The 103074-nt window shown below is 42.1% G+C and overlaps 7 protein-coding genes across 8 annotated transcripts in view; 6 read left to right on the top strand and 1 right to left on the bottom strand.

Moving 5' to 3' along the window:
* LOC308084866 (neprilysin-like) overlaps positions 1 to 17022 on the top strand; it is a 91440-nt gene extending 74418 nt beyond the window's left edge. For both annotated transcript variants that reach the window (XM_080427819.1, XM_080427818.1), the window contains exons 12-23: positions 53 to 146; positions 955 to 1083; positions 6456 to 6554; positions 6793 to 6870; positions 7093 to 7196; positions 7763 to 7821; positions 9059 to 9178; positions 9278 to 9411; positions 9814 to 9879; positions 14295 to 14390; positions 14739 to 14815; positions 15015 to 17022. In XM_080427819.1, the coding sequence (XP_080283945.1) occupies positions 53 to 146; positions 955 to 1083; positions 6456 to 6554; positions 6793 to 6870; positions 7093 to 7196; positions 7763 to 7821; positions 9059 to 9178; positions 9278 to 9411; positions 9814 to 9879; positions 14295 to 14390; positions 14739 to 14815; positions 15015 to 15114 (1156 nt within the window). In that variant the 3' untranslated portion in view covers positions 15115 to 17022. The remainder of the gene's footprint in view (positions 1 to 52; positions 147 to 954; positions 1084 to 6455; positions 6555 to 6792; positions 6871 to 7092; positions 7197 to 7762; positions 7822 to 9058; positions 9179 to 9277; positions 9412 to 9813; positions 9880 to 14294; positions 14391 to 14738; positions 14816 to 15014) is intronic.
* A 7048-nt stretch (positions 17023 to 24070) lies between these two features.
* Positions 24071 to 43816, top strand: LOC308085836 (vomeronasal type-2 receptor 1-like; the record flags this gene model as incomplete). Its single annotated transcript, XM_080429147.1, has 20 exons — positions 24071 to 24097; positions 26098 to 26205; positions 28466 to 28629; positions 29004 to 29295; positions 29429 to 29671; positions 29983 to 30136; positions 30422 to 30594; positions 30698 to 30928; positions 31023 to 31146; positions 31327 to 31520; positions 32110 to 32388; positions 32522 to 32942; positions 39528 to 39774; positions 39984 to 40168; positions 41424 to 41596; positions 41720 to 41950; positions 42045 to 42168; positions 42262 to 42455; positions 42955 to 43233; positions 43388 to 43816. 20 exons carry the CDS (start codon positions 24071 to 24073, stop codon positions 43814 to 43816), a joined length of 4272 nt encoding a protein of 1423 aa, XP_080285273.1.
* A 5905-nt stretch (positions 43817 to 49721) lies between these two features.
* On the bottom strand, positions 49722 to 55503 carry LOC308085483 (extracellular calcium-sensing receptor-like; the record flags this gene model as incomplete). Its single annotated transcript, XM_080428654.1, has 10 exons — positions 55373 to 55503; positions 54837 to 55140; positions 54053 to 54139; positions 53522 to 53629; positions 52757 to 52923; positions 51752 to 52229; positions 51441 to 51671; positions 50812 to 50935; positions 50258 to 50730; positions 49722 to 50141 (listed from the first exon to the last, which is right to left on the bottom strand). The coding sequence occupies exons 1-10, from the start codon at positions 55495 to 55497 to the stop codon at positions 49722 to 49724; spliced, it is 2517 nt and encodes an 838-aa protein (XP_080284780.1). The 5' UTR covers positions 55498 to 55503.
* A 9368-nt stretch (positions 55504 to 64871) lies between these two features.
* Positions 64872 to 76674, top strand: LOC308085834 (uncharacterized protein; the record flags this gene model as incomplete). Its single annotated transcript, XM_080429144.1, has 11 exons — positions 64872 to 65089; positions 65206 to 65494; positions 65588 to 66340; positions 66423 to 66650; positions 66772 to 66895; positions 67051 to 67954; positions 72929 to 73216; positions 73396 to 73681; positions 74181 to 74999; positions 75090 to 75320; positions 75511 to 76674. The coding sequence occupies 11 exons, from the start codon at positions 64872 to 64874 to the stop codon at positions 76672 to 76674; spliced, it is 5304 nt and encodes a 1767-aa protein (XP_080285270.1).
* Positions 76675 to 77667: 993 nt separating this feature from the next.
* Positions 77668 to 79036, top strand: LOC308085484 (regulator of chromosome condensation-like). The gene has a single exon (XM_080428655.1). The coding sequence runs from the start codon at positions 77743 to 77745 to the stop codon at positions 79003 to 79005; it is 1263 nt and encodes a 420-aa protein (XP_080284781.1). The 5' UTR covers positions 77668 to 77742; the 3' UTR covers positions 79006 to 79036.
* A 4895-nt stretch (positions 79037 to 83931) lies between these two features.
* On the top strand, positions 83932 to 87077 carry LOC308085833 (extracellular calcium-sensing receptor-like; the record flags this gene model as incomplete). The annotated part of the gene is made up of 6 exons (XM_080429143.1): positions 83932 to 84050; positions 84158 to 84446; positions 84645 to 85457; positions 85568 to 85795; positions 85889 to 86012; positions 86167 to 87077. The coding sequence occupies exons 2-6, from the start codon at positions 84192 to 84194 to the stop codon at positions 87075 to 87077; spliced, it is 2331 nt and encodes a 776-aa protein (XP_080285269.1). The 5' UTR covers positions 83932 to 84050; positions 84158 to 84191.
* Positions 87078 to 93725: 6648 nt separating this feature from the next.
* LOC308085832 (extracellular calcium-sensing receptor-like) lies at positions 93726 to 97328 on the top strand (the record flags this gene model as incomplete). Its single annotated transcript, XM_080429142.1, has 5 exons — positions 93726 to 93980; positions 94642 to 95454; positions 95696 to 95920; positions 96177 to 96300; positions 96409 to 97328. The coding sequence occupies 5 exons, from the start codon at positions 93726 to 93728 to the stop codon at positions 97326 to 97328; spliced, it is 2337 nt and encodes a 778-aa protein (XP_080285268.1).
* Between the last annotated feature and the right edge of the window lie 5746 nt (positions 97329 to 103074).

Here is a 103074-nt window from a genome sequence, read left to right as displayed (position 1 = left end):
ACGAATCCTTGGTATTCAGTTTCCTTTTTGTATGACCATGTTGTCCCTGCAGAGACCTACAGAACTACATGGCGTGGCGTTTTTCCATGACCATGGTGGTGGGCCTGAGCAGAGCATACAGGGACACCAGGAAGGCCTTCCGCAAAGTATGTCACCAACACCTTATAACTTTTAATACACAGCAGAATTCTCAGTGTTAGTATAACCAAAGGAGTTTAAGAGTATCCCTGGCTAATAAGCCAAATATGCCTTAATACATTATAATTGCCATCTATAATTAAAATGTAAAATTAAAAACACCTTCAATATTTTAGTTATTTTTTAAATATATATATAAATATATTTTGTTCATATTTTACTCAAGAGGGACAATGCCCATCACAAGTTGATGATGTAATTTGTCCACGTGTGGTCCAGCCCTATGGAATGTTATTAGCATGTCCTAATAAAACGTAAGACGATAATATATCAAAACAGTATTTTAAATATGTTTTTATTTGTACATGCATTCCATACATTTGTCCACACATGGACAAATGACATCATCAACCTGCGACGGGTGTTGTCCCCCTTCAGTAAAAGATGAACTATTTCTAAAATAAATAAAATATTTAAGGTGTTTTGTAGCCTTACAGGTCATTTTTTGCATTGTTACATTAACACTCAGGCTGTGTGTTCAGTACGTGCATGTCCATTTTCTTTCTGTCCTCCACCCACCCACTTCATCCACTTCCCCATCTCCCTCTTCCCTCTGTTTCCTTACTAAATAAATTGGTACATGTCGTGCTTCTAAAGCAAATAGGAAAACAACAGAGCTCTACCTAGGGAGTCTCTCCATGATGCAAGGTCAGACCTTTTCAGGCTCCACACGGAGAATAATTTAATCCTCATCTGTTTCCGACTGCCTTTATTGAATAAAAATGTAACGCTGTAACTCTGTAACTCCCCCTGTAGGCTCTGTCTGGTACGTCGTCAGAGGCGGCAGTGTGGCGGCAGTGTGCCCTCTACGTCAACAGCAACATGGACAACGCTGTCGGAAGACTGTACGTGGAGGAGGCCTTCTCTGGAGAGAGCAAAGAGCTGGTCAGTAGGGGTGTTTGAGTAGGGCAGATTTGACGAGACTGGATTGGATTGGCTTTTAAAAAGCTGAACATCCTGCAACGTTTAAAATGAACACCGGCGAACACGCGATTTACAAATGCACATACCGGTAGCATTGGAGTGTGTGTTTGTCTACACAAGGAGACTTGGGTAGAGGATTTAAAGTACAGAAATGGCTGAGCAGGGTGTGTTTCATGTTAACTGTGTTGCAACTTGCAACTGTGCAAGGATGTCCCAACTTTTTTTGAGAATAGGTATTTTAGTCACATTCCACTGAGTGTGGTTTTTTGTATTGTTTTTTTTACCAAGTGTATCACATTGTGCATCTTGTGTAGCGACCACAGTGTTGTATTGTTTGCTTGCAGGCACTGGCAGGGCAGCTGCTTACGACCAGTCATCGTGTATGACCACACATTCTGTAACAGATAGTGTGTGTGTGTGTGTGTGTGTGTGTGTGTGTGTGTGTGTGCGTGCGTGCGTGCGTGCGTGCGTGCGTGCGTGCGTGCGTGCGTGCGTGCGTGCGTGCGTGCGTGCGTGCGTGCGTGCGTGCGTGCGTGCGTGCGTGCGTGCGTGTGTGCGCGTGCCTGCATGCATGCATGCGTGCATGCGCATGTTTGTGTGCAAGAATATCTTTAACACCTGTCATAATTCTGAGTCCCTCACACACCGTAAATCACTGTCACCTCATGGACCACTGCCTAGTCTTGCACGTGGATCTGTCATATGGCATTTGGGATATGTGTGTGTGTGTGTGTGTGTGTGTGTGTGTGTGTGTGTGTGTGTGTGTGTGTGTGTGTGTGTGTGTGTGTGTGTGTGTGTGTGTGTGTGTGTGTGTGTGTGTGCGCGTGTGCGTGTGCGTGTGCGTGTGCGTGCGCACGCATGTGTGCGCGCGTGTCTGCAATGAGAATATCTTCCTATCTGTTGGTACTCCTCACCCTTGAGCATAAAACATGAGACTAATTGTACGAATGTGTACAAGCATTTACTTGAGGTCACAGCACATACTTACACTCTGTAACATCGTCCATCACACGTCACACATACACACAAGCACACACGTGGTCTAGTATTTTTGTTAAGCGTGTTAAAATGACATTCATTTGACCTCACATATCATATTCTAACGCATATGTTCTGTTGAACATGCAGTCCGGGCTTTTATACAAAGGGATGTATTAAAGTGTAATGCCCACCATAAGAATGTTGAAATATTGTCACAGTCTTCATTATTTGGAGACTCAATAAATTAAAAAATTGCAGCAGAAAAGTGCCGATCATTGGTATTCATCAGTTTTGGATTCCAGTGCTTCAAATCCAAGAGCTCTAGAGAACTATTAGGATTTCTATAATAGTTGGTGTATTGTTATATTCCGTTCAAATACACACATACAGTACAGAGGCATCATACAAAACACACAATTGTAAGTGCATAAACACGCATACAGTATAAATACATACAGTACACATACTGTACACCCACGCTCGCTCTCTCTCTCGCACACACGCAGGCAGGCAGGCAGGCAGGCAGGCAGGCGCACACACACACACACACACACACACACACACACACACACACACACACACACACACACACACACACACACACACGTACGTGTGTGTGTGTGTGTGTGTGTGTACGTGCACAGACATTGCAAGGCTGTTGTGTGGAAAAGGTCCAGTAAGTAGTGTCCATTCTGGGTGGTGGCTAACCACAGTGTTGTCAGAGTAGTCATGGAGTGTGGTAGGTATAGAGGAGACTGCTGATGGTATGTGACTCTGGAATGCTTCTGTCGTTCTCCATGTGGTCTCAGCAGAACAGCCAGAAAGGCTGGCCTCCTCTCTCATTTTGCTGATCGGTTTAGTTGCATTTTAATCATTCAATCTGAATTGGCTTTTATTTTGTTTTTTAACAACATGAATCTGATGTTTTGTTTTATATGTGACTGCTCCTAGACTTTTTGTTCAGCCTAACCAGCACTTAATTGACATCAGACATTATGCATTTGTTACGGAACGGTGGTTACCAGATTACAGCAAAAGACAGCTAATATAAATACGTATGCGCAGAGAGAGAGAGATGTTGCAGCATTCTTATGGGGCCGGAGTTTCTGAAAGTTGGTTAGCTTATGCGAGTTTTCATACTGTTCAGCTGTCTGCAGTTCAAGTTAGGGACTTCTCATAGGCAACATCATACTAGAAGCTGAAAGTTGTACTGGGATGTGGAGTGAAAAACCATCTTCATAGAATAATGTCCAACCTGTCCATCTGCACCAAGGCTGGTCAGGTTTGCATAATGTATGAGCCATTAGTAGATAGAAATTGGCCTACTGTGCACATTCTATCACCAATAAAAAGACCATACTGTATAAATTGTCACGATGTGAGACAAGTGTTTGGACCCAAGTGCAGAACCAGGCAGGCAGGCAGGCAGATCAAGTTCAATGATGATTTATTATCAAACTTTCAATATAAGTTGTCAATACAGCAGGACATACAAGGCAGGACACAACATAACAACAACTATAATCTGAAATAGGAACACTGGACACAGGGAGGTTTAAATAGACACAGGACTAACAAGACACAGGTGAACTCAAACACAATCAACACAGGGATTGGCTGGGAGACTAACAGGACACAGGTGGAGAAACGAATAATCACAGGGAGGTGAGACAAGACAGGTAGCAAACACTAGGGCAGACAGGAAACACTAGGAACATAACTACACAATAAAAGTACAAGGAGACAGATCCTGACATAAATAGACTTACAGACTGGTCGGGCCTTCTGCACTTTGTACTGACATAAGTACATGACCATTGTAAGCATATGGTATGAACCATTTGCAGATATAATGTATCATGTGCAATCTATCACCAGTAACATTGGCATATAGATATGTTGTGCAGAGTGTTAACAGTAATATGGTTCAATATGTACATTGTACACATAGGCATACATGTATAGGTGGATATAGACATAAGTATAATGTACAATCTATCACCAGTAAATTGGGCATCTAGTAGATATATATGTACAGAGTAGCAACAGTAAGGTCTATCCAAAAGTACAGTCAAGTCTGCAGTGAATGAAGTGAGCATTATACTGTACAATCTATCAGCAGTTAACAGCAGTGAGTCAGCAAGACCTAAGCAGGCCTCTGATTATTTTATACATCCCAGTAGTCCATGCCAGAGTCCGGCAACGGGCGGGGTACCCGCGGATATCCGACGGGTACCCGCGCTTGACGGGTGAAAACGGGTGAAAAATATACTTTTATAAGTTCACGGGTACGGGCGGTACTGAACTAAACGCTGGTGGGTAACATTTTATTGTGAAAATCAGAGAGCACTGATTCCGCCCAAACAACATCACTTGTGTAACTTAACACAGCACAACGGCATGGAGCACGCCGGTCAGTTATCTTAACTCACAAAAACACATTGCACATCCTGTTAAACCTTCAAATTAAAGCCATCTGACAATGTAAACAAAGACACATGCGTAACTGCGTATATGCGCGTTCGCGCGCATGGCTAAAGCTCGGTCCTCCATTCTTCACTTGATTTCTAGCCTGGGAAGCATACCTTTTCGGGTCTATGATCCGGTCGGGAGCGGAAGTAACCCTACGTCACCAGGCGCGTCATCCGCGTCATCAGGCGACCGGAACAGCAAATCCGGAAAGACTTCACCCCAAAATAGGTCCGTCCGCAGGCCTACCTAATAAAATCCTTGATGCGGCGTAGTTTAGCTTATTTTTTAAATATAAATGTGAGTGTACTTTCCGGAGACTATTTAGCGTCTGTCTACCTTTGTTATCCCACGGGGAAATTCCATTCCATTTAAATAGGGATTGGGGAAACAAACAGGAGGAACCAAAACAAAGCGGCTCCGCCAAACTGGAACGGCATATTCCAGAAAGAGGAATTGCTTATTTTTTTTCTTTCTGTAGGCGTGGCCTAGACCGGATCACACGGGCCATTAATAACGAATACCAGGCTTTCCTCCGAGGTGGAAAGACTGGTGACGCAAGGTTACTTGATTTCTGAATGAACCTCAACCTGACCACTGAGGTCAACACACTTTTAAATTGAGTGACTGTCTCTATTTACATTTTACTCTGCATGTGATCATGGGTAAACGGGCGGACAACGGGTCCATTATTTGACGGGCAGGACGGGTCGGTCGTATTTTGAAATAATCACGGGTGACGGGTCGGTCTACGGATCTGATTATTGACGGGCGGGGCGGGCGCGGGTTCTCAAAATTGGACCCGTGCAGGACTCTGGTCCATGCCAGTGCCAGTGTCTAAATAAAGCAGAAACGGACAAAACAAAAAGAAAGAAAGAAGAAATACCATCCTCTCATCTAGGCAAAAAAGCCAATTCAGTAAAGAAATTACTTTTGGTTCACCAGTCTGCTCATGTTCCCTTCTGATTTTTGTCTTGTAAAGCAGAATTCTTGGTTACATTTATTATAATAGATAGTGATTAGTTATTATATTTATTGTTGTTACTGTTTCTCGTCAACCATACTGTTGCATCATTTGTACTTGGCTACTAGACTGTGAAAAGCCATATGACCAACGGCCATGTTATTTGAGTCTGATGAAAGATTTGGGAGGAGAAATCCTCATATTCCTTCCCTTTCAATAACCTGGAGCTGCCATGCATGAGCACACACAGCAGCTCACCAGATCTACTCCTGTCCCATGTTGTGTGGAAATATCACGCCCTGTCTCCTGTTATCCTATCACAGTACACCCCATCTAGTGCATAGCCATCTGCATACCTCTCAGCCCTCTTGCATGATTTTGCATCCAGCCACCTTGTGCACTTTTTAAACCACTTTCAATATAGCGTCCTATACTGTCTATTGTCATTATGGAAGTTTTTCTAAAATGTTCAAAGATTTTCAATTGTTTTTCCAACATAATGAAAATAGCACATCTAAGCCTCTCCGACCTACTACTACTACTACTACTAAGGCTTACAGTAAGTGGTTAAATTGCTGAGGCATGTTACAGAACATTTGCTGTGTTTGGTTTTCATGCAAAAGACTTCCCTTCTAGGTACACTGTAGAATAAAATGCACTATGTTCTATTGTACTTTGACAGGTCTGTTGTACTGTGACAGTTCTGTATTCACTGTACCTAGAGACACAGTAGTAAGAGAATAAGACAGAGTGACACGTGTAGTGATTTTTTTGTCTAACAATGGATCTTTGCGTGTGTGTGTGTGTGTGTGTGTGTGTGTGTGTGTGTGTGTGTGTGTGTGTGTGTGTGTGTGTGTGTGTGTGTGTGTGTGTGTGTGTGTGTGTGTGTGTGTGTGTGTGTTCATCATCATCTCATCAGATGGATGAGATGATTGCAGATATCCGGGAGGTCTTCATTAGTAACCTTTATGATTTGACTTGGATGGACGCAGAGACAAAGAAAGCAGCTGAAGAGAAGGTTTGGCTCATTGTTTCGTTTTTTTCATAGAAGATACAATTACATTTAGCAGTAATATCAGCCGTCTGTTCTGTTCTGTTCTGTTCTGTTCTGTTCATTTTATTATATTATATTCTTGTCTAGGCTAGGCTATTCTATTCTGTAATTCACAGCAGTGAACAGACATGATGATAATGGGACTGATGTTATATTCATGACACCAGGGTTTGTTTACAATACCCCTGTCCTGTCTCTGTAGGCACGGGCTATCCGCGAGCGGATTGGCTACTCTGAAAACATCATGAATGAACAATACCTGAACAACGAGTACAAAGATGTGAGTGAGGACATGATCTTGAGATTGGTCCATGGGCTCATACGCACAAGACAGAATATAGATTAGGTCGATCGTTATAGCAGATCATTCGTGTGAAAATATCTCACTGGTTGCCAGATTGCGTGCCATGACTTTTCCAGAGAATTAATGACCTGTGGCTGATTGTGCTCAGTGTGGCTAACCTTCCTGTTTATATTTCCGTTGGCCGTGTGTTGGTGTTAGCTCAACTACAGTGCAGAGGAGTACTTTGAAAACATCCTCCAAAACCTGGACTATGTGCAGAAGAAACGCCTGAGGAAACTGAGAGTCAAAGTCAACAAGGAAGAGTAAGGTCCTTCTCAACTATGGTTTTCTGCTCGTTTGGAGAACTATATCATTCCGTGTATTTGATTAAACTCGCAACACTGAGCAGATAACGTAGGTGGACCAATAACTGCTCATGTTATCACGGTTCAATAAGTGGTGATGCCCAGGATTCATTGCACTTTAATGCTGGATTCAATACAGTGGATTCACCTCCTCCTACACACACTCTCACAAACACACACGCACACATGTACACGCACGCGCGCACACACACGCACACGCACGCGCGCACACACACACGCACACATGCACACACGCACGCACGCATGCACACACACGCACACGCACAGGCACAGGCACAGGCACACGCACACGCACACACACACACACACACACACACACACACACACACACACACACACACACACACACACACACACACACACACACGTCAGCCTCCCAGCCTTCAGTACAACAGCAAATATAGGTGTGCAGACTAATCTTCACATCTCTCATGAAATTCTCGTGTTGTGTGCTATATATTCCCCTGCCCTGCTCATCCCTCTATCCATTTTCACACTCACAGGTGGGTTACCGGAGCTGCTATCGTCAATGCCTTCTACTCATCCAGCAAGAACCAAATAGGTAATTCACATAATGGGTGGACATGCATACATGCCACCCAGACAAACACCTACACAAGCACATGCATACAGTATATACACCTGCACGTCACATGCAGACGCACATCTATCATCATTGCCGTCTCAGACATTATATGTCATTACGTGAGATTAAAGTTCAAACTAGCTGTTTGCATGGGGGTGCCTGGTGATTCAGCCAGCTGGTGCAGTGGTTCTCAACCTGTGGGTCGGTACCCCCTCCCCACATGATTTTTGGGGGGTTCCCACGTGATTTTTATTTGGGGGGGGGGGGGGGGGGGTCCCAGATGACAGTGAAGTGACAATTCAATATTTTTCCTACCAAAAAAAAGTAATCAACAAAACTGGTCAAACATTGGCCAAATTGTCAAATATATATAAGAAAGAGGCAAAACATTTGAAAATAGCAGATCTACAAGCTCACAACGCCTCGCAACACAAGGCGCCGTGAGTTTGTAGATCAGCTATTTTCACAATATTTATCTCTGGGTTGCGAGGCACCGTGAGTTTGTAGATCAGCTATTTTCACAATATTTATCTGTGGAACCGAGTCAAACAAAATGTAATGCCTCAGCTGGGGGGTCACGGCCTGAAAAGGTTGAGAGCCACTGAGCTATTAGTTCACAGAAGATTATGCTCCTTGTGCGTGTGAGGAATCCTGATCACCGTCTTTTCTCAAATGTCTCTCTGCTATGTCTGCGCTTGGTTTCCTGTCTCTCTACACTTACCTATCTGCAGTGGGGGAAAGTAACTAATTTACTCAAGTACCATATTTTAGTACAATTGAGAGGTACTTTTACTTTATCTGATTATTTCAATTTATTCCATACTTTATGCTTTTTCTACTCAATTACATCTCAGGATCAAATATTGTACACTTTACTCCACTACATTTATTTGACAGCTTTACTTACTAGTTACTTGGCAGATGTAGATTATTAATAAGAACCATACATGAATTGATAAATGATGAGTATTATTACCAGCAGCACATAAAGTAATGACTACTACTAATTACAATCCAATATCGTGAAATGGGCCATTCTGCCTAATGAGTATAGTTTGCCAATACATTTGTAGTTTTATTAAAATACAATTTTGAATACAGGACTTTTTGAAAATGAGTATTTTTTAAGCAAATACTTTTTACACTGCCTATCTGGAAAAAAAATGCCCACAATATATAAAAAAATAACTAAGGTTTCCTCCCTTCATGTCAGTTTTCCCAGCAGGGATCCTTCAGCCTCCCTTTTTCAGCAAGGGCCAATCTAAATCTCTCAACTATGGCGGCATTGGCATGGTGATTGGTCATGAGATAACACACGGCTTTGATGATAACGGTGAGTGTCTCCCACACTGTTCCTCCCCGATGCAGCTCTGAGGGATTGCATTCCGTTTCATGATGAACCAATGCTAATGCTGTTTCACTTGCTTACTAGGTCGCAACTATGACAAGGATGGAGACCTGAAGGACTGGTGGACACCAGGATCCACTCAGAGGTTCCTGGAGCTGTCTAAATGTATGGTGGACCAATATGGCAACTACTCCTGGGAATTGGCCAATGGACTTCATGTAGGTCCCCATTGATTTATTTTGTACACATTTATCTGATTTCCTGGTGTGTACAGTACATAGTTCTGCTTCTCAATCCATTTATTTATTTTATTTGTCGGTTATCTTGTCACACTTTCCATTTATTTATTTTCCTATTTTCTTTTTTCTCTTCTCTCCAATTTTGCTGGCTCATCTCTCCTCTTCTTCGTGCTTCCTCTTCATTTGTGTTTCCACATAAAAACGTCCCTCCGTTGTCTCTCCTTTGACCTAATACTTTGAACAATGGTGCTTTTATCCACCGGGCGAAAAAGATTGCTTTTAGCCCACAGACTATACTTTTACTAGAAATCATCAATGTTTTGCTGAAATATACAGTAGCATACGATTTGCAGTCATTCTCTCTCTCTTCTCTCATTTTAGTTAAATGGGAACAACACACTGGGAGAGAACATTGCTGACAATGGAGGGATACGACAAGCTTATCAGGTAAAGACCCCCACATCAGTGTTGCGTAATGGACATACTATTGTTTAAATGAACTAATTGTCTTTTCACAAAATGAGAGGCATGATACGCCATATGGTTGTCAAATTTCACTACTGTTAAGCTAAGTTGTATTATTTTCTGATTTATTTTGTATTTGTTCCGGATTTGGAAAAGAATACATCAATATATTAATTACAGTGCTATTATTATCATGTGTGTGTGTGTGTGTGTGTGTGTGTGTGTGTGTGTGTGTGTGTGTGTGTGTGTGTGTGTGTGTGTGTGTGTGTGTGTGTGTGTGTGTGTGTGTGTGTGTGTGTGTGTGTGTAAATGAAGGGGGGGGGGGTCTGGGGAGATTGAACGGAGCATATAAACCTCCTGGGCTAACAGGACACAGGTGAACAACATTGCTAATGACAGGATTGGTGAGACAAGACAGGTAACTGTTAACCAAGGAAAACAGTTCAAGTCCTGGTGAAATGGGTTTTTCGATCATTTTATTTTGAGGTTTCAGTCTGGAAACCAATCAGAAGGTCCCATCCCTTCAGGCTATGGAACAGTGGAATTTCACTCACTGCAGCTCTGCTCACGCTGCTCAAGGAAGACAGACAGTGTGAAGCATGTTTGTTACTACCGTGCTTATTTCTAACCTATAATGTTTTCAGATGCATATTTTAGTGTGCTGATTACGTTTAAAATGAGTAATACACCGTATGGATGTCATCTTGAATGAGATTCAAAGCAGAGTAGCTCTATGATAAATATCAGGTATGTTTGGAGGAACATGAGATATGGGAATCAAACAGGTGAATGAAATTAAGATTGATTTATATTAATGTTATCTATGTCATCACGCAGTACGTTGGACTACAGGAAGTAATTAAGATAGGCCTATTAGGGACTTTTGAAATAAAAATACACTAATGGATTTTCTTCAATTGTTTTGGCATCTATTGTTAGGTATGTCCATATTATGACTACTCTATGCGTGTAAAAAACTAATTTAACTCTAGGACATCACTGCAAAATAATGTACACAAGTGCAAAGTAAAGCCCTAACTAAGAAACAAGGACGACACATTTCTTCAAATGAAAGAAACAACTGTTAAAGGTTCTATGACATTCATTTTCACTTTTTGTATTTTTCATGTTTTTTGGGGGGTTTTATGACCTCAATTACACCCAAAAAACCTGAAATTTGAACATTCAGTGGATTTTTTGTGGTCTGGGGTTTTCTGAATAATTAGGCTGAAAAGTAATCTGTGATTGGCCCTTGGACTGTGAGGTCACGGTCCATTATTCCCGCCCACTCTCCTCCTCGCCCCTCCCCTCCCCTCCCCTATCCTTTCCTTTGGGGGGGGGGGGGGGGGCGGAGCAGAGGCGATGATTGACAGGCAAAATCCCCCAACAGCGACACCTGCAGGCAAAGATTTATTTTTTCATTGCAGTTGAAAAGGATTTAGAAAAACACCTGCAATGGCTAACTGGAGTGGAATTTTCAGTTAAAACTTTTTATACACGTTTGAAGGACCATGACAAACACTTTTAATGTGTTGTAAAACTGAATGTCATGAAAGCTTTAAACTAAAACACTATAACTATAACTAACGATATGTGTCCCACCAATCCCAATGATTCTGTCCCTCCGGCATATGGGATGTACCAGGACTAGCCAATTGTGAACCTGCAAGTTTGTACAAGCCGATGTTAGATTAATCATATTTATAAATATGACAACATATGTAACCCCAAACCCCAAATTACAACAGTCTTAATGACTGCGCACATTCAACTCTGTCTGAGCTGTCTTTAGTCAGTATTTAGACCATTTGACAAAGTTGAGAGTGCCAACGAGGTAAAACTGTTGAAGTGTTATATTTTGCAGTCCTTAGAACAACAGAACATTCCTAGCATGTGGAAAGAATCTAATGTGATGCCAGTGGCAAAGGTTATGTCTCCTAAAATACTGAGTGATTATCACCCTATTGCCCTTATATGTCCTTTGTTATGAGGACATTTGAACTTATTGTGAAACCTGACATTTTACACCGTACATGACATTTTGGACCCCTTACAGTTTGCATACACGTCAATGAGGAGAGTGGAGGACATTGCAGATACCCCGTTAAATGAGGCACCTTGAGAGAAACAAGAACCATTTTCATTTGCATTTTTATTGAACTGCTTAATTGTATTCAGCCTCAAGTTCTTGCACACAGGCTCTTATCTAATTTTGAGGGTTAATGGAACCCTGTCCAGTAAACTCTCCCACTCTTCCACTGGATCCCCTCAGGGCTGGGGGCTTTCACCACTTTCATTTGCTCAATCATGCATCAAGATTTGTCCATGCCAATGACTCTGTAATCGGAGCAAGATCATGGCCCAGCCCAGTCCTTGATTAATTTGTTGACAGGTGTGACCAGTCTTTCCTCCAAATAAATATGGGTAAGACCAAAGAAATGTGTATTGATTTTCGGTGGAGCTGTCCCCTTACCCCTGCTCCATGTGTGAGTAATTGTGAGCCAGTGGTAGCAGTGCAGTAATACGGTATAAGCATTTGGCCATTATCCTAGGCAAGAAGCTTTTCTTTGATGCAAATACAAATCTTATATGTAAAAGAGGCAAATGATGTTGCAAAATGTTATTGTGGACATGACACTGATGACACTGAAGGTTTTATTCTTGTTTTTTTTCAGTCTGTCTCCTCTTCCAGTATCATTTACTCTTATTCCAGTTGCACAAAGTCTGTTTAACACAACAACAAAAAAACATCTCTATGCTCTCTTGCACACCTACTCGAATTTGGCATCCGAAGAGTGGGTGTGCCGGTGTGCCATTTTGTCAGTCGAACTCAGTTTGATTCCTGTGTTTTTTCCAATAAGTTTGCGTTTTAATTTAACCTCAGAGCAGAGCGCACTGATAGTGGAGACGCGCACACTGCTGTTTTGCAAAATAAAGGAGACCTGCCGTGGTCTGTGGCCGAGAGCCGTGACACCACGTTTATGAGAGATAGATAGCCTGGGGCTGTCATCATATGAACGTTTATGGAGTGACTTATTAATCCGTAAACATTAATGGAGGCTGGTGTGATGGGCTGGTTTGGTTACCTATATCTCCGATCTCCCGCTGCCAATGAAGATCACTTGCACTGGCTGGGCACAGACCGCATTCGAGCGTCGGGTTTATATCCTTAAACAAGGTTCCAAATAACTCGAGAAAGACAAAGCATACTGTAGGCTACCCAAGTTGGGAGACTTCACTCTCATGTCATAAAAATATTCCAGCGCAGCAGTCCCCAAAACCCTCTCGCATATGTATGCGCTCATCTTAACACATCGCCAGTAAAGCACTGTTTAAATGGCTGAATGATTAAGCATCTAACTTGTAATATTGTAAATATGTTATATTGTTTTTAATTGCTCGATTTTAATTGCTTGTACACTTGAAAATATCCTACCAATTTTATTTGACACATCGTCGATGTATGCCTTTACAAAATATATATTATTTATGTATTATTTATTCGTTTCAGAGCTATACATTTTTGGAATGAATACATATGTTTAGATGCATGTCAGATGGTCAGACAATGCTGCTCCGCAGGTCTACGATGGAACAAACTGGTGTAGACAAATCCTACACGCCCTCAGACCAGACGTGAGATATGAGCGGGCCGTACGTTCAAGTCAAAGTCGCGATAGAATGATAAATGTCGACAATTGCGGTTATCTCGCCGTACGCCCATTATTTGTTCTGCACAATTTCTGTGGCAGTGTGAATTGACATTTGCCTGTCAGACCTAAGTTCGGTTCGGGGATTCATACCGGAACCGAACTGTTCTGGTGGATATTACAGCTAGTCTCCCTAAAGGTAACACTAACACAGATTGTCCTTTGTTCCATTTTCTATTGCAACAAATTATAACCCTGGATGCCATCGCATCTCTCTTTCTTTTCCCCCATGATTCATTGTTACAGTGTGGCAGATATTGATCTTGTACAATGTTTTGTGTGATACTGATATTGTATGTATTTGTGTTGCACTGTCTGTAAAGCAAATTGCCCCTCAGTGAGCAAAGTGTCCCTCGGTGAAGATTTGCACTCTTCTCAGCACACCTTTAACTGTTCCTATTTTGAGGAGATGACGGGTGCTGGGAAATACGATACCAAGTTCCCGCAAATTATGGGAAAATAATTAGAAAAATTTAATGTGATGTGCCCAGCTCAGACAAGCATTTGATTTTTTTTTTTTTTTAAATGTATAATGGCATGTACAGTACCTACTGTACAGTAGTTTTGTTATTTGACCAAACGACAAAACTACTTATATTAGTAGTTATATAGTTATATTTCAAATATTGTGGAAATAAAATGCCAACTTTTAAGAACTAAAACTACGTATGTTGTTTGTTGATGCAGGCCTACAAGAACTATGTGGACAAGAATGGAAAGGAACATCAACTGCCTGGCATTGAACTCTCCCATGATCAACTCTTCTTTCTTAACTTCGCTCAGGTAGTGGGTGGTTGGATGGATAGATGGATGGATGGATGCATGGATGGATGGATAGATAGATAGATAGATAGATAGATAGATAGATAGATAGATAGATAGATAGATAGATAGATAGATAGATAGATAGATAGATAGATAGATAGATACAGTAGATAATGCTGTAGATGGACAAATTAACGAATGAATGAAAATAATGAATAGACGGATGGATGGATGGACAAATGAACAGCCTGACAGATGGATTTGAGATAATAGGTGGATGGATGCCAGAAGGATCAGTGGATGAATGGATGAAGAACAGCCGTGCAGCATTAAGCAGTAATGTGCCTCAATCTCTGTCTCTTCCAGGTTTGGTGTGGAACACATCGGCCGGAGCAAGCTGTAAACTCCATCAAAGTGGATGTACACAGTCCGGGAAAGTTCAGGTAGGTTCAAGCAACTTCAACTTCTGCGTCAATCAATTTTAATGTGCATTTTGATTTGATTTGTTTTTAGAGAGAAAAGAGCATCTGCAGTGTTTATATACCTTGAATGAAGTACTATGCCCAATTTCATTTTTGGGCATAGTCTTTCTGGAACAAACATTTGACCTTAGCCTATCTAATCCCTCCGTTTGGGGTTCAGGGTATTGGGTTCCCTCCAGAACTTTCCAGAGTTCGCCAAAGCATTCAGCTGCAAGGAGAAGAGCCACATGGCCCCTGACAATGTTTGCCGGGTCTGGTGATCCATGTCCCTCCGAGACGGGGGTTTGGTGCAGACTGGGGTGCTCCCAAGGACTGCCAAGGACTTCCCCTCTGTTAGAGCACTAGTCTGGGCTAAGGATGGGTATGCTCCCCCCTTAGCTCTCTCCTGGATGGACCACGGCTGGTAGACTGGCACTGCAGTTCACACTTCCTCAAACGATAGTGGACTGCACTTTTTATGAATAGTCAGAGTACTGTGTCTCTGTGACTTACTGAAACTGTACTTGACATTCAGTCAGCCTCATTACAGTATGCTGTTCCCCCACTGGATACGATCTGTCCTGGTCATTGACCATTTTCAGTTTTTATATATCCCATCTGTCTTTTGTTTCAGTATTTGTTTTTTTTCTGTCATCCAAATGTTTTGTTTTTGGAGGCTTCAGTCAAGATAGGAATAGTTCATGAGACAAGCAGTTATGCGTATGTGTGTGTGTGTGTGTGTGTGTGTGTGTGTGTGTGTGTGTGTGTGTGTGCGTGCGCGTGTGCGTGTGCGTGTGCGTGTGCGTGTGCGTGTGTGCGTGTGCGTGCGTGTGTGTAGGATTGGACCATGGTACTATATTTGGGCCTTAACTGTACTTCACCTTTCATGTATTCTAGTTGGTTTTGGTCTTAATCTACCGGGCCATCTCTTGACATAGCCTACATATGAATGTGCTCTAGGTGTATTAATTGACTGTAATGTAACAGTTATATTAGCTAAATTATTTCTATATTCGTTGCATATTTAAGGAAATCAGATTTATTTTACTGAATAGGCCAATAAGTATAACTAGAACAACATAATTATTCTATATTTAATGTTACAACATCATTGTAGTTTTAGTTAGTGACAACAGTTTATGACCAAAAGAACGGTCTAAAATGAAACCAAAATGAAGTTTTTGCATCAGGAATCATAAAGCTGACAATCGACTGACATCAAACATGTATCCCTTTTTTCACTCTCACTGTATATTCTGTCTATGTTGCAATGTTTGTTTCGATGCCAATATGATCACTGCACAATGTCAAGCAAATGTGTATGCCTTACATGATCTGCAGTGTGTGGGTGGGTGGGTGTGTGTGTGTGTGTGTGTGTGTGTGTGTGTGTGTGTGTGTGTGTGTGCGTGCGTGCGTGCGTGCGTGCGTGCGTGCGTGCGTGCGTGCGTGCGTGCGTGCGTGCGTGCGTGCGTGCGTGCGTGCGTGCGTGCGTGCGTGCGTGCGTGCGTGCGTGCGTGCGTGCGTGCGTGCGTGCGAGAGAGAGAGTGAGAGGGATGTTTTGAACATGCACAGTATGCAGGAGAGTAGAAATGGTAAGGAAGGTGTTAAGTGTTAAAAATGGTGTTCATCCTTTCTCAGTTATCTCATGTTCAGCTTGGTTTATTCACATAAACTGTACTGATAATTCACCTCTTATCTCTGGATTCTCCCCATCCCCAAGAGCCAAATGATACATGAACGATAATTGCTAAGGACTCTAAAGAATGTTTAACTGTGGTCTGAGTCCTTCCTCTTTGAGCTGGATCTTTACAAACCTTCCAAAGTGCATGTACTTTTCTCAAAGCAATTCGAAGGTAGTTTGCATCAAGTCAGTGGATCTCAAGCAAGGATTTGTGTTGCTTTATTTCATATTTTAAAATGTAACTGATGCTGTGATTACAAGCACTTGGCTGATAAGGCATTAATTGTGTGAAATTTTGTGTACGTCTTTTATATGTAAATCGATATAGCGAGTAATGTGTCATGATCAAGCATCTGGCTGCATACACTTGCCACATCTGTTTTAATGTACTACGCTGTCATTTCACTCTGTCTTCACTCAAAGGCTTCTCTGTCTCCTTTAATTCTCTCCCTTTTCCTATCTCTTCCTCCTCTCTCTCTCTCTCTCTCTCTCTCTCTCTCTCTCTCTCTCTCTCTCTCTCTACCTTTCAAAACACACTCCACCTGTAGAGGAACAGACAGATATACCTCAGTTGCCTGTATTTAGATACTTTGTAATAATGATACTGATAGCAAGCATCTTGAGGAGCAATTTTTTTGCTTTCAAAATAAATCTTTAAAGAAAATACTGTGTCCGCTCTAGGGTTATTGGGGGTGTTGTTTTGTTGTGTTCTCACACATGCGTGTGTGCGTGTGTTTGTGCGTGTTGTGTGTGCGTGATGACTACCACATTTATTTGAGAAGAATTCAAGAAATAATTTTAAACTTAATTGGGTCACTTCCGTGTCTACAAAGATGTAGCTTGCTTGGGACAGAGAGAGTCTGCACGTGTCGTGTATTAATACTGGAGGGACGATTTAGAAATCAAGTCAATGGCAAATACATTCTGAGAGATGTAGAAAATCTCTGTGTTCTGATAAATACCGTGAATGGAGTTGGTTACACATATTCATCTTGATAAAGATCAACCCCCCCGTCATCTAACAAGACCAGGAGACCTGGTTCTGCCAGACCCAGAATAAATTCCCTTTTATGCCCATGTATGGACTAAAGGGGGACGAAATTCAGAGGTTCCTTTTATGCCCATGTATGGAGGAAAGGGGACGAAAAAAAGACAGACTTTAATGCCCATGTATGGACGAAAGGGGGACAAAGCCTCATGTAGGCCGACCCCTTGGGTCTGGCAACAACAACAAAAAAGACATAACAAAAATAGGTATTGCCAAGTAGGCTACATTTGCATACCATTTCCCCATCCTAGCTATAGGAGAAGTGGTCAGTATTAGTACAGGGGCAAAGGGGCTAAAAGTGTCTTTCCCGGGTACACTTCAACACGTAGACTGGGCGAGCCAATGGGTCGAGCCAGCAACTCTCTACCCACTCAGCCACAACCAAATTAAAACAATATTTACTGTATGGCCCCTTGCTCTCTTTAGTGTATGCCACTGGCAGGTTGCTGTAGGTTCACATCACCCACTATCCTGGCAACTCACATGCAGCGTGTCACAGCGTCCTTGTCATTAGCACCTGTGGCGTAGCTTGTGCCACAGCTAACATTACAGCCCATCAGCATGTTCCTGGGAAGCTGAACTGTCTTGAGTGTTTGTGCTAGAGGAATATACAGTAGGACTTCCGTTTTTACTTTGACGTCTCTGTCTATGGAGGAACTTTGAGACTGTCAGAGCAAGAGGCACCTCCTTTGAATTAGATTTGAGTCGCACTGCTAGGAGTGGGAAAGGCAAGGTGACAATCCTATATTAAAATTGGCTAATTAGACCCTCCAGAAAAACGCGGGCAAAAATCCTTGATTATGCGGGCTAAAACTCTTGATAATGCGGGCTAAAATCCTTGATTTTGCGATGAAATATGCGTTTTTTTTTGTGCAATTTTATGTGGTGAAATTGTGGGAAGTTGCAAAATATGCGGAAAGTTGCAAAATATGCGGCAATATGCAGCAATATGCGAAATATGCGATATATGAAAAGTTTTGAAAAGTTGTGAAAAGTTGTGAAAAGTTGTGAAAAATGCGAAATATGTGAAAAGTTGCGAAATATGCGGAAATATGCGATGCGAAGCGCATATTATGCGACACGATGTGCGTATTATGCGATGCACATATTATGCGATGCGATGCGGCCTTTTTGAAAAAACGTTACCCCCGCATAATTATGCACCATTTTGCTGATTATGCGGTAAGTTCTGCGATCGCATAAACACATTTTTCTGGAGGGTCTAGCTAATGGGAGGGCCGGCGGACCCATATGACTCAGACATAACCATATATAGAGGACGGCCGGCGGCCTGTCACTATGACTCTACAGACATAACCCTGTCATATATCATAATACTGATGACAACAGAGATCCCCATACTGTATATGGCCATATTGGTCAGATTGGTGGTGCGACGTAGGTGTGAGGGCCATGTAGCAAAATCAGCCTTCAAAAAATCTTCAAAAAATACACCTTTTCAATTGACATGGACTTTCTCTTGCTTTTGCTCCAACACAAAGTAGTGTTTCTCCTCTCTTGCACTCTTGTCATTATCCTACTCAGTTTTCCTCCATGTGCCCTTTATATGACCCTGACAGTGGGTCCAGTGGTATGTGTGTGTGTGTGTGTGTGTGTGTGGGGGGGGGGGCATACGACCTTTGGAATGCCTTGTCAGTATTTGTGTGACAGCCCTTGGTGGTCACATGGTTTATAAGAGGGTACACACACACACACACACACACACACACACACACACACACACACACACACACACACACACACACACACACACACACACACACACACACACACACACACACACACACACACACACACACATAATTGCATAAATATAAGTTCCAAGTCATTCTCACATATTCAAACGCGTTCACACATGCATGTGTGAGAGTGCGCGTGTGTGTGTGTGTGTGCGTGTGTGCGTGTGTGTGTGCGTGTGTGCGTGTGTGTGTGTGCGCTGCAATTGCAAAATGTACACTGAAGTGAAGTGATGATGTTGAGAAATTACTGTGGGCACTTATTATAGATTGCACACTTCATCGAAAGGGAGTAACACTTACATTGGAGTGCACATAGATAACTGACAGTAAAGCGTTGATAGTAGCCCTATTTTTCTCTCTTGAGGGTGAACTATCCAACTGAACCACACATCTCTAAAACAGTTTAAATCGCTGGTAGAAAGGCAAATTTCATAAGCATTTTGGAAAGGAAAGTACATTTTCTACTTTTATTTTATTACATTTTTCTATGTTCAAATGAAAATGATGTGTTTGAATAAAAGCGTACAATGTAAATAAATAAATCGAATTCTGTATATTGTGGTGGTTGCTATGCCAAACAAAACTTGGTAAAAAAAACCCAGGCCACAGGCCTTTTTTCAATACCCATTGCTTTGTTTATTTGCGGATTCAGATGCAATAACTTTGTGGAAACGTACTGGTCCTCCTCTTAAAGTCCACCGACACATGCAAAGTAAATATTTAGGAGAAATATTAAGTAACATGCAGGCGTGGAAAGGGTCAACCATTACATTGGAGAAACAGTTTGATAAGTAAGTGAGAGCAGAGAGATACTGACACAGCAAGCTATTTATGGTTTTATGATGGCATAATGACTCAAATTGTAAACACAGCAATGTTTGCTAAGGTAACGACATATCTCCATCCATTTCATAAACAGTTTGGCAAAAACATTCGTACAACATTACAGCATTATCCTAATGACCTTACCATGTGTCTGAAATGAAATATTCTCTCTGTTAATTTTAGCAGTGCCAAACTGCCAAACTCCTACCCTGTTTTGACACAGCAGCTGAGCTATGCCAGACAAATAGAGGGTATAATGTTATTCAGTACTGTATGTAAAACAGTGACATCCTGTGGTGGTTCAGTAGATCTGTACCAACCCTAAACACTGGCATAACCAACAATATTGTTTTGGTGGGCCAGAGTAACAACAGGTCGGCCAATATTGCCCAGCACAGTAATCCTTCAAACAAGGCAACACAACACCATGAACATGCTACTAATAGACCAAAAGAAACAGAACACAGAGTGTTTTTTGCAATTCAATATTCACTTGTATCAGGACTTAGAGAGTGAACATAGGCATATCATTGATACAGATCCACTACTTAACTTTTCTAAGCCCCCTCGTGGTGTACAGTTTAAGAGACTCCCCAACCTACGTGACATGCTGGTGAGAACAGACCTTCCTCCTCCATCACCCTCACAAATTTGCCTCACATTACCGTGGTCATTGCTAACTGGCACTTCACACACAAAACTAAGTCATTAAATCACCTGCATATGTCAAGAAAGTACAACATAAAGGTTTAATTTCATATCTATTGCTAGTGCATGTGGACTGGCATACAAAGTCTACACTCTCCCAAGGTGAAGCACTTCCACTCTCAGATACTGTATGTGGGAATTGAGGTGCTAAAATGCAGAGGGACAGGCGATAATTGTGTGTGTACGCACGCGTGCGTGTGTGAGTGTGTGTTGTAGATTATTGGATTATTTTTTGCATATGGTGTTACATTTCCCTCTCTGTCATGATGATATACTGGTACTTTTATAAATAGACAGAGGCACCTTTTGGAATACAAACTCCTTGTCCAATCCTGCAAACTTTGGAAGCCAATCTTAGGCAATCAGGATGTAATATGGGAAATATAGATCGGATAGATCCGTGTTGATCACATGACTATAGAGATACTGTGTACCGATTTGTGTGATGTTTGGACAAAATCTGAAGGAGTAGTATCAATAAATGTGTCTTGCACAAATCGGCCTCCTGGTGGCGCTATAACAGGCCAATCTGAAACATTTCGGCCAGAGGTTCTGACTTGGCATCCAGGGAGTGTGTGTGCACAGTTTCGCAGCGGCCGGGCCAACGGTGCCGGAGATTAGGTGGTAACGGACGGACAGGACACACGGACACACGGACGGACGGACGGACAGGGGGTAAAACATACTCTCTCGCCATGCCTTTCGGCCTGGCGGAGACAATAATTGGTATGCAACGGCCAGCGGCACCCATTAGGTTCTTGTGATGTTTGTGTCCTTCTTCTTCTTATTCTTCCTCCTCCTCCTCCTCTTCTTATTCTTCTTTTTCTTCTTCTTTCCAGTTTGAGTTCCTAACAGAAATGTAAGATACCATTACCTGAAACGTTAATGCTGTACAAATCTCTACATTTCCATCTCTAATGGATTTTCTGCAGAGCTGTGTAAAGACTGACAGATTGCTTTATCTTTATTTGAAAAGCAGCCAATCAGAACATGCAGTGCGTGTTTTGGGACACGTTATTGGAATGGACTGTATGTTTAGATGGAACATCTGTAGCCTTGGGGGTTCCAACCACACATTTTCCCACCATTGCGTGCATTCCGCTGTGAAGGCAGCAGGGTAATAAACACATAATCTAAACTGTCTGCGCACAGAGTTAATGTGCCACACCTGGAAGACATCTCATTACACTGTAACATGTGGTCTACCTGCCTAATGAACTACTTGAAGACAGAAATAACAAATAATTGACATCATACAGTAGGCCAGCCAGGTTTGGCTGCACGGAGAGTTGGAATGTGTTCAACGGAGGGGTTGCTTATTGGAAGCCTGGAGGGGTAGACTGTAATATTTTCAGCAATTCAGTATTCTGCTCTATAACCTAATATCCAGTATTTTCATGCAATCAGATACAAAGAACCTCTAAGAACTTCCAATACTGTAGCTACAGTACGGTATGCACCTGCGCATAATTGTGCATGCAAGAGCATGCGTGTGACCTATATGTATTATGTAAATGGGTGGGCCACTGTGTGTGCAGCATACAATAGCATGTGCGCACACATTTAAATGAGTGTGCAAAGTTCACAAGGTTGTGTTCCAAAACACAGCGCAGAAAGTGCTGCTTTCAACCTCGTTATCCTAACTGACAGGAAATTCACATAAAGTCATGCTCACATCTGGTGTGCACATTCAGTAAAGGCACCTGTTTACTGTATTTTTTTAAAAATTGTTATGATGCCATTAAGAAACACACAAACGTAGGGCTTTTGGGATGAACATACATCTGCATACATACAGTAGCATGGCTACAACATCCAGCATGGCAACAGCAACCACTAGGCGGCACAACAGGACTACCACTCTGTTACAAAGACCAACTTTTAATGGCCTACTTAGTCTGGACAAAGTAGTTGTAAAGGTGGCATTGATAACATGGATTAGATATTTCACTCATTGCAATTTGGTAGACTTGCAATAAGAACAAACCAATCCAATTCACAGTTTAGGTTGTCTCTAAAACAATCTGCATTTTGCAGATGTTGATGAGTTCTGGGTTGACATGTACATTAGGGATTTTAACCTTACATGACAGCATTGGCTTAGACAATGGCGAAGTGCTATATGCTGCAGCTTCACTATGGTTTGGCCCAATACAGTGACTCACATCTAGCTGAGTGTTTGGTACCTCATTATGTCCATTAGATTTTCTGTGGCAGGGCTGAACTTTTGTTACACAATTCCAGTTCAGTACTGATTGTTCAGCGTACAGTTTTGATTCAACTTGTCCTCAATAGAGCTTTAGAAACAGCAAATGTGTGACTCTTCCCTATCCCACTTCCATGCATCCTCTTTCCCTCTGTTCCAGTTTTGATAACAAAGTGCTTTTAAGAGAAAATGGACTTGCTTGTTATCATCACCATGGAAATGACATTGCCTTTCAAAACACCCAATATTTTTGATGACCGTGAAGTGAAGATGCACATAGACATTCAAGAGACAAATAAAGACATGGAAGCGTGCATACTAGACACACAAAGTGGCAGATACACAGATGTAGAGAGACAGACTGCACACAGGCGAGCGTGCACGAACGAACTCACGCACGCACGCACGCACGCACGCACGCACGCACACACGCACGCACGCACGCACGCATGTGTTATATCATTTTGAATGGGTAGGCGTACTTGGAGTTATGCAACACCATCTTGTTCTACATAAGGTGGAAGATCTAGATGATTAAGTACAGCATGTTGAATACTCAAAACTGTTACAACATCATCAGTGTTCACTAGGAAAATTGATAAGTAGGGTACCATCAACACCAAGACGACTTGGGGGTTGTAGGTATAAGTGGTGTTATGATTTTTCCTTTTATTGAATATAATTTGACACAGTTGTAGAGATGTGTTTGTATTACCAGTTGAAGTAAAACAGAATGGAATATGCTTTTACTTATTTCAAAAATATTCTCAGTGCATTCAGCTTCATTATATAACATCATCACATCATGGTAAGAAAAATACATTTTATTTTACATTTCCATTTCAACAGGTCTGCCTTCTTTGATTTGATTAATTTGACTTGCGCAACAGAATATATATATATATATATATATATATATATATATATATATATATATATATATATATATATATATATATATATATATATATATACATATGCATAGTATACTAGTTCTTTCCTAGGAAAGATGACAGATAGTTGTTGTGCCGGTGAGGTAAGAAACCCTAGGAGGGCTTCTTGTTATTATACTGTATACTCATTTCTCTCGCCATGTGTATTCATTTAGCTGTAGGGGAAATTATAAGCTTCAAATTCAGCTTCACCCAGCCGCTGGTTATAATGAGCGGGGGCAATTAGGGGTTAAGTGTCTTGCTCATGGGGAGTCAGGAACACTTCAAAACGTAAAGTACCCCGGGGCTAGGAGGGAAACTGGTGACCTTCTGATTACAAGATGGCCTCTCTACCCACTAAGCTACTGTACGGCCGCCGCCCATTTACAGTTGTCCTGCGTCCCCTGGGACACAAATGTGTTCTGCTCATCATAAATTTGTTCACTTCATTGCACAGCTCTTTCCTGTTTGCAAAGGCGGAATCAACATTACACACACATAGTATACAGTAGGCTGAGGCCACACATGGGCTTAGCAGTAGACTGCTGTACATAAAATTTGTATACAAACAGTTCATATAATGATTTACGTGCGGTGCATATATGTGTACTTAGCAAGAAAGTAGATCACCACCGTGCATCCCACAATCCATCCCACCACCAGCAGAACAGAGAAGAAATGATGGGATTAACCAAAAACTAGAAAGGGAAGCACCGTGGAGCGCATGTCTCTGCCCAGGCTAGGTGGCCTTAGCCTACCCAGGGCTGTGTACGACATGGGGCAACCGTCAGGACCCAAGGAAGCTGCAGGGGGAAATAGCGTTGTTACGACATATTTTTTTACATTTGTAGCACGAACAGAAGTGAAAGCGCTTTAGGAGGTATGGGCTATAGACAGGTTTCTGCAGGCGGCGGAAGGTACAGCATAATCTGGAACACATCATTCTGGTTTGAGACAGACTTGCACTTGAGGTCACATGATTATGCACTGCAGCTCGCTGCTATTGCTGACTCTAATCACACACACAGAACATTGATAAAACCACAAATCCCCATATATGGAGTACCCTGATATGACGTCATAGTACTGACGCCGTAGGCTGCCTGAACTCCATATACTGTATGGGCATAAAAGGGACACAGAGAAACAGAAAACGGGTACCACAGGTACACCGACATGGGTACAACGAGTTTTCATGACCTGGTGGGGAATGCATTTCCAACCTGCATCGTTCTCGAGTATAGGCCAGTGCCCAATGGTGCCCAAACTAAAGTGTTAGTGTTAAAATTGGGTCAGATTTGAGTCAGATCTATGCATGTGAAAATATCTTTCCGCTTTAATAGTACCACTCTTAGATACACATACCTTTTTCTTGTGAAGCACTTTCGTTCTTATCCATTAAGTAGGCTATTTATAAAGATCACTTTGCAAATGAGGCACAGACCACTCTAGGACACGCACGCAGTCAGCCAATCTGTATTCCACTGCACAGTAGATCGTCTATTTTTGAAATAATTTAGAATTTGTTTGTCATTATAGCGGTTAAAGGCAAAATGTGGGTGTCAGAGAGTGGGGAAGGAGAGGAGAGGAGAGGAGCAGCACCACTTTGGAGGCCCCCTGAGGAGCCAAAATGAGGTTAGGGATTGACCACTGAGAAGGGTTGGAATGAAGTGATGGGGAGTGTGGGAGAGAGAGGACTCTCAGCATGTAATTGACATAACACTTGCTGATCCAAACTGGAAAATAACCAGGGGCTGCTTCTAGAAAATAGCTCTCTCTCCCTCAGTCTAACCTCTCAATCATCTCATTTTAATGTACTCCTAATAAATTGTTTTCAGCTCTGCTGATATTGGTCCAGATTTGTGGTGCATAAAAACTGAATGCTGCTTCTTCACATTTAGTTCTGGGTGGTTTGCAACATAGACAATTGAAGCTGAGCACTGACTCCAAAAACAATTACTCTGTTTAACTGAAGAAAGTTCTGGCACATCCAATCGTTGATTTTTTTCAATGCATTTACTCAGCGTTTGTATTGGACCACAGTCCCCTGCTGATACAGTTATGTAAATTTGTGAATTTTGTGTTTCTCCATAATCTGAGCCAGTGGGAGCATGTAGATGTCAAACAGAAGAGGCCCCAGCATTTGGAGCCTTGCGGATTTTTGTCCTCTCAGATGTGGACCTACAGACACAAAGTTGCTCCTGTCCTTGAAGTACAGTATGATTTACGCCAGTTTAATACTGTGCCAGAAAGTCACACCCAGCTGTCCAGTCTGTCTTGCAATAATGTTGTTGTCGACTGTGTCAACACACGCACACACACACACACACACACACACACACACACACACACACACACACACACACACACACACACACACACACACACACACACACACACACAAACTTTGTAAATGAATTCATGACTGAAAGGCCTGCCAGACCTTTTGCTTTCAAGTCAAAAACTTGTCTGATATGTCATGAAATAAACTCTTATCTTGGCTTGGCGAAAATAAACCCAAGGTACGATGTAAGATGAAAGACAGGTTCAGTGCATCTCAATATTTCGAGGCGAGGTGAGGTGCCCCAAGTTCGATAGGCACAGAATACCAGCTCAATGGCCTTGTGATTAGAGTGCCCGCCCTGAGACTGGGATGTCGGGCTTCAATCCCCGGCTCAACCAGATTAAAGATTATTTAAAAAATGGTGCTGTCATGATTTATGACCTTCAGCTGCTTGACCCAGTACACACATGTGCATCTACGTAAGCATATTGATATCCGTGATACGATGACCATCAAGTACTTTATCAGAGAGACTGACGTCCGTGCACAATGATACAAGATGCGTGTGATACTGCGTGTGATACTGCCTGGTGTCAACTGGTTCTCCGCGCGTGCGACTCAACAGAAACCTTCACTCACCAACCACCCTTATAGATGGAGACTCTTAGGGACCATATGTTGGTCAACCGAAATCACAACAGGTACCAAATGCTTCCTTCATTTATACATGTGTAGGCCCATGATAAGGGGAATCTAGAGTTATATACCAGATAATACGAATAAACATCCAGAATTCCCAGTCCATCATATTTCCTCGATCTCATTAATCTGTTGTAACTAATTCTAGGTTTCTTATCCCTCCATAAGAATCCTGTGAGTAGCTTATTAATGTATTTTTAAACCAGTAAGGAGGGAATTTAAAAGGTATAGCTGAAAACAGAAAGGACAATATTGGTAGAATACTCATCTTTATGACTTCTGCTCTACCCCATAATGAAATGGGTAGTCCATCTGCTTCTTTGCTTGGCACTCAGCATCAAGATTGGGGGCAAGTCCCTGCGACAAACTAGCGTCATGTCCAGGGGTGGACTTGTACATCAAACTGCCTCATGCTAAGGAAACGTGTAGGCTTGTGATAGACAGGCCATAGGTACTTACAGAGGCACACAATAGTAAACAATACATTCTCAGTCACAACATATTTAAAATTAAAACGTAGGATTGAATCGACATGATCTGCAAACATTGACACGCAACATTTTTGGGATTAAAGAACACCAGATGTTTTTATTTGTATTTTTCCCCGAAGTATTTTATGTAGTGTTTTATTTTTTTATTGGCTCTTGAATCTTACTCTTACCTGTTCCTGTTCCACTCTAATGCTGATGCTTCTATCACACCTGAATCCCCAGGAGCAATACATGTTTATCTTATCTTATCCTATCTTATCTGAAACACTTAAACACAGGTGGTCATACATTATTTGGTTGAATTTCTCATCCCCAAACTCTTTTCTATGCTTTTCTATGCTTTCTCTGTTGAGTGTATTGTATTGGTCAGCCCAAGACGAGTGAATGAATTCAGAATTTCTCCATACGATAGCAAACAATATTATACTGTAAGAGAGATCATTGCTAACAACTTCCACTGTAAGAAAGTCAGGAGAATGAAAATACAATTGCGTCAGCTGTTTTGAAACGGATGTCCCTTAGCTATGATCTAAATTAGTGCACATGGGCTTTTCTCTATTACTGTCAACCTGAAATTACAGTAGGCTATTCCATTTCTGCAATAACAAACTCATTTTCTCCACTCCCCACATGAGAAGCTGAACACCCTCCCTGGTGAGTGTTCTTTTTTTTTTAAGGCAACATTTTCTCTATATCAGAATATTTCTCCACCTTCCCTATGTGGCAAATGCAATACTGTCACACACATCTGTTGCTCAAGTTGGTTAGGCCCTATATTCACTTTTGACAGTTAGTTTCAACATCTTAGTAAATTAATATGAAACCATGCAGCCTTCAGTCATTTTAGGATTCAATATTTGTGCAATGCAATGTGTCATATTACAATTTATGTCATTGTGGTATATTGTGGTATAGCTTTCTTATCTCTTTTCTTATCTTAAGTGATGTGTGTGTATGCCTGGTTGTGGCTGCTCTGCTTGTTCTCTGGATCGGTTCAGGGGCTGAAGGAAGAGAAGACCTGCCAGCTGATGGCAAAGTCAGTCTCAGGTAGTGTTTATCAAGCAGGTGACATCGTGATCGGGGGCCTGTTCCCTGTTCATATGGAGGCACCTCAGTCAGAGCTGGAATTCAAGGAGAAGAATAGGAATGCTTCCTGTACAGGGTAGGTTGTTTGCAGAATGAAATGCTTATACATTTATCAATAAATGTATTAGGAATTGCTCCATATGACAGCAAACAATATGCTGTGCGGTCTGGAAGAGAGATCATTTTGAACAACTTTCACTGTGAGAAAGTAAGGAGAACTAAAATACAATTGCGTCAGCTGTTTCAAATGTTGATGGAATTGTTTAGTACATGTTATGTATAATACATAATTATACATGATACATGTTGTATTATGTACATGTTCCTAATTTTTTTTACGTTTTACCACTAATGTCCACTAATCTCTCTTTCACTGTACCTAACATTATCCGTCTTCTGTAGTTTTCCATGTCTAATTTCTTTTGCTATCCCTCTCTGTCTTTGACATAGTTTCAAGCAGCAACAATACCGTTGGCTCCAGACCATGATATTTGCAGTAGAAGAGATTAATAGTAATCCTGGCCTCGTGCCAAATATCACTCTGGGCTACCTGGCAGCTGACACCTGCCTGGCAGAGAGCACCACCTTGGGGGCAGCCTTGTCAATGGTGACTGGAGAGGAAGATTCTTTGGCAGGTACTGAATGTGGATCTGGCCCTAGAGTGCCAGTCATTGTCGGCGATGCAAGGTCATCAGCGTCTATTGTGGTAGCAGACACACTTGGGGTGTTTGATATACCAATGGTAAGCAGTCATGTTACAATCAGTCACTTATAATTTTATATTGTTAAGTTTTGTGTGATTTATTTATAATGTAGTATTTATAATGATCTAATCATCTCCACATCCACGCTTGTCTCCCTCCAATTTATCTTAGGTAAGCTACTTTGCCTCCTGTGTTTGCTTGAGTGACATTCAGAAGTACCCATTTTTCTTTCGTACAATGCCCAGTGATGCTGAACAGGCACGGGCCATGGCCAAGCTGGTACGCATGTTGGGATGGACCTGGTTGGGGCTGGTGTCTGCGGATGATGACTTTGGGAGATTTGGGATTCAGATGCTGCTAGAGGAACTGAAGGGAACTGAAGTTTGTGTTGCCTACCATGAAGTCATTCCCCAAGTAATGCTTCTTTCTATATATTGCTTTTCTGTATCTACTCTTCAAATTTTCGGTATAATCCTTCATAACTGTTGCTCAATTAATTTTATTTTTTAAGGGCTACCCAAAGAAGATAATCCAAAGGATTGTTGACACCATTCAGAAATCCTCTGCCAGAGTTGTGGTGACATTTATAATAAGTTTTGATTCTAAGGTCATTTGATTTATAAAGCTTTCACCACTAACATTTATTGTATTGATCTATTATGCAAATATTACAAACTGAAGATACATACACCCACATGTTGTGTTGTTATGTTGTGCTATGTCAGGTTTTGCTGGAGGAAGTGGTGCATCGAAATATAACAGACAAGCAGTGGATTGCTAATGATGCTTGGCTCACCTACGCTCCTGTCTCTGCCCCTCATTACCTTCCTTCTATGGCTGGGACCCTCGGATTTGATCTGCAGAGGGCTGACATCCCTGGTCTTGGGCCCTTTCTCGCTCGTCTTAACCCTGGTTTAACTTCAGATAACAGTGACCCCTTCATGAAAGAACTTTGGTTAGATCTGTTTGGGTGCTCTCTAAGGGTTGGCCAGAGAGAAAGCTCATCAGGGAAATATTGTTCAGGTTCGGAGGTCATAGGTAAATGGCAAATGTCAAATTATGTGTTAATTAGAAATATCTTTTTATCTTACAATATTATTATTTTGGTTCCAGTTTGATTCCAGATACTTTTAATTTCTCTTTTGTGTTGTCTTATATCATCAGGAGTGGGAGAGAGCCTGTATACAGATGTGTCACAGCTTAGAACTACCTATAATGTCTATAAGGCGGTGTATGCTATTGCTTATGCCATACATGACATGTTGGCCTGTCAACCAGGCAAGGGTCCCTTCCTCAATGGACAGTGTCCTGATGTCAAAAGGCTTCAGCCTACAGAGGTTATCTGTTATCAAATATTTGTTATTTCTCTTTTTAAATAATCAATCCACCTCAAACATATAATTGAGCTATAACGTTATCTAAGACCTCTCTATCTCTCAGATTTACCACTACTTAAAACAAGTCAACTTTACCACACATATTGGAGAACAAATATTCTTTGATCAAAACGGAGACCCGCCTGCTTCCTTTGATATCCTTAACTGGCATGTGACTGCTGAGGGAACAGTACAATTTGCCCATGTTGGCCATTTTGTGTCATCCGAGGGAACAGATGGCACATTTCATATCGACATGGACAGAGTGGCGTGGGGAGGGGGCAGAAGACATGAGGTGTGTTTTGTACCTTGCATCACTTCTGAAATGTGAAACATGGTTTGCATAAATGTTGTGTTTCACCCGCCTGTTGTCTACCTTTTCTATTCAGATTCCAGTGTCTGTGTGCAGCACTCCTTGTCCTCCAGGTACCCGGAAAGCTGTGCAGAAAGGGAGACCAGTGTGTTGCTTTGACTGCCTGCCCTGCACCAACGGAGAGATAAGTAATGAAACAGGTACCTTGGAGAGATTGTTTTAACTGCTGAAGATTAATGCATTTCATTTCATTTCATGCATTAGGTAATTTCACAGTTTGTACTATGAGCTGATGTCATGACCATGACAAGATTCAATTACGTTAGAATTATTGTTGAAGCATATCTATTTTCTTATGCTAATACACCTTGCCTTTGTAGGGTCTGTAGGGTGTATTCGATGTCCTGAGCGGTTCTGGTCCAACCCAGATCATACAGCTTGCATTCCCCAGCAGATTGATTTCCTCTCCTACAATGATACCATGGGCATCATCCTCTCCATCATCTCTGCTGCTGGAGCAATGCTGACAGCCGCTGCCTTTACTACCTTCTTCCACTACAGACACACACCGTTGGTACGATGTAGATACATACAGTAGATCATTTTGTCAATTAAAATGTGTGTTATAGAATCATGTACTTTTAATGTAACACTTATATTTCCATTTAGCAATGATCACAACGCTTCACGATGAGATGCATGTGAGATTGTAGATTGTCAATGTATGCTTTTTTTAAAACATTTAAAAAATGTTAGTAAGGTTTTTGCCAAAAAAATCACTTACTGTGCAGTGTGCAGCCCCTTCGATGTCAAGGCTCTATGAAAGTACAGGCTACACACGCTTCAGAAATTAGGAAAAATGCACACATTAAAAATACTTAATTTGCCCGGGCTCCTCTGAATTATTACAGTTCAAAAACTGTGGTTTCCGACTGTCAGTTTATTTGAGTCCCAGTGTCGTGGTCACCAGATTTCTGCATTGTCAAGGAAATATAATAGTTTCCTCACCAATTATTTTCTAAATAATTTGGTCCAATGCCAGGGTTTTGGCATGTCTCCTAGCAACATGAGAGCATTTGGATAAAACCATCAATATTCTATAGAACCCTTTAACACTATTCCTGCAGCATGTTATTTTGAAATCTCTCTCTTCTTTTGTCAAGGTCCGAGCCAACAACTCTGAGGTGAGCTTCATGCTCCTGCTATCACTCAAGCTGTGTTTCTTGTGTGCTCTGGCGTTCATTGGACAGCCAGTAGCCTGGTCCTGTATGCTAAGACATACCCTGTTTGGTATCAGCTTCGTATTGTGTATCTCCTGCCTGCTCAGTCGCACTGTGGTGGTCCTGGTGGCCTTCCGTTCTACCCTGCCTGGAGAGAGTTTAATGCGTTACTTTGGCCCAGCCCAGCAGAGGCTTGGTATATCCATCTGCACTTTGGTACAGGTAACACGTGCTTTCACCACTTTTTACAGGACAGTTCTGTCCTTGATAGCTGAATATATGTATACGGCTCCATAGCTTTAGTGTTGTAATCATAATGATCTCCTCCATTTTCCCACCTAACGTTATATTCCAGGTGCTGATCTGTATCCTGTGGCTCAGCTTGGCTCCACCACAGCCTACAGAGAGGGGCATCCGAGAAAATCAAGGACCAAAAATTGTCCTTGAGTGTGCAGTGGGCTCTGTGGTGGGCTTCTCTCTGGTTCTGGGTTACATTGGCCTGCTGGCTTGTCTCTGCCTCCTGTTGGCCTTCCTGGCCAGAAAACTCCCTGACAACTTCAACGAGGCCAAACTCATCACATTCAGCATGCTGATCTTCTGTGCCGTGTGGGTGGCCTTTGTCCCTGCCTATGTTAGTTCTCCAGGGAAGTACACGGTCGCTGTTGAGATATTTGCCATCCTGGCCTCTAGTTATGGTCTGCTGGTCTGCATCTTTGCTCCAAAGTGCTTCATCATCCTCCTCAGGCCTGAGAGAAACACCAAGAAACAGCTGATGGGCAGATAGCTTATGAAAAACAAGAAATACCTGCATGTCTATAACGAATGGTACCAAACACTTCAAATAAAATATAAGATGCATTAATTGCTAGTTTCTAAGCACTACAGTATATATGTATGTACTTTAAATTGTCCAACACTACAGCAATCCAATCAAAGGAACACTGCACTGCGCTCACAGAATATGTTTCAGAGCTTTTAACCACTTGAACTCCAGCATCCTTATTCTGGGGGGATTATTCGCTATTCGGAAATAGCGGATCTACAAGTTCACAACGTGTCACGACACAATGTGTTGTGAGCTTGTAGAACAGCTATTTTCGGTGAAGAGATTTTGTGTAGACGAAAAAAAGCGGTCCTAATACAGTTGCAACTCAGTTGTATTTTACTAAGAATCGAGGCAGCAGTTTTTGACGGATTGTTCTTTTGATGTTTACAGTCTGCACCTGTCTTTCATGTTAGTACTTTGGGTTATTTTCGTCAAGCCAAGATAAGAATTTATTTCATATCATATCAGACAAGTTTGTGACTTGAAAGAAAAAAGTCTGGCAGGCCTTTCAATCATGAATTCTTTAAAGTTGTGTGCGTGTGTGTGTGTGTGTGTGCGCGTGTGCGTGTGCGTGTGCGTGTGCGTGTGCGTGTGTGCGCGCGCGTGCGTGCGTGCGTGCGTGCGTGCGTGCGTGCGTGCGTGCGTGCGTGCGTGCGTGCGTGCGTGCGTGCATGCGTGCGTGTGTGTACGTAACAGGCAGATAGACAACAGGACATTAGTGTCCATTGTTAATAAGCCTGGTTATTAAGTTGGTGGAAAAAATTTAAGTAGCCTTGAGGCTACAGTACTGATTGCCAGAATGTAGCTGCTGAAACAGTAAAAATAGAATATATAAATACAGAGTGACTGCTATTCTGCCACACTTTTCAACTATAGTCATTCTTTGTCCATTGGCCGTTGTTTGTGTTCCCCATCCCAATCTGAATGAAGCCCCTTTCAGGTAGCAGGTGGCTTAGATTGCACATGCTCTTCAGTCACCTCCTTCAACTTAGTTTCTTATATTGGCTCCCGAATGATAAATGAAGCATTGCGTTAGTTCATGCAGGGCACGGAAGTCACATAAGCTCAGCTCTGCTTTCAATCAGCCACGCTTTCCTACACACCAATCACACCTCATTCCCTCAACAAGGCGGTCTGTTTAAATACGGCTTCCTCCTACGTTGGATCTCTGCTTTTCAATTAATTCCACACGCTCCTGCTGCTGCTGGCAAAACTTGCCTCCACCACCCCAGCCTCCAACTTATAGTTCAGAGTCTTGCATTATTCAAGCGTTTAAAATGAATGTTGAACTGAAATGCATGTGTGCTTGGCTCTTAAGTAAACTAGAATTTAATGTTTGAATGGCTCTAAACTGAATTCATTGGCTTTAATGTTAAAATGCATTCAAGTTTGCACGAATTACACGTAGCCTGCGAGTTAGTTCTGGCAGCATACACTCGAGAGGTTACATGCATTGCTCATTCTATGTGGCTGTTTACAGCGTCATGCAAGATCCATACGTCATACACTGACGTGGCAGTCAGCTGTCCAATTGGGCGGGTATTTAAGTTCTCTTGAATCGGGCATTCCATCCGCTTGTGTGTTCTAGCGTGTTGTCATGCGGCGTTTGCTCCCACCACCACCCCAGCACCACCAGTAGGCTCTGCTAGTGGTCTGTTCCCCATGGGGGGTTGTTATGTATATCTATCTCCCTGCTCTTAATGGTTAATGATGGCTGTATATTGCGCTGAGCAGGGAGAAAAAATATAGCAGAGCCTGAACGCCAAGATAAAATATTAAATCCACACTTGTATTCTCATTCCATTATATTGCTTCAATATATTCGGTCTATAATATTGGTTCAATCTATTCGTGAGTTATCTGACAGAACTACATTTATTCTGATTAAATGTCTTGCTCTTGTATACCTGTGGGGGGTTTTGCATAGCGTTCCCTGATTTTGCTTACCATGCTGCTTAGCAAAATGTAGGGAACATCTTAACTCATTCAGTGCCACTGGACGTCTAAGACGTCCGCTAATATAAGCCCTGAGTGCCACTGGACGTCTAAGACGTCAATTTTCTTTTAATTTTTTTTTTTAATGTTCAGAACCCAAGATATGATGATTTGAAGATTTGCTGCTCCATTCACTCTTTGTTTAACTTCTTACTGAAAAAGGCTGTATCTCGGCTCCTATGCACTTTTTTTTTACGATGAATTTTGGCTGTGGCAAATTCCATAAATAAGCTGGGCACTGAATGAGTTTTAAAGAGCGGAGCCATTAACGCTAAGTTTAACTGTTCCATTTGTTGCAATACATGGTTACATCTACTTTGACGTGAGTGTTCCTGACTGAATTAAGCAATAATCCTACTACTTTAATTGAAATGACCTCCAAAATTTGTCCAGGGTTGCTCAACACACGATCACTCCACTTGCCCCGAAACTTGCCCCAGACTGTTGATCAGAGCTCTGGCTATAATATAGGCTTCTTTTTCCGCTTCTTTTCCCACTTCTTTTCCCGCCTTCAATGTACTTATATATATTTTAACATTTTAGCCACGGCAGCTTTCCTTCCTTTTGGCCACAGCAGCTTTTTTCTTTGATCGGGCCTAGATGTGAGGGACGCGAAGCGGCCCAAACCTCTAGTATCAGAATCAGAATCAGGTTTATTGTCACATCACAGGTTTACAAAAAGTGGGTGAAATTCGTTTTTGTACATCGTTCCCATCGCAACGTATGGAGTCATACGTCATTTTTATCATAAAAAAAATATTAAACATTGTGAAGATAACCCAAAAGCCCACATGTTAATGTCCCACAAAGGGTTTCTTAGATTATATAGTACTCCACAATGCATCATAAAAAGTAGTGTACATCTGAAGTTCACTCCTATAAACTGACTGTACCATCTTACGCTGAAAGAAAAATAGCAGATGGACAAGAGGAGAGAGAGCAGCTTAACCTGTTAGTTTTTTGTTATATATTTTGTTTTGTTATATATTGGCTGTTTTTGTTGTTATTTGTTGCGTTTGCATTATGCGTTTATAGAGGACCACAATAGAAATAAGACTTGGCTTTCTTGTGTTTTTATCCTCAATGATATATTGTATGTTTTTGAAAGTGCTATTGTGCTCTTTCTTTTATCACCAAATAAAATCAATCAGTCCATGATTCAGTCAATGAATGAATGAATGAATCAATCAATCAATCAATCAATCAATCAATCAATCAATCAATCAATCAATCAATCAATCAATCAATCAATCAATCAATCAATCAATCAATCAATCAATATAATATACTGTATTTGATTAATTTGAGAAATACAGACAGTATAATATGTATTTATCATGGTCCAGCTGCCGTTGATCTGGCACGCTTTAATTGTGCAACAGCAATGATGTAATTAATGGTTTCCAAAAGTGCTTTTACAGTGTGGCTGTAGGAGGCAAGCTGTGTGTGTACAAATGAGTCTGTGTGTCTGTTGGTGTGTGTGTGTCTGAGGCTATTCTGCAGGACCAATCAGATCCGCACCAAATGGCTTGTGCACGCTTCCAGCCCAGTATGTTTTACATATTTTAAAACATTTAATTTTCATTTTATAATGGAAGTGAATGGAGGTGGGATTAGGCTGAAACAAACCTTGTCCAAATATGGAGTCATACGTCATAGACTGGCCACATGAAGTTCCAAGATCCACATGCCGTTTACTAGACCCAGTCTTGTTTTCATTTCACAGATGAAGTCACTGTCCCTCCTACTGTACATAGAACTCCCTTTATAGTAAGTAGGGAACAATGAATGAGAGCCATATAGTACAGAAGTCCTGAAGACAAAGCCATGACATCCCTTGGACATTTTCCCGTTCAAGATATGACTTTTATGGTGTGGCTCTGCAGGAGCCTCCCCCCAGGAGGATATAGCCATCTATAAAAGGGTCAGTATGTGTGTGTTCGTTCGGAGCTAATCTTGCAAACCGCTGGACCGATCAATGCCAGGTTTCTTGCGTACGGCATACGCTTCCAGTTTATGTCAAAGAAGTAACTGGGGCTCAATTGGGCTCAGTCACTGGCTTTGATCGGGCTGAAACCTTGCCCAAATTTGGAGTCACTAGAGGTTCGGCCTCACACCATCGTTTCACTGCCTAACTGAGTGGCCTAACTGGCCAATATGCACATACATGGATATCTCTATCTGAGAGAGAGCGCTATGGGCATGCCCCCTTTTGTGCACATATATGGAGCTGACTGATTTGCGCCTGATGCCATGAGTACACATATTGAGGTAAGACAACACACTCCATATTTGGGCGAAGCTGCATTTCATGTTTGAAAATAGCAGATCTACAAGCTCACAGTGACACCTTGCGAGGCTGTAGATCTGTTATTTTCCAAAAATATTGAGAATAAAGTGAAATATTTAGAATATTTTTAAAACATTTTAACAACACAAATCTTGTATGGGGGTCCCTGGCACAAAATATTTTGTGCCAGGGAATAATAGGTCTGTGGACAATTACGTATCAATTTTGGGGTATTTGACATGAGAAAATGTGGGAACCACTGGTTTAAACAACATTAGGAAGCAAGCCCAAATAAGCAACTACACTTTAGAAACAAGCCCGTTCGACGCGTGCGTGTGGACACAGCCCTAGTTGACTGATTTGATCCCTCAAATGAATTGAATGAGTGACAACAGGAAGTGATGCCCAAATTAACCCTTTAAGACCGGGGGACGCATCTGTGTAACCACTTTATCCATATTTTATACTTTTGGCTATTCAAAAATAGCAGATCTACAAGCTCATAGCGCGGCACCGAGTGCCGCGCTATGAGCTTGTATATCTGCTATTTTTTTTTAAATCGTGTTTTTTTTGTGCAAATCTTTGAATATATATCTATAAAGCAATAGTTTTTTTACTCAAATCTTTGCTTCTGGGGGTCCCTGGAATTATTTTTTTTTAGATGGGGGTCCACAGCCAAATACATATCGTTGTGGGGCTCCTTGACACTGACATTAATATTATAGCAACATAAGTGTTTCAGAAAACTGTTTTAAACTGATTTAGAAGACATTTGTAGAATCCCCAGAAGCAATAACATTTTAGCTAGAAATGCTCGCTTTAAATATATATATATTCAAAGATTTGCACAACATTTTTCACGATTTTTCAAAAATAGCAGATCTACAAGCTCATAGCGCGGCACTCGGTACCGCGCTATGAGCTTGTATATCTGCTATTTTTGAATAGCCCAACGAAATCTAAAAATGACACACAGATGCGTTCTCAGGGTATAGAGAGTTAAGGGGAAAAGCAGAAAGGGGTAGGGGGATCAGGTGGTGCAGACAGTGTGTAGAGTACATCGTACATCTGGCTGCACTGGTCCTTTATAATTTCCCTTACCCTGTTGCCCTGTGCCTTTCATACTCATGCAAAACCCCAATACATTGTCATCACATTACTCAGACAGGGCAAAAGATTAAGGGAGGAAGGGTTGCCTCCTGGCAGAGATTCTCTCTCTACTGAGCATCTCTTTGTAGTTGGATAAGCACCTGCTGCTAAAATGTCAGGGCCTGCTCCTGAAAATTACAGTTCTCTCCCCCCCTCTCTCAAATCTCTGTTATCTTTAATAACAGACCTCTCTAATATATTCATCCGATTTCCAGTTCAACTGCAAGCACAAACATATACGTACAGTTCTCCACATTGTGGGATAAAAATGTATTAAATCTTACATTAAATGTATAATTATAATTAAGTACTGTATTTAAGCATACACCTTCAATGTAATTGTGGTTATTGCATCTCTTAAACATCAAGCAACTTTCTTTCAGGTTTATCTCTGCCTTGTTCAGACACTGCAAAAGGAGTAACACAGGACACTCGATAGGGGGACATGCAACAGTTCCTGAAATGGATTTAATCCAAAAACGTCAAGATAGTTTGTGATCAACACACTTGCTGATACATTCAAGTACAAAACTAAAGTTAAGTTAAAAACAATTGCATCATCTGTTTTGAAACCGCTGTCTGAGGTGATCTAGATCAGTGCACTTGGGTTTTTCTCCATTACTGTGATACAGTAACTTCAAATTACTATCCTATTTCTCCCAACATCAAATAACGAAATAATTTCCTACACTCCCTTAGCTAGAACCCAACCCCTCCCCCTTTGTGTTTGTTTTTCTTTTCTTTTTTTTGCGGCAACATTTTCTCTATATATATCAGAAATTACTTTCTGTCTGTGGTGTGGTATGGAATGTCTTGCTGCAACACCTACTGTATCTGATGCTTAAATTAAGCATCCATTCAGCTTGGGGGACTGGAGTTAAGTTCTCAAAGGTTAAGTCAGTACTGTATGTAAAATAGTTTTCATATTTTGTAAATCTTATCCCTCATAATTGCTTATGTTTAACTTATGTTTCACTAACTGAAATTAGCTGTTATTATGATTACTTCACCTAACTCTGTATGGATCTTGTGTTTCATGTGTCGACTAATTACAGTTGTCCGTGATTATATACTTCTCTTTGCTTGTCTCTCCCATGACAGCTCTCCTATCTCCCAATTTGCCCAAAGTGATGTGTATGTATGCTTGGCTGTGGCTGCTCTGCTTGTTCTCTGGATCGGTTCAGGGGCTGAATGGAGAGGAGACCTGCCAGCTGATGGCAAAGTCAGTCTCGGGTAGTGTTTATCAAGCAGGTGACATTGTGATCGGGGGCCTGTTCCCTGTTCATATGGAGGCACCTCAGTCAGAGCTGGAATTTAGGAGGGAGATTGTGAATGCTTCCTGTAAAGGGTAAGTTGTTTGCTGAATGGAACAATAGCATCATGTTTAATGATATGCAGATGTAGTTTTTGGGCAGATCTCAAGTTATTACGTTTTGATCATTTTACTCATTCTTTTTTGTTATCAGAAATAATTTGGCATGCATGCTCTCCCTCGTCCTCTAATTTTCAATGTCTAATTTAGTCTTTCTCTCTCTCTGCTTTCTCACTTGTCTGTAGTTTCAACCAGCGAGCATACCGTTGGCTCCAGACCATGATATTTGCAGTAGAAGAGATTAATAGTAATCCTGGCCTCGTGCCAAATATCACTCTGGGCTACCTAGCAGCTGACACCTGCCTGGCAGAGAGTACCACCTTGGGGGCAGCCTTGTCAATGGTGACTGGAGAGGAAGGTTCTTTCGCAGGTACTGAATGTGGATCTGGCCCTAGAGTGCCAGTCATTGTCGGTGATCCACGGTCCTCAGCCACTATTGTGGTAGCAGACACACTTGGGGTCTTTGATATACCAATGGTAAGCAGTCATGTTACAGTCAGTCATCTATCATTTCATACTGTTATTTATATTTGTAAATATATATTTGTTATAATGATCTAATCATATCCACATCCACGCATGTCCCCGTCCAATTTATCTTAGGTAAGCTACTTAGCCTCCTGTGTTTGCTTGAGTGACATTCAGAAGTACCCATTTTTCTTTCGTACAACGCCTAGCGATGCTGAACAGGCACGGGCCATGGCCAAGCTGGTACGCATGTTGGGATGGACCTGGTTGGGGCTGGTGTCTGCGGATAATGACTTTGGGAGATTTGGGATTCAGATGCTGCTAGAGGAACTGAAGGGAACTGAAGTGTGTGTTGCCTACCATGAAGTCATTCCCCAAGTAATGTTTCTCGCCACTGTTGCCTTCTTTGTCTCTCATTTTCCCATCCCATTTCTCCTTCACATTATTTATTTGTTTATCAACCCAAGGGCTACCCAAAAAGAATAATCAGAAAAATTGTTGACACCATACAAAAATCATCTGCCAGAGTTGTGGTGACATTTGTCATAGATCTCGAAGCAAAGGTAAGTTAATTCCTGAACATTGGCTATGTTTTTGTAATGTACATACAGTACAAAGATAATCAAAACCAACACTATAGTGTGTACATTTACTGAAATACTTACTTATAATGTAACCCTCAGGCTTTGCTCCAAGAAGTGGTGAATCGAAACATAACAGATAAGCAGTGGATTGCTAATGATGCTTGGATCACCTTTCCTCCTGTCTCTGTCCCTCATTACCTTCCCTCTATGGCTGGGACCCTCGGGTTTGCTCTGCGGAAGGCTGACATCCCTGGTCTTGGTCCCTTTCTCACTCGTCTAAATCCCAATCTGAATTCATCTGACACTAACCCTCTCATGAAGGAACTTTGGGAAGACCTGTTTGGGTGCTCCTTCAGGGTTGGAATATCACGCCTGAAATATTGTTCAGGTTCAGAGTTCTTAGGTAATAATCAGCACAGATGAACATGGAAAAAAATATTCAATTATTTCCAACATCATTTGGAAAATCATTTACAATAGGATTTACATAATTTAGTTCCAGTGGTTGATTTCCATCCCAAGCCTGATCTGTGCGTTGTTTGTTTGTCTCTGTGTGTTTTCTTAAACCACCAGGAGTGGGAGAAAGTCTGTATACAGACGTTTCCCAGCTGCGAGCCTCCTATAATGTCTATAAGGCGGTGTATGCTATTGCTTATGCCATACATGACATGTTGGCCTGTCAACCAGGCAAGGGTCCCTTCCTCAATGGACAGTGTCCTGATGTCAAAAGCCTACAGCCTACAGAGGTTATCTGTTATCAAATATATATATATGTTTATTTTAAATAAATAATGAATCCCTCTTAAATTGAATTGAGCTATAATGCTTTACTTTCAGAAATGATATGGAACAACCTGTGTGTCTCTCAGATTTACCACTACCTAAGACAAGTCAACTTTACCACACATATTGGAGAACAAATATTCTTTGATCAAAATGGAGACCCGCCTGCTTCCTTTGATATCCTTAACTGGCATGTGACTGCTGAGGAAACAGTACAATTTGCCCATGTTGGCCATTTTGTGTCATCCGAGGGAACAGATGGCACATTTCATATCGACATGGACAGAGTGGCGTGGGGAGGGGGCAGAAGACATGAGGTGTGTGTTGTAGCCATTGAATGTGCATTATTTCTGAAATGTTAAATAATGTGTATTGCAGAAATCTTACAGTATGTCTATCTTTTCTATTCAGATTCCAGTGTCTGAGTGCAGCACTCCTTGTCCAACAGGGACCCGGAAAGCTGTGCAGAAAGGGAGACCAGTGTGTTGCTTTGACTGCCTGCCCTGCACCAAGGGAGAGATCAGTAATGAAACAGGTACCCTAGAGAGATAATTTATGTTGTACTGTAAATGCCAACGACATGGGAGAATCATTGTCGCTGTCCCTCATAGTGCTCTCTCTTTTGTAGGGTCTGTAGAGTGTATTCAATGTCCTGAGCGGTTCTGGTCCAACCCAGATCATACAGCTTGTATCGCCCAGCAGATTGATTTCCTCTCCTACAATGATACCATGGGCATCATCCTCTCCATCATTTCTGTTGCTGGGGCAATTCTGACATCTGTTGCAATTTCCATCTTTTTCCTTTACAGACACACACCATTGGTAAGATGTAGGCTATCCATAGATAATGCATTTTTTCAGTATCATATTTCTGAGCTGTCTAGTTTCTGTCACTGAGAGTTTTGATTTTCCACATACGTCAGACCAACACATCTAATTAGAGCCCAATCTATGGGCTGATAACGTGAAGATCGGTTGCCCACTAATAACAAAAATATGATTGCAACCACCTATTCTAATGGCACCCTTTAACACTATAACCTTTAATCCAATCCAATCCACTTTATTTATAGAGCACATTTAAAACAACAGCGTTGAACCAAAGTGCTGTACACTCAGTAACAAATATATACAAAGACAATAAACAGGGACTCCTGGCTCACTTCCCTCCACTCCCTCCTATCCAGCATCATGGTCAATTAGCTAATCTACAAGGTGTGAACTTGTAGATCTGCTATTTTTGCCAAATATTTGCTTGTATGACATGCCCAGAACAAGGCTCGTTATGGTTAAATCCCTCTCTTCTCTTCTCTTGTCTAAGGTCCGAGCCAACAACTCTGAGGTGAGCTTCATGCTCCTGCTATCACTCAAGCTGTGTTTCTTGTGTGCTCTGGCGTTCATTGGACAGCCAGTCGCCTGGTCCTGTATGCTAAGACATACCCTGTTTGGTATCAGCTTCGTATTGTGTATCTCCTGCCTGCTCAGTCGCACTGTGGTGGTCCTGGTGGCCTTCCGTTCTACCCTGCCTGGAGAGAGTTTAATGCGTTACTTTGGCCCAGCCCAGCAGAGGCTTGGTATATCCATCTGCACTTTGGTACAGGTAACACGTGCTTTCACTACTTGCAGAATTGATGTGTAATCTATTCCAGACTATATTATTATTATAATCATACATTCACTGTACAGTACTGACTGTGTCATACATGAACATGACTATGTCATACAGTATTTTACCATTCAATATTATATTCCAGGTGCTGATCTGTGCCCTGTGGCTCGGTCTGGCCCCACCACGACCTGTAGAAAGAGGTGTTCAAGAAAACCGGGGGCCCAAAATTGTTCTTGAGTGTGCTGTGGGCTCTGTGGTGGGATTCGCTCTGGTTCTGGGTTACATTGGCCTGCTTGCTTGTCTCTGCCTCCTGTTGGCCTTCCTGGCCAGAAAACTCCCTGACAACTTCAACGAGGCCAAACTCATCACATTCAGCATGCTGATCTTCTGTGCTGTGTGGGTGGCCTTTGTCCCTGCCTATGTTAGTTCTCCAGGGAAGTACACGGTCGCTGTTGAGATATTTGCCATCCTGGCCTCTAGTTATGGTCTGCTGGTCTGCATCTTTGCTCCAAAGTGCTTCATCATCCTCCTCAGGCCTGAGAGAAACACCAAGAAATACCTGATGGGCAGATAGCTATCAATACCAAGAAATACCTGATGGGCGGATAGCTTATCACCCTCAGACGGTGTGCCTCCGTCGGTGAAAACGAGTGCACCTTTTTAAATCTGACTGTTTTTCCAATCATACTGTGACATATCTAGCACTCTCTACAGTTTTGCATATTGCAAATAGTTGTATTAATTGTTATTGTCTATAATCTTATTAAAACATCGTCCCCAGGCCTGGGCCGTATACCGCATCGTGACAGTCCAGGCACCCTAAACTGCAATGCCAGCCTGACAGCGTGCCCCTAAAAAAAAAAAACATCATCCCCATGTTGCATCTGTTTGTCAATAGCTCTGAAATGTTTGTGCTGAATATATCTAATAAATCTGAACTTAGTCGTGAATATCACACTGTAATGAGGGTTGAATAATTACAGTGTTCCTGTTCTTACCGTTTATTAGCCATATACTCTCATCATTCCATCAGAGTGTGTGTATTGTTGCACATTGGGACAATTCTCAAACATACATACAGTACAGTACCACAGTCTGTTACCCAGTGTGGGAAACTCAGTTACACCAAGGCATACATCTGATTCCTCATCAGATTAGCAGCAGCAGTTAACAAAAAAGGCATCATTACTACCACCTCTTCGTGGCCTCCTGAGACCTTCTAATTATTCGCTACCTGATACCGACAATTATGAACCCCATTGAATGGCCCTATTGTGGCAGAGTACTCCACTTTCTCCTCCAGTGTATGTTGCCTGCCCCTTCTGTCTCGCAGAAGGCACATGAAAAGAGATGTAATGAGAGGGAGCAAGATGATGGATGAGAGAATGTGAATACAAGAAAAGTAATTATCGAATAGAACAGGCGCCTATAAGTCTGTAAGCTATATGGAGGGAAAGAAATGAAACGTCCATCTCCTAGGCTCATAATATCACTCATAGAAGTCCTTCTACATGACATTATACAGCTCATCTCCTTGCCAAGTGAGAGACATGCATCATGACCCTAAACCTCATTTCTCTTTTGTCAAATTAACTTGACCTGGAACGCATCTCACTTTTAGATTTTTTAGCTAAAAAGCATAATTTTACACTTTGGCTATTTAAAAATAGCAGATCTACAAGCTCATAGCGCAGCACTGAGTGCCGCGCTATGAGCTTGTAGATCTGCTATTTATGAAAAATCATGAACATGTGTGCAAATCTTTGAATATATATTATTTTAAAGCAAACATTTTTAACTCAAATATTTGCTTCTGGGGGTCCCCGGAACAAAATATTTTGAGAAGGGGGTCCGCGGTCAAATACATATCATTTTGAGGGTCCTTGAAATGAAAAAGTTTAAGAACCACTGATATAGAAACATACGTTTTTCAGAATACTGTTGGGATTTTGAAGACATTTCTAGAATCGGCTTCAGGTCTTAATGGGTTAAGAATCCCAGACATAATCTGTTTGTCATCAGGACATTTCTTTGTGTTACCTACTGTCAATCCATGGTGAACAAAGTCATTTTCTTTTAAAGATTTTTAGAGAGAGAGATGGGGAGTGACATGCAGCAATAAAGGCCGTCGGGATCGGGACTACATTGAGCCTAGGTGCTCAAACTGCCAGCGGTCCAGGCCAAACAAAGTCATTTTCAAGCTCAATATCTTACTTATAGTTAGGAATATCTGATTAGTAGGATATTTATTTATGGTTCTAATCTATGCCACTGGAAAGCTAAGTGAACTCCAGGTCCTATAAACAACACAGATGAAAATACAGATAAGCTGTACAGTACTCCTGAGGAAGGCCACACGTGAACTTTGCTCATTAAATTTGTGCAAAGCAGCAGCTGTTCTTATTTTTTCCCTTCAAACTCTGCAAATGCAGAATGCAGGCTGATGAGCATGGTCTGAACAACTAGGACCCAGGGATTTATGTAGGCTACACAATACTGTACATAAGCATGTCTCCTGTATTTTGATACCAGGATGTATGGATTCCTTGGTAAGGGTTTGAACACACTGCCTTACATTTTGTTTTCCTCTGTCCAGCGGAATCAAATACACTTTAGAATTGAGGTGGAAGTAACTGCAGTGCTTATGGGTTTTTTGCAATTCACGACAGGAAGAATGGTGGAAAGAAGCAAATACAGTACCATGTAACAAGAGAAGAAAGATTGAGTGTCAGTAGGATACTGGGGTGTACAAATATAACTATAAGTAAGCATGCAATGTTATGTTTGATAACATACTGTAGTGTAGGATATGCTGTGAGTTAAGAGATCCATTTGGTGATGTGAGCTGAGAGCATGGCAGAGGAGTGGTGTTTGAAACGGAACCGTGTATCAGTGTATCAGTCCTTTCCTACACAACGTGTTGGTCGGTATGTTCATCAGTTAAATGCTCTATACTGTGTTATCTCTTCAGTTACAGTATGTACTGTATGAATCCTAATGCTGTTTGAACCTGCAAGACCTTTGCTTGACCATTATGTCTCACCCACTTGACTGGGTAATCTGTCAGTGAAATTATTAGTATAATTAATTCCCTTTTTTCTGTTACATTGTCTCATCATTTATTTCCTGTTGGCTGTTTATTTGACAATACCCACGTAGTCTGCATTTTCTACGGTCTGTTTTCCTTTCATGCCTTTCTGCAGCACACTGCTACATCTTCTGCTCAACAGCCAGTGTGGGTAAAATAAACATGCGCCTTCTACACCCACAACCTCAGCCTCATTGTCTCTTTCTACACCTCCACTGGTCATCTGAAGGTGACTGCCAGCTTGTATCTTACAAACCCTATCCAGCTACATATATTCACCAGACATGCCCCAAACCTGTTCAGATATCCTCTAAACCAGTCGTTCCCAAATGGTGTGCTGAGGTACACTTGTGTGCCATGAGATAAATCCAGGTGTTTTTGTGACAACCGCACATTATTGCAATATTGTGAGGGAAGTATTTAAATGAAAATACTGAGTATTATTGCTTTCTGTATAGAACATATAGGCAACTAGAAAAAGGAGCACAGGTCTCCGCCAGGCCAGGTTATTGTGGGCCAGCAATGTTCGAAATCTGCCAATCAGGATGGACTATGAAAAATCGGACAGATACGTGTTGATCACATGACTATAGAAAAATGTACAGATTTGCGTGATGTTTGGACAAAAAAAATGTTTTGCAAAAATCAGCCTGTGAAACATTTGGGGCAGAGGTTCTGTTCTGGCATCCAGGGAGTGTGTGTGTGTGTGCACAGTTTCATGTCGATCGGGCCAACGGTTCCGGAGATTAGCTGTCCACAAACGGACGGACGGACGGACAGACAGGGTGCAAAATATAGTCTCGGCCACACTTTCGGCCTGACGGAGACAATTATGTGACCTCTGTTCGACAGGCAAACCCAATCCATACTTGCCCTGAAACCCCTGTATATCTGTGCCTTTGGGCTGGGGTGTTGTTGCTTGTCCTTTGTTTACTGACTTTAACAATACCCCCTATCATTGTAGAGGGAGACAGTTGTAGCCTATAAACATTCTTTACTTGTCCAGCACAGACCTTAAAGGGATAGTTCACCCCCAAAATGACTTATTTTCTATCGATTAGTCACCCTGTTGAGACTTGAATTCATGAACATTCTTTTGTTTTTGTCGCATTCCTACGCCAATAATTTGACAACCAGTGGACAGGTAGGCAGCGGTTCCGGTAGGAGACTCTTTGTGTCTCCTACCGGAACCGCTGCCGGTCATCAAATTATTGGCTTAGGAATGCGACAAAAACAAAAAAATATTCATGAATTCAAGTCTCCATGGGGTGACTAATCGATAGGGATAAAAAGTATTATTTTTTTGTGAATTATCCCTTTAAGAGTATCCACTGGCCAGAATTGAACAGCTGATTACAGATTGTAAAGCCTACAACCCAAGCACGAACTCGCTTTACTACCATTCAAGGAGATAAGTGTTTTTGTGTCTCGGGCTCACAGCTGGAGGCCTGCTTTCCTGGGTGTACATGTACTGTAGGTAGGAGGGATTGTGAGAGGAGAAAAAGGATGTGTTTGGGAAGGGGGTTAGGTGGTGAGGTTATGTGTGAGTGAGGTCACCGAAGTGAATGTGCTGTTTTCACCGTGTAGGAAAAATAAATAAATACAATATATTTTAACTATATACACCAATATTAACCCGTTTTTGGGCATGTCATTAAGGCAAAATCCCCCCTCCCGCCTATTTAGTTATTTATTTGTATTTGCGAAAGTATGCAACAGCGTGTTTTAGAGCCTTTTTCACACCGATATGAATACAGGTGTGCTTTGAGATTATTACTTGCCCTTTGGTGTGCCTTGAGCACAAAAAGTTTGGAAACCACTGATCTGAGCAGAAGATTGCAGGATGATCTCTATTGATTTCGGTCAACCCATGACCTTTCCTCTAGCGCCACCTTTCAGCTATATTTTTCTGGTTGGGTGTAAATGAGCAGTGCCACTAGAGAGGCTTTTAGACTCGCTGTTTCTCCACGCTCTCTTTCTCTGCCGTGGGTCAGTGGTCACCGGGGAGCACAATATCTTTCCTTTATCCAGCTCATACCTTTGCCGCAGGAACAACAACAGATCAATCAGTGTTGGATAATCAGTGTTAACCTTGGAGCAGCTGTGGCAAGAAGAGGGGAAACATTTGTTACGTTGTAGTTTATTTTTAGACAGAACAGCCAGGCATGGTGTTTATATGTAAAGGACTCTGGGATATGAGATGATCCACATAGCATACCTCAGAGACCATGGGCCTCATCATCGCTTGATCGCTTGAGGTCAGATCAGTGAGGAATTTGCTGGCAAAGCTGCACTTCTACTAAGGAGGTGACGTCATAGGTGGTTCATGTTGCTAAACCAAACCAAAACTGATCAAATACAAGTTTAACTAAATTGCAATTTTGCGTTAAAATTATACGTTGTGCATTAGTTGATTTTATGCGCGCCTACTCTTTGCTTAGTCATTTCAGGAGATTATTGTCGAATTACAATTTAGTAGTGACTTACAAAGCACAAAGCACACACTCTACTCCAGTGGTATTCAAACATTTACATGTCAAGGACCCCCCTGAAATTGATACATATTAGGCCACACGGTTTTGTGCTGGGACACCCATAATGGAAGATCTTTGCGTTAGATTTTGTACAGAAGCCTAGAGCCTGAAGAGTTTAGTTATCTGACAAATGGATTATGAATATGAGCTTCAGCAAGATCAAACAGTCACTGTCGGAAGGGGAGGGGAGGGGGATAAACTTTGAGAATAAACTTGACTCAGGTTTGGATTGTTAGTAAGTAAGAAGGTGTCAGCAAATATTTATTTGTGAATTATCTGCTTATAGCAATCTTTGTGAGAGAGAAAATTCCCAGTTTGGAGGAGAGAGAGCAATGATGAACATCAAGGATAATATCAACAGTACACTAACACCATCCTGTGGTAAACAGTAAGAAATACAGGTAATTGATGTGATCGGTTCATGATATTGTTGGATCCATTCATTATTTATTGAAGTATATTGTGTTTATATTTAGAGTATTTTATATAATTTTAATGGACTTATTTCAACTTGTATTGATGTGGGGGATGTTTGCATTACACAGTAAATGTGTGTATACACCATGACACAGATCCACAAGAAGAAACAGCTCTAAAGGCGGTTACACACCGGCGAATGTGCGAATATACGCAAAATTCGGACTCGTTCCGAATAATTAAAAGACGCTTTTTCGCTTCGCTTTTCCGCTTTTTCGCGCCATGTACGCTTGCATTGACTTTATAAGGTTTTTAAAAAAAGCGTATTATTCGCACGAAAAAATCGCCCCGGTGTGTAAGGACCTTAAGGCTGCACATCTTTTTGAGTGGAATGCACAGAATATTACAGGAATGAAGATGGTGTACTAGAACTCTTCCTTCTAGGACATCAGGTGTTTCTTGGTGTTCTTCTCCGGCCTCAGCAGGATTATGTAACACTTGGGAGCAAAGATGCAGACCAACAGCCCGTAACTAGAGGCCAGAATGGCAAACACCTCAGTCGCTGTTGAGTACTTCCCTGGAGAGCTGACATAAGCGGGGACAAAGGCCACCCACACCACACAGAAGATCAGCATGCTGAATGTGATGAGTTTGGCCTCGTTGAAGTTGTCAGGGAGTTCCCTAGCCAGGAAGGCCAACAGTAGACAGAGGCAGGCCAGCAGACCAATGTAACCCAGAACCAGAGAAAAAGCAAGGGCTGAACCCTCATGACACAAGAGTATGACAACGGCACTCTCCCGTGGCATCAGACGGCGTGGCGTAGGGGGAGCAACGGCTAGCCATACCGAACAAATGACTACCTGAGGAGAAACAGTATTTTGTTAACAATATGTGTTTACATAATCTCAATCACATCAGCAATGCATTATTTTGTATCTTTTTGTGTCTCTCAAAATATCTGTCTTCAGATCATTACCTGAACCAATGTGCACAGGGTAATAATGGCCTTTTGCTGTGCAGGCCCAAACCATTTCATGACATCACTTCCTGGCAGTGTTGCCCTGAAGGCCATTAACACCACTATAGTTTTCCCCAGAACACAAGAGATGCAGAGAACAAAGGTGATCCCAAATGCTGTGTGTCGCAGCATACAGGACCACTCTGAGGGACGGCCAATGAAGGTCAGAGAACACAGGAAACACAGAGCCAAGGAGAACAGCAGCAGGAAGCTAAGCTCGGAGTTGTTGGCCCTGACGATGGGGGTGGTTCTGTGACAGAAGAAGATGGAGCTAACCATGCAGGTGCAGAAGGAACCAAGAAGGGCCACAGCCAGCAGGATGCTGCCCATAGTGTCATGGAAGGAGAGGAATTCCACTTGTTTGGGAATGCAGAGAGTCTTTTCCGCATTGGACCAGAATTCTGGCAGGCAGCGCATACATTCTATGGCATCTGATGGAAGGACAGGTAACATTCAGTATTTGTAAATGAATAGCTTCCAAAACACAGCAGCCGCATCAAGCCTTTCCTCACCAGTCTGATTGCTAATCTCCCCAGCTGTGCAGACCACACAATCATGGCAGCAAATAGGGTGGTTAGGTTTGATGGCCTTCCGAGTGCCCGGAGGACAAATGCTGCTGCATACTGACAAAGGGACCTGAGGGAAACACACTACACTAATTACAATGCATGCACACACACACAGGCACACGCACACGCACACGCACACGCACACGCACGCACACGCATGTAATGCACAGGCACACACGCAAACAGATTCAGCACACAATGTACTATTATAGGGTTTTTTTATTCTTTTTTACACATGATCACTTAGCCATTTTCAAAGGTTAGGTTAGCATAGTCACCCAGTCACCAAGCAATAAGTCAGTACCTTAATAAATTGGTCAATAATGCAATATGAATAATAAAGGTAAGATCAATTCTGACTATCTGGAGAGAAACATTTTATGCACATCAAACAATAATGGTTAATAGGCCTAATGGTTGTTTTTCAACTCACTTGATCACCTCAATAAACCAATCTGATCACCTGGTAGATCAAAAAGAGGTGGTTGCCCACACCAATAGACCCTAAAGCCCACCCATACATACGACTCTATGTATTCATGATGAATGTGTGCAAATGATGAGATCCCTACTTCAGTCTTGTTGCTATTCCATACAACGTTCTGCTCCTGGATGTGGAGTTTCTTCTTGTCCAAAGTTGTGGCCGCGTCAAACCTCCCAATGCTGATGAACTCCATGACTCCATCTGATCTCTGCTGCCAATTAACCAGGTCATACATGGCCACAGGGTCTCCATTCTCATCAAATTTGGTCTCATCACCAAATGAGTTGATGTATTTGACCTGTTTTAGGTAATGAAGCAGCTATGGAGCGAAAGACCATAAATATATAATACAATTAAATAACACAATGTAATAAATTAATTCGGAAATCATGTGGGTACCTGCCATGGCTGTATGGTGTCCAAATCTGGACATGTCTGCAGTGGAAATGGCTCTGTCCTTTTCTTGCAGTTTCTCATGGCTTTAAGTGCATGGACAATAGCATACACAGCCTTGTACACATTGTAGGAGATCCTTAGCTGGGATACGTCTGAGTAGATGTTCTCCACATTTTCCAGCGCCTCTGTTCCAGAACACAAAGGTTTTCGCCCACCTCTGTCCTCCTGAACCACAGCTACCCTGCTCAGAGTGCATCCAAACACCTGCTCCCAGAAGGGGATCAAAAAGGGATCCTCAGTGGCCTCTGGGTGTGAGGGGCGCAGGCGAAGTAGAAAGTCTTGCAGCCCAGGAATGTCAGCTCGGCGGATAGCAAAGCCCATCGAACCCTGGAGTATGCGATGGTACCGGGCGGGGGTGGAGAGGACCGAGGCAGTGCTCCAAGCCTCGCTAGCCAGCCACTGTATCCCCGTCAGCCTCTGCCTATACAAACAACATGAGGATTGGTTCACTGCAGCAGTACCAATGAGAATTGTGCTGCTTTCCACTGAAACGATACAGAGCACAACATTTAAAGCAGCAATAGCAATAGCAAAGTGTCAGCCAATATTATTAGCTATGATCATGATACATTTGTGCTGTTAACCCATTAAAACCGAGAAAGCATCTGTGTCATTTTATATTTTATATTGTAGCAACATACGTTTTTTTTTTAAACTCAAGCTCACAGCGCGTCACTTGGTGCTGTGCTGCAAGCTTGTACATCTGCTATGTGTGAAAAAAAATGAAAAAAATATTTAAATTGTAAATATTTTTTTTAACACAAATCTTCTCTTCTGGGGAGGGTCCCTGGCAGAAAACATTTTCAGATGGGGGGGTCCGCGGCTAAATACATATAATTTTGGGGGTCCTTGCCACGAAAAGGTTTGAGAACTATACTGATGTAGAAGGTATTTGTAGAATCAGGTCTTAATAGGTTAAGGAGGCTTATATAAGAAAAAGCTGCATGCCTGTGTACTTCATGGAACAATGCTACAGCATCTTGCTCCACAGCAAACACCAGTACTACTCCAGCCCCAGAGGAGCGGATCCTGGATACAATAGCTGCCATTGTTGCCTTTGCATGGTTTTTAGGAATGATCTCATGGAGGGCAATACAAGCACCAAACTTTCTAACCTTAGAAACAGGGAAAGATGGTACAAATTAATTTCATTGCAAGATCACAGTATTCAAAAAAAATACTGAATCTAAAATCTAAAATAAAAATGTTTATTGAAAGACAATATCCGTTTATAAAAAAATTTTTGCAGTGACGTAGGGCTTTCACCAACTAGTCGACTAGTATAACCACTAGTCGACTTTGTTGGTACTAGTCGAATAGTTGGGGAAAAAAAATATATATATATATATATATTTTTTTAATGCCATAGTAATATGGCCCATCTTACTATTATTATTATCCTCCTGACTTTATTTTTTATCAAAAGGGGGTCAAAAGTATGCCCAATAAAAGCCTATTATTGGGCAATGGGGATCCTTGGAGACGCTGCTGTGGTGCTGTGCTGCTGTGCCAGAAGCGCCTCCCTTAAAACGCCATAAAAATAAGGGCAGGAGGATAATAATAATAGTAATATAGTAGTAGGATGGCATTAAAACAATGCCCCCCCCTATTCTTTTTTTTTTTTAATGTAAATTTCGACTAGTCGACTACTACTTGGTCAAATGAGTCGACTAGTAAAAATCATGAATGAATGCCCTGCAGTGACGAACCAACCTCATCAGCAAATATGTGCGCTCCACCACGGCCATAATCATCATCTCCTGCGATCACACCCACCCAGGTCCAGGCAAAATGATTGACAAGCTGTACTAAAGCATCCACCTAGAGAAAAAGAGATGTTTTTGTTTTACTCTTCTCATAGAACAGGGGTCTATGAGAAGGCCAAGGACCCCCTAGCTGAGAGAGACATAAAGCAGGGACCCCCTCTATATTGAATAAAAATGTGTTTCAGATTAAACTTTTTTTTTAATTGGTCTGCTCTTTTCCCCCTCGACACCTATACCTATACCGATCTACAAGCTCACAACGCCTCGCAGCGTGAGGAGTTGTGAGCTTGTAGATCTGCTATTTTTGGCTGAAGTTCTCCTCAGAAAAGGGATGCTAGTGGTTAATGTAAAACATATCATATCACACAAAGGTTTGGCGCCCCCCCATAGTAACTCCAAGGACCCCCTGTTGAAGACCCCTGCCATAGAACATAATTTCTGCATGGGTGCTGTGGTGGGCGAGTACATGTGAGCTAACCTGAAAGAAGTCACTGGGCATAGTCCTTAAGAAGGCAGGGAAATCTTTCTTGTTACTTAGACAGGCACAGCTAGAGAAATAGCTGACCTAAAAGAGAGAATTTTTTTGTTCATGTCATAATTGTCATTCAGAATATTTCATTTAGAAGATCAAGACAACATGCATGTTACAATAATGCCTAGCAACTCTGACAGCCTCACCTGTGGTGCTCTTATACTGTTGAAATGTAAATGATATGTAGCCTATACCTGACATGTACTTGCACTAACTCATTTTATATATATAAAAGCCCATTCAATCTGGGCTATATAACCATTATTTTCAACTTTGGGCTATTCAAAAATAGCAGATCTACAAGCTACATAGCTATAACCATTATTTTATACTTTGGGCTTTAAAAAAAAAACATATCTACAAGCTTATAGCACGGCACTCGGTGCTATGACCTTGTAGATCTGCTATTTTTTGAAAATCTTTGAATGTTTTAACTCAAATCTCAAAATTTCTTCTAAATTTTTTTTTTTTTATTTTTTATGTTGCTGTAATATCAGTGGTTCTCAAACTTTTTTCATGTCACAATTATATGTATTATTATATTACATTATTATATTATATTATATATATATTAATATAATCTCTTGTGTCCTCAAGCTACATCCACACCCCCAACATCCCTTTTTTAAAGTGGGGCATACCGACCAGGCCGTATATTATATTACAATTACATATAATTATATGTACACCCCCCCCCCCTCCCCGGATTGAATGGGTTAAAAGGTCTCACCTGTGGCACATTGAAGACTCCCAGGAAACGAGCTACAACCAGGGACTGTGTTGAGCCACCGTCCCCTATCACCACTGGCACAGTGCCATGACAACTGCCATTGCCTCGCTGCACCCTCCGTATCTCTAATGGCTCCTCAGCGCCCATTAGCTCCATGGCAGCCTTCAGAGCCTGGTAGGGCATGCTGCATGAATCATAGATCTTATAGCCCAGCGTGACATCGGGAAGGAGTGTCCCGTCTTTGTTGATCTCCTCAATGGCAAAGATCATAGTCTGCATCCAGCGGAAGGTCCGAAAATTAAATCTTTTAGGAAGACAAGTGGTTATTACAAAAGAGGTTACGTAATACAGCCTCAACTTACAATAATCAAATTGTTTAAATTGCTAGAAAGAATGACTTTAGCTACCCCCTGCTTTTCTGTTAAACACATAACAGCTTTGGAAGCAAATATTTGTGGGCACAAATTAAGTTCTCTTCAACTTGCAGGCTATGAGCTCCAAGTTAAGTATGCACCTCTAAAGACTGAAAAACGTACCCAGTGCAGTGTATGGGTGGAGGCACAGAAGTGAAAGACAGATTGGGCTCCAATACAGAGTCATGAAGAGAAAAGAGCCCCCCTAAGATGATGTCCCCAGTCTTCTGTAGCACAGGCAGGGACATAGAACCTGGTATGAGACTACACTGTGTTTGACTAGATGTGATGGGGAAAGTCCCCAAGCACAGGAGACACCACGCCACAAACCCTAACCGTGACCCAGAGGACTTAGGTCTTGCGGATCTCACACTTAACATATTAATTCTCTATGAACTACAACTCCTACAAAGACCATATAACAGTTCAGCTGCTTTTACAATCCAACCATTCCAAACATCTGAGCAAAAGAGACTATAGATTACAGCACAACCGCATCAAAAGATGTACGATATAAACCACAGCCTAAAATAAGGTTTAAACACTCTCGAAGGCCATTATCACCAGAGATATATCATCTATCCATTTCCAACCATCGAGGAAAAAGTCAAGCACTTCACAAAGCCACACATTCAACACAGCCACACATAACTTTGACATAATATTTGATTTGAGCTCCTGTGCAAGTATTCTCCTCCTACACCTATTATTTACGAGACATAATAATCACACATAATTTTCCATAGCCCCGAGCCTTCAACCATCTATCATCACACCAACAATCCCATACATCTAGCTCTCCTTAGAGTCAAATGAGACCCTGCCGGCTGATATATGTGCTGCCTTCCTCATAACACCAGTTGTCAGACAGGACTCATCTCCCTGGGGCCTCTGATCAATGGAATGAGAACACCTCTCAGTTTCACAGGAGGTAATGGCAATAACAAGAAACTAGAACGAACATCTGACCATAATGGAAAGGGACATGAGCTGTTTTTCGTGTAGAAATACAATGTCATGCCTGACCGAGCCTCACTGATCCTTCAGTGATGTGAAGAGGCAGCCGAGTCCCAATGCGTTTCACATCAGGTTACACCTTTGAACACACATCCGCACACACACACACACACACACACACACACACACACACACACACACACACACACACACACACACACACACACACACACACACACACACACACACACACACACACACACACACACACACACAGAGTAAGAAAGAAGACAGATATCACAGAGACATAAAGGGGGACTCTTGTCTTTAAGGATGTTATGGCATGTTGACACTGACTCTAAAGCTAAATGTGAGTTTCTTGTGATATTTGCCATTTGACCTTCTGTACTACTTCGAGGGATTTTTCTGCTTCTGTCTTTGAAGCGGCCTACAGTGGGGAGTCATTAGGATGCTCTAGTGTCAGCTGCATATTAGCATTATTAGTACAAACCCTGCAGGCTATACAACAAAGAACTACAGGTGTGAAAAGAAAGTATTGCCTTAGGTCACAGTTTATCTAATACGTCCCTGGTGAGTTCAAAGTGGTGGGGGTAGAAGGCAGGGAGACTTCACAGTGTGACGTGGTACTGCAGTTTCCTTTCCACACAGAGTGAGCAGTTAAGAATAGACTAGAATAGAATAATAGAGTACAGTTGCTGTAGCTCTGGTGGGGGGACACGAGTGAACAATAATGAGATTTCTTCAGTATCACTAACATGACTATTATTGTGGGGATATTCTTCTCGGATTGAGAGTCATGAGTAGTTCTTCTTCTTTTTTTTTTGAGAGAGAGAATTTGATTAAACTACTATATGTAGGGACGGTCAAACAAGGAGGAAAGACAGCCAGACAGAGGGATGGGTATACAAACAGTAAGCGTGTGATTTACATTCTAACATGAGAGATGAAAACAAATAACTGCATAACCTTAAGGATTTTATGGCTTTGGCGCCCTCTTGTGTCCTTAAGCTAGATCTACACCCCCAACATCCCTTTTTTAAAGTGGGGCATACAGACAGACCAGGCCATCTGGGGATGAGTCTGTCACTCTGTGGCGGACTTTACGATGGACTTTGCAACAAGGTTAGAAAATTGCAGGATTGGTTGAGGACAGGGTTTCAGAGTTGCGTTATTGGTCGTTCAACTGTTTGGCTTAGGACGTGGTTATTTGCATGATTGGTTGGGGACGGGGTTAGGGACGAGGTTATCAGTTGCAGGATTGGCCATCACTCCTCCAGGCTATGTGTGTGTGTGTGTGTGTGTGTGTGTGTGTGTGTGTGTGTGTGTGTGTGTGTGTGTGTGTGTGTGTGTGTGTGTGTGTGTGTGTGTGTGTGTGTGTGTGTGTGTGTGTGTGTGTGTGTGTGCGTGCGTGCATGCATGCGTGCATGTGGCGCGTGTAGCAAAGTAGTCAACAATGTGTGTGTCATGGTTGTTAGTGCAGTGTGAGGTAGTCAACAATGAAGCATAAATACTGATGATGGATTCGGGATTATCATTCTCCGAAGGGAAAAGGGTCTGCAATGCTGATCACAATTGAAAATAGCTGTACAGTGCACCACATTATCAACTTGCCTGGCATTGCTGATAAGGCATTGTGTCGATCAGCGTGTTCAGTATTGGCCGAGTTTTTGTGTGGGTGGAATATGGGAATAGTCTCTCTCTCCCTTTCTCAATCCCTCTCCATCCCTCCCTCCCTCCCCTCTCACTTCATGATGGGTCGATCAGCTCTCTCTCTCTCTCTCTCTCTCTCTCTCTCTCTCTCTCTCTCTCTCTCTCTCAAAACTTTCCATTTTGTGGTGTCCTATCCTTTATGTTGGGGTCTCCATTCTTGAGCCACTTGTTATTGTGTTGCATCCTTTGGAGACCGTAACACTCTGCTACACGTTCAAACTGGAAAAACAACTATGTCCATACTAAAATAGCAGATTTTTTAATCATGAAACCATTTTCAAAGCAGCCATTTGACAGGTAAACACAGCTGAAGGTATTACATTACTGTGGGTGTGTTTCATTTAGATGTTACTGTTTGACAGCTTGGACAGCTCCTGTACAGTTAACTTCATGCTGGCACACAGAAGCCTCAGCTGCATTTACCTGTCAAAATGGTTCCTGTGAAAAGTGTTCCATGTCCCACAATGTGGCAGGGAGAGAGCTATTTACAACTGAAAAAGGTTTATCAACCCTCATCGGCAGAGTCTCTGCTGTCCCAAAAGAGTGCAATAAAAAGAAAAGTTAATAAAAGTTTATAAAAAGAACTAAATAAAGGATGAATCTGATTGCATGCTAACTGCCAACAGTATACTGTACTGCATGTATAACATTAGTATATATTATGGAATTGGCTTACAGACCATAACGTTGAATGACTAGATTGCTCCAAACAGAGAAGATTGTGCCATCTGGCTGGCAGAGCTTCCCAGCATGCATAGGGAAGTGCTGATTTGCTGTTATATTGTTGTTCATGGAGTTATTACTATCAAAATTTGTTGTGGGTATTAATAATAATAATTTAAAAGAAATTGTTGCACTTTTCATTCTCAGGGAATCCCAGAGTGCTATGGTTAATGTGTTATGTTGTTACTGTATCATATTATTTATTTTGTCAAATTTACTGTCTGTGATAAAAGTTAAGAAACCATGGGCAATAGGGGTTGTTGCAGAGAGCAGTCCCCCCTCCCGTTCTGTTGCATGGTACTTTGTTGGAGACACTTTCATGGCTTATGGCTTAAGCCAATCCTGTAGTCAAGAGTATGGGGCACAAGTTCTCTGTTGAGAGTAGTTGCCATGTTTCTTCCTAAAAACCCTTCAACACAGCAGTGAAGGGAAGATGCAATACCAAATAATAAATTGTATGTGTAAATTGATATATTAATTGATAATATTTTTTTTGTACACCTGTAAGGTTATTTAAAATGTTCTACACTTTACACACTTGATACACTACACATTTACACACTGGACACACTGTAAGTGTGAAAGTGTACACTAACATTTCACTGCACATACTTGTATGAGCATGTGACAAATAAATCCTCTTGAATCTTGAATATATTATTATAAAAAGTACTTGAAATAGTATTTGCCCTTTTTGTCAATCAAAACTGAATTTCCTGCTGCAATATAGACTGTGTAACACTTGTGTTGTATCCCTTTGACAGTTAATGTAATGCTTTTAGACCCGATTTTGAAATAATTTCTACATAATTTCCATTTTGTTATAACAAAAGAATTGGGGGAACAAAAACGTATTTTCAAAATATAGTTAGTGGATAAAAGGTCAATTATTAACTACATATTATATTTTTTGTTTGTTCTGTTTTGATACAGTCAATGCCATCCCTTGTGTACAAGGAAACAGGTTGTTTGTGAGCTCCAGCACCTGGAAAATTACCAATGCGTCACAGCATGACCCCGGACTAGCTTGAAGTGTTGTTTTAATCAGCAGCTAATTAATGGTGCAACGATGCGTAACACAAGCTTGTAAAGCTGTTTAATTTCTTGCTATTGTTCACTTGCCAACGTCCCTGAAGTGCTAATTTATGCTTTACCCAGGTGGGTATGAATGAAACGTGAGACTTGCTGGGCAAGCAAAGGCAGGTATGTGTTTCCCAGTGATGACATCTTGGCCAGGGGTTATGAAATAGTGGCTCACCAGGTGCAACGTTGGAAAATAATTAATTTTCAGGTCTGATGGGAGGATTGAGTCACCAGAGATCTTTTCAAAACATGCTAACGCTAATTAGCAACGAGTGCCAAATTTACAATCGTTGTAGCTAGGTCTAATTATACAGTATCATATTACAGACAGGGATAGTCAGCAATACATCAAAATAGTTGTTGATACAAATCAATCCAAATGTAGATATATCAAAATAAACTACAGTATTGTAACGACCAGTTGGTTTCAGGTCTTTTATTTGTGTATCACATTCACTGTTACACAAACACCAAATCAACTCACTTGCATAAAGAACTGGAGGGGAGCAGGACCACCACTAATACCCCTCTATCGTCGGGGTGTAACACATACTGTACACATTTATTGCAACACATAACCCATGAACCCCACAACAAATTAAACCCAATAAGCACATTCCCCTGCATGCATACTAACTAAATAATGAGCACAATATACATGACACAAGAGTGTGCCCCAAAGCAGGCTGGCAAGTCCCCCTAAGCCATTAACAGCAGGGGCCACACAGACAGACCCCACCTGAGGGCTTCTACTGTCCCCATTAATTAATTAATTAATAATGACCTGGCTGCATCAGAGAAGGAGTGCACGTGTTCTAAATGTTTTAATAACACCGGTTGCATTGGCTGTAGCACGGCTCTTATCGGGGCCGATAGCCCCAAATATCTAACAAGTTGGATATCTAAAAGTTGTCGGGAACATGTCGCCGACCGCACTTTATCGGGGTGTTTCTTCTCGGAGTACCTTACACACTGCGCAATCAACACCTCACCGAGGAACGCCCGATCTTGACTGATATCGGTGGTTTTGTCGGCGAACACCCAAAAATATCCCGACAGCCAAATCGGGTCAAATATCGTACAGTGTGTAGGGGTCTTAACACGTTCTATTCATCTAAAATTGTCAATGCCCACACCCGTGCTTCCATGGCAAAGTCCTCTGCTGTGCATCGTACTCACAGACCCGTTTCTGGTGCTGTTGTCGGGGAGGCATGTGCTCGTCAGGTGGTACCTTTCTGGTTGGTGCAGCAGTCACATCTGTGTCTGCACAGTCCCATGCCTTAGTGGTAGTGTGGCCAGTAGAACCAGGCCGAAAGTCGGCACAGGGTCTTGGCTATCCCGAAGTGGACCCCCTCCCCCCCACTGAGCCATAGACTATCTGGAGCAACTTGGCCTGGAGGCAGTGAGGCACAAGGAGATTTTGGATAGTAGTTAATGATAATACATGACACATTAATTCCAATAAACATATTCCCCTGCACATAATCTAAATAATAAGCACAATAAACATAACAGACACAGAAGTAACAGCCCGGGACACTGCTCTACACGGTACAGTACACAGCCAACACAGGGTTGCCTGTGCCAACACAGGCAACTCACAGACCTGTTTCTGGTGCTGTAGTCGGGGGCACCGAGTAGTACCTTTCTGGTTGGTGAAATAGTCGTACCCATGTCATTTGGCCAGTAGAACCTGCGCAATTTATCTGAGAAACCTTGATTTCTGGTGAATTAAGTGTGTTGAAAATGGGAACAGTGTAAAAGAAAATGAACAAGTGGTTTTATAACATAAGAGGAATCATAGCTAATTTAATTGTGGACTTTACAAAAAAATGCCAGCAGATGGCAATATACTTGTGGTTTTGTTGTGCTGCTCTATATTTCGGACTTGATTAAGAGTGTGTGTGTGCCTGTGTGCGTGCGTGTGTGCGTGCGTGTCACACCTGCTTGTCACACTAAAATGTGTCTTGGGTGATCTTGCCACAAGTAGACAGCTCTAAATAGTCTTCTTATTCTTACTCTATCTACTCTCCATATAGCCTATACTGTATATTAACCACATGAACCCTAGTGTCCCTTTTCTGGGCATGTCATAATTGGGGAACATTTGGCCAAAATAGCAGATCTACAAGCTCACAACGCCTCGCATTGCAACCTGTTGTGAGCTTGTAGATCGGATATTTTCGGTGAAGAGATGGTGTTATTTGCATTTGCATATTTAGCATAGTCTATGCTAAATATGCTTTTTTTTCTCCAAATAATAGTATCCAGCTTCTGTCTACAGCTGGAGACAGAAGCTGGATACTATTATCTGAATAAATAAAAAAACACGGGGTCTAAACAGGGCCAGAGAGAGAGGCAGGGAATTAACTCCACTTTGCCTACTGTCTCAATTTGTTAAATCTATAGTTATTAGATATCAGTTTGGCCCTGAAAGAAGTTTTATATAGTTTTTAGAAGTAATCCATTTTATGTAAATACTAAACCTCCTTTAACCATACAGTTTAATGCTGTTAAAAATGTTGTCATTGTCTTTCTCAAAGCCACTCCCAACAACTTACATTCAACAAGAGTCTAAAAGTCCTACTAGCAAACACTTGCACCCAACCGGACCAAAACAATAATACAAATCTTTGCATCATGATAGAAAGGATTATATGGTACGCATTTGCAAAAAGAGTGCATTTTTTATTTAAACTGTAAGCTGAGACTGTAAGAAAGTTTAATTAACCACCTAAAGCCTTTACTATATATGCTTAGCTGACTGGGGTCCCCCAGAGCTCTACATTGGTCCACTAGTGTTTCCATCTACACAACGCGTTGCACTACGATGCGTTGTGAGCTTGTAGATCTACTATTGTCACTGAATGTTCATAATAGGGACGCTATAGGGTTAATGTGGCAAAAATTAAATATCAGATAAATTAGAGGTGATCACTGACTGACGGTCAGGGATGATGGTCCTCAGGTCCATGCATAGACCTGAACAGCAGGTTCCAGTGGGAACTGAGATGGAAAACATGAAAGAGTGGAGAATTAGGACTTACAGTCAGGCGGGAAGCTGTTAGCTAGCTAAAGTGCCTGAGGTGTGAGGGAAAACAAGTGGGAGGCCTAAGGCATCTTCAAACCACCACATGTGTTCCTGCAGCAAGCTCTGCTCCCAAATCACAGTCCCTTAGCTGAGTGATGCAATCTAACGGGCATTTCCACAAACACGCAAACATGTTATCTTTAATTAACCCAGGCCTAATCCGGCATGTCAACAGGCCATTTAAAATCCACAAGGTTGAAAAATTACAATAACACTAATTAAATACCACATGGGTCAATGCCTTGCAAACTCAACCATTCCGATTTAATTATTTGTCTAATTCCCCCAGAATGATGTAACAGGTAGAGTAAGATTAATGTAACTTTATATGAAAACATGCCAAAATCATTTGCCATTGTTAATTCACCGTTAATTTATGTTGCCAACGATGCATTTATGTGTTTTCATATAACACACAGTAATTAGTAATTTAGTAGTAATGTATCAGTACAATAAATGTTTTGGTAGATAGCATTTAAAGGATGAAATATCTAAAACCAGACAATAAGAGATCGATAGAAATAGTTTCATAGCACAGCATACAGTAACATGTGCCATGTACTGTTCAGACAAAACATGAACTGGCCTTTTGCATAAAGGTCATCACACATTACATACACTTATTTTAACCATATGAACCCTATAGCCTAGTCCCTATTCGACGATTTTGTGAAAATAGCTGATCTACAAGCTCACAATGTGTCACGCTGCGACGCATTGTGAGCTTGTAGATCAGCTATTTCCGGTGAAGAGACTTGGGGCCCTAACTTATGCGTCGCCTTACCCCTTATGCCTAAACTTTTTTGGCATTGTTTACTATTTTGAAAAACATTTTAAAATAGTGAAAATAGCCGATCTACATGGACACGTTGTGAGCTTGTAGATCGGCTATTTGAACTATTTTTTTATGTTTTTCAAAATTTTAGGCATAAAGGGTAAGGCGACGCGCAAGATAGGGCCCTTGGATTATAGAGCCCTGTGGGTCAATTAAGTATATAGAGTTGAATTGTTTTTAAAGAAGCTTGTGGTATTGTTCACATCGCAGACACCATGAAAGATGACAGAATGAGCTTTATGGAATAATGTATCTGATGAATGAGATTTGCACTAACCAGGTTTCATCCTTCAACCATCTCTATCTGGATCTAGCTATCATCAGATTATGCTAGACTAAGTATTTAGGAGCACCCAGCTTACTTTTGTTAGTCCATTATCTTCCATGGAATATCAGAGGCCTCCCTGATATGAACCACTATTTTCACCTGGTGTATATATACTGATGAGACAATGACTGACAACCAGGTTACTGTCCTAAAAGGTCTACATGGTTACATGGTAGACGGGTGCCAAATCAAAGGCAAAAACAACATAAAATGTCTTTTTGTGATACAACAAGCCTCCAGAATAGCTTAATGCACCATGGCATAGATTGTACAGTACAAGTCTCTGTTTAAAGGAACACCCTTCTAACAGAAAAGATATTCCCTTATAGCCTTTTTGGTGTTTTGACGATGATGGTGGTGGAGAGTGCTGTCTAAGATGTCGGTCCAAAATGTCCGACACTGTAGGTGTTCTGGGTTGAGAGCTGGAACATGAGAACATGTTCTTTTGACATGTAAGAAACAATAAAAGAGAAAACACCTGCCACTAGGAAATAAAGGATGAGCAGTATATACAGCAGTAGTCCATTATTATCATTTATTTACCAAATTATACATTTTGATTTAAAACACACAATAGACGTGATGATCATTTATTTTCTTAAACACGATGACAGTATCATCACTATACTGTAAGACATGCTTTCCTGTCATTATGCCATCCTATCGTAAAACTCATAGCAGCTATGGCACATTAATCACGTGCACGTTTCATAATAATCCATGGAGACGGCCCAATCACACTTGTCACTGATTGGCTATAGCAAGAGGCCAGTGAGCCATACAGTCAACATTTAAGATAATAAAACGCAGCATAGGAGACCACTCTGACCGTGGGGAGGTTGGCGCTGCCTTGTCAGGTTATAGTGTTCACAAGATGTTATCGGTGGGTCTGAGGCTGGTCATCCTGGGCCTGTTGGGAGCTTTGAGGGCAGAAGAAGAGACTCCTCTCTGTCAGATACTGGGTAGTCCAGAAATCCCCCTGCTGTCCAAAGAAGGAGATGTCACCATCGGAGGAGCCTTCTCCATCCACAGCAAAGTCACAGAACCCCCACTCTCCTTCACAGACACTCCTAAACGTCTTACATGTTCCAGGTATGGTATGTTTTTGGGTCAGCCACTGAAATTTGTCAAACGTTAAGATTTTGGATCCATGTGTGTTGATTGACAAATCAAAACAGTTATCCACGTGTCAATTCTGTTCTTCGCAGTGTGAATCTCAGAGAGTTTCGATTTGCTCAGACCATGATATTTGCCATAGAGGAAATCAACAACAGTGACTTTCTTCTGTCCAACGTTTCTATTGGGTATCGTATCTATGACAACTGTGGTTCAACGCGGTCTTCTATGCGTGCAGCCATGGCTCTGATGAACGGTGAGGACAGGACCACAGGAAAAGTGTGCTCTGGGCAATCAGCTGTTCATGCTATCATCGGGGAGTCTGAATCCTCTTCAACCATAGTGCTGGCACGCACCACAGGGCCGTTCAAAATACCGGTGGTGAGAGAGATATCAACAGTAATATAGTACAGTCATTTTCCACATGCACAACATTATCCCTATCTCGCCACTATTCTGTATTCTGTGTCACAGATCAGTCATTCAGCAACATGCGAGTGTCTGAGCAACAGGAAACAATATCCCTCCTTCTTCCGCACCATTGCCAGTGACCTCTACCAGAGCCGAGCTCTTGCCCAGCTGGTCAAACACTTTGGCTGGAGCTGGGTGGGGGCAATTAATAGTGACAGCGACTATGGCAATAATGGCATGGCCATCTTCCTCTCTGCAGCCCAGGAGGAAGGAGTGTGTGTGGAGTATACAGAAAGGTTCCACAGGACAGAACCGGAAAAGCTGCTGAAGGTGGTAGAAGTGATTCGCAAGAGCACAGCCCGGGTCATTGTAGGTTTCCTTGCACATGTAGAGATGAACAATCTCCTGGAGCAGCTGAGCCTCCATAATATCACAGGCCTGCAGTTTATTGGCGTGGAGGCATGGATCACTGCCGACAGCCTGGTAACCCCTGACAGTTTCAGTGTGCTGGGGGGCTCCCTGGGCTTTGCTGTGCAAAAGGCCAATATTAGTGGGTTTACTGATTTTGTAATGAAGCGTTTCTGGGAGACGGCATTTCAGTGCACAGAGACAACAAAAGACAACGTGACAGTAAAGGTACCTTGTAAAGATAACCAGGATCTGATCGAGCTAAAAGATTACAATGACGATGTGGCAGAGCTGAGATATTCCGGCAATATCTACAAAGCCATTTACGCTGTCGCCCATTCTCTACACAGTTTACTTAAGTGCACGAGTCAGGGGTGTGACAAGGCTGTGAAACCTTCACCCTCACAGGTAAAATGAGCTCACTATTAAACATTTTTATTTCAATGGGCAGTAAAGCAAATCAGTGATGTATTTCTTGCCCTCCTCTTAGGTACTGGAGTCTCTCAAACAGGTGAATTTCACCATTAAGAATGGCGACAACGTGTGGTTTGACAATACTGGAGCAGCTGTGGCCCGTTATGAGGTTGTTAACTGGCAGCGTGGACATGATGGCTCAGTCCAGTTTAAACCAGTGGGCTACTACGATGCCTCTTTACCCACTGGAAAGAAGTTTGTCCTCAGGACAGAAGCCATAATGTGGCCTAATGGAAAGACAGAGGCAAAGTTTCTAATATAATACAGTATTTGACAATAATTATAATACCCTCATGTTATTTTGACATAATTATGTACTGAGCCATATCAAACTCTGCCCCCTTCTCTGTCTGTCTCTGTCAAAGTTGCCTGTCTCTGTGTGCAGTGAGAGCTGTCTCCCAGGAACTCACAAGGTCCTCCAGAAGGGCAAGCCGGTCTGCTGCTATGACTGTATCCCATGTGCAGAGGGAGAAATCAGCAACACCACAGGTATATGTGCAACCAACCTGACATTTGTTGATATGGGCATAACATTTGCTTGTCACTGCCTTTGTATCTTGATGAAGCTCGCCATGATACAATCTATGATCGGTGCTGTCTATATTTGATTCATTACAGTGCTACTAACAGATTTTCCATTTCAGATGCTACTGGCTGCACCAAGTGTACAGAAGAATATTGGCCCAATCAAAACAAAGATAAATGTGTACTAAAAACAGTTGAGTTCCTTTCCTTCCATGAGGTTATGGGCAAGGTGTTAGTGTTTTTCTCTTTGTTTGGGGTAGCCCTGACTTTAATTGTGTCTACCATATTCTTAATTAGAAAAGACACACCTTTAGTCAGGGCTACCAACTCTGAGCTGAGTTTCCTGCTACTCTTTTCATTGACTTTGTGTTTCTTATGTTCTCTCACCTTCATTGGCCGACCGACTGACTGGTCCTGTATGCTGCGACACACAGCATTTGGGATCACTTTTGTCCTCTCCATCTCTTGTGTTCTGGGGAAAACTATAGTGGTGTTAATGGCCTTCAGGGCAACACTTCCAGCCAGTAATGTCATGAAATGGTTTGGACCTGTACAGCAAAGACTCAGTGTTCTGGCTTTCACTCTTGTACAGGTTCTGATTTGTGTACTTTGGTTAACTATCAACCCTCCCTTTCCTTTCAAGAACATGGAATACTACAAGGACAAGATTATTCTAGAGTGTGCATTGGGGTCACCTATAGGTTTCTGGGCTGTGTTGGGGTATATAGGACTCCTGGCTCTTTTATGTTTTATCTTAGCTTTTCTGGCTCGAAAGCTGCCTGATAACTTTAATGAAGCCAAATTTATCACCTTCAGCATGCTGATATTCTGTGCTGTGTGGATCGCCTTTATCCCAGCTTATGTCAGCTCTCCTGGAAAGTTCACCGTAGCTGTGGAGATATTTGCTATTCTGTCCTCCAGTTATGGTCTACTTTTCTGTATATTTGCACCTAAATGTGTCATTGTTGTGTTAAAACCGGAACTGAACACAAAGAAACATATGATGGGAAAAACACAGGCCAAGTCCTAAAACATGTCTAAAATAAACATTGTATTCACTAATCAATTTGACGTGTGACTTTTCAAGTCTAAAGTATCTAAAAGTAAGTGTTGCTTTATTTGTGTGTGTGTGTGTGTGTGTGTGTGTGTGTGTGTGTGTGTGTGTGTGTGTGTGTGTGTGTGTGTGTGTGTGTGTGTGTGTGTGTGTGTGTGTGTCTTCGTTTACTTAACATAAATAAGTAAAAGTAATTATGCTTTTGTTTTGACAAAATCCTGGATAAATTGTATAATCAAAACTTTTTTATTGGCTGTTCAAGTTTACTTAGGAGACCGATGGGTAGAGATTTCCATTTAGGACAGTACAGAAAGTATTTCAAGTTGCCAACAAATGACTGACTGAATGAATGAATGAATCCCAAATGCTGTACCTTGGCCTTGGGTAAGTATTTTAATCAAACATCAGCTGTAACCTACAACAGTTAAAGGTAGGGTAAGTGATTTGCGTTGGTTAAAATAAGTGTTAAATAGCTCTATATTGTGATAGTACTCATTGCTATAGAGTGTTTGTTCAGTATTAGGAGTCTCTTTGTCTCTCCAGCTCTTTATTAAACAGAAAATGCATTTTCGTTTCAGTTTCAGTTTCATTTCCAATTTTATCCAACCAGGACAGAGAACTCAATCAGGATATAGATTAAACAAGTGAAATTGGAAGTGATGACACTAAGAAATGAGCAGACAAAATTGGAACTGGAACACTATAAAAATGAAGCTTTAAAATGGGTACTTTCTCCTGATTGGCTGAGATTTTGACACCTACCGGAAAATGTATTTTCTGTTTATTAAAGAGCTGGAGAGACAGGGAGACTCCTGTTACTGAAAAAACACTCTATAGCAATGATTACTATCAGAATATAGTATTTTAACCTTTTAACAAAATACTTTTTGTTTTAACCAAAAAATATCACTTACCCTACCTTTAACAGTCCCTACTGTAGGTTGAAGAGCTTTGTCATTAGGCAGAAAGAGTCACTGTGTGAGGTAAGAACTTGACACCAGTTTATTGGGCTAGGGTTTGGCTACTTTAATTTTGACAATAATTGTCAAAATTATTGTTTTTGCCCCATACTGTCTGTGTCTGTCTGTCTGTGAGCAGCAATTCAGACCGATCAGTTAAACTTTGTACGCACGCTTTCAATAGGCCAAGGAAGAACCTCCACCCCAAATTCAAATCGGCAACAGGCCACGTCACATTTTGGCTTATATCTCTTGAACCATACGTTGTACAAAAAAGAAAAATGCAAAACATTTTGAGTGGCCAAAACATAAAGCAGGCTGGTATTGCGCCACCATGAGGCTGATTTTACATTTTTGCAAATGTGCATGCAAAATGTGACACCGATCAGTCCAGCAATGTCCAAGATTAGCTGCACACAGACACATGGACACAAAGACACATGGACACAAGGACACCCAGAAACACAGAAACACACATGAACCAGGGCGAAAACATAGTCTTTGCCTTCCGGCCTGTCGGCCTGGAGAAGACAAAAAACGTGATTCCTCACTGCTTCACTTCAGAGAACTAGTGTTCTGAGCTGTACTTTAGTGCAGGTGATAGGCAAGACAAGGCAAGCTTACATAGCACATTTCAACAGCAAGGCAATTCAGCCCGATCAGTGAAACTTTGTACACACGCTTTCAATAGGCCAAGGAAGAACCTCCACCCCAAATCGGCAACAAGCCACGTCACATTTTGGCCTATATCTCTTGAACCATACGTTGTACAAAAAAAAAAAATGCAAAACTACAGATTTTGTCCAAAACTCCACACAAATCAGTACACATTATCTCTGGAGTCATGTGATCAAGATGTATCATTCAGAGCTTTTAGATTCCATTCCGATTGGCTTCGATTGGCTTCCAAAGTTTGTGGGAGTGGGCCCAATTAGCAAAAAATGCCACAAACCCTTGTGTCCTAACGGCTGCACACCACAACTGACAAAGCCCTGGGTGGGCAACCCCGCCTGGCAGCCTGTACGTGTTCCGAGGAGCGGACTTTTTTTTGGTTACCCTGTTTTTGTCTCCACCAGGCCGAAACGCATGGCTGAGACTACAGTATGTTTTGCACCCTGTCCGTATGTCCATGTGTCCGTCCGTGTGTCCGTCTGTCTGCAAGCAGCTAATCTCCGGCACTGTTGGCCCGGTCGCTGTGAACCTGGATGCCAAACCCGAACTTCTGCCCCACATTTTTAGATTGGCCCGTTATAGCGCCACCAGGAGGCCGATTTTTGCAAAACACATTTTTGGATATTACTCCTACAGATGTTGTCCAAACATCACGGAAATCGGTACACAGTATCTCTATAGTCATGTGATCAACACGGATCTGTCTGATGTTCCATATTCCATCCTGATTGGCTAAGATTGGCTTCCAAAGTTTGCAGGATTGGTTCGTTTTGAACAAAATACCTCAAATCATGAACGCCACATGCGATTTCCGTGAAATTGTGCACGCACATTCCCACTAGGCCGAGGAAGAAATGCCACTTGAACATTTTCAAATCGGCCTCATGGTGGCGCTATAACAGGCCGATTCGTATTTTTACCTATAACTGCAATGATCTGCGTGACATTTTGCACGCACACTCCCTAGAGGCCAAGGAAAAACCTTTGCTCTGCATTTTTCACATCTGCCTTTTAGAGCGCCACCAGGAGGCTGACTTTTGTAAAAAAAAAAAAAAAAAAATGCTATTACTCCTTCAGTTTCTGTCCAAAAAACACGAAAATCGGTACACAGTATCTCTGTAGTCATGTGATCACGACGGATGTATCCGATATTTCATATTCCATCCTAATTGGCTAACATTGGCTTCCAAAGTTTGCAGGATCCGTTTTGAACAAAATGCCTCAAATCATGAATGCAGTGTGCGGTTTCAGTGAAATTTTGCACGCAAATTCCCACCAGGCCGAGGAAGAAATGTCACCCTTTTCACATTGGCCTGTTATAGTTATGCTGTTATAGTGCCACCAGCAGGTCAAATTTAGCAAAACACATTTTTGGAACAAAATGCCTCAAATCATGAATTCAGTTTTTGCCGTGAAAGGTCTAAGAAGAAATGGCACCCTTTTCACATTGGCCTATTATAGCGCCACCAGGAGGCCACAATAAACCTACCTGACCTGGCGGAGACCTGTGCTCCGAGGAGCACTTTTCCTAGTTTCTCCCTATTTAGACGTTATAGCAATTAACCCTCCCCTCACACTGTGTTGCCACACTGCTGTTGTAAACTACTGGTTCACCTGTCACATGTAAGGATACCCCACTAGGATGGTAGGGCCTTTGTCCTACTCCTCTCATTCAACTCCCCCTGCTGACAGGCGCCGCCCCAGCCCGTACATTAATTTAAAAGTCTAAAAGGCATAAAAGGGACAAGGACTGACAGATACAGAGATCTCCATATTTGGGCAAATCAGTCGAATCGGCAGTGCAACGTAGGTGCCGAACTCTGGATGTGAGGGCCGCGTATCGGCCCAAACCTCTAGTCTAGTTTCTAAAACAAACAGTGACATTTGTAACATTTGTGGCATGCCCTTGGGTGTCAGTGAAATCACTTTTGGCTCTTTGTTGTGTATATAGAGGCCCCTCAACGTGTGATTCAAATTTGGCATACATTGGACTGAATCTGAATGGTACATGTTTATCACATGACTCCAGAGATAATGTGTACCGATTTGTATACATTTTGGACACAATCTGTATAGGATCCAAGGAATCCAGGGGAAAAAAACATTTTGAGTGGCCAAAACATGAAGCAGGCTGGTATTGCGCCACCATGAGGCTGATTTTACATTTTTGCAAATGTGCATGCAAAGTGTGACACCGATCAGTCAAGCAATGTCCAAGATTAGAGCTCTGCACACAGACACATGGACACAAAGACACATGGACACAAGGACACCCAGAAACACACATAAACCAGGTCGAAAACATAGTCTTTGCCTTCCGGCCTGTCGGCCTGGAGAAGACAAATACGTGATTCCTCACTGCCTCACTTCAGAGAACTAGTGTTCTGAGCTGTGCTTTAGTGCAGGTGACAAGGCAAGCTTATATAGCACATTTCAACAGCAAGGCAATTCAAAGTGCTTTGCAAAAAACATTAAGCATTCAGACATTATGAAACTATGAGTATTAAAAGACACAATATAAAAGGATATTTGAAAACAAATAGTGTGTACCTATGGTTAGTCTTTGCTAGCTCTTTGTTAGCTCTTTTTCCATACAGGAATAGGTTACAGCAAGATAGTGAAAAGATTATTCTAGAGTGTGATCTGGGTTCAGTTTTAGGTTTTTGGGCTGTGTTGGCGCGTATACTATGTCTCTTGGCTATCTTATGTTTTATTCTGGTATTTTTAGAAACCTTCATGACAACTTCAATGAAGATATATGTATCACCTTCAGCCTGCTGATATTCTGCCCCATCTGGACCAGCTTGATTCCTGCTTATGTCTTTGTCAGCTCTCCTGAGAAGTTCAAAGTAGCTGTGGAGATATTTGCTTTTGTGTTGTTTTTCTGTATATTTGGCCCTAAATGTTATATGATTGAAACCAGAACATACAAAAAGACACAGGGGAAACATTTATGTAAAACACTACTGTGCAAATACATTGACTTCATAAACTATGACTGTTTTGTATTGACAAAATATGATCTCATACAACATGTTATTATATTATGTACTCTGAAACTGATTGCAATTATACAAAGCCATATCAACAAAAGGGTAAATAGATGATGGAAAACATCTGATAATTTCTGATCATGCAGCTACAGGCCTAATTCCCCCAAAGACATGCCCATGTTCTGTAGATTGATCACACTGAGCCATTGGTTATTCCAAAGACAAATAAAAATATACCAATTTAAACAAAATCTCATTGGCCAACGGCTCTGTCAGTCACCACATAAGTGATATCATTGGCGGATAAAAAATGTGACAGTCACTCAGATTTCATTCAAGCACCTACATATGAGGGGTTTGGTCAATGGGCCCTGAGAAGTAAGAATACAGAGGGGACAGATATGCTGCTGATGGCAGACTTGCTACTTCTGTCTCTGCTGGCTGTCAGAGTGGTTAAGTGTGATTGTCAAACATACGGGGCTGGAGAACTGTCTCAGTTTTCTAAGGAAGGAGACATCAACATTGGAGGCATTTTCTCCTTCCACCAGAACCCAGTCGATGTCAACCCAACTCTTCAGGTGAACCCAGGGAGCATCCAATGTAAAGGGTAAGGAAGAGGCGTTCAAGAAACAAACAAAACTGTAATTATAAGTTATTGTTCTGCCCCGGTTTTGGAATTGTAGTACCACTACAGCTACTGTATGCGTAGAGATCGTTTGAGTTGCATTAACCAGTGTATGTTTTCAACTGTATTATACTGTGATTTGCTCCCTGTTCTTTCTGCAGACTGGATGCGGGTGAGCTTCAGTATGCCTACACCATGATGTTTGCCATAGAGGAGATCAATAACAGCTCTGAGCTGCTGCCTGGACTGACACTGGGCTACAGGATCTTTGACTCCTGCCCTAGCATCCCTCTCTCTGTCAGAGCATCTCTAAGCTTAATGAATGGCTACGAGGTGGGGGAAGACAGCTGCACCGAACGCTCCACTGTTCATGCTGTCATAGGGGAAACCACCTCCACCTCTACCATAGGCATTGCACGCACAATGGGGCCCTTCCATATACCAGTGGTGAGTATTGAGGACGTGAGGGTAAAATGCATTAAAACACTGACGTACGTGCGTCATCTTGTTTTTCTCTATGCATTCATGCACTCTCACTCACTCTCTATGAGCATTGAACGGAAAATGGGATAAAATATGAAAGCATCTCGCTGCTTATGGTTAATTTTCAGATAGAATTCAGGGTTCGATTTGCTAGGGGGGGGGGGGGGGTCCATTCCTCTGCTTTTGATAACCCTCCCCCTGGTCATTCATATTTATCGCCAGTGGGGATTTGTTTGAAAAATGTGTAGACTGTCTGATATATTTGATATTTATGTTTATGACTCACAATTAAAAAATGTAATTAAAATGTTTGAAAATGCAAAATAAGCAAAAATAGCCGATCTACAAGCTTGTGGATCGACTAGTTTTGCTATTTGTCATTCAAAGACATGAAGGTTTTTTTTTGTGGATAGAACATACTTCTGGATAGGAAAAACATTGCTCTCCTCTCTTTCTGTCTCAGCTCAGTCATTCAGCTACATGTGCATGTCTGAGCAACAGAAGAGAGTATCCCTCCTTCTTCAGAACCATCCCCAGTGACCTATACCAGAGCAGAGCCCTGGCAAAGCTGATGAAACACTTTGGCTGGATGTGGGTCGGGGCTATCAGAACCAACAGTGACTATGGCAATGGTGGCATGGCCACCTTCCTGGAAGCAGCCGCAATTGAAGGGGTGTGTGTCGAGTACTCTGTGGCCATTTACAGGACTGACCCGAGGAAATCGTTCATGGAAGTTGTTGACATCATTAAAAAGTCCACTTCCAAGGTAATCGTGGCATTTGCCGATGGCACCGACCTTGACATTCTCATCAAGGAGCTGTATGTACAGAACGTGACCGGGCTGCAGTGGGTGGGCAGCGAGGGCTGGATAACCTACCGCTACATCGCCTCTCCGGTAAACTATGCCGTGGTACAAGGAGCAGTGGGCTTCGCTGCCCTCAACGCCCACATCCCCGGACTTCAGGAGTTTCTGGCCGACAGCAGGCCATCCACCAGGCCTGGGGACCGGGGACTGCTGGAGCTGTGGGAGACAGTGTTCGGATGCACCCTGTCTCCGGAGGCTCAAACTGAGGGCTCAGTTGCAGCCTGCACCGGAGACGAGTCTCTGTGGGACACAGAGACTCGCTTAACTGACGTGACGGACGCCAGCCTGATGAATAATGTGTACAAGGCCACGTATGCTGTGGCGCATGCACTGCACCTGCTTATTACCTGCCGAGATGGACAGGGGCCTTTTGAGAACAACACTTGCGCAGACGGGCATAATATTCAACCATGGCAGGTGCAGATATTCATAATGAGCTGGTTTGGTATCAAAACTAAAATGCTGACCTGGGAAGGCAGATAATAACACAACATGTTTAACCTGCAGGTGCTGCATTATCTGACACAGGTGAACTTTACCACCAAGATTGGTGAAAGCGTTTTCTTTGATGAGTTGGGCGATCCAGCGGCCCGCTATGCACTGGTGAACTGGCAGATGGATGAAACGGGCTACATACACTTTGAGACGATAGGCTACTATGATGCCTCGCAGCCCGAAGGCCAGCAGTTTGAAATGAAGGCAGGTGTGAGTGCCATCTGGGCAGCCATGCAGTCTGAAGTAAGTAATGGTGCACTGGGATCTGTCAGTTCTAATGAACTCTTTTTGTTTACTGACAACATTAATTGTTTCAAAATGAAGATAAATCTGACAGCATGCGACCCTTAATTGCGTGTGCCGGTTGCAAACAACTGTAATTATATGAGTCATTGCCAATGAATCTGTGCAATTCTGTGTCACTGTGGTGCAGGTGCCCAGATCTATTTGCAGTGAGAGCTGTCTACCCGGAACTCGCCGGGCTTTCGTTAAAGGCAAGCCGATGTGCTGTTTTGATTGCATCGCATGTGCAGACGGGAAGTTTAGCAACAGTACAAGTGAGACCGCTGGATACATAGCTTTTACTCTTGCTTTCATCATGTTCCTTTTGGGCAAAATAACTGTCAGTACCTTACTGGTCTATCTGAAGATGTGCTTGCTGCACAGCTTAAACATGTTTATGCTTTCAGATGCAGGAATATGTGACAAATGCCCTCCTGAGTACAAGTCCACTGAAGCGAGGAATAACTGTGACTTGAAAGCTATTGAGTTCCTAACCTTCAGAGAACTGATGGGCATTCTGTTGGTAACCTTCTCTGTGTTTGGAGCCTGCCTGTCAATGATTATAGCACTAATATTTTTCCACTACAGACTGACTCCTATTGTCAGGGCAAACAACTCTGAGCTGAGCTTTCTGCTGCTGTTCTCCTTGACTCTGTGTTTCCTGTGTTCTCTGACCTTCATTGGCCGTCCCTCAGAGTGGTCCTGTATGCTGCGACACACAGCATTTGGGATCACCTTTGTTCTCTGCATCTCATGTGTTCTGGGGAAAACTATAGTGGTGTTAATGGCCTTCAGGGCAACACTTCCAGGCAGTAATCTCATGAAATGGTTTGGGCCTGTACAACAAAGGCTTAGTGTTCTGGCTTTCACTCTAATACAAGTCCTGATTTGTATCCTGTGGTTAACAATAAACCCTCCTTTTCCTTTCAAGAATTTCACACATTTTAAGGAAAAGATCATTCTAGAATGTGCACTGGGTTCACCTATAGGTTTCTGGGCTGTGTTGGGGTATATCGCTCTCTTGGCTATCTTGTGTTTTTTTCTGGCCTTTTTAGCTCGAAAGCTGCCTGATAACTTTAATGAAGCCAAATTTATAACCTTCAGCATGCTGATATTCTGTGCTGTGTGGATCACCTTTATCCCAGCTTATGTCAGCTCTCCTGGAAAGTTCACTGTAGCTGTGGAGATATTTGCCATTCTGGCTTCAAGCTATGGAATGCTTTTTTGCATATTTCTGCCCAAGTGCTACATTATTTTATTGAAACCAGAGAAAAACACAAAGAAATATTTGATGAGTAAAACAAACTCAAAATGACTTTGAACATGTTATTAAAACCACAATGAGCTTTTCATGTTTGTTAATTTAAAAAAATACAAAAACAACATCTATATGCTACATACATTCTTAGATGCAAGGCTTTCTTAAATAAATGACTGAAATCCCATCACTATAGTTAAAATGGTCAAACATAAATAAATGTTTTGTAACAGATTTTCGACTATCGCACTGTACCGAAAATTCTTACATTAATCTAAATACAGTTAAAAAGCCTGTGTTTTTACTGTAGGTGTGGTATTGCAAAAAACATGTTTCCATTTAAAGGAGTAGTTCACCCAAAAAAAAATACTTATTTTCTATCAATTTCACACGCCATGAAGCCTCGAATTCATGAAGATCATTTAGTTTTTGTCGCATTCCTAAGACAATAATTCGATGACCAGTTGGCTGGTCATCGCTGGTCATCAAATTATTGGCTTAGAAATGCAAAAGAATAGGAATTCAAGGCTTCATCATGGGGTGTGTAATTGATAGAAAATAAGTACTTTTTTGGGGTGATCTACTCGTTTAAGTTGTCTGAACCTTTTATTCAAACACATATTTTTGTTATTATTTTAATAAACAACAACCCTTTTGTGCATTATAATCCTATTGTGTTTATTTACACCTCATTGTGATTTACAATTTACAATTATTAAACTCAGCATCACAACTTTCTGTGCATTCTTTTTGTACTTGTAGCCCCTTTTACCCCTTATGACTTATGGGCAGGGCCCCTAAGTCATAAGGGGTAAAAGGGGCTACATAAAATGGAGGCACTGCTGAGATGGTTTGGGTTTCCAACTAACTAATACCAGTTAAGTAGACACAAAAAAACTAAAAAGTCCAAAGTTTAACAGAGAAAAAACAACAACCCTATAGTAGAAAATGGAAAATAGGGCTGAGCTAGTGACAGACCTTAAAGGCTGGTGCCGTGGTGAAGGATTAGAGGAGGCTAAAGCGCTCATGGTCCTCATCCCAGAAGGGACCACAAGCCTCAGGACGTAGACTACACACTCACTACACAACAAACACACACACAACTCTCCCAGGTTTGTTGCCATAATGCCTGCTAAAAAGTCCATCAGCAAGGCTCCCAGGAAGAGAGCGGCTCCATCGGATGATGAAGAGAGTCAGAAGAGAGTGAAAGTTCATCACAGGAGTCACGGGACAGAACCGGGGGAGGTTCTGGTGCTGGGCCAGGGCGACGTGGGACAGCTGGGCTTAGGAGAGAACACCATGGAGCGGAAAAAGCCGGCCCTGGTCACCCTGCAGGAAGGCGTGGTTCAAGTGGCAGCCGGGGGCATGCACACTGTGTGTGTCAGTGAAACCGGAAGCGTGTTCACGTTCGGCTGCAACGACGAGGGGGCCCTGGGTCGGGACACGTCAGAGGAAGGCTCTGAATCGGTCCCTGGGAAGGTCGTCCTTGAGCACAAAGTGGTGCAGGTGTCTGCTGGGGACAGCCACACCGCCGCTCTCACAGAGGACGGGGCAGTCTACATCTGGGGCTCATTTAGAGATAACAACGGTGTTATTGGTCTTTTGGAGCCGATGGAGAAATGTAGCCTTCCAGTTCAACTTCACATCAAAGAGCCAGTTGTGAAGATTGCATCAGGTAATGACCATCTGGTGATGATGACGCATGATGGGAACCTGTACACACTAGGGTGTGGAGAGCAGGGCCAGCTGGGAAGGGTGCCGGAGATGTTCTCCAACAGAGGAGGCAGAATGGGCCTGAGTCGGCTGCTGACCCCCCAGGTGGTGAAATTCAAAGGCAAGGTGCAGCTGGTGGATGCCTTCTGTGGAGCCTACTTCACCTTCGCCGTTTCAAAAGAAGGCCATGTGTACGGGTTTGGATTGTCAAATTACCACCAGCTTGGCACACAGAGCATCAATACGTGCTTCTTCCCAGTGAAGCTGACCTGCTTCAAGAACTCCACAACGGCCTGGGTCGACTTCTCTGGAGGACAACACCACTCAATCTGCCTGAATGCTGAAGGTCAGGTATACAGCCTGGGCAGGTCAGAGTACGGCCGCCTGGGGCTGGGCCAGGGAGCCGAGGAGACGGGCGTGCCCACGGTCGTGGCTGGCATGGAGCTGGCCAGCGGAGTGTGTTGTGGAGCCTCGGTCAGCTTCGCTGTCACCAGAGAAGGGTCTGTGTACGCCTGGGGCATGGGCACCAACCTCCAGCTGGGCACGGCCGAGGAAGACGACGAATGGACCCCTGTGAAGATGACTGGCAAACAGCTGGAGAGCCGCACAGTACTGGCAGCATCCAGCGGAGGGCAGCACACCGTTCTACTGGCCAAAAGCAAACAGGAGAGCTGATGATGGAAGTTTGTCCTCCAAACCAGAGAAGGACTTTCACCTACTGTAACCGAGGAGTGGGGGGGGGGGGGGGGGGGGGGACTGACTGACTGGGGGGGCTGCGTTTGATTGAACTGAACACTTCAGTGGTCTCAATTGGCCATAATAATACCGTGGGATTTGAATCCCACCACCACATCCTCTCTGCTTCTGACTTGTGTTTACAACCTGTGGAATATCTCAGCAGTGCCTCCCCCCACTATGATGAATACACTGTCCAGCTAGCTTAGCCAACTAGCATCCAAACAGCATACCCATAGTCACAGTGAAGCTGATAAATGTCATAGTAACTCCTAGTCGAATTCACTGTACATGAACCAGTCCAACACTTGCAACTAACTTTACAGATTGCTTGGTCACCAATCTGGTAAGGACTCTTTAAAACAATGTGTGTTACATTAATTCTCTTCATCAAACATTTCTCCTTCCTTCACTCTGTCTGTCTGCTAGACTCCACTCTCCCTCTTGATTGCTCATCCCCCACACCTGTGTTCACCTCACACACACACACACGCTGATTACTCATGCCTTGCCCCTGTGTCACACACACACACACACACACACACACACACACACACACACACACACACACACACACACACACACACACACACACACTCTTCCCTTCCTTCAATTAAGTAAAATAAAACCCTTTACAGTAACAGGTAAAATAAAACATTACAGATAAATAAAAGGTGAGTATACATTTATTTTTCTCAACCGTAAACATGAAACCAAAACTTATATATACCCAACCGGGTTACATACTGTATACTGCATTTCTTACAACCATGAAAAGAACAAAGTAAGTAACACATATCAGGTCCAAATACATACTATTTATAGAGTTCAAGGTTTGTGCAGTTTATGAAACACAGGATAAGATGTAAATGTCCTTTGTGCAAGCGAGCACATACAGTACTGAGAGTGTCGGGAGTGTCTTGGTGATAATGCATACTCCTGTACTACTCATACACAGGTCATGCCACTGAACTGATCAAAGATGTAATGAAAGGGGAAGAATATCAAACTTTGCCATGAAATATAATAAACTGACCGAGTACACAGTAAAATCCTAAGTGTTAATTTATCCATTTGTAACTCAGAGTACACTCTCAGAGTTAAATTAAAATAGATTTTAGGCATATATAGGCTCATTCCCCCTATCACCGGATTTATACTTAAAATAGATCATCAGGGTATAGAATAGTATAAGAAGTGTCCAGAGGGTTAGTGACTTTGAACTACCTCTGTAAAGATTAGGGTCACACTGGTCTCCTTCCCACACATACAATATCTAATAGATGACACTGTAGTCTTATTGCATGACATGGCAATATACTGTACTGTATTAGAGGTTCAGGCCGCTATGCGGCCCTCACACCTACGACGCGCCGCCGATCTGACCGATATGCCCATACATGGATATTTATGTCTGTCAGTCCTTGTCCCTTTTGTGCCCATATATTGAGATTCCAGATGTCATCAGTATATGGAGCTAACTGATTTGGTTGCCGATCTCGACCTGTGGGCACCCGGGGGTCGTTTTTTCCCCCAAGATTAGCATCACTATGTACCGGTATTGGGTACTCCTTATAGCTGAGTCATGGTGACATGAGCGTGACATCAGAGTCCTGTCCGCCCGCTGGCCCTTAAAGGACAACTTTTTTTTTTTACAACAAGGGTTATTTTATTAGATTGTAATGATAATAATTAAAAGATAATTCAAATTATGGCGCTGAAACAGGCAGATTCACGTTTTGGCCTATACAGTCCAAGAGTTTTAGGCCAAAACGTGAATCTGCCTGTTACAGCGCCACCATGAGGCTGATTTGAAAAATGTAGGGTGGCATTTCTTCCTTGGCCTAGTGGGGATGTTTGTGCATATGTTACAGTATGATTGGAGAACCAGTACGATTGAAGAAAGCGCGCTCGTTTTTACCACCCACCCAGCACTAGAGGGAGCCACAAGCCAGGCTTGTGCACAAACATATATGGCCACACACACACACACACAGTCTCACACACACACACACACACACACACACACACACACACACACACACACGCACACGCACACACGCGCACGCGCTCATGCTTTTTTTGGTTTATTGAAAGCAGGACTGTTTAGATACTTTTATTGTGTTCTGGCTTTTGTTTTACTTTCTCCCTGACACACACACACACACACACACACACACACACACACACACACACACACACACACACACACACACACACACAGTGATCCATGAAAAGAACTATTCTGTCCCTATCGGTTTACAAATCAAACGGCGCTGAGTCGACTAGTGGAGCGTCGGCCGGTCAGCGCGGGCACTCGCGCCTCGAGGCGCGAGGGCGCGCTTCCTCGGCCTCAAGCTCCACTAAATCGGCGCGCCTCCGTCATGGACAAGCGTGTGCGTGTGAACGCGTGTTCAGCGTTCCCCTCATAGATATTATGGTTCCCCTAGCGTACCTTCCTGGTTGCTATGTGGGGGGGAACAACAAAAGACAGGTCCGCTCGGCGCATCAAAGCCCCGCCTCTCCGCGTTCTCCTTCTCCTCCTCCTCGGAGGAGGAGAAGGAGAGAAGGAGAGGACGGGACGGTTTATTACGCGAGGAGGAGGAGGAGGAGGAGGAGGAGGAGGCTCCTCTTCCTCGCGAGTCTCGCGTAATAAACCCACGCCTCGCAGCGCCGCATCCTCCTTCTCCTCCTCGCGAGCCTCGCTAATAAACCCTGTCTCGAAAAGCCCCGCCTCCCCCCGAAGGAGCCCCGTGCCTAAAAACGAGCGCTCTGTCTTCAATCGTACTGGTTCTCCAAACGTACTGTGACACATACACATTTTCACAGAAATAGGAGGCTACGTTCATGACTATTTACCAATGGATCGAATGCCCAAGCCCCTCAGTTAAAAATCACTAAAATCACTATAACGATAGAAAGCAATAAAACATTTTTTTTAACACTCATCTTTTAATTATTATCAACAAAATGCCTTCTTCAGTGTGTCCCCGGTTTGACTACTGGCTAACCGGACTGTTTACTGTCTGTCAATCCGCTGCTTTCTGTCCACCTTTCCTGTGATAGAGAGTATCATTGATGATAGAAATAAAGCAGAAATGTTTAGAGGGCCGTCAATGTGTGATTAAAATGTGGGGTGAATGTGGGGCCATTTTTTGCAAACTTTGGAAGGTAATCTTAGCCAATAGAAAGGGAATATGAAACATTTGAATTATACATGTTTATCACATTGCAGAGTTTTCGACAAAATCTGTAGAATGGGAGTGAGTCATTATCCAACTGCCCATTACATTTTGAGATATCTTGTGTGCAAATTAGAGCTTTTGGCCTAAGACACTAGAGGCCATGGGGTCCCCAAAGTTGGTTAGGTGCATTCTCCAGGGAGCATGAATGTGCACAGCAAATTCTATGGCTGTCCAGCCGTTTTTGTTGTTTGGACCGAAGTGGTGTTTTGACGGACGGACGGACGGACGGACGGAATGCAAGCAAGCATTAATAAAGGGGTTAAAGTAAAGGTACAATAAATTATAGGCACAAAATATATTATTGTTATGTCAAAAACGTTATGACGAAATACATTTTACTGAAAACAGTTTAATCTATCAAAATTCCCAATTACTAACCATGAAAATCACTTTTTTCTTGGTTTTTTGTATTTTTTGGGGTCCCCAGTGTCTCTTGTACCCCAAAAATGTTTTTTAAAAAAAATTCAGTCATTCCTTCTCATTTCATGGATTTCCAGAATGGGCGTGTCTGAACAGGCGATCTCAAAATGGAAATGTTTATGATGTCACAAACATTATTGATGGCAAACCCAATGTTAAATGAAAAGTGCCCGAATCGCTCCGAAACTTTTTCTACCCCCCCTAAGTGGGGGTCTACGAACAAATACTTCGGGCTCGGATTTTGGCTCCGCCCCCCGGAAGTGGGTGAAACAGGCACCTCAAACACTTGGTGGAATTGTTCAAAAATGTTCAAAGTGTTTTTTTTTCGATTTTGTATTTTTCTTAGATGCTTCTTTTTATGCAGATTTTTTTAAATAATTTTTTAAAATATTTTTTTGTATTAACAGACAGAATTGCTCAGTAGCCCCCCCCTGCCCAAGAGGACGTTTTGGTATTGCAGCTGAAAGCGCTGTATAAGCCAGAGACAATTGACTTGGGATGAGTATATCTGAGTGATGATTTAGGCTCAAACCTTTTGAAAAAGGTTTGAGGGACATACACCATATGATATTAAATATCAAATATTTTTTTTTAATTCATGGTGTAGCTCCTTTAAAGTACTTGATTAATATGGTATCCAGTACACTTTATCAAATATAAATTCCACTAAACAATTTTCAGATGGTCTCATTACTCAAGTCTTTACTATTTCTGTAATGTCCTGTAAATAAATTGATCCAAACTGAATGTCTAAACACTGCACAGTTATCACTTTCCCTTACACCTCTGAGAATCGTACTGTTGAAGAATATTCCCACCTACGGTGAAATGGGATATGCTTTGTCATGACTTTTATGGCTAAAATTCTGTTTCCTCTTTAGAAACGCACATATCACATAAAGAAATCAACCTCTGACCCAAGCAAAACGGTAGCTTTAATAGTGTTTCCCCCCATGTCATCAATAACTAAAAAACTACTTTGGATTCAGTAACTTGTTCTCTGGTCTCCTGAGGCCTTTCCTGATCATTAGAGTTAAAACCTTGGCCACTTCCCCCTGCAACTGAAATGCTATAAATGCTGCAGAATCCTTTAGCCTGACCTGTGGAACAGACTAGAGCAATGCCATTGCTGGAGCTTGCCCTTTTGGTTATGCTAATAGTGAGGGGAGACTTGGTATGTAGGCTGCAAGGCACGGCTGAGCCACCTGAGCTGTCCCAGGATGGAGACCTTGTTATTGGAGGCATTTTCTCATTCCGCACAGGGCAAGATGGTGCCATTGGCACATTTCAGACACTTCCGCAACTACGGAAATGCAAAAAGTATGTATCGTTCCTAATTTATGCATTATGTGTGAAATGGAAATTGTGTCTGAATCTGTTTGCATGTTAGAGAGGTAAATTTATTCTCTCTTTTTTCGCCTTACAAGCTTTAATTTCAGAGAATTAAAATTTGCTCAGACAATGATCTTTGCCATAAATGAAATCAATAGAAATCCTGAAATGCTCCCTGATGTTAAGCTTGGATATAGGATCTATGATGACTGTGGAACTATGGACATATTGAGAGCTGCAATGGCACTGCTGAGTGGACAAAAGACTGACATTTCTGAAAATAACTGCACTAAAATTGACACTGTGCAAGCTATCCTTGGACATTCAGGATCAAGGCCTACTATTTCATTTGCGCGAGCTGTTGGGAGGTTTCATGTACCTGTGGTAAGACAGTGATAAAAAACTGCATTCAGTGTCAATTAATTGACCTTTTTATACATAGTTTGTTGTTTTAAAATGTCTCTTGATTAATTTATACAGTGGTGTTTTTCCATAGTATGACTGCATGTACAATACCCGTAGTGAAACAGTAATCCTCTACGCTGCCACTCGTTAACACCAGTCTCACTTTTGTATCTGCAGGTCAGCCACTTTGCCACCTGTGCATGTCTGAGCAACAGAAGAGAATATCCGACTTTCTTTAGGACCATTCCCAGTGATTACTACCAGAGCAGAGCCCTGGCACAGCTGGTCAGTCACTTTGGCTGGACCTGGGTAGGGGCTATATTCGTTGACAATGAATATGGCCTCAATGGCATGGCAGCTTTCATCCAAGCTGCGTATGAATATGGAGTGTGCATAGAGTACTCTGAAGCATTTTCACGATCAGGGCCAGCTCATAAGCTTCAGAGAATTGTAAAGATCATCAGGCAATCAACTGCCAAGGTCATCATGGCGTTTATGTCCCACAGAGAAATCAAGGTTCTAGTAACAGAGCTGCACAAACAGAATATTACAGAACTGCAGTGGCTGGGAAGTGACGCCTGGATCACAGACCACTCTCTTACTGCCAGTGAGGGACACAGCATCCTGCTGGGCTCCATAGGCTTTACTGTGAGCAGAGCTCAGATCCCTGGGCTGGAAAAGCACCTGAGGGAGCTTCACCCCTCACAGTTCCCTGACAGTCAGTTTGTCAGAGACTTTTGGGAAGACGTGTTTGACTGTTCTCTGAATGTGACTTCTGAGATGCAAAAAGCACTGTGCAGTGGCTTTGAGAGCCTGCGAGATGTTGACTCGCAGTTCACGGATGTTTCTGAGCTGAGATTCACTAACAATGTCTACAAATCGGTTTATGCAGTGGCTCATGCTCTTGACAACCTGTTCAAATGTGAGGATGGTCAGGGTCCATTCTCCAATGGGAGCTGTGCTGATGTTACACACATACAGCCTTGGGAGGTCAGCAGGCGTAACTTCACTCCAATCCCTGGCACACAATTATCAAACAATAATTATGACAGTTACGCATTAAAATATATAGCTTTAATGATACTTAATTTCTTTCAAAGGTCTTGCATTATCTGCACGCTGTGAATTTCACCACACAGGAAGGGGAAAGGGTTTATTTTGACAGAAATGGAGACTCTCCTGCAAGATATGAACTCGTAAATTTACAAATAACTAACAGGGGGACAATGGAAGGAGTTACAATTGGCATGTATGATGCCTCTCTTCCAGTGAGATATCAGTTTATGATGAATAACATCTCAGCTGTCTGGGGTGGCGGTGTGACCAAGGTAAAACAGGGAACTGGAACAGAATGTATTTGCACACAGTTTACTGAGTTGATATGCGAATGGGTTGAATTCTACATTGTGTTTGTGTTGCAGGTACCGGTGTCAGTGTGCAGTGAAAGCTGCTCCCCAGGAACTCGTAAAGTCCTGCAAAAAGGAAAGCCAGTCTGCTGTTATGACTGTGTGCCGTGTCCAGCAGGTGCCATCAGTAATGTAACAGGTGAGTTTACAAACAATAATACAGCACTTTATTCAAATGGCTAATTTAACATTCTAATCTAAAGTAATTCATGAAAGACAGGTATATGTGTGCATGTGCATGTGTTTTATTTTGCGTTGACTAAACTGTTCTGATTTGTTTCGTTTTTTTACAGATTCAATCCATTGTATGAAATGCTCTGCGGAGTACTGGCCCAACAGAAACAGAGATACCTGCCTTCTAAAGGACATCGAATACTTGGCTTATGGTGAAATCATGGGAAATCTATTAGTTCTGTTTTCCCTGTTGGGAGCATTTATGACTGTGGCCACAATATTGATCTTCTACTGCCACATAGAGACTCCACTGGTTAGGGCCAACAACTCTGAATTGAGCTTCCTGCTGCTGTTCTCCTTGAATCTGTGTTTCCTGTGTTCTCTGACCTTCATTGGCCGTCCGTCAGAGTGGTCCTGTATGCTGCGACACTCAGCATTTGGGATCACCTTTGTTCTCTGCATCTCTTGTGTTCTGGGGAAAACTATAGTGGTGTTAATGGCCTTCAGGGCAACACTTCCAGGCAGTAATGTCATGAAATGGTTTGGACCTGTACAACAAAGGCTTAGCGTTCTGGCTTTCACTCTAATACAGGTTCTGATTTGTATCTTGTGGTTAACAATAAACCCTCCCTTTCCTGTCAAGAATTTCACACACTTTAAGGAAAAGATCATTCTAGAATGTGCTCTGGGTTCACCTATAGGTTTCTGGGCTGTGTTGGGGTATATCGGTCTCTTGGCTATCTTGTGTTTTTTTCTGGCCTTTTTAGCTCGAAAGCTGCCTGATAACTTTAATGAAGCCAAATTGATAACTTTCAGCATGCTGATATTCTGTGCTGTGTGGATCACCTTTATCCCAGCTTATGTCAGCTCTCCTGGAAAGTTCACTGTAGCAGTGGAGATATTTGCAATTCTGGCCTCAAGTTATGGAATGCTTTTTTGCATTTTCCTTCCAAAATGTTATATAATATTATTGAAACCAGAGAAGAATACAAAAAAACACATCATGGGGAAATCATCTAATGGTCAATAATGATATACATTATTAACCATTATAAGTTAATTAGGTTTTGCAGTAGAAATATAGTACATATTCTAAACTTCCTAGTGCAAATTTTCATTTATTTTAATACAGTGTCTCTCTAGCAAGAAAAAAATACTTCCTTTCAGATCAAAATGATCTGTTGTTGTATAATCACCATATTACTTAACGTTCATGTATTAATGTGTTCTAATAAATGACTGTCTGACTAAATGACAAAAATCTGTGGTACAATTCTGATTACAATTATCATCTTTCCTCATAATGTATGTCTTCTGTCAGAATGGGGTTTCCCACTTCCAAGTATGAAGTAACAGAAAAATGTCTGTGTAATGGCAGAATTTTGTCTAATCGTTTTAATTCCCTGTGAATAAAGACAAAAAACACAACAAATAACTACTAAATTACAACCATCTCTGATAAAACGCTGAAATCATATAATGCTTCATGATGCCTGCAAACAGCCCTTAAGTTTTTCTAAATCATGCAGGCTGACTATCATTGTCCCCTGATATTCTAAGCTCAATGATGCAACACAGGTGAAAGAGGACATGCACACATAATAACAAAGAAAATAAACAAACACACTGACAGATACATAAGTCTCCATCTGGTGCCAACATGTCCTTATTACCCTATGGTGTGATTCCAGACACAGGGGATAAAACAGTAGCCTACAACATATTGCCTCATCTTCTCACGTAACATGTGACACATGGCCTCAGGGTCTATGTACATTTGCACTAATGAAATTATATTAACATATATTTAAACCTGATGCAGAACTATGATAAGCTACTACTGTAGCTTGTGTGACCTTGTACTTCAGCGATTGCGATTTTTCCTTCAACATTATACATTAATAACATTTAACTTTTCTAGAAAGAGATAAAGAACAAGAAATCCGAAACAGATTGTTTTTAAACAATGTAATATACTATTCTTCATCTTATTACATACAGTACAGTAGCCCGGTGGTTCTCAAAGTGGGGTCCAGGGACCCCCAAGGGTCCTTGGGGGGGTTCCAGGGGGTCCCCAGCTAATGTTAACATAGCATCACAATCATTTTAACCACTTTATCCATTAATACATTGGCTATTCAAAAATAGCAGATGTACAAGCTCACATCGCGTCACTTCATGCCACGCTCCGAGCTTGTACATCTGCTATTTTGAAAATATTTGAAAATATTTTAAAAAATATATTTTGAATACAGTATCTTTTTCTTTTTTCTTTACATAAATCTTCTCTTCTGGGGGTCCCTGGCACAAAACCTTTTCAGATGGGGGTCCGCAGCGAAACACATTAATTTGAGGGTGCTTGACATGAAAAAGTTTGAGAACCACTGCAGCAGCCTACTACATTTTCCAGTGAAGCTCAAAGACAACTTCTGGCTACACTGTAAGTGTACAGGCCCTAAACCTCATGCCAAGTGGCTCTGAAAACCTGTATGACGTTTCCTGCATTTACTGCTTCAGCTCTATAAAATACTCTATAGAGGTGTTGTTGAAATGACCATCAGAGTCTACTTGCTCCATCAGAGTCATCTGAGTGTGGTGAACAGTAACTAAGTACATTTACTTGAGTTTATTTTTGTCTCCGCCAGGCCGAAAGTCATGGCGAGAGAGTATGTTTTGCACCCTGTCCGTCCGTCCGTCCGTCCGTCCGTCCGTCCGTCCGTGAACAGCTAATCACCGGCACTCCCTGGATGCCAATTCAGACAACCTGAAGGCTGCTTTTTGCAAAACACATATTTTGACAGTACTCCTACAGATTTTGTCCAAACATCACGCAAAATGGTACACAGTATCTCTAGTCATTAAACTAGTAGTATTTCAGATTTTCCATTTTCTATCCTGATTGGCTAAGAATTACTTCCAAAGTTTGCAGGAGTACTCCGTTTTGAACAAAATGCCTCAAATCATGAACACAGCATGCAATTTCCGTGAAATTTTGCATGCACATTCTCACTAGGCCGAGGAAGAAATGTCACTTGACATTTTTCAAATCAGCCTCATGGTGGCGCTATAACAGGACAATTTGTGTTTTTAACTGCACCAATCTATGTAAAACTTTGTATGTACACTCCCTAGAGGCCAAGGAAAAACGTTTGCCCTGCATTTTTCACATCTTATGACCGGCATCAGCTGTACTACAAGCTACAGTACAAGCTGATTCATCACGTTTCAATGCGTTGTGAGCTTGTAGATCGGATTTTCTGCTAATGTTCACCCACGATAGGGGTACTAGGGTTCAAGTGGTTAATCTGTGAGGCGTGAACCACTTAAACCCTATATCATGGGATTTCAACAAAGGGTAAAATTTGAAAAGCAATTTTTGTGTGTGATTTGATTTGATTTGATTGATTTGCACAACAGGTTCATACACATACCGCTCTATTCTGTGGCAGGCTATACCCGTACCCATTAACCTTTACCCGCGATGTTCTACCCATTACCCGTTAAATACGGATAAAGGAGCTGGCGCTGTCCCTAAACGCTATTCTGCACCAGCTATACCCGTTCTCCATTATGCCGACGCCGTTATTTGCGGGTGGGGGTGTGCCCGTGGGCGTGTTGTTGCTATATCCCCAAAATTGCTATTCTGCCCACACACACGGGTGCGGCTTTGGGAAAGCGCACAGCGGATTCTAAAACCACCTGCAAGAGCGCACAGACTGCAATGGATTCGTGGAGACGGCCAGGACGCACCTCTCTCTACTAGGCTATTATTGTCAACACATCTCTGTGATTCTGGCAATCCTGACTGAGTGGCGAGTCGGCAGTGTTAGAGGCTGCGTTTAGAGGGTGCCTGTCCCATAGCTGCGTTGCCAGGTCTGCTTATTATTGTAAGCGTTTTTGGCCTTATTTGGTCGCTTCTAGAAGTAGCGTGTAATTGGTTGTTTGCATGCATGCTGTTTGCTTGTGGCCAAAGTGACTTTCGTGTGAGAGCCTTGGGGGTCCCTGGAGACCTAGTGTGGTCTAGCTCTGAGATTAATGAGTGAAAAACGAAAGGGAAAGATGCAAACGTACTTGCTTGTTGGTCGCACGACATGGAAACCTGGCAACCCGGGGCCTGTGCGGCTCCTCCTGTGCAGAGACACAGGCACGGTTTTAACTTGAGTCGATAGTACAGCGTAGGACCCGGATGAACGACAGGACCATCCGAGGCACGGCCGACCGTGCCACAGGTCGCGCATGCGCCTTATTCCCAATTGTAAGATAGGATAGATAAGATGATAGTCTATTTAAAGAAGACAATTTGTGCATCGTGCAATGCAATGCTCCAATTTACACACGTCAGTTTTATTCATCGATTATTATTATAAGCCAACATAGCCTATAGTCCTAAATCCGATATTAGTGGCTTTCGCAACTTGAACCTGGAATAGGGCCCTATACTGTAGTATACTACTTATTTCCTAGGAAAGATGACAGAATATTGTTGTGCCGGTTATACGAGAACCTCAACGTTTACATCTATCTACCACACACTCACGCTAATATGTCCATAATCTTCGTGCCATGCACATCCCAAACAATACATTAGTACCCACACCAGCATCTAAACGCAGCCTCTAACACTACCGACTTGCCAGGACCGGATTGCCAGGTTGGAGATTTGTTATTTAATTTTTTTTAATCCCACGATTTTGTAACCCCAAAATAAGCGCGCCCTCACTAGAGCCCCGTGCACGGCTAGGGGGCAGGGCGCCAAGACCTATAGTTACATACAACGAGACCATACCCGTTGGGGGATATGCGCACATGATCTGGCAACCCGGGAGCCAGCGAACACAAAAACGCTAATAAACAGCTGAGATTTCGGAAAACGGGCTTAGCTGTTAGGTGCACATGGTAAGGGTCAATGGCTGTGCAAATTCAGATCAATTGCTCCTCCAGCCTCTGAGGAGAACCGGGCAGAACAATTTTGACCTCAACACGACGACACCATGCACCCATGCACTACAGAGGTTTGTCAAATTATAGGAGGATTGGAACGTATTAGTGTCTAAAAACATGTGTGATAGGAATGTTTTTGTTTAGTTTAGTTTAAAGAAATTGACATTACACATTAACATTAATCCAGCATAATTATTATTAGCAAAGACAATTTGTAAACAAGCAAACAGACAAACAAACATTTAATTTACACAACACTGATGATAGTGCTGTCAAACTAATCTATGAAGCCATCACAGCTGAAGCATCACTTGGAGTAAACCCATAAAAGAGAAACCTGGAAGGGATGTATCATGTTAACAATTCATCTATAATCGATTAATTGCCGTTTTTTTTGTTGATTGTTTTGATACTTTTTTTCTTTTATTGGGCTAGTGAAAGTTATGTATGGTGTGTGTGATATCAAATGTGAGCTTACCATAATCACAGTAATCCTTAATCATATTCCATCATATTTAAAGAGGTGGTGCCATGGTTTTGCACTTTTTCTGTTTTTCATGTGTCTATGAGGTTGATAGAACTTCATTAAGCCCCCTGGTGGTGTTTTTATGGTGTTTTATGTCTTCTCTGACTATTTTGAGTTTCTTTCTGGAGGCTGAAACCTTGAGGGTCAAACGTGCCAATAGAAAAACAGCGCTTTAATGACACAGTAAAAATATACCCTCCCCCTCATTATCATAACACAACAGGTGTGGGCATGAGGAGGAGGAGGGACTAGGACAGGTGGGTGGTGCTAAGGTGGTGGAGGAGGTGCTAAGGTGAGAAGGTATACTTAATGAGCTGGAGGCGTGTCCACATGAAAACATAATTTTAACACTTTCTGTACACTTTTTTGAAAAAAATCCTCCTATAGTATAACCATAATACCTGATGATTATGTTTTAGGGGGGGGGGGGAAATCACTAGCCTGGTAAACCCTCCCTCCAGAAATCTCATTTGTATTTTATTTCAGGAGTGAGTCTGGCCTGCAGACCTATATGGGCAATTTGGCTGTGGGCTGGAGCTGGGCGGGAGTAATGTAGCTTTGATGTCCAAGTGGCCCTTTGATGTCCAATTAAGCCACTTTAGGCTGCAGTGATTATCACCAGGAGTAATTGGTTTGTCTTTGATGTTAATGAGCAGCTTGTATGAAAGGTGTATTGATTAATGACGTGTTAACCACTGGGGTTCCACCTGATTGGCCTACCCCCGCTGTCAATCACAAAACAATGAGCGAGGACGCTGATTGGCTCGGTTATTTGGTAATGCACTAGAAACGCCCATACAAGCCTTCATGCCAGACTCACTCCTGGAATCAAATGGAAAGGAGATTTCCGGAGGGAGGGTTTACCAGGCTAGGAAATCACTGAAAATCACGGCACCCCGTCTTTAAGGGCTTTTGGAGAGAAATGAGACTCCACAGAGCACTGCAGAGGGGAGGTGTGTGTGTGTCTGTGTCCAGCTGATGCTCGTTGAAGCTCGTTAATGTTATATAGGCTACATCAAGGCAATTATGTTTCTGCACTCGGACAAGAATTTTCCTTTTGGTCCTAAAAAACACTGTTTATCCAAGGGCGCCGATACTGTGGGTGCCTCTGGGCTAAAGCACCCAGGGGAAATGACGAGCACCCATCACAAACTCATCACAAAAAAATAAAAATAAAAAAACTGCGACATCTTAACTTCATGGAGTACCAAATTAACCAAATTAACTGCATTAAAGTAACAACCCCCCCCCCCCCCCCCCCAAAAAAAAAAGGTAACAAACCCAGAAAAAATAACCGCTACGCACCCGCACGGACTGGCCGCGCGCGCGAGTGCAGGTCAAGTTTACTAAGTATTGAGTGGTTAAATGTCTGAAAATACATATCAACAGGAATCCAACATACACTGATGACAGTTCTATCAAACAAGTCAAGCTATCTATTAAAAAGTTTAATCGGCGACACAATTTTATACAATACGCAGTGGGGGTCCCTGCCTCATCTCCCTCTCAGCTAGGGGGTCCTTGGCCTGAAAACTTTGAAGACCCCTGCTTTACATAGGAACATGGACATGAATGTTAATTGACAGATACCTGTAGCCATGGTAGCCTACAGGGATTATAAAAGTGTGTGTGTGCTACAGGGTCACAGAGCGGAGTCATGCCACTGCTGAGGTTGGTGCTTTTGGCCCTGCAGCTCAGGATGGTAAAGCCTGTGTGTAGACTGCAGGTGAGGGCACAGCTACCTGAGTTCAGCAAGGACGGCCATCTCTTCTTGGGGGGCATCTTCACCTTTCGCACTGGCTTTAGAGGGAACGTTCCGACTTTTCAGGGTTTACCCGATCCTCCCAGATGTTTGAAGTGAGTATGCATTTTTGTATAGTTGTTTATTTTTTATTTATGCCTTTTCCATGCCAAGGACCCCCAAAAGGATATGTATTTGGCCCGCAGACTCCCATCTGAAGATGGCCCAGAAGAGAAGATGGCCCAGAAGAGAAGACTTGTGTTAAAAGATTCAAGATTTTTAAAATACTTTCAAGATTTTTCAAGTTTTCAAATATAGTGTGAGCTTTCTGAAAAACTAAACAAATCTAAAATGACATTCTTTCCTGGTTTTAATGGGTTAATATGAAACTGAATGTTGTGTAGTATTTATTTAGTATTTATGCCTTTCCTTCTAGTGTTAATACAAGAGAATTCAAATTTGCCCAAACCATGATCTTTGCTATCGAAGAAATAAATCGAAACCCTTCTATCCTCCCAAATCACAAACTGGGCTACAAAATCTATAATGCCTGTGGATTATCAAACATCATACAGTCGGCCATCTGTTTAGCCAATGGACAGAGGGAGCTGATAGACGACAGGAGCTGCACAAAGTCTGAAACTGCTCTGGCTGTGCTAGGCCACTCTGGTTCTACACCAACTATTGGATTTGCCCGGATTATTGGGAGGTTCCAGATTCCAGTGGTAAACGTTTTAGTTTTCTTAACACGACAGAGCCTGTCTAGTAGGGGTGTAACGATACATTTTAACAACGATTCGATACGTATCACGATACTTGGTTGTCGATACGATACATGAACGATACAGGTTAATTTAGAACGATACGATATGTTTCGATTCAGTGATTTAGTCGATACGATACATGAACGATACAGGACAGGTTAATTTAGAACGATACGATTCGATTCAATGACTTAAAATCGATATAGTAACTATTTATTTACCCAAAAATTCTGTGTGAAAAATAAATACCTGGATACTGGATATAAACCCCTCTTTCTCTTTTTTTCTTCTTAAAAGTACTTAGTTTGATATAATTGATTATTTGCATTGCAGAACGATTCGATACGATTATTTGCATTGCAAAACGATTCGATACGATACAAAGTCAAACGATACGATATTTAGCTGTTTGCATATCGATATAGTAGATCGTTGAAAATTCAAAACGATGCATCGATGCAGTTACTGTATCGTTACGGGCCTACTGTCTAGAGTCAATATGCTAATAATAGAGATGCATAACTTTGTGGTCCACATTTGTGATTTTGTTACTATTATTATGACTATCAAATGTCAAAACATTTTTAATTTATACCAAATATCACACATTGTATTTACACAGATCAGCCACTTTGCAACTTGTGCATGTCTAAGCAACAGAGAAGAGTTTCCATCTTTCTTCAGAACCATCCCTAGTGACTATTACCAGAGCAGAGCCCTGGCCAAGCTGGTGAAGCACTTAGGCTGGACCTGGGTGGGTGCAATAAGTAGCGATAATGATTATGGAATCAATGGAATGAGCACCTTTATACAAGCTGCACAAGAATTGGGAGTGTGTGTTGAGTATTCTGTGGCCTTTGAGCAAACCGGTCCAATTCACAAACTGGCAAAAGTGGTTGAAGTCATAAAACATTCGACTTCTAAGGTCATCATGGCCTTTATGACCCACAGAGAAATTAAGGTCCTTGCAAGAGAACTACACGAAGAGAACATTACAGGATTGCAATGGGTCGGCAGTGACGCCTGGATCACAGACCCCTCTCTCACTGCCAGTGAGGGACACAGCATCCTGCTGGGCTCCATAGGCTTTACTGTGAGCAGAGCTCAGATTCCCGGGCTGGAAGAACACCTGAGGGAGCTTCACCCCTCACAGTTCCCTCACAGCCAGTTTGTCAGAGACTTTTGGGAAGACGTGTTTGACTGTTCTCTGAATGTGACTTCTGAGATGCAAAAAGCACTGTGCAGTGGCTTTGAGAGCCTGCGAGATGTTGACTCGCAGTTCACGGATGTTTCTGAGCTGAGATTCACTAACAATGTCTACAAATCGGTTTACGCAGTGGCTCATGCTCTTGACGACCTGTTCAAATGTGAGGATGGTCAGGGTCCATTCTCCAATGGGAGCTGTGCTGATGTTACACACATACAGCCTTGGCAGGTAAGAAAGACAATGCTCATGCTGTAAACTCATTTGTTTCTACAGTTATTTGCATTCTTTATCATTTGAATACACATTGTTAATTTCACACATCAATTGTTATACTTTCAGAGATAAATTAACATTCCACATTTTGCTGCTTAGAAAGAAAAGAAAAGAAAATTAAGAAAAGAAAAGAAAAGAAGAAAAAAACAAAAGAAAATAAAAGGATATAATCATGCGCACTGCTTGTTCTCTACAGGTTTTACATTATTTACAAAATGTTAATTTCTCAACAAGACAAGGGGAGAGAGTGTTTTTTGACAATAATGGCGATTCACCCGCAATATATGAACTCATCAATTTACAAAGAGTCACCTCTGGAACTATGCATGTAGCCTACATTGGATTTTATGATGCTTCTCTGCCCAGTGAGCATCAGTTCATCATGAAAGGTCACCCAGTGTGGGGAGGAAGTAGTGACAAGGTACATATTAATTTAGCTTTATCGTCATATTTATGGATTGTGGGCCAGTATGCAATTTCATGATTCACAAATCTTCATGAATTTTTGAATGATTTATTTTTTATGTCTTCCATTAATGGCTGATATTACACTATGCATGTGTAAATAGCTAAATGTAAAATGAACTAAAATGAAATGAAATAAAATACAATTTCAATTCAATTCAATTCAATAAAGAAGTACAAAGTTCACATGGACTGCTGTGTTCGTGCACCAGGTGCCTGTTTCAGTGTGCAGTGAGAGCTGTCTCCCAGGAACTCGTAAGGTTTTGCAGAAAGGAAAGCCTCTCTGCTGTTACAAGTGTATACCTTGTACCGAGGGAGAAATAAGCAACACCACAGGTATGCTTCGGCAAGAAAGTATTTTAATTTGTACCGTATGTCAGTCTCTATTATAATCTTCTCATTGCCACAGCATGAAACTGTTCTTTTTGTCTTGCTCTAAAACAGATTCAACAGAATGCTTCAAATGTCCTGTCAAATACTGGTCCAATGTCAGAGGAGACGCATGCATCTTAAAAGAAATTGAATTCCTTTCTTACACAGAAATCATGGGGGGCATTTTAATATTTTTTTGTTTCATGGGAGTGATTTTGACAATGATTATAGCAATGATTTTCTTCCAATTCAGGGAGACTCCGATTGTCAGGGCCAACAACTCTGAGCTTAGCTTTCTGCTGCTGTTCTCCTTGACTCTGTGTTTCCTGTGTTCTCTGACCTTCATTGGCCGTCCTTCAGAGTGGTCCTGTATGCTGCGACACTCAGCATTTGGGATCACCTTTGTTCTCTGCATCTCTTGTGTTCTGGGGAAAACTATAGTGGTGTTAATGGCCTTCAGGGCAACACTTCCAGGCAGTAATGTCATGAAATGGTTTGGACCTGTACAACAAAGGCTTAGCGTTCTGGCTTTCACTCTAATACAGGTTCTGATTTGTATCCTGTGGTTAACAATAAACCCTCCCTTTCCTGTCATGAATTTCACACACTTTAAGGAAAAGATCATTCTAGAATGTGCACTGGGTTCAGCTATAGGTTTCTGGGCTGTGTTGGGGTATATCGGTCTCTTGGCTATCTTGTGTTTTTTTCTGGCCTTTTTAGCTCGAAAGCTGCCCGATAACTTTAATGAAGCCAAATTCATCACCTTCAGCATGCTGATATTCTGTGCTGTGTGGATCACCTTCATCCCAGCGTATGTCAGCTCTCCTGGAAAGTTCACTGTAGCTGTGGAGATATTTGCAATTCTGGCCTCAAGTTATGGAATGCTTTTTTGCATTTTCTTGCCAAAATGTTATATAATATTATTGAAACCAGAGAAGAATACAAAAAAACACATCATGGGGAAGTCATCTAATAATGATGTACATTATTAACCATTATAAGTTAATGGTTTTTCAGTAGGATACATATTCTAAACTATTCTAGTGCATATTGTTCTGTTCTTTCAATACAGTTCAGGGCCTTCAGGGCGACACTTGCCTGGAAGTGTCTTAATAATGTTAAGAAATGGTTTTGACCTGCGAAGACTCTTGTTCTGTCTTTTTAGTCTCATACAAATCCTGATATGTATCACCCCCCCCCCTTCTCTTCAAGAATATGAAGTACTTTTCAGAATAAAGTTATTCTAGAATGTCTACTTGTTCAGCTGTATTGTCTTTTATTGTATTTGTAATGTATTGTATTGCATTATATGTCCATCGTACTCAATTCATCAGTAATTATATTATTGTCTGTGAGCAGCTAATGTGAGCAGCTAATGTGAGCAGCTAATCTCAGGCACCGTTGGCTCGGTCGCAGCGAAACTGTGCACACACACTCCCTGGATGCCAATTCAGAACCTCTGCCCCAAATATTTCTCATGGCCCTTTCATAGCGCCACCAGGAGGCCGATTTGTGCAAAACATATTTTTTTACAGTACTGCTACAGATTTTGTCAAAAAATCACGCAAATCGCTACACAGTATCTCTAAAGTCATTAAACGAAACGGGTCTTTCAGATTTTTCTTCCCTGATTGGCTAAAAATGTCTTCCAAAGTTTGCAGGAGTGCTCTGTTTTGAACAAAATGCCTCAAATCATGAACAAAGCATGAGAAATGCCACTTGAAATTTTTCCAATCAGCCTCATGGTGGCGCTATAACAGGCCGATTCGTGTCTTTACCTATAACTGCACCAATCTGTGTAAAACTTTGTATGCACACTCCCTAGAGGTCAACAAAAAACCATTGCCCTGCATTTTTCACATCTGCCTTTTATAGCATCACCAGGAGGTCGACTTATGTAAAACACATTATTTTATACTACTCCTTCCAATTTTATCCAAATTTCACGCAAATTGGTACACATGATCTCTATAGTCATGTGATCAAGACGGATGTGTTTGATTTTTCATATTCTATCCTGATTGGCTAAGATTGACATCTAAAGTTTGCATTATTGGCTTGTTTTGAACAAAACTCCGCAAATCATGAACGCACTGTCCGATTGCGGTCAAACTTTGCACGCACATTCACACTATGTTGAGGAACGAATGCCACCCTTTTAACATTGGCCTGTTATAGCGCCACCAGCAGGTCTAATTTAGCAAACAAGTGTTTTTAACAAAATGCCTCAAATCATGAATGCAGTCAGGGTCCAATTGTCGTGCAAGGCCTAAGAACAAATGGCACCCTTTTCACATTGTCCTATTATAGCGCCACCAGGAGGCCACAATAGCCTACCTGACCTGGCGGAGACCTGTGCTCCGAGGAGCACTTTTTCTAGTTTTTACTTATGAATTGATTACGATGGACCACAATGGAAAAAAGCCCCTGGGCCTTTATGTGTTATCCTTTTAGCCTAACCTTTGACTGTACTACCTGTACTGTTAACAAACGTAATCATATTCATACTGTATGAGTTTTCACCTCATACTATTATTGCGGTCAGATGAAAATACCAAGCCAGCATAATTTGTTGTCTTGTTCAAAATACTTTATGAACAAGACAACAAATTATGCTGGCTACTGAAAATCATTATGTTCCTTTTTCCATTCCTATCATTTAAATTCCTTAGTACCTCGACAAGATAAACTTGTGGAATCATAGGCAATTTGTTAGAGGGATGTGGCCAGGACTCTTACATTTACATTTTAACGTCAATGATCTAAATTCACTTGGTTAAATAAAGGATATGAATATGATGATAATGTATTGTGTCAATTGATGTGAATTACTTGAAAACATTTATCTGCAATGGTGCCAGCAATATTTGTTGTTAAAGTGTAATATAGCATATCACAGGACATGGTTAAGCTGTAAATTGTGGGAAAAAATAAGAAAAAGGGGTATGTATGAACAAGAGCAATATGCCTACTTTCAGGAATACACATGATGGGCGCTCCCACCGACTATCCCTCTAACACATTTGCCCAAAAATTGCTCTTTTGCATTTGCCAAGTGCGAACCAGAAACCAGGTGGACAGCAAACACAGAGATGAGAGGGAATGATAGCGAGGCAGAGAGTGTGTGTGTGTGTGTAACAGAGAGAGGGAGAAAAAATGTCCCTAGTGCAGACAACACGTCGCATATCAAGAGAAAGATGACGAACATCACGTTTAATGTCAATGTAGCTGACGAACAAGTAAATCCCTGTCCACAGCAGGGGTGTGTTCAAAAACTCAGTATGGTATATAAGTGCCATGAACTAATTGTCAGCTGAAGTCTCTGCGCTGTGTGCAGGAACAACTTTTCACAGCTTTTAACACCGACGTGATCTCCCGATCCTACAGTCTGTAATGCGAACTGCCTTTTCCCATATTGTTGACTTTTTTTTCTTTTTTTTTTTGATTGTGCTCCTTTTCCTCTAAGCACCTTAACGTCCATTGTCTATCATGCACAGTATAAATATAACATGCACAGTATACAATACATTGCTGCTATGCTCAGGCACCTTAGTTTAGTTTTTTTTAGTTTTTTATTATCTCAGGTAATTTGTAAATATGTAGATAACTTGTCTGGCCTTCTGTTGCTCTCTTGTTTTGATCTCCTTCCCACTTGCCCCCCACCCTCTTCTTCTCCCCCCCCCCCCTCTTCTTTCTATGGAAACTAACGTTGCGATGGGAACGATGTACAAAAAAGAATTTCACCAACTTTTTTACCTTGTAAACCTGTGATGTGACAATAAAACTGATTCTGATTCTGATTCTGATTCTGTTGGGAAGCCTCGCCCTGCTTCCCCTATTGGGCGGGCGTGCGGGCGGGGACTTCTTTCCTCTATATTAGAAGAGTTAGAACGTCACATTCTAATACAGCCCGAATACCCAATCTCAGCACCGACCTCAGTGGCGCACTTCGATAATCATTGTACTACCTATCCACTGCCTCTGGGAGTCTAGGTTTGACTCCTGCTTGGGACATTACTTTTTCAAACAACCAACCGCGGACAACTTTTTTTTCGCCGATAAAGTATAGTTTTGGACCATGACGGAGGCGCGCCGACTAAGCGCCGTCCGAGTTATGTACCGATAGGCACGGAATCGTAAATGATGTTGTGGGGACTGCGTTTGCCCCAACTGCCACTCACTGCACTAACATAGCCCGCCAGCCCCGCCCCCTTGTGCTTCAACAGTATGGGAAAAGGCAGTTCGCGTCTGTAATAGCCGGGACAAGATGGTGTCCAAGATGGCTGCCGGGAGCTTAAAATGGTTATCTCAATCTACTATTCAACCTAGATAGGTGGTTTTGGTGCCTAACCCTAGGTTTTAGGGATCAAGGAATGCAACTGAATCAATGAAATTACAGCCAGTTAATTACATATTGCTAAATCCAAGATGGCATTCCATCTGAACACATTCCAATGAACACAATAACTGCACATTTATTCTAGTCTCTATTCATCATCATCATCCTCTGACTCCTCTGTACGAAACTTGTTATGTGGATTGCCACATTCCTGAAGTTGACATGGTCCAGAGACAGTAGTACATGGTAGTCCATATTGTCTGCAAGAGCACCAGAGTGTCTTGCAGGCAGTGAAACAGTTACAATGAATGTCCTTCAAGAGATCTGGAGGCGGTACCAGAATCAATTGGAATATCCGTTGTATCATTTTGTGAAAATGAGATATAGCCATTTTAAGCTCCCGGCAGCCATCTTGGACACCATCTTGGAAATGGAGCCTTTCCGGAAGGTATATTTTCCTATATTTTAGTGTGTTCTTAAGTATGTCTCGAGGTACCAGAATCAATTGACAAATGTTTTGTATACATTTTTGCAATTAAGATATAGCCATTTTAAGCTCCCGAACCACATTTTGGACGGCATCTTGAAAATAAAGCCTTACTGGAAGGTATATTTTCGCAGATCTTTAGTATGTTCATAAGCATGCTTAGAGGTACCAGAATCAATTAAAAAAAAAATCTTCCTTTTAAGCTCTCGGGAGCCATATTGAAAATGACACTTTTCCGGAGGGTATATTTTCAAACATGCCTAGAGGTACCAGAATCAATTAAAATAACTTTTGTATATATATTTTTTCAATTGAGATAAATAGCCATTTCTAGCTCAATCTTGGACGCCATCTTGAAAATTACGCCTTTCCGGAAGGCTTATCTTCCTAGATTTTTGTATGTTCTTAAGCATGTCTAAAAGTACCAGAATCAATTGAAAAAGCTTTTGTATCACATTTTGCGATTGAGATTTTTAAGCTCCTGGCAGCCATCTTGGACACCATCTTGAAAATAACGCCTTTTCAGAAAAACCTTTTGTATCAATTTATTTGGGGTTAAGTGATATTTTTTCATATAAAAGGCATGCATTCCCAACCAAAATGCTATAAAACCAAAATTGTGGAAATATTGGCCTGAGGGAGGTTCTAGGGTTCATCTTCCATGAAAATCGGATTTTGAGTGTGCAAGTGTACATTTTGGCCTAAAGGTGGTGCTAGAGGAAAACCTATGTGTGGAAGTGGAACTATTATGAAAGGCTGTCACCAATATCAGCAGCATGAATCCTGAAAGTCCACAACATGAAGGTGCACAGCGTATTCCATAACATTACAGCCAGTAGTGTTTGATATATTCTACAGTATTTGAGGGCGACCAGGTGGCACAGGGGCAAAGTTCATGCCCACCACGGAGGAGACTGGGGATTGATTCTTCCACGGTGCCTCCAGCTTGGCCAGGCACTCCACTGAACACAATCGGCTGTGCTCACAGATGGGAAGCAGAAGAGGGCAATCTGTCCTGTTTGTACGTGCACGTTCATACTTCATCCCACCCATGCAGGTCGGTGGCCCCAGTCAAAAAAAATCTGGACATGCTGCTGGATCTAAATTATGTCGCTGCACTAGCGACTCCTACAGGTTGGCCAAGGCACCTGTTCAACAATAAGTGGAACTGGGAGGGATAGCATGTTCCTCGGCATGCATGTTTGTACTATCTCTCACTGGCTCTGGGACAATGGCGACGTAGCACCCGTGCGCAAAGGAAACCGGGGTTTTGGTCTGCCTTCAGCTTTCACTTCCGGTGGTGCCACTATGTTTTCATTCCCACTAACAATATTTCTACACGGAACACTAACACCACTTCTCCCAGAGAACATGGATCGTTTTGGTTATAAGCCCACTTGTTTCTATGATGAAAGAGTAAGTTAAAATGTGAATATCTTTCCGTGGTTTTGTCTGCTCCGAGGACGCTATTGTTAAATTAGTTTGGGTTTGTTTCAAGGGGGAAAGATCGACGGACACGTGAATCCCGCCCACTACATTTGATTGGGTAAAGCGCGGCCTGCTTCCTGATCTGAAGGCACGCCCACTTGTAGCCCAGTGCGTACATGTTATGACGAGCCTTCACGACAGATTCCAACGCAGAGCAGAATCTGTTCTTGAGAGATTAGCTGGCGACTAACAGGTGAAAAAGAGCAGCTGGCGACTCCCATGTCTATCGGAGAAGACATGTGGTTGTCTACACCCACCCCAAAACCATCACGCAGGGGTTGGCAGTGACAGGTAGGCTAATATACACAATGGGCAATTTAGCCTGGGATCAGACGAATCTGCCAGTGCAAAAATAAAATTGCCCTCGGCGATTAGGGTCTGGCACCGCTCCATTGTGAATCCATTTCCTGCTCCCGAAGTCTGG

This window comes from Gymnoscopelus braueri (genome assembly GCF_963280865.1).
Source record: "Gymnoscopelus braueri genome assembly, chromosome: 5".
In the NCBI taxonomy this organism is placed as follows: domain Eukaryota; kingdom Metazoa; phylum Chordata; class Actinopteri; order Myctophiformes; family Myctophidae; genus Gymnoscopelus; species Gymnoscopelus braueri.
This window is presented reverse-complemented; position numbering and strand designations above follow the sequence as displayed.

Bases quoted from the DNA above. Each gene is read 5' to 3' on its own strand.
- LOC308085484 (XM_080428655.1), top strand. From the start codon at position 77,743: ATGCCTGCTAAAAAGTCCATCAGCAAGGCTCCCAGGAAGAGAGCGGCT.